Source organism: Glycine max, chromosome 7 (assembly GCF_000004515.6).
Source record: "Glycine max cultivar Williams 82 chromosome 7, Glycine_max_v4.0, whole genome shotgun sequence".
In the NCBI taxonomy this organism is placed as follows: Eukaryota; Viridiplantae; Streptophyta; class Magnoliopsida; order Fabales; family Fabaceae; genus Glycine; species Glycine max.
This window is the reverse complement of record NC_038243.2, coordinates 633,411-775,146: the sequence shown is the minus strand read 5'-3', so window position 1 is coordinate 775,146 and position 141,736 is coordinate 633,411. Positions and strand designations below refer to the sequence as shown.

Below are 141,736 nucleotides of genomic sequence, written 5' to 3'. Positions count from 1 at the left end.
TGGACATAATGTCGTATTATTAAGTGTTGTTATGGATACTTTATTGTCACGTCATCACCTTTAATGACATCAAAATGATGTATCAGTGATTGAATATGATGACGTGGTACTCTATTTGACACGTTATCACTTAACATAAAGGAATTATCATCGTAGTAAGTTGAAACATCAAGTTTTTCAGGTAGTTATTTGACAAAAAATGAACTTTTAGGTAATAATATGAAAATGATGTATTTTTTAGGTATGAAAAACTTAATTAAGTCAATTTAAAAAATAATTTTTTAATTAGCAAATGATAAGGAAAAATTTTATCAAAATAAATAATTTAATTTTAGATAAAATGATAAATTTTATTATTTGAATGAAAATAAAAATAAAAATGGTAACTGTAAATTTAAGTTATGTTTAAAAGCAAATCTTATAAGTTAATAAGAAAAAAATGTTTCTCAAACACTTTTACTTGATCAGATATTTGTAAGCTTGTCAAAAAACTAAAAATTAATTTAAATTATTTGGTGAATATATATGTAATTTACTTTTATATAAACTTTTAAAAAATTATTCTATTAATTTTTAAGATAATTCCTCATTTAAAATAAGAAATACATTAAATTAATAAGATATTTTTTATTGGTAAGAATAAAAAAATACTATTTGAAATTTACAATAACTCGCCAATCAATTTATCATATGTTTAATCAAATGAACTAGATTAATAAGATACTATTAACTGTGAGATTAAAGAGTTAAGATACATATATTCAATACCTGGACAAAGCTAAAAGAGAACCAAGAATGATGAGATATATATTTTGGATCCAAGAATGAGGGAAGACATAATATATTATATGTATATATTGATCAAAGATCACAAAATACTAATTCTATATGATTTAAATAAGTTTTGCATACCTAAAAAACAGGTCGTTTTCATATTATTACCTAAAAATTTATTTTTTGTCAAATAACTACCTAAAATTTTTTGTTTCAACTTATTATTTGTTGTCAGTCTCTTTCCGTTAAGTAATGACATGATAGATGGAGTAACATGTCATCAGGTCCACTCACATGCATTGTCATATATCATTGAAGGTGATGACGTGACAATGAAGTGTCCGTGACACGGTGTAATGACATGACAAATAAAATGAAACGTCATCACAGAAGACGAACAACAAATAATAAAATGAAACTAAATTTTTTTCCAAGTAATTGATTGAAAAAAAATGAATATTAGATAGTAACCTGAAATCAATCTGTATTTCATATATGAAAAACTTAATTAAGCCAAAAATATTTATCAAAAGAGGCCAACTTTTTAATTGAAATTAGTAACTCAATGATTAATCATTGACTCTCACCAGAAAGATATTTTAGTTAAAAAAAATTAAAATAAACTAGCAATATATATTTTTTATATCATCCAATCATATATTATTATATATTTACAAATTATTTATTTTTATAATAACTAATTTTTTTAATGATAATATCGAATCGGTTGAGAATATAATGTAAACCTCCCTACATTATTGTGTGAAAAATAAACTGTTATTTATACATAATTATTAGAGGAAGTGTAAATCTTAAAATGATAGGATGAAACATCGTGCTGTGTTGTATTGGACTGGGATCAGTTGAAATACAATCTCAACGTATCCTTTAGAACATGGCAAGTTTAATTTCTAAAATTCAAATTCATTAAAATCAACTTCATATATTGAGTGTGTTAAACACTCTTGATAAGAGATAAGGTTACTTAATGTACAAAACTGAATGCCAAAGGTGAATGAGTATCTTTCGCACCAAAGACTTGAATCTTAATTCCCTGCTTTATGGACACTAATCTCCTCCATGGTTTAGTCTTTGTAAAATCAATATCTTAGCCAGGCTTAACATTTTATTAAAAGCAAAAATCTTTTCTTTTGATAAACAAAAATTATACAAATAAATTTTAAACAATCGAAACTTTAAAATTGAAATTTAATAACAAAGATAAAAAATAAATAAATAAATAAATAATATATTATAGGAACTTAATCTGGCTTAGATTAATTATTAATAATACAGTGCTATGAGATAGATTAATTAATAGTAATATAGTGTTTTTATACTGATAGTATGTTATCCTTTATGGAATTCAATTCACCACTCTCAGCTCTGTTTCTTCTATTTTTCTTTTCTGGGTAAGCTTGTGTGAATATGAAATGAAATAGGCAAATAGCAACGGCGAGAATCATTTTTATGATTTCCAACTTAAGGCTTTTTTTTTTTCCTTTTCAAATACGTATGATTTGATGCTTATTATATTAGTTTCAGCACTTACTTTTCATTCACATTAGAAATATATAAAAGTGATTTATTTATATATAAAGTGAAGAAGACTGATGAAATTATAATTCTCACTTTTTTTAATTAAGTAGTTAATGAATCTCTATCTTTCTTTTTCAAATTTTACAATGTTATGAATTCCAAACCATTAATCTCAATTTCATTTAGCTTAAATACCAAAATCTATCTGTACCACACACATTATTTTATGATATCCATTTTTGAATGCTATCATTATTTGCTTTTAGTTCTTTTATTGCGAATGATCTGGTTACTGAACTATATTACCAGTTAAAAAAGTATCGTAAGAATTTAATTAATTGAACTTTACCAATCTTAAAAAATACTTTATTTGTCTCAAATAAGTGTGGTTTTATGTTATTTTATATTGACAAAAAAGTAATAAATAGATGAGAGATAATAATTATTTTACAAAATTAATCCTATATTATTATTAAATTAAAAAATTAAAATAATACTTATTAGGGATATTAATAAAAAAGATAATTAATGTTATATTAAAAAGTTACTGAAATATTTATTTTGAGATTATTTTTTAAAATGCCATACTTATTTTTTTGGAGAAGGGAGGAAGTATAGCAGAAAAAAAACTTTTTTTGTTGATAATTTTAGCAGAAAAGCCCTATTTTTATATTTAAATTGAGTTATTAAAGTAGTGAGTCGGATTTCTTAGTACACGCATCAATGAATAACAAAGATTCGTATATTATATGGGTATTATTAGATTCCTACAAAAATTAAAAAATATAAAGATAAAAGCTTCTCACAGGTATTTATTTAAATTTATAAACACTGGGTATATTTGATTTAGGTAAACGTTAAAATGTATAAATTAGAAAATAAAATTACAAAGACAATATACGCAATTAACTCAAGATATTTAATGTGTATTCTTTTCATTTATAGTGTTTTTTTTTTAAATTCTGTTAATACTGTCATCTGGGCAAACATTGATAAAACCTTAAAGAAAAATTTAAATTAATAAACTAGTCTCTACATTTATCATTATTTTTATTTTTTGCATGAAAAATCTTTAAGTTTTGATTCATAGTTAAAAAAAAACGAATTCATCGTTGTTATTTATTAAAATTATAATTTTTTCTGAGTTAGCTATATTTTATCTTACATAACAACACATTACTTTAAAGATTGCAAACAAATTAATAAAATTTAACGCCATCATGATCTTAGTAATGAATAAAAATTAATTAGTAAATATTTTTTGAAGTAAAGATTACATGTGGAGTTTGTTCATGTAAAAAAAGTAATATAGAGACAGAACTTGACATATAAAAAATGTTGACCTTTAATTTATTTTACTAACATTTAAATTTATTTGACTGATTTATAACTTTTTATAAGATATATATAGATTTGTAAATAAATGGTTTATAGATCTGTAACTTTTTTTCATTCATTTACTAAAAAATATTGTGACTAACAAACCATCTTGATGGTGCAGCAAGTGTATGAGCGATAAAATTGATTGTCTCCTAATGAAACCAAATAAATGGTTTTGCTAGTTACTTAACCTTTCCTTGCACTTGGTCAGAATTGAACAAAATTCAGTAAGATAATGAGATGACTTTGAACAAAAATTGAGTCGATTTGAATTTAATTTGGTTAGTATTTAGCCCATTATAAAATTTGATTATATGAATTTTTTTATGTTCAAATTTGATTCAGTTTAAATTCATGAATAACTCAATTTAACTTGTTAGTTTGAATTACATGAACCAAGAGTCAAATCCTATACATTTCAAAATTTTAATTTATTAATAGATTTTAGATAAAATGATTATTTAATTTATTAAAAAAGATAATATTAAACTTATTTTATCAACTTTGTAGGGTCATAATGTATGACAAAAAACATAATTATAACTAAAATCTACATAAATAAAAACTATCTCACCCGGTACATATAATAATAAAAAACTGTTAAAATATAATGTAAGGTGAAGTCGCATATTGAATAACAATAAAAAAATTAAGCACCAAAGAAAATACTCATAAACTTGAATCTTAAGGTTTTAGTCGGATTAAGGTGTAATGTTAGGTTTACTCGTATGATTGTCCATGACCCATTGATATAAATATTTGGGTGTTTAACTCTCAAATTTTTCAACAATTGATATCAAAGTTAATGGATCAACAGAAGAGGAGATGTAAGGATAAAGAAGAAACCAGCATGGAGAAAGGCCAACAAACCACAAAAACAAAAAAAGTGTCTGATTTAAACAAGTAAACAGAGACAGTAAATTCATGGACTTGAAGATCCCTTATATCAAAAGTCTTTCTAACAAGAACAATCATAACTGTTGTAACGGTATATATATATATTTATACACACGTATATATAGCTTATTCATGCATCAAATGAGTTTAATTGTTGGAAATTTAAGTTTGACTTATTTATTCAACCAGCTCAATCTTTAACTCAAGTTGAACTCATTTTATTCATAAACCAAATTAAACGAATTAATTATGGAATTGAGTTCTTTCAAGTTGATTCAATTGATTGTGAATCCTAAGAAGCCAACTGCTTCCGCTTCATGTACTGTGGGATCCCATGATGAAGTGCAGTTTTGGCCACAGCAAAATTCTCTTCTGCGTTTCTAATATACAATCCGATGCCAAAAGATCCAAAATGTCCTTAAACAATGCTGCGTCGGTGTTACATTTGAGATAACCATGTTGAGGTTTTTACCAAATGTGCTGATTCGTCTGATCCCGATCGACAGGCAGAATTCGAGTTAATCAAATTGCGAGCAGCTGATATATTGCGACATTCACAAATACATGAATACATTTTTAACCTTGTTTTTTTCTGAATACTTCCTTAAAAAAATAGTATTATATATTGTTTTTGCTGACTTACTCTCAATCATTGTCTAAAATTTAATGATTATATATAAGTCTCATTTTTAGTTTAACAAACCTTACTTTTAATTCGTGATTTTTGACAAATTTAAATTTACAGTTAAACGTGCGTGAGAAGAATACTTTTTAGCTATCCTCTTAACAAAAGGTCTACTGTTAATTTGGACTAAGTGCCATGATAAATGACTTCTTTTCTTCCTTCTGGTTGGAGTGCCGTGGGTTAGACCTCAAGAAATGTTTAGCATTCAATATATAGGTGTTATGTAGATGCAATATGTCTTCATCAGTAGAAAGCGATGGGTTAAGGAAAGCAGAGAGATTAAGAGCATAGTCTACATCAACTACTAAATGTGGATTATAAAGTACAAACTACGAAACAATTTTATTTTTTTTCCTTATATACACTAGTGGGTCAAGCATTCAACCATCTACATTAATGAAACATCACTTGCCACGGTAGAGTTTCCAAAAGTTATTTCCAAAATTGGAGTATTTAGGTAAATTTTCAAATTCATTTTAGGAATTTAGAAGTATTTATAAGTAAATATGTTGCTCAACAAAATTAAAACTGTACAGTAAATTTTCAAATATTATATATTTTAATTTTCTTGAGTCATTGTTTAGGTTTACACAGCTTGAATTTTGAGTGAATGAAGTTTAGGTTTTACTAACAATGAGACAGTAAGAATTGACAATCACAAATTGAGTTAGGTCAAATTTTTATTAAGGATAAGCAAAATCTGATCCATCTTTAACTCAATTTGACTTAAGATTGATTTGGATAAGTTTAAATTTTTAAAATTAGATTCGAAATATTTTAAAAAATAGTCTAAGTTTTTTTTAATAAATATATACTATCAATTCTTTTTTTAATGTATAAATATGTTATATAACAAGATGTTATATTTGTAATATTATTATTTATTTTAAAAAATTTATTGTAAAATAAATCTTAATTTTAGTTTTACTATTCTTTCACTCTAGATTTAACTTTCCACAATTGTAACATTAATATATTGTGGTAATAGGTTGAATTGACCTAATCGTGTCTTTAAATTACTGAGTTTAATTTTGATGGAGTCAAATTAAGATTGAAGTAAATGACTTAAACAATTTTTTGAGTCACATAAGGACTGAGATAAGGTTGCCCCAACCAACCTATCTCATGCTTATCTCTAGTTTTCATGGGTTTAAAAACCCAAAATTGAACCCATTTGAAATCAAAATTGTAACCCGTTCCACCTGAACCCAAACCCATAATCAAATTTTTTTTGTCGAGTTTTTTATTTGGATTGGGTACTAAATTAATTAATGTTTCTAACAACTTTATACTTAAAACTAGGTTTTCCAAAACAAAATTATAAGGAATGTCCCTCCAGTCACAAGAAATATTGCGACAAGAAGATCTCCTCATTAATCGAGCCCTTTCAGGTTCAATCAATCTGTAAGGAAAGAAAACTCAAACTTGACACCCCAACTTAGAAATAAAAAGGGAATATAGGCAATGAAAAACAATCAGAGAATGGGTTTGTAATTGTATTATCACCACAAAGATTTGCGGGAACCACAGAACGGAGGTATCATGGAAAAAACAAAAGAAAAAGAAAGGTTAGGCATAAGTTTCTAGGATGGAGGGAAATGAACCGAAGAGGTATCTTGGAAGGATAAAAGCACACAAAGACACACATAAAATTCCAGCATTTATTGTAGTTAAAAGCTTGATATTCATTCTTATGCTTCCCGATCCCTTAACTCTCTCGTCTGTCACTTTGTGTCCCATTTCCAACGTTGCATGTTCATATGTTCTCGTTCCTATTATGTCCTCCACATGACCACCAGCACCCAATGAATAATTGAGTTTGGCCAACTTGCACAATTTCATTTCGGATCTCATTTACTTTGTGTGTTTAAATCTGGCATGTTTACATAGAAAAAAGTAATAGTAATAAGCCATATTATCAGATGATTTTTTTTTATTTGCTCATTTAAATTAGGTTTTTTTTCTTCTTAAATGATTATCTGTTTTTGTTGATTTTGCAAGCAATTTTTGTAATCATAGTTGAATATGTGTTACATAATAATGCTAGGTGCAACAAAAATATTTTTGGTCACTTGCAGTGCTTATTTGGTTGAAGGGAAAGACGCTTATAATAGTATTTTTGAATGAGGGGGGAGTCTCTCGTAAAAGATTGAAGTTATTCTCATGAACGTCAACTTTGATAAAGTTCCTCTTTTTATCTTTATTCTCGTTTGCTTTTATTTCTTTTCATGTGGATTATAATTAAACTTTCTTATTAGAATATTGATATGTACGTAGTCTCTTCTGAATCATTGTCAATCTAAGCTCATTTTCGTTTGGTTTGAGGAAAGTTTCTTTATACATATGTTTATTGTTTTCTTTGGATTAGTTTTTCTTGGGTTGATTTTGGGCTCTTGACTGGGTTGGATAATCAATGAAAAGGTTGTACATATATTGAATTTTCTTATCACTTGCTTATGTTTGTGTGTTCAATAAGTGTGACTAGCAGGAATTTAACGTCAAACAAAGGAAAATACAGAAGCAATTAGTTGCTTACCTCTTAATACGGATTTTTTTTTTTTTTTTTTGTTTATTGGTCGTTAAACATAGAACCAAAAACATGCACTATATATCTACGAATGAAAAAAATGCACTATATCTAAGAATGAGTTTTAATTTTTAAGGGATACGATGGACCAGTATAGTTTTGTTAAATCTGTTTTTGCTGGCTATCATGACGTTGATCTGGGTTAACTAAAGATTTAGTAATTTGAATTAATAATTAAGGGACTAGTTTATAAGAAAACGATGATTGACAAATTTAGTGGATTGTTATTAAATCTACGAGAATGAACTGGGATTGGGTAAAGGCAAGGTTTTTTTAAGGCAAAGACATGATTGTATGTGAAGGAATATATAACATTAATATCCTTTTGACAGAGATAAAATTAATATCCTAGATAGTACACCCGTAGTTGAATTTGTTTTTTAAAACTGTCACTTGTCTCATTTACTATTTTTTTTTCACCTTTTTAATTCAGCCTCTTACTTTTTTCTTCAATCTATTTGAGTTATTTTGGTACAATCTATTTGGGTTTGCCCAAAACTACTAATATTAATTTAGTAAAATAGTACCTGATCACAATTAGTTCTTATGGGATGATACTTATTTTCATTCTATATTACTTGTACAATTAAGTTAACGTTTGTTTTAAATTATTTTAAAATTGAAGTAAAAATGGTTTTTAAATTTAAAACAAAAGTTCTTAAGTAATTTTATAACATTTAAAAAATCACTTGTTAGTCAATATTTCTTGAGTAGTGCACTCTTAAATCTTAAATTTTGAAATAAAGAAAGGAAGTAAGAAGTAAAAGTCAAAACGTTTTTGAAATTCTCTTTATTAATGAAAGTTATTTCATGAAATGTTTTATCTTAAAATTTTATCTAATTCAATTTTTTCTTTTGAATTGTCACTTCAACTTTTCTCATAAACCCTACACTATAAATATTTTATAAAATCAATACTAATATAAAGTCTAATTCATCTCTTCTTTTATAAATATCTGATTATTTCTTTCTTTTTTGTTGTTTATTTTTTCTACTATTTGGCTTAAATAAATAAGAGTTTCTTTGGTACTAGAGAAACTTTAACATGTAAGTATTTTGATGATGAATTATATGTAAGTATTTTTATAAATATTTTTAAAATTTCGAGGCAAGCTGATGAGTCTCAACATCTAAATCATCTAAATTTTATATAATAAAAAAAGGGTGAGTAATTTGATTTTTTAATCTATAAAAATGAATAAAAGGGATGTAGGTTTTGAATATTGAATAAGCAAGCAAGGAGAGAATGGGTGGGATCCATGAAGGACATGAGGACCAAACCAAATGCAATAAATATGATCGTACGTGCGAATAACGCAGGTGATTTATTTGTAGTGAGGAATGATGAGAAACGGAGTTTCACGCGCTCTTAAAAGTTGCATTTCCACGTTTGCCGAAAGCAAGAAAAAAGGGCGGCACCCTTGGGTCCCATTCTTCCACCGCCCATTGCCCTCAATTTAGACCATTTTTCAACTACTAAATAGTTTTGTACTTTATTACTCAAAAAATATTAAATATGGCTTGTTTTGATGTAACCTTTTAATTTCATTTTCACCACTATTTTCTTTACAAAATTTATCAATTTCTTAATATGAATAGTTATATTAGTTTACTTTGTATGCACTATCATTATAATAATTTTTATATTGTTAACTAATAAGAAATCTTGCTAACAATAATTTTAAAAATTATTATTATAATAACTTTTATTGATTGATAATATAAAAACATTTATATTGTTGGCACATAGTTTTCTTTAATCGTGTTTTAAGCAAAATTTTAAATTGGTGTCAATTTAAGTAAAATATTTTATTCAATTCATGCATTATAATTTAGATGAAAAATAAAAAATTAGAAAACTATTTTTTTAAAATAATTCTAACCATCAGAAATAATTTTGTTTTTTTTTTAAATATAGCTATCCTTGTATGAATACTGGTAGAAAAAAGTATAAAATCTCCTACTAGTTTTATTATAAAAAATTGACCTAAATTATTCAAGAAAATTAACATGATATTTGACTTAATAATAAAATATTAACATAACTACCCAAAAAAACATTTTATGATCATGTGTAACTTGTGTTACTAATTCATCGAATGGATCATGCCACAAACAAAACACTGATTAGTCAGATACTATAATGTACACGACATCTTTTGAAAATTTCTCCTTTTTGAAAATTTCTCCTATTGCCTTAATTTTCATTAACTCTAATATCTTTTTGCTTCTGAATTTCATTAACTCTAATGTCTTTTCTAGGTAAAAGGATATAATTTTTTAATAAAAAAATACGAATACGAATAGGGAAACTTTCAACCTAAGTTTAAGAAAAACAAAAGAAATATTCAATTAGATCTCCTTTTTTATCTTCTAATTGAAATTGAGTGCATTGAAAATCAAAGACAAAAAAATAGAATTAAAAAAAGTTATTTCAAAATCCTAAATTCTTAGTGTGCCGACCCATAAGAAAAAAAAAGTAAAATAAAAAGAAAAAGGAAAAAAAGAAGAAGCATAATTTGGAATCAAGTATATGTGAGTAGTTATGGTGATGGCATGACAATGGTAATGCCCCTGTGTCTTGTGAGAGTCTGAGATCGCTTTTCTCTCTTTCGATCTTCCTTTTCCGCATTTCTCAACAATCGTTTCCAATCCCACGCTAATGGGTACGCTTTTTCCATTCTCTTCATCGTCGATCTGATTCCTGCATTTTTTATGATGATGATGAAAGCTTTGTTCTCCACTTTTTTTATTTCTCTCAGCTTTCCCAATTCTAACTCCCATCGAAGTTTCAATCTTTTATAGATGACAATTGTTGGGTATTAACGGAAAACTGGTAGTTACACTTGCATGCGTTTTGTTTTTTTTTTTTTCTTTCTAACTGTTGTTTAACTTAATTGTTGTTTGATTTCATTTTTTTTTCAGTTTTGAGTGATTGAATGTTTGTGTGGAATTTATGGGAATTTGGTGATGTGATTGATTTTGACAATTCGATCCATAATTTGTGTTTTGTATTGCTAAATGGGTGGATCCGGGGCAAGGTTTAGATTGTTACTATATGTTAAAGGGGAGAAGAAAAGTTTAGACATGAGTGCTTATTAGAAGGTTGGTTAATTTAAATTTTTGGAATGGAGATTAGTATCCCTGCTCAGGTTTTTCAAAGCTAGTGGAAGTATTGTGGTTTGAATTGCTGAATGGAGTGTGGAACCAGCAAACAAGTGTAAAGATTTGTTTGTTTCTTTTTGGGTAACTGAGAATGAAAACCAATGTTCTTACCAGGGCAGGATGGTCAAGTTGAATTTCCTGATTAAATGTGTTTCTAGCTGTTCATATGTCACAGTGCACTGCTGCAATCATACCTAAAATTCCGGTTTTGCTTGTGGATCTCAATTAGGGCTATACTTGAAATTTGTGGAAGTCTTTTGCAGCAATTTATTTTTCCTCTACTAACATGGAGTATTTGCTTATCCAGCAAATAGTGAGACTTGTTGTTCAACTCAGCTTATTGATGGAGATGGTACATTCAATGTTTTTGGGGTTGAAAATTTCATGAAGGAGGTGAAGTTGGCTGAATGTGGGCTTTCATATGCCGTAGTTTCTATAATGGGTCCTCAAAGTAGTGGTATGCTCTCTTGTGTCCTTAACCTTATTGTTTTCCCATCCCTTCTCAAGCTAATTGGATTTTATGATTTCTTTAACCTGTCTGTGCATGTGAGGATCTTTAAGTAATTAAGATACTTTACTTGACACTGAATGGTGGAGGTGGATTGTTATTTAATATTCATGGAAAGATTAAATCAAAGTTTAATGAATAATAGCCTCCTAGTTGAATTTGATATAAACTTACAATTTGTTTTGTTGCATGAGTAGCAATGGGATTTGAACCTATGACCTTTTGCAAATTACCCATACCGCTCACCACTAGCCCAATTGTAGCAGCTTAGATTTATGACTTCATTATCTATACAAATAGTGATATCTGATTATTAGATTTAGTCTCTTGTCCCTTTTTATTTTTTTGAAAATTTTTATTTTACCTTTTTAAATTTATTTCTCCTGTTTAATTTTACTTCATTCTTTTGCGTTTGTTTAAATTTGTTAGCATAATGAGATGATTACTATTCCCAATAAAAGGATCTTTATATTATCTAGTTCTTTGTTTTCTTTGCTCTGGACAGGCAAGAGCACACTGTTAAATCATTTGTTTGGTACCAACTTCAGAGAGATGGATGCTTTTAAGGGAAGGTATGTTGTTGCAATTCTGACATGTTACACTATCCCTTCTAAACTAACTGGGTAATGACCTGATGTATATGCTTGTTTTCAGGTCTCAAACAACCAAAGGAATCTGGATGGCTAGATGTGCTGGCATAGAGCCTTGTACACTTGTGATGGATTTGGAGGGTACAGATGGAAGAGAACGCGGAGAGGTGTTTTTTTTTTTTGTTATACGTTAACTTTCTTTAATAATAGCCAAGGTCACAATTCAGTCTATTGCCAATATCCAATTGCCATTTGCATATATATATATATATATATATATATATATATATATATATTTCTCAATTGGGGATGCAAATATGCCAGCGTGTTTCTAGCCCTTGTGGAACATATGATGCTTATTATAAAAATTTGTGGAGTTCATACATTCCTGTTGTTCTCACGATTTACTTGTAACATATCCTCTTGATCTCTTTAAATTTTATTTGTGTTATTAAATTGTGACCAGAAGAAAGAGTTCCATAACATTTCTAATCTGTGTTAGCATTGTGATGGATTAGGAATAGTTCATAATAATTAGAACTCTTGATTATTTAAACATGCTATTCTCTGTCATTGGCAAAAATTAGAACAAAGTATGAGAAATGGATATTTCTGCGTTTCGTTCTCCTTGTATAGTGAAATTGTCTTTTTCTCAGGATGACACTGCTTTTGAAAAGCAGAGTGCTCTATTTGCTCTTGCTGTCTCAGATATAGTGCTAATAAACATGTGAGTTTTTCCCCCTTTTTAGTTTTCACCCTTGTTACATCTTTAATACTGACTAATTTCAGAATTTTGAAGTCTGTAGCTGCTTGTATTTCTTATTTTAATGTTTTCCCATTTGAATCTTCTTTCTTTATGCAACTAATTTCCCTCCCCCTCTGCAATGCTTGCAAAGGTGGTGCCATGACATTGGCCGTGAGCAAGCTGCAAATAAGCCACTTTTGAAAACTGTCTTTCAGGTATGTGTTGTCAGCCTATTGACTACAAGCAATTATCTTGAATCTTGAAACTTGTCGATTGACATTTATTTAAATGCACATTCATTTTACTTTCAGGTCATGATGAGATTGTTTAGTCCACGAAAAACAACATTGTTGTTTGTCATACGCGATAAAACAAGGGTGTGTAATAGCTGCTTATTTATTTTTTTTGTAATTATTTGTTTGTTATATATTTTTAATTCTAAATACTTTTGTTTGTTGTTGATGTGGCTAACCTTTCCCTTTTATAGACACCACTTGAAAATTTAGAACCTGTTTTGCGAGAAGATATTCAGAAGGTAATGCAGTGCTTTCATCTCTGTATATTGTTATTGAATTGTTATAGACTTCTTTTCTACCTTTGCTTTACTCTTTTCCTCTGCAGATATGGGACTCTGTTCCTAAACCACAGGCCCACAAGGAAACCCCATTAAGTGAATTTTTCAATGTAAGTTCTTCATTCCTTTGATATTGCTAATCTTACTGATGTTCTTGTTTAGCAAGATTTTATATGAAGTTTATAGTAATTGTTTATTCTTGGTAATAAATGGCCAGGTTGAAGTTGTTGCTCTTTCTAGTTATGAAGAAAAGGAAGAGCAATTTAAAGATCAGGTATGAAGTTTCCTTCTGATTTACTAGCTGATTGTATTATATGACCCATTATAAGGATTTCATGGTTGTTTGTGTCTTCATATCTGCATCAGTGATTATGTGCCATTGCTTCTTGATCCATGTGCATAAATTATTGTATTAATTTGCCTTTCATAGTGGGAAACAGTCCTTTTTTCTTGGTTTGTTTGTCTAATTTGCTGATATATTCTATTCTGGTTTATTTTGAATGTAGGTTGCTAGCTTGCGGCAACGGTTCCATCATTCTATCGCTCCTGGTGGGCTTGCAGGGGATCGGCGTGGAGTAGTTCCTGCTTCTGGCTTTTCTTTTAGTTCTGAGCATATATGGAAAGTCATTAAGGAGAACAAAGATCTCGATCTTCCTGCACATAAGGTAATATAAATGCTATGACGATGCCACTTTTGTTTTCATGTGTATTGATTTTAGGTAAAATAAAAAATTTGCTCCCTACACTTGACACTTGTTTTCAGTTTAGTTCCTACATGAAAAACTCTAAATTTTGATCCTACATGATTTTATTTACAAGTTGGTCCCCATTGTTTGTTGACATTATACTGGTGTTAGAGTGTTTTTCTGCAGGGACTAAATTGAAAAAAGCATGTTAGGTGTGGGACCAAAATGTAGAGATTTTTTCGTGTAGGGACCAACCAAAGTGTAAATTTACTTCTTATAGGGACTAAAATGAAAAATATTGACAATATAGGAATTAAACCTAATACTGTTGTAATGTCAGCAGGTGGTGGAAAGGACCATTTCGTAAACATTTTTCATGTAGGGACCAAAATGTAGAATTCTTTTATGTAGGAACTAAAATGAAAAACAATGTCAGGTGTAGGCACTAAATTTTTAATTTAACCTTCATTTTATTATTAATTTAAGGGTCAACCTACTTGTAGGTTATGGTTGCTACTGTACGATGTGAAGAAATAGCCAACGAGAAATATGTTTCTTTTGTTGCAAATGAGGTATTGACTTTTATTTTGGTGTAATCCTCCAACATATTTTGGCATTCCTAGTTTTACTAATTTTGTGGGAATATCTTTCAATTACCACTCAGGATTGGTGTCAATTGGAAGAGGCTGTGCAATCTGGCCCTATTCCTGGATTTGGGAAAAAGCTCAGTTCACTTCTTGATATTTGTTTTTCAGAGTGAGTATAGTTCAATTTATATGACATCTGTATTTGTACTTTGTAGTGGCTCAGTTATAGAATACCACATTACCTTATACTATGTTATAAACTTTTTGTGACTCTTATCTTTTTACAATATTTAGTTTCAGTACTGTTGAGTAGAGCAGCAGGATTCCCTCATCCCCGTGCTGTTTTTAATTTCTTTTTCTTCCTTTTTTGATTTGAAAGTTTTAGTTAACTAGGTGCCATGACTTGACTCCATGAGTGAACTTGTAGGTTTAGAGAAAATTACTTAACCTGGTAGTTACGTGTGTTACACAGTAATACCATCTAATGTTTTCTGGTTTCTATTCCATTACCATATCATTATTTTGTATATTAAGGACTAGTTTTATAGCTGTGATGTTATGTGTAATCTTCAAGTAAAATGTAGCTTGAATTTGAATCTTAGAAGTTTGTTGTCTTAATGTTGCATGCTGTTGGCTGTTACATCATGGAAGAATGAGTTGATGTGGAGTGAAGTTATATTGAGCTATTGCATTTTCTTTTAAAGGTATGATGCTGAAGCCACCTATTTTGACGAAGGTGTGAGATCTTCCAAACAAAAGCAACTACAAGAAAAATTGTTCCAAGTAATCCTTCTCAACTGGGCTCAACCGTTTTCCTTCTTATAAAATGAATTGATAACTATTGAAATTTTTTATTAATTGATGAGTTTTGAATCAATATGACTATTTTAGATACTGGATATTGGCCTTACTTCTTTCTCTTTAGTAGCATTTATAGAATTGTGAGGTTTGTAGTGGTGCTAACACCTTTTCAATTGGTTAGCTTGTCCAACCAGCATTCCAATCTGCGCTGGGACATATAAGATCTGGAACTTTGGATAAATTCAAGGAGGCATTTGACAAGACTTTGAAAGGAGGGGAAGGATTTTCTGTGGCTGCTAATAATTGCATTGGGTCTTGTATGGTTCAATTTGATGAAGCATGCACAGGTAATAAAAAAATTTCTTTATTTTGTTTATTAGTGAGCAATAAATTGAAGTTGAAGGTTAAATTTGGAAAGGGAAAACTGAGAATATGGATAAACAAGAAGTGGATTGTGTACAATGATTAATTTGAGGTTGGGTGCAGAATTGCTAGGTTTTGGTTCATTACAATGTCTGCTGTCCAAGAAGTCAAACTTACTCTGACTGAATTACAAAATGAAACTGATATATTATCATTGCAGATGTTGTTATTGAACAAACAAACTGGGATACATCTAAAGTACGAGAGAAACTGCTGCGTGATATTGATGCACATGTTGCAACTGTACGTGCAACCAAGATTTCTGAACTTACTTCATCATATGAGGTATGTCTCTAGCATTGATCATTAATGTCTTATGAATCTGTAAGTGATTTCTGTCAAGCACAGTAATGGCACTAAGATTTCAGGTTGTATACACTATATAGTAAATAGTTGGACTTTGAAATTTTAGAGTGGTAAATATGAGATTGTAACTAAGCAAGAGTGCCCAATAACAATGCAATCATTCTTGTGAGGGATCGATTGATACAATGTATGTTGTCAATACTCTTTCTATTAATAATGATGAGTCAAAAGTATAAGATCCTTCTCACGCTTAGTTACTGTAGTGATTTAGGCAAGAAGTTTATGAAATTTTGTGAGGTTGTTCCAGTTGGTTTGCTTCTTAATTTGAAGGACTAACTTGCTGGGAAGTTTTCTGATAGTATTACGATTGCAGGAAAAACTTAAACAAGCTTTGTCTGGACCTGTTGAAGCTCTTTTGGACGGAGCTAATAGTGATACTTGGCCATCAATAAGGAATCTTTTTAGGCGTGAGACTGAATCAGCTGTTTCAGGGTTCTCTGCTGCACTTACTGGGTTTGATATGGATGAAGAAACAAGGCAGAAAATAATTTTGAGTTTAGAGGATTATGCAAGGGGTCTGGTAGAAGGAAAGGCTCGGGAAGAAGCTGGAAGAGTTCTAATCCGCATGAAAGACAGGTATGAATCTTCTGCAACTTCTAAGTTGACTTTTACCTGTTCGTTTGAGTTTTACTTTATATGCACTTACCTTAACTTTGAATGCAGGTTTACGATGTTGTTTAGCCATGATTCTGATTCAATGCCTCGTGTTTGGACGGGTAAAGAAGATATACGAGCCATCACCAAGACTGCTCGCTCTTCTGTATGGCATGATTATGAATATTATATTGTTATTGAATTTGTGCTTTTTTATTATCTTTTTAACCATATTTAATGCTTTGCAGTCTTTGAAGTTGCTATCTGTTATGGCTGCAATTCGTTTGGATGATGATGACACTGACAATATTGAGAAGGTGTTAGCAGTTGCATTGGTGGATTCATCACCAAATAGTAATGCTACAAGGAGCATGACAATGGTTGATCCACTAGCTTCTAGCAGCTGGGAACAGGTGCAGTTTAATTGTTGCTAGTTCTATATGATGAAGTGTTGACTTGTGTACCCATTTTGGTAGATGAATGGTCTGATTTGCATTAACTAGTGATCTGATTGCCCTAAACTGAATATAAATGTCCCTTGCTGTGATGACTTGTGAATTAATTGATATACAGTTTAGGCTGCAAATGCTATATTTTGGTTTCTCTTGTAACGTTTTGAGAGCATTTTCTATCTTGTGCACGGTTAACTTATTGGCAAGTGCATCAAATTCTCACAGGTAATAAAGTTAAAATGGAAGTCCAAGTGTCGAATCCATAGAGACTTTGTACTTAGATAGGTGAATATATAATTTTTATGCAATGAATAAATTGGTTTAAAAGGTTGTGTAGAAAACAGTAAATTAAATTGGTATAGAATTAAAATAAACAAGGAAAAAAATTAAACATGGATTTAAATGAATTAATTAAAAACAGAAAAGATTAGAAAAACCGATATTATAGAAGTTAAATTCAGAAGATGAAAATGCTGGAAACTTAGCCTACCAAAGCTACTCAATATAATATTAATGATTTTTCTCTAATTATGTTTATTCCAATTTTACACTTGTATCTATTCATATACTCTAACAAAGATCCCTCGAGTGAAAGAGCTTAGCTTATCTATCTTCTCTCCCAAATCACTTTGCAAAGATAAAATAGTTAAATTACATTAAGAATAGAGATGTATAACAGGTTAAATAAAATCAACCTATCCCTAGTCATGAAGTTATTTAGATATCCTTTCCTAGTTCTATTAGAAAATAATGTTTTCCAATGTTACCCCTAAAACTTACCATGCAAATGGGTGATCAAGCCATAAACAATTAAGCACAGGAAAAGATAATACAAAAGTAATATTCATAATAAATAGGAAGAGAAATTACATCAAGAGCAATTGGCTACTAAGTTTCCAACAAAATAGGTTTAGCCTCATTGTTATAGGAGACTTTACAATTGAAAGAGGGGAATATATAGTAAAGGGGAAAATTGAGAAAGGGAATGAAGGGAATGAATGACTTCTAATGCTTGCTTCTCCTTCTTCTAGTCTTTACCTTCTATAAAGAATTATATTCTCTTAAATTTTTTGTGTTTTTTCCTTCTTCTCTCTCCTTTTATAGGTGCAGATCATCTTAGTTTTCATGCAACCTTCACGCTAAGCGCGGCGCGCTTAGTGAGTATGGCGGTAACCTCGCGGTTAGCGCGTGACTCACGCTAAGCGCGCCTCTTTTCTGAATTAACCTGTTTTCCTGAATTAGTCCTGCTTCCTGCCGTTAAGCCTACTGTGCCTGCTGAGCTTGTGCCTTGCGCTGAGCGCCTTGGACGCGCTAAGCGCGTATCTTCAGATCACCAATTTGTTCTTTTGGGCTTTTTTCTGCTCCAATTATTCAATAAACATCATAAATTCATTATCTTTTAATATTTTCTGCACAAAAACTTAAATGATGTTAGAATTTCAATTATTTGCAAAAAAAGAAAGAAGTAAGAAAGAAAAATTACTAATTCCTATATAATTTAATCCCAAAATATAGCTATACATAGCAGTTATCATGCACTGATATGTTGTGTGTGAAATTTCCATGCAGGTTTCATCCTCTAAAACATTGATTACACCTGTCCAGTGCAAGTCTTTGTGGAGGCAATTCAAGACAGAGACAGAGTACAGTGTCTCTCAGGCCATTTCTGCACAGGCATGATGCATAAATTATCAAGACATTTGAATTTCTTGTTGGAAAACATATTACTATTTTTACTTATTGATGTAATATATTCTTCTGTATTTTCAGGAGGCCAACAAGCGCAACAACAACTGGTTACCTCCCCCATGGGCAATAGTTGCTTTGGTTATCCTGGGATTTAATGAATTTATGACACTTCTAAGGTGCATGTCAACCGTACTCGTCTGCTGTATATTTTTCTAGCTTTGGTTATCCTTCTTTGTTTTTTTCTTGCTCTTAACTTGCATCTTGCTCCTCTAATAACTGCTCAGTCTAAAAGTAGTAACTGTAATTATTTTGTGTTGGAGATAGTAAACTGTTTTGAGTATTTGATGGGCAAATTAGTAACATAATAATGTTACCTAAAGTACAAACCTAAAGAAAACTATTCACTTTTATTGTACTATTTAATTGATCTCACCCAAGTTTAATATTTTCCGTGGCAGAAATCCCTTGTATTTGGGTGTCATCTTTGTTGGTTTTCTTCTCATTAAAGCCCTATGGGTGCAGCTTGATGTTTCGGGTGAATTTCGCAATGGAGCTGTGAGTATAAGCTATTGTGGTCTTATAATTTATTTTCCAATCCCGGTATTGATAATCCATGTCTGCCTTGCCTGTTTGAATGTGTTACACTCTGTGAGCATTTGTAACAAATTCAGCTAATAAATTACTAGGCATTATAGTGTTCAAGGGTCTGTTGTCCACTGTTAAAGTTTATAGTAGCCTTATTCCTTAACTTTTTTCTTTTTCTTCAGCTTCCAGGAATCATATCCTTGTCTAGCAAGTTTATTCCAACTATCATGAACCTTATGAAAAAACTAGCAGAGGAGGGACAGAACCCTGCAGCTAACAATCCTCAGAGAACCCCATCAAAAAGCAGTTACAATGAGGGTCATGCCGTGTCATCTAGCGCCTCATCTAACTTGACTAGATTGGACAACGGAACCGAGTATGCGAGTCCATTAAAAGATGATTAGGTGAAGACACTCATCTTACTGAAAACCAATTTATTCTGTTGGGAGATGGTGGTTTGTCTGGTGGCTGCATGCTTGTCCACAAAATTCATGACTTGTGAGCATTCAAGACATTCAAAGGCATTGGTTTTTTTTGTGCAAGTGCCATATACAGGGGGCAATGATTTGTTGATGTAGTCCCCCCTTGAGATAGGTCTCTTTTCCAATTTAGGCGCTTCAGTTAGTTGGAAAAGTTATAGCTTATTTTACATGGTCTTTGATGGTTATGCTGGTTTTGCAATCAATTTTGTTTGTAAATTCGGTGTACTGAGTTTTTTTTTTTTTTTGTGGAAAATTTATTAATTGGATTGTGTGTTTATGTTAGATCTTTTCAAAGAGATACTAGAGTTGATCGTGCTTGCTGCTTGTAATGTCAACTATTGTTTCACGTGTAACATGGTCTTGGAAGATAGGAAGATTGTTTTCTTCTATTTATTAAGGAATTAAAAGTAAACAATTTTATTTTAAAGTTGTCATGTAATGCTATAAATACATATAGATTTTTTAATAAAATTTTATTTATTGATTAATAATAATGAATAACAAAGCCTTGTTTGTTTAATGCATGAACAGTGGCCATTAATGATTTGTTGACCTGCCGCGTTAGAACATTATTCCTTCGTCCGAGGGAATAAGTATTGCGAACGATATTTTTCTTTTTCTCAAAGTTTTTACAAAACAAAAATATTTATTTTTATTAAATTAAATTGTAAAAAATGATAGGTAATGAAATTAATTTTGGATATAAAAAATGAGACATAAAAGATCAGCAATAAATATATTGTCAATTGTGATATGTCTAGCTGTAAGCCTGTAATGTAACAACCTTTGAAATATCTCTAAATTTAAGAAGTGCAATAAGTTGATTAAGGATAAAATTAAAACTTAAAACAACCACATGGACTATTCATATTATAACTGTTTTGCCATTTCCATTCCAGCACCACTTAAGTAGAACAAATGAATTTACTTAAAAAAAAAGTAGAACAAATGAATTTATTAACATTAATTTAAGATCTATTTGAATTGCCATTGCCATTTGATGTGTAACCTTCTACCAGATTTTTGCAGAAGCTCTTGGCAAGAGTTATAACATATTTGTATTAGAAAATTTTCAAGGGAATTATATTGCATTATTAATTGTTTTCAATTTGTCTGGATAATTCCTAAAAAAAAGTGTCCGGATTAGCTTAAATTTTAGGTAAAAATCATTTTTCTTTTCAGAAGCCCTTTTAATTTGCCTTTGATATTATAATTATAAGCTTTTGAATATGAAATAAGTTCATCCCAATATATAGACACATATTTTGCCTTAAGCCATCTTAATTTGCATGATCTTCTAACAAAGCAACATCAATTTGATTACGTATTCGACAGAATAATATATATACACACACATCGTGTTACCTTTATTATCTAATATTACGGACGTTCACGAACCTTTGATCGGCATTAATGTTCTTGTTGTGACTTTGGTCAAGGACGAACGTGACCACCATAAAGCTGCGAACACCTGCCTAACTCTTAAGTACTTGTGATGCATAATAACTATGACAAGATGAGGAGTTCTCTCTGAGATCTGCCACAGTGTAAATAGCTGTAAATCAAGAAAAAAAAAAACAATATAGTTGCACAAATGTATAAATAGTTTGAGCAGTTCATGCATAAAAGGTTTGAGTCAAATTCACTTGTTATTCAACAATTCATGATACAAAAGAATAATGTTTAAGGTAAAGAAGAGGACAGAGATAACATTAAATTAATATTAACTAAGATATATTACAATGTGATTTTAGCAGCTTATAAATTATTTTGACTAGCTTATAAAATACTATATTTTATGTATACTAATAATTTTAACTAATTTAATAAAAAAATCATAATAAAGTAAGAAAATAAGGAACATAATTAAGGAGCATTTTAGGGGCTAAATTTGGTGAGACAATTTATTTATTTGAAAGTAATGACTAATTAATTTTAAGAGGGAGAGAGTAATAAAAACATTAGGAACTTTGTAAAAGTAAATATGGTTTTTCTTCTATTAGGATTGAAAAAAAAACAAGAGTAAATTACACTAGTCACTTATGAAGTTTTGTGAAATTACATAATTTTTTATATTTTTTTAACATTTATAATAACTTTCTAATAGGAGAAGTTGGTGTAATATTTTTCAAATAACTAAGAGGGTTATTGTAATACATAAGTGTCGATGTATATTTTTTAAACAATTAAGAAGGATGAGTTTTTATAATTTTATGAAATCTCATATATAAATGTAATTTATTAATATAAAATAGACTTTAACTAGCACTACATTAAGTAAATTAATTATAAAATTATAATCAACTTTATTCTGGAAAACTTAAAAGTAAAAGTTTGAATCGCCTTAATTATGCATTGATCGGCCACAACGCTCGATGACATGCAACTTGGAATTCATTCTTACTAGATTGACCCTTCTAATTTTGAAGCGACATGTAAGGACTAATGCTTGTGAAAGTCGAACCAAACTCATAAATATTTGACCTTGAAAGAGAAAAGTAATGGGAATCTTTTCTTTTTAAACAAAAGGGTAAAATTATCATCCAATATTTACTTACCTACCTACCTACCCAATAGTAATAGCCATGGGGATTTAAGGCCTCATATATGCATATGTGGTTAACTTCAAGCAATGGATTGGAAGAAATGACACAGGCAATACAGCTCAACATTGGAGGCTCGGAACAACCAACCTATATGTCATTCATTGAAGGGTGGCGCTGGGGCCCACCCATCCTTCCACTTCCATTTTTGGCCTAGGAACCATCTATTAATGACAAAAAAGTAGGTTTAGACTTGAGAACTTGTGGCACCTAAATTAGCAATAACTGAATTTTGTGATGATTTTTGGATTCTCACTAAATCCTTGTTTGGTAGGTATATGGAAATGACAGGTGTGATAGTTTAAATATTTCTCATTTTTCTTTTCGTATTTGAAAATATATTGTTAAAGTAGTAACTAATGCCGATTTGATTTGGTTTTATAATGCAGAAGTTATAAGGAATTAGATTAAAGAAAAACGTGAAAAATCGCATTCATGAAGCGTGACCTAACACACCATTATTTCTTTGTTTTTGCCATATTATATTATTAATTATATCAATTATTTGCATCTCATCTTTTCTTAATTATCTCTTTGGATTATACACAACATTTGGTAGGAAGAAAAGAAATAAGCCAAACATTGATGAAAATAAAAAATATGATTGGAAAATAGAGTACAATAAGAGTGTTTAATTTAAAAAAATAAAAAAGACAAATAAGTGAATGAAAACAAAGAAATAGAGTAAAAATAACTAGTGGTCTCACAACTTTAAATGTTTCTCTAATATCTCCACATTAACTTTTTTATTTGTCACAAGTTTATCTGCTCGTCTCCCCTCCATTTCTCCTCTACTAAACAAAAGGATTAAGTTAAAGGCTACTATTTTCCTTTAATTTTAACTTTAAAATGAGAGAAAAAAAGAGGAACAAAGATATGCTTATCTGATGTCATAGTAGCATGTGCGAATTAATGATTCTCGGTTGTCAATGAGATCGAAATTAGCTAGTCATTGCTTGCAATGTTAAATTAAATAAATGAATTCCGCCACGTACGTACATATTGCCAACTCTATCCTCTTGTATATGTTACAGTCATGCATGATCTCATTTTTCCTTATCATTTTGTTCATATACATTTCACCTAGCTTCCTATGCAAACAGATCACAGTGTTCTCAGATGAATGAATTGAATATTTGGATTCTTCTCTTCATCTCCGATTATTAGATAAATCAGACAACGTTTACATCACAAGTCTTGAATATTTTGGAGGTTCATTTTGGACTCATTCTAACGTTGACAATCTAAGTCATAAAGAAGCAAAGAAATTAATAAAACAATGATCATATATATTCATATCTGTACATTTATTAAGATATGAGTTGCATATACGTGAAATTGTGTGTGTGAAATTGTGGCTTTCTCAATATGCTTCTTTGTTAATTAGGATGGACCCATCCCCTTTCCAAAAATATAATGCTCCATGCCCCCCTCCCGACTGTACAAGTTCGGTTGGTTCATTGGAATCAAAATTAAACACCTAATCAAAATTTCATATGCATGATTCAAATAGGAAAACCAAATTAGTGGATCGTTAATTGTACCCTTACTCTTTCATCAACTTCTATTGCCATATGGATATTCAATCAATGTGATCAATAGATTTACCCAACAATACCAGCTGTGATCGATGCAGACAGACTATCACCTCAGATTATCAAAAGACAATGCAAAGCAGAAAAAGTATTAATAGCCCAAAATACAATTTGCTTTTCTAATTTTCTTTCTTAGTGCAGTTTTGCATATGCTGATCATGAGAATGAATGTTAGTATTAATGATTGCCAAGTTTAGTACCAAGGTTAGTTGAAGGGAAAACATTTAGGAAGTGCCCTCTAATCCAATCATCCAGCATAAAAGGGTAAAAAAATGAAAAGAATTCACAATCACAAATTTTTGGTGGCATATTAAATATGGAGCTTTACTCCTCATAGTGTAGGCTGGTGTGTGAGCTGTCTTTGTACAAACTCATGAACGTGATCAGAAAATACAATGTCAAATCCAACGGCCAAAGGCTCTTGACTATAACCGCGGCATTCATTTCCTCATTAAATGCCACATAGAGTAATATTTTCTAGTGTTTCTAAAAGCATAGTGGGGAGTGGCATTAAACAGATGTGTTAGTATGAAAAAAAAATTATTAGGAGAGACAAAACTTACTTAGATAATTTCTACACCTGGAAGGTTAGTCTTACGAAAGATATCTTGTTTTCAGAAAAAAGAATATATGTTTTTAATTTAGATTTTCTTCACCATTTCTCTTACTAACTGTTAGATTATGTTACCATAATCTTGGCACGGTAAGTATGGGAGTATTTTACATATTTATATGATGTACACACAAAACAAGGCCAATGAGAGGCAGCCACTTATAGGTGGGGAAGAAGCAGCTTCTTCAGAGAGTGAGTGCTTTTTCTGGACCCGTGAGATTCCATGGCTTCAGTTGGTGCAGTCAATTGCAAATTCTTCTTGTGTCTACTTCTATGGCTCTGGAACTTTCTACCTCCTTCTCAAGGTTGGTTCTCTATCCACAACTTTACATCTTCATCCACCCTTTGCACTTTCTTAATTACATTATTCAATTCCTTCGATCTTTGTTCCTTCAGCTTGTGTTTTCACATCTCTGTGGAAAAATGTTTTCTATTCAAGATATATATAAGAGGAGTTCTCATTTCTTTCAAGGCTAAAAATCAGGCTGAAATCCTTTTGAATCTCAATTTTTTTATTTGCTAATAATGGTATGGGGTTTTCTAGCAAGTTGCCACATATGTATGTAGTTTGTGGCAGCAATAATTTACTTCAGAATCTAGTGAAATAGGTAGCCAGTGGTTCTGGTTTCTTCTACTTTCACTTGGAGTTTCACTTCAACAGCATATATACAGCTAGATCATACACAGATTCTTAATTTGATAGTTCTTCAACATAATCACTTTAATCTGTTTTGTTGATTATGATCATATTATTCATATATATGTATGTATTTATGTTTTTGTGTGTACCGGACTTGAACCAGTCCTTTATGGTCATTGTCATGAGATAATTACCATAGGAATCAAGACTGCCGGTATATATGTATCTATTTATGTATGCATGGACATTTCGATTAAAAGACTTTTTGGGCATTGGCCCACCTTGTTTTACTAAATACTATAATTTATTGTTCAACATTTTCCCATTTTTGTTTAATCTTTTGTGGAGTATGGCTTAACCTTGACTCTAATTATAACAATTATAAGAATAATACATTGAAATTGAGAATGTAATTAATTAAAATAGTCAAGATGATGGGGCCAGTGTTTTGATGAGCAAAATTTCATTTTTGCAGGTAATAAGCACTGGCATGAAAATAGATACCCTTTTATCAGAAATGCAAGCTCATTCTCATCACCGTCAATTTCAACTACCACCTGCAATAATGCCTATGACTACATAATAGTTGGAGGTGGCACAGCAGGGTGTCCTTTGGCTGCAACCCTGTCTCAGAACTTCAGTGTTTTGGTGCTTGAAAGAGGGGGTGTTCCTTTCACCAACCCCAATGTTTCGTTTCTAGAGAACTTCCACATTACCTTGGCAGACATTTCACCAACTTCAGCTTCTCAATACTTCATTTCAACTGATGGAGTCTACAATTCAAGGGCAAGGGTCTTGGGAGGTGGAAGTTCTATCAATGCTGGCTTCTACACTAGAGCAAACCCAAGGTAACTTCTTCCTTATTCATTTTCATTTCTCTCTCAATGATATGCAAACTTATTTTGGATTGAATTATATCCATTTCTTTTACTATTCATTTTTATCAGGACAAAACTTAAATGCAGTTTCTCAAATATTTTGGGTTCTTTTTTTTAATTAAAATTATAGTCTTATCTCATTAAATTAAGTAACAAAGGTTTGTAATAAAAATCAACGTAGATTATTGAAGTAATATTTCAATTATGATGGAAGAATAACATAAAAAATAGTATTATATATGAAACTGTGTATAAGTTTTGTAATTATTATTATTATTAATATTTTTGATAGAATACATGGGATATAGTTGAGGTATGTGCGATATGGCCTGGCTTTATTAATTATTTGTCTTTCTTTTTGGTTGTTGCCAAACTCTAATAATAAATGTACATCACAAAATACTACATATTTGTTTATTTTAAATATTTTTTGAATGATCTTAGCCGCACATTTTGACATAGACTTGCATAATATTTAATAGTTAAATATGAATTGTATTTTAATATTTCTAAAAGTTTTCCACTTACTGTTATTTTCATCTATTTACTTTATTAAACTGGACCTGCGGGTCACTAGCAATGAGTTTGCTGCCGAAGGGTGTTAATAAAGTTCAACTACTTCTTGGTTGTCTGGTAAAAAAACAACTTATTTTCAGGGGAAGAAAATAAAATTGTGGGTCTGCTGTTATTTGCTTAAATTTTATTTTTACTTTTTTATCTTCACAGTAGTTATAAAAAAAACACTTTTTGTTTAATTTATATTTTTAATGATTTGTAAATAAAATAGTACAAAAAACAAAATATTATCTACAATATATTTGTTAGCATCTTTTCTCTTACTATATTGATTTAACCAACATTAAATATGAATATTCTTATCTTTTAATTACTATCTCGATTTAACCAACATTAAATGTGAATATTCATTTAACAATTAAATCGATTAAATGACTTATATGTTAGTAAACTAATCCACCTCATGCCATATTTGGAAAAGATTTTTGAAATACAGAACAAGCTCAGGTTGCATGTGTATCAAATTTGTAGGGCTAAGACAATTTATTTAGAAAAATTAATATAATATTAATTACCAATCATTATATTAAAATTCTAGTTTTTGAGCTGCAAAACTATTTACCAATATTTTATAATTAAATAGTTGTAATATTTCATTCTCAATAAATAAAATTGTACCAAAGAAAAAAAATCTCAATAAATAAGATTTTTATTCATTTAAAAGATAAGATAGTTAATCATCAATTCGATCTATCTACTCAAAAGATAAGATGTTGCTCTCATTCCAACTCTCATATAATGAAAATAGGAAATTGTCCTAGTTTCAGCACTCTCAATTAATAGAACTTGCACACTTACAGTACCTTGATAACCTTACACTCTCCACGTACGGTCCCGACTATCTAATCAATATTTGAGTGAATAGTTATTGAAATAGTAATATAATTTTTTTACCAATGCAAATTATATATTCTCAATTTTAAAATATAACTACCTAATTAATAGTTTAGGTCTATTGAAATTATAATGGTGTACACCATCATGTGCAATTGTATTCAGAAATGGAAGTACCGAGTTTTACATCCATTTGTCTGCTTATGTTCCACCTGCACATTGTCAATGAAAATAAGGATGAGAGATGCAAATCCAAACATATACTATGCTGACCTTTTTTATGAGGATATTACATATTAATATGCTAATTAAAAGTAGTTATGTGCCGACATTAAAAGCATGCACAAGGAGCAAGAAAATGTTTAGACAAAATTGCCATAAGGTTACAAACCTTCGATTGGGAATTGATTGGTCAGGGCTACCGAGAGGAAATAGTTGACAGTGACTCCCCCTCATTTTCAGGGTATTTATGGTCACATCTTTTATTATATGGAATTCATTTCAACAATTAAATGCTGCTGTGGTCCTTTGCCCTAATTTATGCCATGAAAGTGATTAGGTGAAACCGTGGAAGTGTTAGATTAGAGGGAAAAAAAAATGAGAGACATTCATTGTTACAAGGAAACCTCCATTTAGTTAAAGTATTAAGGTGCTCTTTATATGTTCGGTCCATCTTAGGAAGAAGCAACTACCGCAACCACTTAGCATAGTTTGTATCTAATCTTCACTTTTTTTTTATTCATGCAGCTATCTTCAATTTATATATTTATGTTTTCTTTAAAAAAATATTTGTAACTATTTATTTATTTATTTATTTTCAAATATGCAAAAATAATGATAAGAAATATTATTTTAAAAAAAATTATATATATTTTTAAATTGTATAACTAAAGTAATTTAATGATCAATTATATATAATTTATGGTAATTACTTGTAACTATTATATATATATATTTGAATTATTTTTCTTAGTATAAATTAACACAATTTTAAAAAATAAAAGATTAAGGTAATTTCATGTAGTTAATGTATATAATTCATTTTTTATTAAATGTAATTATCAAACATTGCTAAAAATTTATATTTTTATTCATAAAATTACATAATTATATTAATCATGATCATAAAAATAGAGGTAATATTTACATAAAAAACTGAAAATGAGAAATAAATAAAAACTTCCTAATAGGTCCCTAGTACCCCAAGTACAATAAAAAATAAGTACTTATCTAATGTAGCAAATCATGACAGATGTTCACATTAGACAGTGTTAGATGGAGTATTGAACCATGTTCATTGTAACATGCACTATAGGAAAAACCTTCTAAAGACAAATGTTAGCTAAATACATGTACCAACCTTGAAAAAGAATTAGCATTCAAAAGAGTTGCCTCTAATACATGCACCAACTAACTGTGACAATCTCACTAAATTTGACTTGGTTGAGCCAACAATCTAGTAATGACCATACTGCTCAAGATCATTTATCTTTATCTCAAATGTCTTGTCTCAACATTTCTATGGAATGCAGGTTTATAAAGAAGGTGGGGTGGGATGCCAAGCTAGTAAATCAGTCATATCCATGGGTTGAGAAGCAAATTGTCCACCGTCCAAAGTTTTCACCTTATCAGAGAGCATTTAGAGACAGTCTTCTCGACTCTGGTGTGTCACCCTTTAATGGCTTCACCTATGATCATCTCTATGGAACAAAGGTTGGTGGAACCATTTTCGACAGATTTGGCCGCCGCCACACGGCTGCTGAACTGCTTGCTTCAGGGAACCAGGACAAACTTACTGTTTTGGTCTATGCCACTGTCCAAAAGATTGTGTTTGATACAAGAGGTACATATAATAACATATATAAAGTCAAAGAGGTATACTTGAAAGTTTAAGTCTTTGCAAGTAACTTAAGGCAATGCTATTGTTACAGGAAAGAAACCAAAAGCTGTGGGGGTTATTTTCCAAGATGAACATGGGAAACAGCACGAGGCTATTCTGTCAAATGATAGGCATAGTGAAGTGATTATGTCTAGTGGGGCAATTGGGACTCCTCAATTGCTAATGCTTAGTGGAATAGGGCCAAAAGCAGAACTCCAGAAGTTGAACATCCCAGTGGTCCTTGACAACCCCTTTGTTGGGAAAGGAATGGTAGACAATCCCATGAACACAATGTTTATTCCTTCTAATAGACCAGTTCATCAGTCACTCATAGAAACTGTTGGTATCACCAAGATGGGTGTGTACATTGAGGCTAGCAGTGGGTTTAGTCAGTCCAATGATAGCATTCACTGCCACCATGGTATCATGTCAGCTGAGGTATGCAACATTTCTCTAAATTTACAAAATATGGGTATAATTAATGTGGAGCACATTGGAATACTTAACAATTACTTCCTCCATTTTGAAATAAGTGTCATTTTAACATTTCTTTTGTTTCAAGTTATGTGTCAATTTTACAATACCTGAAAAGTATTTATGATCTTTCCCTAACTTTGTCCTTCTTTCTCTGACCTAATGCTTAATAACTATTCTTCTTTTAAGAGAAAAAATATTAATAACACATAAAAAGCGATCATTTAGTTCTATAGCCATCCCTCTTGAATAATATAGGAATTCCTTAATCCTAGAGTCCAAATTGCAAATCCTTATAACATTAGAGTCCAAATTCCACATAGCATTTAATATTAAACATGGTATATGATAAGGTCTGCATGGTAGGTTATCAGCTACCTAGCAAGAAATTCAATAACAAGTCAATTTTAATTTTTCACACCAGATTGGGCAGCTGTCCACAATTCCTCCTAAGAAAAGATCACCAGAAGCTGTTCAAGAATTTATCAAGAACAAGAAAGACCTACCGGTTGAATTATTCAAGGGAGGATTTATTTTGTCAAAAGTTGCCAATCCTTGGTCAGTAGGTGAGCTCAGGCTGAACAACACCAATGTGAATGACAACCCTGTCGTTACCTTCAACTACTTCAGTCATCCATATGATCTTCATCGCTGTGTCAAGGGGATCCGCTTGGCCATTAAGGTTGCCCAGTCAAAACACTTCACAAACTACACTTTGTGTGACAAAAAAACCTCAGAGGAACTGCTCAACCTCACTGTCAAGGCTAATGTCAACTTCATAACCAAGCATCCCAATGACACAGCGTCGATAGCGCAGTTCTGCAAAGACACCGTGATCACAATTTGGCACTACCATGGAGGGTGCCATTTGGGGAAGGTAGTCAGCCCTGATTACAAGGTTCTTGGTGTTGACAGACTCCGCGTGGTAGATGGCTCAACATTTGATGAATCACCTGGAACAAATCCTCAAGCAACTGTCATGATGATGGGCAGGTATGTACTCTGGGATCATGAAACTGAGCAAACAAATGTTTGCACAAAATTTGATTTCAAAAGTTATGATACCAACAGCTGGATTTGCATGTCAATAATCTATTTATGTTTGTGACAGGTACATGGGGCTGAAGATTTTGAGAGATAGGTTGGGGAAATTGGCTGGTATATAAGGAGGAATGCCTTGGTATATAAGGTCTTGAAAAAAGGTGTAAAAGGAAGATAAGAGAAGCACTGTTGCACATCAAGGAAAAAAAAGTGCTAGTGGTAGGATTGAAAATGAATGTATTTTGTTGTAATTTCTAGTAAAGGGTGATTTATTGGTAGTCAACAAAGTTATGGCTATTTTGGGACGAAAAAGTTATTGTAATGACTTGTTTTAACTTTTTGTATTTCCAGGAAAAAAAGGAAACGTCATTCTGGATATTTAGAAACTTGAAGGCAAATTATAGAAACAAACGAAGAGAGGGAAAGAAACAAAATGGTAGTGTCCTGTCAACGCAATCTGTGTAAAAAGCAAAAGTTGTTGCTTTCCCTTCCTATTTTATATATATAATATATCTGCATGTGTCACTTAACTCCTTTCAACAAATTAGTCCGTTTTTAAAGATCACACGTACCACTTGTTACTATAACACTATTCTCTGTAGTACCAATTGTTCAGACATAGTTACCTAGAAACCAACATGGGCATGTAGTTTATACATTTGGCAAAAGTAGTTGTAGTTTGTGACTTTTTAGATTATTATCACAATATTTTCTCTCAAGTGAATCTAACATGCGATTCAGGGAACAATGAATTCGGTATGCAAAACGCAAGATTATGAAAAGCTTAATGGGATCCATGTTCACTGGAGCTACCTCTAGACAAACTTCTCAACTTCTGCCAGAACTGCCTTTTCTTCCCAATAGTTAGAGGCCCTGAACGAGAATACCTCCTGAATGACTCAAATTCCTGACCTGAAGTACTGAGCAACTCTGTTGCTGATAATCTTACCTTTTCTTCACCAGATTGATAGCCAGAAAGAGTTTTTTGATACTCTGAAAATTCTACTCTTTCAACTGAAGCTTCAGAATACTTTCCTTCCACATCAGTTAGAAGACCCTCTTGAGAACTTTTTGATCTTATAAAGTCTGTTTCCTCAAAGTCACTGCATACTAGCTTCAAGGCCTGAACAACTTCTCCCATGAAAGGACGTTGGGAGACTTCTGGTTGCACACACATGGATGCAATTGCTGCAACTTTTACCACAATATCAACAGAAATGTTAGGCTTTACAAATGGGTCTACGATCATCTGCAAACCCTCCTTACTTGTGAGAAGTGGACGAACCCATGTCACAAGATTCTCTTGACCTGGCGGTTGTGACAAATCCACAGGCTTTCTTCCAGTTAGGAGCTCAAGGAGTACAACTCCATAACTATAAACGTCACTCTTGACCAGAAGATGGCCAGTCATTGCATATTCAGGAGCTAAGTAGCTGCAAAACAACATGTCAATGAGATGAATGCAGTTTTCATTTTAAGGAATTGTTAAGAGCTGAAATGAAACCTTTTACATGCCATCACCTAACCACTTAAGTTTAGGGAAAAGTTGGTTCATGATATATTTTACATTTACCATGAGATGAATTCAGTTTTTATCTTGAGGAATTGTCAAGAGCTGAAATAAAAGTTTTGCATGCCATCATCTAGCCACTTAAGTTTTGGAAAAAGTTGGTTCATCATATAGTTTATGAAATTATGACCAAGAAGTTGAATTTCAACAAAAGATAAGGTGAGCTTGCACATGTTTCATACTTCAGACCCAACGGGATCTTGCATGAGGGGATGTGTTAAGAGCTATAATAAAACTATGTTCCTTCACCCAACAACTTAACGTTTTTGGAGAGTTAGTTTATGACAGGAATGCATAGATAAGGTAAAGTACCTATACAATAAAAATTCACAGTAGTCTGCTAAACACAAAAGATACTGTAATGAAATGATTACATTGAATGATTGAATGCATGTTTAACTATCACATTCATCAAAGCATCAACATGAAATGGCTAGCAAGGGATTATTACCCAAATGTTCCCATAACATGTGTGGAGATGTGCTTGTTTCTCTCATCCAGTGCTGTTCTAGCCAATCCAAAATCTGAGACCTTGGGTGTAAAATCGTACTCCAACAAGATGTTGCTGGCCTTGAAGTCTCGATGTATGACACATGGATTTGAATCTTCATGCAGATAGGCCAATCCCCGAGCTGCACCAAGAGCAATCTTCATCCGGGAATTCCAATCAAGTGGATCATTTTCCTTGTCAGTTCCTGGGAAAATAGAGAGTATTCAAAAGTCAGTTTCCAAAAAAAAAGATGATTTTTTTAAAACAAAAATGATGATTTTTTACTTCCAAAATTATTGATGAAATTCTTTAACTGAGCTTTTGTTTACCATGTAAGTGGGATTCCACACTTCCATTAGGGACAAGCTCATAAACTAAGCAGCGAGTCTGTTTCTCTATGCATATACCTAGTAATTTAACTAAATTTCTATGATGTAGACGGCTAAGCATCTCAACTTCTGCCAAGAATTCACGGCCACCTCGCTGATCATCTCTTTTGAGAATCTTCACAGCTACATCCCTCCCATCATTTAGAATACCTTTGTAAACAAGCCCAAAGCCACCTTCTCCTAATATTCTTGAAGAATCAAAGTTATCTGTTGCTTTCTCCAAGTCATTCAAAGTAAAAATCTTAGCAGACCCTGTATATGTTATTGTTCCAGAATTGAAGGACTGTGATCCAGAGCCTAGCCTGATCCCTTGAGTTAATGACCTAGCAGCCCCTGCTAAGAGTAAATTTATTTATATTTACTGTGAATTCCACATACAACCAAATAAGGAAAACTTGATCAATAAATAGTTAGGAAGTTTTGAAGCAAAATATCAAGAAAAGTCACAAATAGAAGAAACCAAGACTGAATTAGCATTATAACCCAAAGTTTATCATTTTCCAACTTTTGAATTGAAAAAAGCTCATTTGATATGAAATTATTTAGAAGTCCTATCAGAAGTGGTAATTTACAAATCACCACATATTTCACATAAATGAATTAATTTTTAGACTAATATGATCATTCAAACCAAGTTTTATAAAACAATTCATCTATAAATGGAATCAATTCTTTCATTTAAAAGAGTCCAAATACCGGGTAAAAGTATTTTAATCAGGGGAAATTAGTATGCCATAAAATTGTCTAACAAAAGAACAGTTTCATGACATTAATCATTATAGAAAAGAACTTTCTTTGTACAGTCTCTAAACTGCCAACGAAATTTTGACAGTGTCATTAATTGCACTTACTTGATTGTTTAGAAGAGGGTGAAATAAAACCATCTGGAACTGGTTCATGTTCATGAACATAGGAGCGGCATTTCAGCAGACAAAGCCAAGCAAGACCAATGAATACAACAAAAGCAGTAACTGATGACAGCACAATTATAACAATCATTCTTCCATTATTCCCTTCTTTTTTCTTCTTTGGGACATCTACTCCTAAAGGTTTCATCATCGTTCCATTGTTATCATGTCCTGGACTTGGCCCATCATCTATACCAGAAGCATCTTGTGGAGTTGAAGGTGGAGAAGGTGGAAGACCTGCAATTGTTATAAAAAAAGTATGAGTGTAGAGGGAGATATCTACTAATAAAACCAAACATACCATAGAAATACACTTTATAAAATAAAAAGTCCTAACAAAGTCATAATCAATGTATAACCTGGATAATGAACATAGAGTACTTCATAAGCACCAAAGACTGAAGCATCTATCAGAATCTCCCTGTGCCAGAATTTCTTATATATTAAAAATGCGGTGGTATCATCAAATTTTACTCCTTTGGGTACTAAGTCTATGAGAACAGTGGTTTTCTCTAGTTGCTGATTAGCTGCATCAGCTCCCACAATGCGAACCTGGGAATGGTTCAGCAGAACACTTGCCGCAATTTCCTTGGCTAGCTCTGAGACCAAAGGAAAAACCTTGTATATTGCAATGTTAATATGGAGTTTAACCTGAAGCGGCCATACACAACCACAAGGTGACCCAGGAGGTGTATATGTCAAGGGCTCTGAGCAAGTCATCGACAAGCAATCTACATGCAGAATGAACATCAGATAGTTTTCTTGAGTTGATTGAAAAGGAAAAACTAGTGTAATTTTGACAATACTCTAACCTAATACAATTGCTGGACTAATATTAGATTACCCTTATTAGGAGGTGGAGGTGGCAGAACCAATGTATATGCTGGTGGTGGAGTCTTTTTCTTCTTCAATGATGAACCTAGAGGAGAAATTCTAGGTGAAGGAGAGGGTACTGGTCCAAAAAGGATATAATAAATACTCAGGTGCTAATCAACAATCAGGTAAATGAAATAAGAATGAGTAAAGGCAACGACAAAAAAAAAGATCTTATACCATCAAGGTGACCTGGCAGAATTGCTGGTGATGGTGCAGGTGCAGGGGCATGAACATCCCTACTTTTTGGTGAAGAGAAAGGAGGTTTCCATCTGAAGACTGAAGGGCCTATTCAATAGAAGTTTACAGAATAATGAAATTATTTTAAGATTTTAATGTCAATAAATGCAAAAATTTGAGTGAAAAAAATTATTTATGATCTTTCAATCAGAGAATCAAACCTTGATGACTGTATGAAGGAGCCTGGACTGGGTAGGTTGGCGCTGGAGTTGGATTGTGGGACTTTCTTTTGGAATGGTAATGCTTATGATGTGATACAGGAGAATCCACAGAACCATGTGTCCATATAATTCTAGGAGCTTTGTGAATTGACTTGGAAGGTGAAAGTGCAATACTTGCAGGTACACCAGAAGATGACTCGGAAGGTGGGTGTGCAATACTTGAATGACCTTCAGAAGATGACTTTGTTGGTGGGATTGCAATACTAAAATGGTTTCTGTCACTGGAATGTTGCAGCTTGGTGGCTACAAATGAAAAGATAAATATTAATTTAGGATAATTGAGAGCATGAGCTTTCCTATAGAGGAGGATATCAACTATAAAATAAGTTAATGTAAAATTTCCTGGCTGGATATAATTGTAAATAGATTAATGTATAGTTTTGGGGAGGTGGGAGCCAAAGCGGAAATAAACTATGGTGAGGAGATGGCTTGTGCTTCTTGTTCAAAAAGATCCATAGAATCTATTTCATTAATTGTCTATACCTTTTTCATGATCTTCGAACTGTTGAGGGTATATCTAGATCCTTAGAAAGCTAAATTCCTCAGAGTAACTGCTTTGTTAAATTAACCGGAACTTTCCATATCCTCATGGATTTTATACTATAGCCATGGCATGTTGGGATTTCATATATCAACCTTATTACAGAGTAACCAGGAGAAATTTTTTAATATAATAACGCACAAAACAGAGATTTGTAAGTTGATATTATCACTGAGTTGTCCAGTCTATGCCTCGTGTTGCACTCCATGTCCGCAGGCATTCAAAATCAATGTAGTAAGAACATCTGTTTTATATTGGTATTTGTTGGGGTACAAGTGTAAGACCAATAAATCCAAGCCTTAAGCTTTTGGGTTAGAGTGTGGTGTCAGGCTTCTTTATGTGTGGCTCCTGGTCCACCCCCGCCAAGCTAAGTACAGCTATCTAACCTTTTCTTGGAAGACTTGGATAATAGTAAAATTAGAGGTTTGATCATCATTTCAACAGTAAAAACATTTTCGAATGCAAATAATGAACTGTGAATGTAAACTAAAGCGAATCTAGCATACGGGTCAATTAGTTACAGGTAAGCCAATTTTGATACATACGAACTGCATAGGTATGAACTTTAAGGAGAGAATCATCAAAGAAACCCAATTCAGCAAAGATTATAGAAATCCAAAGACATAGCATGTGTCAACTACAACAAATTTTAACCACATATATAACCAGATACAACACTCAAACAGTATCCAACATTCGAAAACCAACTTAGAACACCTGAATTATGCTCATACCTGCATATTCATGGACCTGCTGAGTGCTGACCACTAAATGCAGCTCAATTAGCAAGAAAATAAGCGGCAGTCCCATTTTCTCCTTAAGAAAAACTAGATCAACAACTCTGAAGATCTCTCAGCTTTCTTTCACCAACAACACCCCAGCATGGAGAGTAAAATTGAAGAGAATTCGGTGGAAGCAGCAGCACATGTTGAAGCAAAACTTGCGTGTCACATCCAAGGACAAGCACAACAAAGTCTTCAATTAAAGCATACCCTCAATAATGTCAACCAAAGCATTAAAAACAGCCAGGTAATGGCAGAAGAATGATCTTGGTGGAAGACACTCGTGTTTCCATCTTTCTTTTTTTCTATATTTTTCAGAACTAAAGCTTTAAGGCTTGAGCTGTGATGCAAGTGCAGCTGTTTTCCTTGTTCAGAAAAAAAATCAAACAGCAGATGAAACCAAAAAGCACAACCCCACTACACTTTAAGCAGGAAAAGCACAGTGACTCTTCCGTAAGAGCTTGTGGGGTTGGACAGATTGAGAGAGAGAGAGTCATAAATATTGGCTATAAAGTAAAAGACTGATTGAACTTAATTACTGATATTTTATACCTTAATGCTTGACCTTCTTTTCAGTTTATCCAGGGTAATGATTCACCTACACCGATACACCATGATGGCATTTTGGGATTAGATATCTTATTACTTTAATACATACAGTGTGACTTCGAGAATATTTTGGAAAACAAATTAGAAAAGAATAGTAAGACTTTTGGAATTGTTTGGATCTTATTTCTAGAGTCAATATTTCTAAAGTTTTGAGATTAATCTTTGAGATGTATAAATTATGGAAGTAAGTTTTGTTATTTTTAATAAAATATTTTTCATACATACCCTCAAAGTATCAAATTCATGTCAGTATGCTAAGGGATATAATCATCAACTAACTGTGATGTATATTAGGTTGAAGGTTGGTTGGTTCACACTAAATTAAAATTTTTATACCTTTTTTCTCCTCTATGTTATCTTTAGCTTTAAAAAGTAATGTTGAGACTCAAAATTATCACTTGAATTTGGTTCTAACTATTTTATTTGTCTTTCGTCTAATATAATATTAATTATTTTTTTCTTATATATTAATAATAAACTACAAAATAAAATCTAAAAATGAATCAATAATCATGTAGAGTTAATTTCGTAAAATTATTATTTTATTTTATTTATTTATTATTTATTATTTTTTCTTGTCAATGATTATTATTTTGAGATAAGTAAATATAATTGTCGCATAAAACATATGTTCTAATTTCTAATATAATTTTTCTCTTATCTTTTTTAAATTCAATTCTGTGTAACTTTAATTCAACGCTAAATCAAAGGTCTACTTTATGGGCTCACGTTTCGATGGTTTCTTTTTTCTGCTAGTTTAATGGACTTCTTCTGGCCGCAAAATCAACCGTGACATCATAGTTAGCAGAAGGTTACTAAAATCTGAAATAGCTGGAAAGCTTCTTGATGGAAGAATGGTCGTTTATGATCAGTTTTATTTATGAACAAAACGAAGTAAGAATCCACAGGTTGAGAAAGTACACTGTTCACATAATTAAATTTTTGCAATGTAACGTTTTGTCAATTTGGTTTCATTAGCACATAATTCATGTAACTTTTTTTATACATACTGATTCATCATGTAAAATAAACGAAATAAAAGGCGTGAATATACGTAATACACATTAATCTCAAAGAATATAAGCGTAATTATCTCTAACTATGATGCAGATAATATGATTAGTTAACGTTAAACCAGTCTCAATTATAATCTTCTCTGTAATTGACATAATGAAGACACATTCATTTATGTGTATTGATGAGCAAACAACATATTGTTGGACATTATCAAATGATGGTGACAAATTAAGGATGAACAGGATTTATTTAACTACAAATCAAATTGAGGTGTGTCAATGTCACGATCTTTTAAAACTGTTGGTGATTTTGCTCAATTTTTTTGTTTGAACTTCCTTTTACATATTAATTGTAGTAACTGCAAGTTTGTTTTGTTTTTTAAAACATATTTCTCTTTGAACTTTGAAGTGTTTATTTTATTTCTTTATTCATTTATTTTTCTTAGACAATACAATTACTTTGAGTAAGATATAGATTTCTTGTTGTGTGGCAAGCACGAGGACAAAGATTGAGTCTCGATAATTCGGCTAATTAAGTATAATGTTAGAGGTGTCAACACTGACATATATAGTAAATATCTTTTAAAAAGACTTTTATGTTAAAGTTAGTGTGTGAGAGGGAAGTGGTAAAATGAATGGTTCAAGGTATATCAATTGAAAGAAGTACTTTATATATAAAGTCTGTTTAGATACAAGGTTAGAAGTTCTTTTAAGAATTTCTGTACTGAAAAAAAAATTCTATATTTCTAATAGAAAAGATCTTAAAAGCATTTATGACTTGTATTCAAACAAGACATAGAGGCTTATTGACAGAAAAATCATTAAAATTGTTTGATTGCCATGTGACTAAGCACTTTAAGTGTTAAATTTTTTAATTTCTTGACGAATTCACCTTTATCCAGTATAGTCGGGTTGAGTCATAAGCGATAAAAGTGTTTTATCTTTGCCTTGCATTCGAGGCATGGATTGCTGAAGTTGACATTGCTTGAGGGAATCACTACTTATCTTAAAGCTTATAGAGGTGATTTTTAGAATAGTTACTCTCAAGTTGATATTGCTTGAACTTAAAAGGCATGATGATAAGCCTTTTTTCTTCTTTCTTTCTTTCTTGAGCCTAGTGTTTCATAATGATCCATTGATACTGGACACATTTACCTCATATTAATAGGACTTTTGTTTAGAAAATTTTGATACTTAGGTACCGCATAACTCTAGAACATGATCCCAAACTAGTTTAACAATTACTCATCATAATCAATTTGTCACCTTCTGTGTTAACCGAATAACCTCACATCTTAACAAAAGGAACCAAGAAAGAAAGAGGGTAGTTAGGCAAAATTGGGTGATGGAGATACACATGATGATCCATTTGATGAAGTGTCCCCACCTTCTAACAGATTATAGATATTTTTCTTATATTTATTTTTGTTTAAATTTACCACTCGAAACCAAGTCATAAACAAATTATTTGAAGTCTATAATGTTTTTATCCAGCACAGTATTTTTTTTTATCCGTCAGAAATAAAATCAAGCACAGTATAGGAATACTTAAACGATCGAACGTTAACTATTTTGTTTAGTAATGGTCTTAAAGAATTACTTTAGTTCAATCCAATATCAAAATGGTAAAAGGAAGAAAATTTATTTATTTTTGTCAAATTCTTTCCTATGGTTTGTTTCCCTCGGGTATAATAATTTATTTTTTAAACGTTACTTGAGTCAATAATTTTAATTTGGATGCTAACGATAAAGTCATGTGCATTGCGATTTGCGAGGAAGAGCCCATGGTATAGCTGAGGATGAGGGGCATTGCTATGTGCACCTAACATAATTTCTGGTACACCCAATAAAATAATAAAATTTCATTTCCATCCTTCAGTAAAGCTGATATAGATTAATCCGTATGAGGCTTATGATTTTTATTTACAATTTATATATGTAAAAAAAATTAATTATTAGATCAAAATTAATTATCTAAATTTACATGTTCATTAAATATATATTAGAAATTTTATTGTTATATATAACGATATTAATTATTTTATAACATAATTAGTGTATTAGCTCAATTGGTTAGAACATCGTGCTAATAATGAAAAATTCATAGGTTCAATTCCACCCAATCCATATGAGGCTTAAGGATTGGCCAATACATATTGGGTTTACGGATTCATCAATCCATATCAGGTTTATGGAAGGGTAAAAATGAAATTTTGCTGTTGAATTTTGTAGGGTGCACAAAGTAATGCCTGGGGATGAGCTTCTGATGACTAACCTGGCCCGCTTAGCAATTTGGGCTTGGACCCACTAACGGGTCCAGAACAAGCCCTCAAATGTTCCTTTGTGTTTCTCTTTAGTTAAATAGCACTTTTTTTTTTTAAAAAAAAAAGAGGAGCTCCTTGAGGGTAAATTGCTTGATGTTGCATTCTCAAAGCATTCCTCGAAATTGCATTACGGAACGTAAAAAAAGAGAAAAAAAAATAGAAATATGATAAAATTTATGATATGATAAAAAGAAAGTAATAGAAAAAAATAAAAAATATTGGTGGAATATATACAATTATGAGTGTTTCATGTATTCTTACTCTTTTAGTTATGCTAACTTTTCATGTATGAATGGAATAAATAAATATATTTTTTAATATTATGAAATTATTTATTTTTTAATTTCATGTACAATCTTATTTTATTTTAAAAGTCTGATAAATATATAAAACAACTCATATATTATCTTTCATTTAACACATTTATTAAATGTTACTTATAACATTAGGGTGTGCTGATGATATTAAAAGTTGTATAGTTAAGGGTATTTGGTCATCTACTTTCCTTTTTTAAAGGCATTTTTTGTCTTTTTTTTATTAAAGTTAATATACGATTTCAAAGGCTGTTTTTTTCTCCATTAATCATATTCTTTTAGTTTTTCTGATTAAAACAAAAAAAATCTCATCAGTTCGTTTAGTAATTATCTACACATGCAAGCATTATTTATATTACATAACATAAAACTTTTCTATCTTAGTGATTTTTTTTTTTAAATTCAGGATTTCTCTCATTTGCGAGTCAATGACTAATTCATGAATTTTGACATTTATTTAAGGAACCGACTTCTTTAAGGATATTTTTTTTTTACATATACACAAACTTCAGAATTAAATCCATAATCACATATTTATGAAACAAAATTTTAATATATTTATAAACCTACTTTTAATTTTAATATATTTAATTTTTAATATGGATAAATTAAATTAAATTTATATATTAAAAACATTATAAAATGATGTATCCAAATAAATTTAAATAAGTTTAGTTAAATTTCTATACACACTATCATAATTGTTATAACTTTTAAGATAATTATTGTAAAAATAACAGAAATTTTTCTTCTTTCACTTATAAAAATAACTTATATACATAAGTCCTTACACTAATAAATTAAGTTGTTTACCAAAACAGATCTTTGTTCCAAACTTTTTCCTTTCTTTTCTATTTGCCTAATATAGAAATATCATTGCTGATGTTTCTTCCACAACCCTAATTACAAACACATCTCGTACGAAAGGGACATATATTACTAGAAGAATTAGACTATCCGACATGAATGATTAATTAAACGGAAGATTATGAATTTTATACGTCTCATTAATTGACTACATTCGATGTGTTAACCGTTTTATTGATTTATTTTGCAACATATGATGTGTTAACTGTTAATTAATCTGTGTTTTAGATATGAAATTTTTTAATTCAAGCACCATATGAAATAATGATAAAAAAAAGATCTAGGAGTTTATTTAGGTAAGCTTTTTTAGAGGTACTTCTAAGAGAAGAAAAAAAAAGAATTTTTCCATAAGTTAAAATCAGTTTTTCATTGACTAACTATATTAGTTAAATTATAGATGTTTTCTCATATTTTAAAGACATTATATCAGAAATTTTTTATAAAATTAACTAATGAAAAATTCATTTTAACTTTGAAAGAAATTTATCTCATTTTCTTCTTCTCTTAAAAATACTTCTAAAAAAATATAGATTACTAATTCAATTGATTAAGTATGATTGATATGTTGTTATAAACCTTGGGTTATGAAAATTATACGAAACATTTCATAATGTAAGATTGTAACTAATATAAATTTATCTATTTAATACTATTGCTCAGTACAAGATTGTTAGTTCAAAACATTTTCATCACCAAAATAGCTAGTGTTGTGTTGTGAATTGGGATAGCACAACAGTTTTATGTGTTTCACAAGGGGTTTGATTAATAAAATGCTTAAATTGTGAGAAGGGATCACATACATGCACGGGTAAAGAGGTAAATTATTAATTAAATCATTTATCCAAAAATAATTTTTAAAAAATCAGCAACTTATATATAACAGTTTAGTTGAGGATGAATATATAGGTAGAAAACTAAAATAAACAATGAAAGGTATGAAGTCAATTTCAATGAGAAAAAAATAAAGTAAAAATATTGATAAGGTAATGAATCGATTTGCCATTAGCTGGTTCGTTACTTCTTACTTGACTTTCCTTGTGTTAATGATTAATCAATTAATATGATTATGAGAAAGTAGTGATTGAGGTATTTGGTTTTATTGTTTTCTATTTTCATTTTTACTGAAAATAGAAAATGGGGATGAAAATGTTTTTAGTTGAATTTTTGTTTTCATTTTCAATGAAAATATTTTCTCAAACAAACTAAAAATTGAAAATAATAAAATTTCATTTTTGAGTTGAAATTAAGAACCTCATCTAAGTAAAATAAAATAAAAGTGCAGTGATAAAAAATGTAATTTTAAATAAATATAAAAATACATTTTCTTTTTAAAATGTATTTTGGGACTGGTGCTTACCCTTGTGGGATCTTATTTGCCTTTTTTTTTCTTTCTTTCTAGATATCTGAAGAAATGATTTGGTAAGACAAATTATATATGCATAGATCAGTGTTCTAATGAGGAACTTAAAGTCTGATAAATTTTTTACATTTGAGACATTCTACAATTAGAATTGAGAATTTCAGAGATGTCATCGGCAACTGCTTTATAATGAATTAATGGCTTAATATAGTTTCAGAGAGTTCAAATATATATAGCATATAATAATTAACAGAAATATGGTGGCGCTTAACATCACATTTATGTGTTAACTACTAGCCGGGGAAGAAGACAGGTTCACTCTGATGCAGGGCTAGGCGCGTTGCTTTGAAGTATGAATTAATCCTTCATTACATTTTCTTCATTCATATAAAATCAGCTACAGTACTCAGATACTATAGGTAGTATGCATCTGTACATGTCTGTGAAATGCCGTCTGATTAGCACCTATCATCAATGTCGTAATTGGATAATAATATACTACCAATATTATATATATATGATTTTTATTATTTAATTAAAATTAATCTAACTTTATATATAATTATATATTCCTGAGAAAATAATTGGTAATTTTATTTGAATGATCCATTAAAGAAAAATGCACATAAATTTTTTAATTGGTGATGTGATTATTGATTAACTTATAATATTGGTCATTGTATAATTATATAATCGTAATTTATAGTTATTATTTCTTAGCAAAGTTACATCTTCCCACTTACAAGAGTTTTTTTTTTTTTTTTTTTTCATGTATTGATATCAAGTAATTAAGAACTCTCTGTCATAAGAAAGGAGAATTTTAAATCTAAAACATACAACATTATTGTCAAAATTAATTAAATTAATAAGCAAAAAGAAGTTTCTCCACTCGTGTTTTTCTTCTTTTTATCAGTCTATATAACATACATTTTCTACCCTATTTTTTTTTTATATCATTTCTATTTCATTCATTTTCATATATTCCTCTCTCTTCATTCCTAATCCAAAGAAAATACTAAAAGGGATATACAAAAATTAAGGAGAATGCATGCAGTGAGAGTGAGAGCATTGTGTTGGAATGTTACCATCTGTTGTTTCCTTGCTACCCCACTCCATGCAACCTTCTTTCTCCCATCACCAAAACCTGAGTATCTATAACTCCATCTTTTAACTTTAATCCACACATAAATTAACTCATCCCACACACATTCTTCAAAAACAAAACCCACCATGACTGATAGGGTTCACCCTTCGGCCAAAACCACCGCCAACGCCGGCCCCAAGCCGACATTCCCCGCTACGAAATCCCAGCTTTCCGGCGCCAACCGCCCCACCTACCGCCCCCAACCGCAGCACCACCGCCGCCGCCGTAGTCGCGGATGTGCCTCCACCCTCTGCTGCTGGCTCCTCCTGATCCTCCTCTTCCTCCTCCTCCTCGTCGGTGCCGCCGGCACCGTCCTCTACTTTCTCTACCGTCCCCAACGACCCACATTCTCCGTCACCTCCCTAAAACTCTCTTCCTTCAACCTCACCACTCCCTCCACCATCAACGCCAAGTTTGACCTCACTCTCTCAACAACTAACCCTAACGACAAAATCATCTTCTCCTACGACCCTACCTCCGTATCCCTTCTCTACGGCGACACCGCCGTCGCCAGCACCACCATCCCCTCCTTCCTCCACCGCCAAAGGAACACCACCGTGCTCCAGGCTTATGTTACTAGCACTGAGGAAGTGGTGGATAGTGACGCCGCGATGGAGCTGAAGAGGAGCATGAAGAGGAAGAGTCAGCTGGTGGCGCTGAAGGTGGAGCTGGAGACCAAGGTGGAGGCCCAGATGGGCGTGTTCCAGACGCCTCGAGTCGGGATCAAGGTTCTGTGCGACGGCGTCGCCGTATCTCTCCCCGACGATGAGAAACCGGCGACGGCGTCGGCTGAGAATACGGCGTGCCAGGTGGATGTGAGGTTTAAGGTCTGGAAATGGACCGTTGGATGATCAGAAGCTTTTAGACATGCACACGTTTGATATTATATATGTTGTGGTTCTTGTGTTTCTTTTTTCTTTTACATTTTTTTTTTCATTCTCATTTGGCATATTTTTCTGAAATTTGTTTACAATTAATTGCATGCTTGTAATTTGTAAATGTTACTTCGCGGCAAGGAGCATGAATCAGATTCAAGCTTTAGCGGGACACAAGCGGTGAATTGTGTCACACACCCTTTTAAATTTATTTTATTTTAATATCATGGCCATGCTAATAATGAAGTTCATATAGTGTACACGGACCCTTTAAGTCTTATTCTTTTCTTTTTCCTACAAATGATGTAGCATTGTACTCGTAATACCATTTTTAATCTTTTTTTTATGTGCACATAAATTACAATCATGGTTGGAGTCTGGAGCCATTTGTCCTTTTTATTAAGCACATCATTATGGATCTATATGCCTCTACCAGTTTTCCTTGCAAAATAATTTGTATTAGTCCTCTTAGACGCATGTTGTCCAACACATGGCAACAACTTTATCTAGCAGCAGTAAATTAATTGCATAAAGTTCAGTTAAACATGGCCAAATAAATATACACAATTTAATAGTATGTTAGGAGAATAACCTGGTATGGGTTTAAGTCAGTCCTAATTTCTGTGCCAATTTGTTTGCTAATGAATTTTTTGTGCTTTCACCTGAATATTTAAAGTTTCTATTTGTGATGTTAAGTAAATTATCTTCATGTGAAGTTAGGATGTAAAAGACGATTGTAGAAATGACAAAATTTTATGTTTGAGAATATAATCTTATTTCACTTGTAATTAACGTTGTGATGTTTTTCTTAAAGTGAAACATTATTTTTTTTGAAAATTTTCATATCCACATTAATTAAAATGTTTTTTAGATAACACATTAAAATGTTTTAAATACATTTTCATAAGCACCTTGCATATATTTTATATTCAAATAAATGATATTTAAAATAGTAAGTTATATAATAATTATATTTTTACATCTCTTGTTGTTTTTTTTTGTTAATTTTTAATATTTTCTAAGTTTAGAATTTTGGAATAACTTTGAGAGGGAAAAAAACTACAATATACGAGACTACACCTATATGTGTGAGAATGGAAGCCAGATAAATTGGGTGCTGCATGGAGAGCGTCCTTGCACTTTTGATTTGCGACTGCGGCGCGGTAATTTGCAGTGTATTTTGTAGAACACTGGAATTACATCAACATCTTCTACTTGTTTTCTGCATTCCATTAGCTCATTCAAGCACCAACTAGAAGATGCGTAGTTCTCTGAGAACATAACCAAGAAGACGTTAATGGCTTCCAAGTTGTTTCTACGGAGAGCAGCATGAAGATGGCTTGTGAAGTAGCCGCGAGTATCCTCTTTTTGGCAACAGAAAGAGAGGAAGAAGCACAAGCAACAATAGCAGAACAAGTAGAAGCCATGGGTGTGTGAAGTAGAAAATACTATTCTCAGGTGTAGTGGGGGTACTCTATTCATATCTTTGCTTTTATATTTAAATAAATAAATGTCATCTTTTATTTTGATAGTAATTTGTTTGTACATAAAAATGACTTAAGAAACAAAGTAGCAGTTAGAGCCTAGAGGCATGGCCGACCGGATGATGCGCATAATGTGATAGCTTTCAAATATTTTAACAGTGTTGTCAATTTTTTTCCTCATGCGTCTATCTTTTATATATACACGAGATCGATAAGGGAGAGAAATAAGAAAAAGGTAAACTAAAAATATAAAAATAGATTATGAGATAAAAACTGGAATATATATATATATATATATATATATATATATAAAAGAAAAGATCAAATTATATCGATATTATTTTAATAATTATTATATTATTTTTATAATTTAATATAAAATATAATTTTATTTTATTTAATCGTTGAATTATATTTATATATTATCAAATATTGTTTGGGTTAAATTTTAAATAAAGTTATATATATATAAAAGTAACATCCTAAATATGTTTTGGTTTCTGCTTTTTTTTTAAACCCTCTTTTGTTTCCATTCAAAAATCCTAAATTTGTTTTAGTCTACTAAAATAATGTTGTAAAATTACGAATAAAGTTTGACATAGATAATAAACAATTGCATGCATTCTTATATTTTAAAAAATTGAATGAAAAATTATAATTATTCATTTATTTTCTCTTTTATCCTACTTCCATTTCATTTTCTCTTTATCTCTATTTTTTTTCTCACATAATTTCTTTTTAGCTTTTTTCTTCTTCCTATCTCTCTTGTCTTTCCACCCCATTTTGGTGTGAACGATAATCAAGACTCAAGTTGAATTCAAATATACTTATTTTATAAACAAATTTTTTCTTATTAAAACAGCTAAAATTGAGAAAAAATAATCTTTCTCAAACATACTACTTAAGATTATGAGTTTGAACTTAGGACGGACTCTTACATCTTGCACCCCATTGAAACTTGAATGGACAAATTTGTCCTCCCTTTCCCTTTCTTCTCGCCTCCACCAAACCTCCTGTCACCCAACATCTTCCAAAGCCAACCACCAAATCTGCTACCCACGAACCACCCAAACACCATTGCGCCCAATGCCATGCTGCCACCTCACCCTATTGCGAACAAATCACAACCCAACTACAACCAAACAGAATCATGCTACCATCCATCACCCTAACCCAACGTGACCAAATATATCAAAATAGCTCATTCCAAAACCAGAATAACTATTCCAGAATATTACAAACATGTTTCAAAATAGGTATTCTAGAATATATTTTTGGAATATATCTTCGTACTTCGGAACAACTATTATGGAATATATTTCTAGATTCCATGCCTTATTTTGGAATACGCCAGGCCAAGCTTTGAAAGGCCTGAGCCTAGCCTACGATGAATCTTTGAGGTCTGAGTCTGGCCTATAGCCTATCAAAGACTTTTATTTTGGCTTGGACTGACCTTCTTAAAAGTCTGATCTAGCTTGATAGTCTTTTTAAAAGCATTTTTCACAATAAATATTTAATATTCTATGGAGTAGGAACGTAATAAAAAAGTTGAAGAAAAAGGAAAGTCAATCAAAATAATGAGGAATATAAAAGGAGTCATGACTCAAACCTAAATTGTAATTAAAGTCCTTGATTATAGGAATAAAAGTTATGGAGCAGTAATGTGTAATCAAAGTATGATAGTTTCAAAAAAAAAATTAATTGTATCCAAAACATAATATATACATAGGCCGACTTATAAGGCTTTTTAATAAGCCTAAGCTTGGTCTATTTAATTTGATAGGCTTTTTAAAAAGTCTGAGCCTACCATTTTAATTAAATAGGTCAGTTTAGGCCAGACTTTATGTAAGCCAGGTCGTAGGCCCCTGTAGGCTGGCCTGGCCTATTCTCACCCCTAGGAATAGGTATTTCGTAATACATTGGTAATCCAAAAATATATATTCCAAATACCTATTCCAAAATATTTACTTATGGCATCGGTTTGCCAGAATACATTTATGGCATAGAAGATTACATTGGAAAAGGAATGAGTCAAAGCCGAAGCAAAGCTCACCTTCAATGGCGTTGGTGGCACAAGCTACACATCAGCAAAAACCTGCTTTGAAGCTGTGGCGTCGCAAAGGAAAGGGAAGGTGAGGTGTTAGGGTTTTGAGCTGTAGGAAGAGGAAGGTAAGTTGTGGATATTGAAAATTTTTGAGGTGCAGGAAGCAATTTTCCTAACGGAAGTAGTCCCTTCTAAATTTCTTATTGGGTTGGGCCGTGTAGCAGATCATGGGCCAAGCTTTTCAGAGAAGGGAATTTTCCAGAACCCAAACAAAAAAGGAATAAGAAAATGCAGCAGCAAAGTCACAGAGCATAAACTTAAACCCTCTGCAAAGCCCTACTAGTTGTTCTATTAGTTGCCATTTCTGATTTCATTTTCTGTGAATTTGATTTCCAATTCAATTGTTGCTGCAAACTGCGATAGCAATGTATCGATTAGCTCGTAGAGTAGGATCCTCCATTGCTTCTCCTTCCGCTAAGAATCTCGTAAGGGACCTACACCTATTGCTTTTCTCTTTACTTTATCACTCACTCTTTACTCTTTAGGCTAATCTCACATTGGCTAGTTCATGAAAATGGGTTTGTTTCTGCATTATTAATTTCCATTGATCTGTTGTGTTTTATATAATTGGTTTGTTAAAAGGGTGAGTTATCTCAGTGACTGTAACAGAGGAATAATGACTTGATTTTTGGGGGACAGGTATATGGTGGAGTATTGTCAAGCAGAAATTTTGTGAGCAAAGATATCAACTTTGGGGTTGGGGCTCGTGCCGCAATCCTCCATGGGGTAACTGAGGTTGCTGATGCTGTCAAAGTTACCATGGGACCCAAGGTATATATGTTGCTCATTTAGTATGATTGCTACTGATGCTATCTATGGTCTTATTTTGTTGTCGAATTCTATTTTGCCAGCATGTGTCTAACCTTTTCTTTTGGTAATTTGTTACACATGCTTGCAAATTTGGATGTTTAAATAGATACAAGTCATTCTTTTGTTGTGCCAAATTATTCATTTTTTTTGTTGTTGTGATGAGTCTGGAGGACAAAGGTTGACAAGAGGAGTTGATGTGATGGAGAGTAAATTTATTTTTCTGCTTTTGTTTTGAATTGATTGAATCAGGGTCGCAATGTGATAATTGAGAGAAGTCGTGGGAATCCCAGGATCACAAAGGATGGTGTGACTGTGGCCAAAAGTATCAAATTTAAAGACAAATCAAAAAATGTTGGTGCGGATCTAGTCAAGCAGGTGGCCAAGGCTACCAACACTGCTGCTGGAGATGGTGATTACTTTTCTTTCAAACCCAAACCTTTTATGTTGAAAGTATACTACCATTGTTCATAAGGATTTTGATTTTCTTTGATAGCATTACTTCAGTATAAGTCCCTCTAAATGCTTCTTTTTGGGACCCTGGAACTAGAATAGGGATTTATTTCGATCTCAGGGTAATTAATGAATACTTGTTTATAAAATAGTCACTGACTAGTAATCCCTGAGGATGGTCCTTCTTAAAACAGATTTGGTATGCAACTTGCTTTAGTGATGTTAAATTACTTATTAAACAAACGAGAAAAACATATAACAAACAAAGAAGATCATGTCCAATGATGGCTATCACTCTTTCATTAAATTTCTTAAATTAACATTTTCTAATATTATAATTTAAAAGATGTTTGAAAATATTAAAATAATCTCCTCTGAAAATTTCCACCCTATTTCATGTAAGGTGGAAAACATAGAGACGAACACAGTTATATTTGCCTTTATCTATTCCCTTTTAATACTCATTCATATCTTACAAGTCAATGTTTCTTCTCTGATTCCAGGTACAACTTGTGCAACTGTTTTGACTCAGGCAATACTCACAGAAGGATGCAAATCGATTGCTGCTGGTGTAAATGTTATGGATTTACGTCATGGAATAAATAAGGCAGTTGATGCTGTAATTACTGAGTTGAAGAGGAGAGCATTGATGATTAGTACGTCAGAAGAGATAACCCAGGTGCAAGGGCTTCTCAAGAAACTTTTCCTTTGCTGAATGAATTTTTGTTAAGAAAATCGATTTACTGTATGATGCTTGTTGCCCTATTATTAATTATAGGTGCATATGCATTGAAGATTTTTGGCATTACTTACACTTTACTTACCTGATGGATAATTAAGGGCAAAATTGCAAATTTGGTCCCCCAGTTTATCTCCAGTTTTGGATTTGGTCCCCCAATAATTTAATTCACGAATTGGGTCCTCCTATTTTGTAAAATCGTGCAATGTTGGTCCCCCAGACCACAAAATAAGAGAACCCAATTCGTGAATTAAATTACTGGGGGATCAAATATGAAACTGGAGATAAATTGGGGGATCAAATTTGCAATTTTGCCATAAATTAAGTGTCATTCATTAAACTGGGTTATGTTTTGTTTATTGGCTATTCATTTCTTGTACATGACTAGTAGGTTGGAACTATATCTGCAAATGGGGAGCGTGACATTGGAGAATTGATAGCAAGGGCAATGGAGAAAGTTGGGAAGGAAGGGGTCATTACTGTCGTTGTAAGCAAATTTGTCCATTTTTGTGAACTTATTACACAACAAAATTTCAGTCCAGGGTATCTATAATCTTAAAAACTTTCAGGATGGGAACACTTTGGATAATAAGTTGGAAGTGGTAGAAGGAATGAAGTTAACCAGAGGCTACATATCTCCTTATTTTATTACTGATCAGAAGACCCAGAAATGTGTAAGTGCAGACTATTCTTTTGTCAGTAACATGTACTCCATCCGGTCTTGAATATAAGCAAAAAAAATCTCCTCTATCTTAGTCTCAAATATAAGCAAATCTCAACTAATTTTTCCTTATTTAATGTTACTATATTTACAATACCCTTTATTTAATAGGTGTTTTATTTCCGAAGGCTCTTTTTTATGCTTGATATTAAGTTCCAATGAAGTGTAGTTTGGGAAAAAAGTTTATTTTTTAATAGGGATTGATACAGTTTAATGAAGTTAACTAATTTCATTAATAAGTGTCAAATCATTTTTTTTCATCTTATAATTGAAACCGGAGGGAGTATGCAATATGTCAAACATTCTCAAAAAATGAACTGTCATATTTGTCTTACAATAGATTTACCTTGGATTAAAATCTGATAATGATGTACGTTTGGACAAATGTTCTCTTATTATTAGTATTAGTGTAATAATGTATTACAAAGTCTCCTTTGTCTACTGTGAAGTTCATGCCTCTGCTCTGTAAAAGTTGTCTTACTGTCTTTCTATCTTACTATCATGTAGTCACTGGTAAGGACATAGGATACTACTCATTTCTCCAAAGCCTATTCATTTTTTAATATGAAATTTTGTTGATATTTAATATTAATGACTTCATGCTAAGCTATAGATTCAATTTGACAAAAGTATCTTTGTTCATTTCAACATGATGCACTTCATGCAAATAAAAAGCTTCATTCAATTTGGTTAACTTTCTTAATTTTAATTTTATTAGGAATTGGAGAACCCCTTTATTCTCATCCATGACAAGAAAATTTCAGACATAAATTCACTGCTGAAAATACTGGAGCTGGCTGTAACGGTGGATAAGCTAATCCTGATTCAATGTGCTCATTTTCATTTGCAATTTCAACATTCGCATTATTTACTTTACTATTTTAATGTTTATCAGAAAAAAAGACCACTCCTAGTTGTTGCTGAAGATGTTGAGAGTGATGCATTGGCTATGCTCATACTCAACAAGCATCACGCAGGGCTTAAGGTGATCGATCATACAGCTTTTTGCCTCAGTCATATTTCCTGCTACCTTTTGTTTCAATGAACTTGAATGCTGGATTCTTGTCTGATAGTCTGTGATCTTTATGCTGCCTACGACTTGCATATGCTTTCTTGTCTTGTTCTCCTATCTCTTTATCTTTCTCTCTTTTGTTTCTCTTCATTTTGTGTTGGGTTTTACTTTTACATGATGCTAAGGGTTCAGCAGATTGATAAACAACAAAATAATGATGAGTCCAATCCAAACAAAATAAAGACAATACCATGCATCTGCAAGTGACTACATAAAGGTAGTTTGAACTGTGCATTGTCTGTTTACTGCCATTATCTTCTTTCTTTACATCCAAAACCCTTGAAAATTTTTCCAAATTCTAACAACATTAAAGATTTCATTTACTTGGTACCATTAACTTGGAAGTGAGAAAAGCATTCTTCAAAACCTTTAGAAAGACAATAATTTCTTCATTTTTACTTTTTATAAATTCACACATAATTGAGTAGACTATTATTAGATTCTCAAATCCTACACTCCTACCTTACAGAAATGTATGGTAAACTTTAACATCTGTAGAAGAATTTTGGTTACCACAAGTGAAGTTTCCATAGTAGTTTTCAGGAGTGTGTATCTGGTGCATGCTTGCTTTTTCTTGTTTGCATGTTTGTTTAAGGTAAGTATTATTTATGGATTTGTAAATTGTTTTATGTGCTTGACCTTAATATGACAAGCTACTTGGAGTTTTATTTTATATAAATACTTGTTTTACTTTCTTTGATTTCAACTTTCTTGTACTTTAGGTTTGTGCTGTAAAAGCTCCTGGTTTTGGGGATAATAGAAGAGCAAGTCTAGACGATCTTGCAATTCTTACTGGAGGAGAGGTGATTTTCTATCCACATTTTATTTGTCTGATACCCATTTAAGGGTGCACTCTTTTTTCTTTTCATGATTTTAATAATTCATCTATTCAAGGTCTTGGGACTACAGCTTGTTGTATGTTATGAAAAAGATTATGATGAATTTGAAAACAGGTCATCACTGATGAGCGTGGTTTGGCTCTTGATAAAGTCCAACCAGAAATGCTTGGCACTGCAAAAAAGGTATGTGGCTTGAACCAAGTACCAAAATAAGTAATAGTTTGGTTCTACAACCTGTCATGTAATATAAAATCTATTATAATGTGCAACAGGTTACTATCACCATTGATGACACTATTATTCTACATGGTGGTGGGGATAAGAAGGTCATTGAAGAGAGATGTGAACAGGTATCTTTTTTATTTTTGAAGTATTAGATTTTTACTTGTACGTCATATATTTTTTAAATATTCTAATCATTCAACTGAATAATTTTTGTATGTATCTGTTTTCTGCTTTTCTAATTGATTTTAATAAACATAATTACTAGGCTCTTAACTTAGGCCTTATTCTAAGCATGCATTTGGAGCACTTTTTCTTTGCTATGTTTATCCTATTTCCACGTACATACAGCACTACATGACAATAATGCCTTTATGCTGTAGTTATTTTCTTATAGAACTCACAAGAATTATTACATGTTTAGCGGGTTCATGCCATTTGGTGTTTTGTGTGCAGTGTACTGTTTCCAATTTTTGCAGCTATGTTGATCAAGTGATGTCTGTTGTGTAGACCTTAAAATTATACATAATGACATTTCAGTTTTCAAAAATTGACATGTCATGACAATGTTTTCCAATTGCCGTTACTCAATTTAGATTGCCTTAATGTGGCTTATAGTCAAAAGTTGTTAAATTAGAATAAACTTGTGATGTTTAATAATCATGTAACTTTGTAGCTGAGGACAGCTATGGAAAAGAGTTCTGCCACATTTGATAAAGAAAAAGCACAAGAACGCCTATCAAAACTATCTGGTGGTGTAGCTGTTTTCAAAGTTTGTCACTCATCCTTAAAAATATTAGTCTATATAATGATTAATTTATACTCATTACCTCACATGGAAGATGCAACCAAATCTTCAGGTTGGGGGGGCTAGTGAGGCCGAAGTTGGGGAAAGGAAAGATAGAGTAACAGATGCTTTAAATGCCACTAGAGCAGCTGTGGAAGAGGGAATTGTTCCGGGTAATTCATTTTTCCTTCTTTCTGATGGGATAATATGTATATAGAAGAGGCAAGGGATTGTACTTTGTATTCTTATTCCCATTCTTAGAACACTAGCTCATCAATTAAAGTTAATATGTAATTATTTGAACAAGGTGGTGGAGTTGCTCTCCTATATGCTACCAAAGTCTTGGATAACCTTCAAACCCAAAATGAAGATGAGAAAAGAGGAGTACAAATTATTCAAAATGCACTCAAGGTAGTACCATTTGCTGCACTTGTGTTATTTTGTAGCATAAAACATCGCTTTCTTTTCTCTATTTTGATATTTTTACTTGCTTGGTAATTTTTCATGTTTCCTGACAATGCATGTCATTCATCCTAGGCACCGACGATTACAATAGCTTCAAATGCTGGTTTTGATGGTGCTTTGGTCCACAGCAAATTGTTGGAACAAGATGATCATAATTTAGGTTTTGATGCTGCTAAAGGTTTGTAACCAGTTTGCATATATAATAAAATTACATTGAAAATTACATTGAAATCCATTACAATTATTATTTGCCACCTGTTAGTATTATTTTGTTCATTGACTTCTGTCCAATATAAGGGAGTGAGCTTCCTGTTGGTTTGATTGCTTGTTTTTGTTCATATAGTTACTAGCTACAATCTTTATTACTGGTTTCCAGTTTGCACTTTGCACCATTTGCTTTTTTTTTTTTAGTTTATTTCACTTGACATTTAAAAAGAAAATTCTGAATAATTATTATACCATACAGAGTTTTTTTTTCAGTTATCTTTTTATGCTTATTTTGTGCTTGCTTATTTTGCTAAAGCAGGTGTCTATGCTGATATGGTAAAGGCTGGAATAATAGATCCTCTCAAAGTTGTTAGAACTGCTTTGGTAGATGCTGCCAGGTAAAATTATATCATCGCATTCACTACACTGAGTTTATTTATGAAGTGCACAAGTATGTGTAATTTCAGTGGGTTAAAATCATGTTGTATCTTAAATTAAATCAAGGGTGAATACAAGTCTTGTGCATTTTAAAGACAAACAGTCTTTGGCTATTATTATTGATTTAACTATTTTGTTGTCATGCAGTGTGTCATTGCTACTGACAACAACCGAGGCAGCTGTGGTGGATAATTCACATGACAAGAATAAACCTCCTAGTCGGGTGCCAGATATGGATGATTTGGATCTCTAACCTGCTTCACCAAATGATGGAAACAATTTTTTGTACCAATATTGGATTTTTGCTCCTTCCTTTTAAGGATGTAGTTGAGGCAGAGTTATAAACTTGGGTGGCAAAATCTTGTATTTTACAAAGTGAGGTTAAAATTATGAAACCTTCTATTTACAATGTTTTAGGGAAAATCACATCTCATGCTTGTTATCCTCATTGATAGGAAAAGATGAAAACTTGTCTCATGCTATAGGTGTCGTTCATCCAATTTATGTAACAAGTGCGAACCAAAGAACTCTGAAAGTCGAGTTTCTGCTCCATCCCCCCGCCCTCTATTGTAATGCAATTTGCTTAGTAACCAAATCCCATTTTGGGTTCTGTTGTTTAACCATTCAATTAATTTTTACTTCTTTTAACAGCTCTCATACCTTGTTCTACTTGTAATTTTAATGATGTTATGAATTACACTATTTTAGAGCATGTTTGGATCATTGTTGTCAATCGTGCATGATAGTGGGGTAGCGGAGCAATGTGGCACCCTACCGCTCCTAAAAGAGCCGTTCCGGAGTGCCTGGCTGCTGCTTATCTAAGGAGGCATCAAATTTAGTTTTCCGACAAGGCAGAGACATTCTGCAACTTTTGGTGAGGCAGAGATGTTCTGCAACTTCTGGCTAGACAACCTCTAGTAAAAGGTTTGGGTTGTAATAGCAAGGAACACACATAATGATTTTCTGAAAGATGGTGGATTAGAAAGGAGGTAGCAGTTGATGGATGAGAAAGAGTAAGATGCTATAGGATTTTATTTTGTCTCTTGGGTGAGAATGGAAGCTGGGCGTGCACTTCAAATTTAACTACTTTCCACTCCAAACCATCCTACTATTGGTTTTAATAATAGGATTTTTTTTCGCTGTTCTTTTTAATAGAGTAAGTTGCTATAGGATTTTTTTCGCTGTTCTTTTTAATAATTAATAATATATTTATATTATTATAAAACTATGAAGTACTCTTAATATGGTTTAGAATATTTACATTTGATGTTATTAAAGCAACTTTTCTTCTTTTCACAATTTTATTACAAAAGCTTTTGTTTGACACAATAAATCAATCTAAACATTGATATTAAGATATAATAAAAAAATACATTAATGATTCTTAATCTTCAATATTATTTATTTATTTATTCCTTTTTTAGTCTAACTTCTGAGATAATATATTTATCTTCTTTCAACTTTTATATTTTTTATTTTTTTTCCGTTTACATTTTTTACACTTACAAATTGACCAAATTGGATTGAATTTGAATCCATCCGACCATATAATTTTTTTTTGTATCAATTCAAGTTCAAAAATCTTCCCAACTACAATTCAAACCAACGTGTGGTGATTCTCCTAACCTTGTCTCATCCTCCAATACTTGAATCCTATGAAGTGAGGGGAAATCCCTTCAAGTCTAACAAGGAGGCATTTGTCTTAAATGATGAACCATTAATGTAATAAGAGATTTTTATATATTCATACAAATTTTTCATACTAATAGTTTTTTTTATAAATAAATAATAAAAAGGAAAAGATTAAGAGAAATATGAGATAAAATGGGTGATATGATGAAGAAAGATAGATAACAAAAAAAATGTTATATAATTTTGTTGTATGAATAACTTGTGTTTTTTTATACAAAGATGATATCATAGCTATACCAAAAAGAATAACATAAAATTTATGACTTCGCCAAAATTAGTAAGCAAGCTCTTTATTAATTTAAGCACTTGTTTGGCTCGGGCAAGACACCAGCCATTAGAGTTCAATACACACACCTGACACTACAATGCAATAGCAAGCAAGGCCATTCTAAAACCAAATTAAAAGGAAAAGGGAAATAGTTCCAGTTTATTATCCTTGGAAACAACTGCTAGAGAGATTGTTGCAATTGCTAGCTGTGTCAGTGTCATCACTGGAACAACAGCAACAACTACATAAACCACAGCACGTGAAGCAGTTCTTAAGGATGGTTATGCACCAACATGTATTCATGGTAAATGCCTTAATGTATGTGTATATATATTGGAGAAGGAGAGGGCCATTTTTGCATCTGATTCGATCTGCTTGTTGATCTTAATTTATAACCAGTAATGATATTCGTACAGCTAGCTGGATTTTGTCCACTCCTAGCTAATCTATACAAATAAGTGATTAAATATTATTTATAACTATACATGTAAATAAGATTGGTTTTGCTTTATAAGTAATTAATTGAACTTAATCCAACTTTTAGCGTCAAGGGACAAGTTAACGAAACTGTTCATGAGTTAGTTAGGATTGCTCCATACTTCAATTCCTAATCTCTATAGTTCTTATCAACCTATTCATTGTATTGAACAACTTTTGTTGAATGAAATGACATAAATTCATTCCAGTAAAAAAAAGTATTTGAAAATAAATAAACGAGATTGCATAATAAATTATCAACATGGTTCATATTTGTTACTTGTGATATAAATTAACTACTGTTGGATACTTTGATGACCTACATTATTAATTACTTGTGACAAAAACTATTAGATATATCAAATTCTAAAAACTCGTGATACTATTAATTACATACCGATATACAATCACTAAAATACACCTATTTATTCTTAAACTATTTTTTTTAACTGTTATTAGTATAAAATATTTATTAGTTCTGTCGACGGTTAATTCTCGTTGAAGAATCTGACTGATTACTTTTGGTGAAATTCTTCTTTCTCAACCAAATAAATTTTATCCATAATACTCGAATATGAGATCTTACTTAATGGAACCAAATTTAATATCATTCGAACTAATGACTTGTTAGTATTTTTAACTACTTTTAAAATAAAGTATCATATTTATAAATGAAGTTAATTTCCACATATGACTATGCATACACTCAACAATATTATTAATCATTTGAGACAAAATTAACCACTATTTAATATTTTAATAATCTTATGACATTTTTAATAAAGTATCAATAATTATATGTGATCATGTTCATTTACTTTTAATTATTTATTAGACAAAATTAATTATTTACATGTGTAATTACAGATGTAATTAACCACTATACTTTTTCTTCTTATATTCTTTTAATCTTATAAAGGTAGGAAAATATAAGTATAGGTTGATGTAAGTTAATTTCCTTCTCTTTTAGGGCTGAGAATCTTCATCCGGTTAACCTAGCAATAGCATCTATTCCGTATGAGCTGTCATATCTGTACCTTAGCATATATTATGGTTTCTGCAGGAATACGATGGACATATGCGGATGTTGTTAGTGACTGTCACAGTTTATCCATACTAGTGGATTCGAAGTTCATTGATGAGGTCATACAGGTGAGATCACCACACATTGACGTATACTTAATTTGTTTCGAATCAAACCTATTGTGATGAAAATCACATTCATATAGACTCCTAACTTTTTAATTATCACAGAATTATATATTATTTGTAAAATATTTTGTTTTCTTTATCTCTCTTTATATATCCTATCAATCCTTTTATCTTATGCTTATCAATTTCTTCTCTTCCTATCTCTCCTTATTGTACTATTTCTTTGTACAAATTAAAAATAGAAGTATGTATAATAATAATAATAATAATGTTTGTTAAAATACAATTATAAGGTCAAGTTTTCACATTGGGGAATACTAATTAGAAAGTTGAATAATGAGAAGATCATAAATCTAAGTCTTAATTAAGATTTTAAAATTAAAGAGTAGTATTAGGTTTACTTATGTGATTGATCGAGATTCATTGGTAAAAATGTGAAAATCTTTTTAGTGTTTATTACCCTTCGATTGCACAAAAATAGAAGGCAATTTTCTAAATTATACTCAATAATTATTTTTATTTTTACGGAGACTATAACTAATTTAAAGTTCAGCTTGGAAGTAAATAAAATTTGACAAAATATTATTTCGGCCAAAGATTAAATTCAGATACGATCCAAACGATTAAATCTTAAATTCAGCATATTAATTATTTGTTTTCAATCGCTTAGTTTTATTTTTATGTCTTTAAATGTAATTCCGGCAAGACATTTTGCTTGGTAAAGTTTAAAAAAAAATTAAGTTCAATAATTCGATTTCGTTAAATTTATGGAAGGGTAAATTAATTTTTAATATATATAAAAGTTTGAATTACATTAAGTCTTTCATCTATTTTAAACATAAAATTTCTTTTATACTTTAATTTATTTTTTATGTAAATTAATCTCTAAGCCTAAGGTGTGGCTAGTAACAACGAGCCTCTCAGATTTTCAAAATCCTAATATTGATAGTACATTTTTAAAATTAATTGCTAGAAGATGTTGAATTATAAAGACAGGAAAATTATCATTAATAAAATATTTTTTTAAAAGACTTTAATAATCAATATTTTATAGTTTTGAATTTTAATTGATTTATATCATTAAAATTTAAAACATTTGAAATGATTACTTTATAATTTATAAGATTTGAATGGATTCTATGGATTTTTTTGAAAGCATTTAAAGTTATAAGAGTCTATAAAAATGATAACAAAAAAAAAAGATTTGAATGAAGAAAGGTGAAATTAATACAATTTTTTCAATCTTTTAATAGCTAATTAATTAACTCTAGTTTTTTTTAAAAAAAAAACTAATTAATGAATTATGGTTTTATGTTTCGGAAGTAGTATTTCTCCACATATCTAAACTCCTTGGTGCATTAACATATGTTATGGTGTGCGCTTACTAGTAATATTATTGAAGATGAAGATTTGTTGTCCAAACAAATTGAATAACATTTGTGTTAACAATACCAATCAAAATTCTAAAGGATTACAGAAATTACATGGAACAGGAATACAAATATGAGGAGGAATTTCACATTAATAAAAAGTTTGAGTATGATATAACTGATGATAAAATTCATAAACATTAATCTTAAAATTTTAGATTAAAGTGTGAAGTTAAGTTTATTTATATGGTTACTCATTATCCATTAATTGATAAAAATTTAAAATATCTTATCCAAAATAACATATATCATTCATAGCTATAGCAAAAAAGAAACACATAATTAAAATTCATAACGCAAAATTAATGTTAAGCAACCCCTTTATTAATTTAAGCACTTGTTTGGATCGGGCAAAACAAGTACAACAATACACACCACAAAGCAATTGCAAGCAGGGACATTCATTCTAAAACCAAATTAGAAAAACAAAATAAAAATAAAAATAATCCAGTTTATGACTAAGGTCCAATTAAGACAGGTTATGTTAACCTGGCTTATATAGAAATAATGATAAGTGGCTTTAATTAAGGTGTGTCGTCATGAGTGGAACAGCAGCAACCACAGCACGTGAAGCAGTTCTGAAGGAAAGTCATGCATGCAGGCACATATGTTGGTGCAAAATTGTCCTCCAAAGCAAGCCACTAATTCGTAAACTGCATCTAGCTAATAGCGTACCGCAGCAACTCCAGCAGGACTACTGCTCATGCTGCCTGCTAGTGCCAGTCAATTCATATTTTAAATGCCTTAATGTGTAAATATACTGGAGAACAAGGGCAATTCTGCCCCCCGCTTGTTAATCTTAAAAGACTTAATTATAAATTTTATTACTTAATTATCATTATTTCACAAATTTTATTATTTAGGATTTTTTTCGGTGCTTTTTATTGTTTTTAATTTAAGTACATTTTATTATCATGTTGATTATAAAACAACATTTTTTAAATATTGGTAAGAAAATAATGTTGTTTTTTAGGGACACATCAGTACTTGGTTATACATTTAATGGATTAGTAAAATCTGTGAAAATTGTAACATGTGATTAAGTTTCCTTCCCTTTTCTGACAGCAGCGAATCTTCATCACGTTAATCTAGCATCTAATTCAGTATGAGATCATATTTGTACCTTAGCAAATTTTATGGTTTCTTCATGCGGAAGTATAATGGACATTTGCGAATATTGTTAGTTACCGTGGATCAAAGGGTTTTCGAAAGAAATCTCATCATATAATATGGAAAACAGCTTATCCGTACTAGTGTGGATTAATTCTAAAGTTCTAACGTTGATGAGGTCACTCAGGTGAGATCACCACATTGACGTACTTAATTGAGTTCAATAATTCAATTTTGTCAAATTTATGAATGTTTGAACTATCTTACATTTTTCATCTATTTTAAAGATTAATTTTTTTTCTTCTTAAATATATTTTTGATCTGTAATATATATTCCACTTTATATATTGTTTTTGATGAATTTTTTCTTTGAATTGAATCTCTAATATTTAAATAACTTTTATCTAAAATTCCTGTTATTAGTTGAAGTTGATTATCTACTTACGTGATCATTAACCAGGTAAGTATATATGTAATCACATTTATAATTTTTTGTCTAAGGGGAATTACATATAGGAAAAAGTTTTTTTATAAATAAAAGTAAAAATCACGTCGTATTATTTAGGTGATCTTATACCCCGTCTCCATTTCACCTTCTTGTACCCTAATTTCTCAATCAACAGCGCATACACCTTCTCAAGGACCACCCCTTTGCTGAAAAAATGGTCCACCCAAAGGTACCCTCCGCCTCTCAGCACCCTGTCCACATCTAGCAGCAGAAACTCCATCACCGTCAATGGAATCCATCGGTTCATGGCGTGCTCACATCGCACTAAATCCACGACATCGTCAAACAATGGCAATCACTGCTGTAGCAGCACGAGCCCCCGCAGCATGACGACCTCGTTGTTCGACGCTGCCACGTTCATGGTCATGGTCACCACGGTCACGTTACGAAGCCTCATCGCGGCGGTAAAAGAGCCAGTGCCGCCGCCGACGTCGAGGCCGAGTACACATGGAAGAGAACGACAGTGAGGTCGGGGAAATTGGTATTGGGATTGGAATTCTTGGTGAATTCATTTAGGATTTTGATGATGTCATTTTGCCAAAGCTAGTGAGTAGTGAGGAGCATTAACAAAGCACTGGCTTATACAAGAAGCATAAAACATTCATACTACGTACCTACGTACTAGCTAAGACAGTCATGTCTTTCATGTTTAAAGTTCATTTCATCATTAAAGTGTTGAAGCCAGGACCCAAAGTGCATTTTCGTTAGGATTAGGATTGTCAAATACATAGATTTGACAGTTTTTTTATTTGATTATAACGATGGCCTGAAATAATTTATTAAAAATTGACTTATATATGATCCTTTTTAATGAAAATGATTCAATTCATTTATTAACGCTTTTTTAATGGATATTCAAACCATTTATAAAATTATTTTTAAAAATTAAATAATTCTTATGATTATTTCAAGAAACTTTCTTTCAATTCAATCATCTACAAAAATGTTTTTAAAATAAAATAACTTCTTTTATGAATTTTTAATATATTTTAAAAACCCCCCCCCCCCCCCCCCCCCCCCCGCTTGTCACTCTACTGCACTTTTCATTCATGTACTTTTCGCTGCTTGTATAATATTTTTCCTATTCATATATCTTAATATAATGAGCACTCAGTTTTTAGGAGTTATATAATTCATCATCGTATGATATGTATCATAAGGTGTCTTCTGTAGCTATAAATCCCCATATTAAATAGTGCATTTGTAATTAAGTCAAAAAGTAAAGACAATACCAAAAAAAAAAAAAGAAGAAGTAAAAACAACACAAAAGTTTCTTTAATTTAGAGAGTTTGAGTGTCCCCCCTTCTCTATCCATCTGTTTTATTTCTTTTAAACAAAAATTCAAGCACTCACTCCCTCTCTCTGTTCATACCTTTCATTGAATCAGACATGCATCCCAGGATCGGGAATACATTATTTTTTATTGATTATGAGTAGAGAAAAAAAATATTAATAAAAAGATATCCTGTGAAAGAAATCGAGTAAATAACTCTAGCCGCGCATATAAAACTTGCAAAATTTTAACCTCAAAACGGAATGTATCCTAATGCCAACAAAATGAACGATTTTGTAGAAGCATTTTCTACAATCTATGTATGCTAATTAACACCTCATGTCCTCATCAGCAACTACAATTTGTGAGAGTAAACGATGTTGCTGCACCTTTCAGGTCATGGTCTTGAGCTTGTTGCATGCAGGGATTAGCCTCCGCTTTTATTACTGCATCGTCTATCTTAAACAAAACTGCTTCATCACTGCATATTATTTAAATAAAAAACTTGACCATGTTAGAAGGTGTTACGTACGCATCAATATAACACATAAACAACGAATGATAATGATCATAATAGTAATATCTATTTATTCATTTTGTTGGAATTAATGCCTTTACAGATATTCTAGATCAGACATCTCATTAACTTCTAACTAAACAATTCCAATGCAAATGCCTTTATTAGTTACAACCTAGCTACAAGTGGATGTTCCATAAGGAAAATGTTGCATGCACAGCTCTGTGCTATTTAACATTTACGGAAAGAGAGAGAATTGTAAGTATGATGTGTGATATAACCTATTAGGGGAAGAGAAAAAAAAAAGAGTGTTAATATTTAATAGGACGTTTGTAGCATGGAGTTGTTCACATATTGTTACTGGCTCCATAACAAACATTAATTAAGTCAGATTCTAGATGCATGCATGCAAATAGTATAATTCTTGATTTTTGTTAGTGTCTACACCTTGAGAAGAGAAATAATGTAGTTTAAGACTACCAAGTATTCATTCAAATTTTATTATTTACCGAAACAATTAATAACTATTACTAATTTTATGTCATGTAAAGATTAATGGAAGGCATGGTGGTCCGAGCGATTAAGTTATTGATATTACAGTCTTTCAAAGAAAAAATGTGATTGATATCATTGATAATATGATGTAAAAGAAAAAGTTATAAGAGAAGAAAAAAAACGTGAAGTATGTTTATATTTGTGAGTGTCCAAACTTCAGCATCCATGTAAATATTCCAAGAAATAATTTCATGGCATTTTCAAATCTATAAATTTACAAACCTGCGATGGACTAATTCTTCAGACTCGAACCCTAACTCGCTTCTCTCATCAGAATCCATGTCAATCCCCACCACCGGCTTGTGATCATACTCATCGCTGACATTACTATTCTGCCCATGCAATGACAACGAAGAAAGCGACACAGCAGTGTTCTGCACAGCCCACGTTTTAATTTGCTCCTGCAAAGCAATGCCATCGATGTTTTGGCTTCCATTACCATTTTCGTGCATCATAACATACTGCTCCTCCTCCTGTTGTGCCTGCAGACACTGATAGTGTTGTTGCTGGTTATACAAGCCCATTGGATCACCGTTCAAAACCTCACCATCACCATTGACAGCTACATTAACGTTGTTTGCAGCAAAGATACCATGTTGTTGTTGGTGTTGGTGCTGAGCCTGGGCTCTGAAGATGGCGAGTTGTTGAAGGACGAGTTCGAGTTCCGCCCTATAGTACTCGATTTGGGCCTGGAGTTCGAGAATGTACCTATAGCATCAACATATATAAAGGTTGGCCTAGTGAATGAAGAATAATAAAGGGAGGGGAGAGGTCACAATTAATACTTTAATTGACATTTTTAATAGAACTAACAAACTAATAATTTTTTATTAAAAAAAGTATATATAGCAACAGGAGATATAAGATTGGTTGCGTACTTAGGAAAGAAGAAAAAAAATCATGGATTCGATTCATTTGTTAACAAAAATTAATAAATAATATCTGTTTGATAAAAAAAAAATGTACCTGTAGCAACCACCAACTGGGTCTGTAGCGCGCATGTCGGATTGATAGATGATGGTGCGCATGGCTTGGTCCTTGTCCTGAGGGCTGAGAAGCTTGATGATCTTGGTGATGTTGCTCACGCCGAACAACTTGTGCGCGTTGAGGAACTGGCGCTGGCGATCATGGGGGAAGTAAGGTGCAAGGATGCAATCAGGTGCACACTTTCTGCGTTGGTACTTGCATGCAGCACAGGCCTGGGTGGCGCTGTTGCCATTTCTTGGTGTTGAGATTCTGTTATTGGTGTTGTTGTTGTTAGGGTTATTGTTGTTCATGGCTTTTTGGGGAGGAACAAAAAAAGGGGTGTGAGATTTCGGCTGCATCTCCGGCGGGGAAGGTGCTTAAGGAAGGGACCTTTTCTGGGGCTTAATTTTTTCTCTTCCCTTATTTTCTCGGGCTTTGTTTGTTCAGAGCAATGGGAGATGGAGAGAAATGGGAGGAGGAACAGATAGATATAATACAATAACGGATCTTAACGGTTGCGTTTTTGCTAAGTGTTATTTTTGGACTCAAATAACTTCTTTTGCCTTCTATTTTTGCATGCACTATGATTAATTAGAAGTGTTATTATTGGATATGATGGAGCCTAAAATAGTATGGTATTTTTATTTCATGTGTGTGTGTGTTTGATCTTATTAACGTTGTTTTGCCTTTTGTAGGAAGCAAATGTAGATTTGAAAGCCAAGTCAAATCATCCAGATAATTATTAATTAAATTAATTATTTCATATTCATAGAGTTATACCGTCTGACCAACAAAGAGCGATTCAATCGGAGAAACTTTGGTATTAAGGCTGGTGAAGGCCGGATTAAGTGTAATGTGTATTAGTGGCTGATTTGCTTACATGAATCTGATTACATTATTATACAAATTTGACGAGTAACGTGTCACGATATAGTTAAGTGCGTACGTTTACAACGAGTAAGTGTACAAATTTTACAGTATATCTTGTTATGCTTAACTTTCTGTTCAATAAGAATATCTCACAAATTAATGAAGGAAAAACAAAACTTAGAATTAGATATAAAAAACATACTCCTTAGATACAAAAGAACTTAAAAAACAATTTAGATATTAAATTTGAATCGCAAAGCTAGAAACTGCATGACATATATGGTCAAACACAATGCAACATATCAAAAGCTCCTTTGAAAGGAACCAACGGAAGCAGATTTATCAAACTGCATGACATTGGCAACTGGAACTAATATTGGATTCCCTTCTTTCTCTGGCTTGGCAGTGGCCTTCTTTTTTTTTTATTTAGCATTGCTGCTTCGATTTACATAATTGGCAACTTGGCATTGCACCCAAAACTTATACAATGATACAGATAATGCACATTGGCAATAGTTTGAGTTCTTTCAGCTCATTAATAATCACAATTGAGGAAAATTGAGACTAATTGATAATGAAATCTTGTTGCACTCCCATAGTCAAATTATGATGAGACCATTGCTAACAAACATTCCTTCTCTTGGTAAGTTTAGAGCCGAAATGCCTACTGAAAAGTATTGTTCTTTCCAATCCTAAATAATTTTATATTTTTTTCTTATTTTTCAAGAAAATTTATTTGTATATATCTATTATTTTAAAATTCTGTATCAATTACTATTTTCTCAATTATACTTTTATCAGCAATGAGAGAGAAAAATTAATGAATAAAATATTAAAATAAGCAATGAAAAAGTTAAAAGATATATTTGAAAAATTAAAAATAAATTTAATATAAACTATATTAATGTTTTATTGTATAATGTTATGCGTCAACGTAGATCATACTTCATGCTATTCATAATATGAAAAAGAAAATGAGTATTAATTACAAAATCAACCATTTATTAATTAAAAAGAAATAGAATATTCTAATAATAAATACAATATCAGAAATAATATCAAAACATAATCTCACGTAAACAAAAAGCAGAAAGGTTAATTGCTTTTTCTTAATATATTTATTGTATAACCCTAAACAACAAATAAAGAAATAATATAGCAAGGCAACCTAAAACTAAGGTACGACCAACTAATCATTAAGATACAACTTTGTCTATGTCAAGACTCACTCCCTTTGGTATAGTGAGCTACTAATGTAAAAATTAATAAATAACAAAAATAATCTATTGTCGTACCATTTTAACTTTAGTTTCCTTATGGATTAATCTACACTCTACCGTTCAATTAAATGAAATATTTGAACACAATATGGGTAATGATCTCATACTCGTGCAAGAATTATTTAGCAATGATATCAATTTTTTGTTTTGTTTTGGGCCATCAGAAATGATCAATTCACAGTTAAGAATTTCACTTCGCACCATCTAAAATATCAGATAACACCTCGTGAAAACAGTTGCGACAGCAGCATTTTATCTTTCACTTTTCATTCTTTTGGGTCTAGAGACAACATTCAATGTTCTTTAAACAATTTGGGTTAGTGTAATGAATGACATTATGCATTCAATATCACCAAACTTTGACTCAACACATGATAGATAAATGACCCAAATACAATGCAGGGGGCCAACCATTTTTACATAAGCTATCGGAAACATTACATTCCTCCAAATTGCCAGAGTATGCTCTTTAATTTAATGTCCTGCCTCTCTAATAGAGGCAACAGAAGAGAACAGTAAAGATGTGCAGTTGATTTAAACCTACTTTGACCTTGTTTCATGGATATAGAAACCTTGATAGGATCCAAAACATGGCCAGTAACTTGCAGAATATCTATTGAATTATAAATTCAAGGCATAAATCTCCAAGGTAGTTGTACATAATAATCCCAAGATGTTCTGAGAAGGGAGAAATTCAAAGCAAACGTCTACAGTGACATCTGTAATACAAGATCAAAACTTAAGGTCACAAAAAGCTTCAAGTTTAACTGACATACATAATGAACATTGAATCAAAACCAAGGACAAGCATCAGGATCATAAATGGAAGAAAGTGATATTTAGTACACTCAATTTCTCTCTTGCATCAAGTGTATTTTGGAATTGATTAAATGTTCTTAATCACACCTACGTTCCTTGTTATCTAAAAAGGAAATACAACTACATTCTTTACAGACTATCTGTTTGAGATACTAAAATTATTTTTCTCTTTACAACTAAGCAGGTGATTAGCTTCAGCCAGTAGTCCAGCAACAGTATAATATTCACATAAATAAACAAGACTAGAAAGCAATTGAGATGGTGGCACAGAATTTAGTTGAGAATGTCTGTAGTCTGCATCTTTTGTGGTTTGGAATTGATGAAAAGGACAATATACGGCCCGAGTGCCTAACAAATTTGTTCCCTTCATTGTGCTAGGAGTGAAAAACTTAAAAAAACAAGACTGGAATTGTTCAATCAATTAAAAGATATAAAAACAAAGAAATCGTGATCTTTTCTCAAACCAAAGCACAAATTACAATTGAGACTCAAGTGCTCAATGAAATGGGGTTCCTCAAAGAGAATTCAAAGTTTATTGATTAATCTCATCTACAGCTTTTAAATCTTTGGCTCGAGATTTCCTGTGACTAATCCAACCCAAAATACATGCAAGTATGACTCAAAATTGGATTCTGTAACTGGGACTTCCACGTTCCAAATTAAAAAAGAACCAAAAGCAGTAAAAGATATTAAAATTCTCCTATAGCTATACACATTCATCCTTTAATATCCGCAGATAATAGAACATGTATTGAAACATACATCTTTAAGTAATTATCAGTTATAAGTATAAATAATTATTAGCATTTCTGCTAATCTTAATTTTAAGGTAGAGAACTGGTGATCCATTCCTAGTAAAACATGAAGGCTACAGTCTATCAAGAAACAAAACCCCATTTAAGGTTCCCTACCTATCTGAATGCACGACATTCTCTTATGGCTCAGACCTAACAAGATCCTCCACAGATTTTCTGTAATTGGCAATCAAGTCTCTGGAACAAGCGAAAACAAACACATTTATTTAGCATCTAGAAACTTAACTAGACAGAAATATCTGATACAATTTGTACAGAACTACAGACCTTCGCTGATTTAACAATTGCTCACTTTCCTCTAGCTTCTTCTTCTGTCCCTCAACTGTCTGCATTCAGCATCCAGAAAGCACTCACGTAAGGCCAAGTATAACCCTAGCTTCAAACTACGAGTTAAAGATGTTTTGAGCACAAGCATATTGAGATGTATGTCAGCAGATTTTCAACATCAATAATGTGGATTTTTGTTTATCATGCATGGCCCACATAACAAAAGATAGTAGGAGTATAAAGAGAGAATGAGAGAGAAAGAAAGTGCATGATGTGCATTGGATTAAAGGCAAAACTAGAGCCATTCAGTTTCAGCAGACTTTAGAAACACAGAAGTTTGAAGTTCAAGTGTTAAACTAACTTGCCTATCCTACTTAACAATTAGCATATAAAACAAGAAAAGAGTAAAGTTAGAGAATTGCAGATTACCATAGCCTTGGTGCTAATGGAGTCAGAGATTGAGTTTAACAGCTGCTGGCACTTCTCAAAGTGGTTGCTCAATTCATTGATCTTTAACCAATGAAATCAAAAAATAAAAAACAAAATAAAAAAATTATTGAAAACCCTAAAAGGAAAAATTGATTCCAAAAAAAATGGATTAATCAAAACAGTGAAAAGAGGAAAATTCAAACCAATGCATCTGACTGCTGATCCGGGGTTCCATGTTCGATAACCTCAGCCAAATTCTCCACCAACTGTGCCCATAACAAGAAATTCCTTTATTGAAAAGAAAAATAAAAGAATATATTGAAAATGGTCTCATTACATGTAAAAGATGGTAGTGAGAGGCCAGTGACTGGTGAAGGTTCTGCGGCTGTTGTTGTTGTTGCTGCTGTTGCTGTTGCTGTTGCGGTTGCGGTAGAAGACGCTGCTGTTGTTGTTGTTGTTGCTGCTGCTGATAAAGGTGGTGGTGCTGTTGAAATGGAGATTGGGGTGGTAGTGCTTGCTGAAAAGGTTGTGACTGGAGAAACTGTTGTTGTTGTTGTTGAAGAAAGAGGTTAGGGTCCTGGTTCGATTGGGATTGGGATTGAATACTTGAATTGTGGGTTGGGATCATCGTCCAGCTTCCTCCAGAAGAACCATAATGATCCATCTCACTCACTACAATTATACTGCTGCTGCAAAACGATTAACTCCTTCTTCAGGTTCAGATTCTATATCCTACCATAGATTAATATATCAACTAAAAAAATGTGAACACAAAGGGGCCCTTAAACAACTACAGATTGTCCTAATATTATAATATGTCATACTACCAATGTCAACAAAGGGAAATTAATATATGACACCAAAACTCGGGAATTCAATTCGGCTATTCAAACTATCATTACCTTAGATATTGAGAGAAGCTAGATTCAGCTATTTACAGCGAAATCAGGGAGAAGAATCAAACCTGCACACAGAGTCAGAGATACAAAATTAGGGAAAAGATTAGAAAAAAAAAGTAAAAGTAAAAGAATAAAAGCATTAGGCTTCATGGAATTCACAGAGAGAGTGAGAGAGCGAAGCGAAGTAGAACGATTGAGAGAGGCAGAGAATAAAGCACAGCACGATACACGAGAGAAACAAATGGAAAGAACTCAACCAAGGTCTGAGCGTGGAGCGAAGCAAAACACGGTGGAGAAAGGATTTTCCGGTTTAAGATCCGTATGTTTAAAGTGGATTTTGGATCCTTAAACGGGTTATACATAATCCAACGGCCAGGGTTCAAAATTTTTTCTGGGCCGTTGGATGCTGCTAGATAAAGTGTCCAATTGGGCTCAGGGGATACGTCAATGGGCCTGTAACCCGGACCCGTTAACCCATTTGTGCCCATGTCTATTTGTACAGACCAAACAAAGCCTTAAGTCTGTACCTAGAAACGACGACGTTGTCGTTTGTAGCAAACACACACGCAGTAGCTAGCGCCCCCTTGTTTGTAGGTCCGAGGTTAAGGGAAACATCGGTGTGGTGTGGTTTTGATTCGCTGTGTCCAATCCAATCCAATCCATTCTCTTTCCCTCTTCTTCTCATATCGTTTTAAAGGTTTCATCTTTTCTTAATTCCAGGTTTGATTCTTATTCAATTTGCTCCCTTTTTTCTTTGCAACTTCAACTTGATGTGTTTCATTGTCAGAATGGCTTCTGTTTTAGGCAAAAATTAATTATATTTTAGATTGATGGCAGTGCTCATAGCTAGGCAGTTAGGTCCTTAATTTGTTCTTTGATCCATAAGAAAATAACATCTACTTATTTGAAAAATGTAAACAGTAAACTATTTGTACCGCTTTGATGAGGATTATAAGTTAATTAAGAGCATATAACATTTATGATTAATGGTGGTGGCTTTGGGGAAGTTGCGGCAACAGTTAAGTTTATAGTGATAGAACGAGTAAGTGTTGTTTTTTTATATAAAGTGATTGAACGTTGTTTTAGTCATTCTCTCTTTTGATAGAATGCACATTTTTCTGAGCCTTTTTGAATAAACATTTTCAAAGGATTTTTAGATAAGACAATGGCTAGGAAGGATTTCTGAAATTCTAGTGTAATTGCAATACTTGGTAAAACTGGGGAAAAAAGTATCTGCTCCTGTGGTATTGTAGGGATTGTTTCACAGGTCTATATTATAAGGATTTGTTTACATTTTCGCTCATTAGACTCGTGACTGCTGGGAAATATGGTAATCGGTAAAGGAAAGGAAAAAAAAAACATATTTCTTGCATTGAATCCGAATTTGTTTATCACTTTATCTATGTGAATATGTGATCTTTGAGTCAGTTCAGTGCAAGAATACGGAAATACCATCTATTGTCCACCAAAGAGTCACAATCACTGCAGACCATATTGTTATTTTAAACTTATTCTAATCTACCTTCAAACAAAGCTTGAAACTGGGTGCATTTAAGGAAACTAAACTGATAGAACCACTGCTGGGCCTAGTATTAATGAAAGGCCCAATCCTGCTGAAAGGCCCAATCCTGCTGTGTGGAGAGTGTACGTTCGTAGGAGTAAGAAGGTGGGGAACCATTCTGTTAGTGATGTGGCAAAGGGAATCCGTGAATATCCCTGAATTATAGGAAGTGGTTAGCCATGAGTAATATATGGGGGGAGGAGTAGTGTTTGGGGCATGCACGTTTATTGTTATCATTGTACGAGGAGAATCTTTTCTCTGGAGGAGCATTTGCTCTGGATATTTGCTGTAGTTTTCCCAATATTTCCATTAATCAAAAAACCGTTTCATTCTCTTTACCATTTACACTGTTTAATTCATACAATTTATCTGTGAGTTCTATCATTGGTCCGACCTGCCGGATCGTTCGAAAGGAACCAGTGAAGGGTGATTTATGCCAAAGAAGATGACAAGACGGGACGAGTTGGAGGATCGGGTAACATCCATGGAGAAGACGTTTGAAGAGCGAGTATCGGCGTTGGAAGAAACTTTTCGTCAAACGTTTACAGAATTCCGTAACACCTTGACAGAAGAGTTTGCAAGTTTTCGCCGTGAGCCTGAAACAACTCCGGTGTCGTCGGCGGCGGAAGAGACGATGTCAGAATATCGGATGGCAGTGAAGAAGGTGGAATTACCATCGTTTGATGGTGAGGACCCAGTGGGATGGATCACGCGTGCTGAAACGTACTTTGAAGTTCAAGGTACATCAGAAGAAGTGAAGATTAGACTGGCGAAGCTAAGTATGGAAGGAGCTACAATTCATTGGTTCAACTTGTTAAGGGAGACAGAGGACGACCTGACGTGGTTGAAGCTGAAACAAGCCTTAATGGAGAGGTATGGTGGAAGGCAAAGTGATAACCCTTACGAAGAAATGAAAGATTTGCAGCAAACAGGGACGGTGGATGAGTACATCACTGCTTTTGAGTATGTGTCGTCACAAGTAGGGAGACTACCAGAGGAGCAGTACTTGGGTTACTTCATGGGAGGTCTCAAGACGGATATTCGACTGAAGGTGCGGACACTGAATCCACGTTCAAGAACTCAGGCGATGTAGATTGCTCGTGATGTGGAGACGGAGATGCGTGGGTCGTTATTGCCTAGGGGTGGTGTTGGTGGGCCACGCAATTGGAAAGGAAGTGGGTCAGCAGGATCTGGGCTTAATTGGAAAATGGGTTCTGGGTCTCATCATAACCCGAGTTTGACCCGAACAGGAAACGGGTCAAATAATTATTCCAATGGGCCGGTTCAAAGCAAAACGGGTTCTTCTCCATCTAACCCAAGTGGGAATGCGAATTCAAGCAACAGTACCACGAAATCTGGAAGTGACGAAGGAAGAAGGTATGTAGGCGAGCGCAATCGTGGCCTCAAACATCTACCTTATGCGGAACTGATGGAGCGTAGATCGAAGGGGTTGTGTTTCCGGTGTGGAGAAAAGTATCACCCTCTTCATCAATGTGCTGAGAAGCAACTCAGATTGGTAATTTTTGGGAGATGATGAAATGATTAATGAAGAAGGTGAGGTAATAGCCATTGAAGTTAAGGAAGATGAGGAAGAAGTGCTAGATTGCAACTCTATGGGATTGTGTGGAATCACTGAATCAAAAACAACATTGAGCAATAACCCTCCTACTACACTACGCCTCAAGGGAAGTTTGAATGGAATATCGATTGTGGTCCTAATTGATAGTGGCGCCAGTCATAATTTCGTTTCACCTCATGTGGCCACTGCATTGGGGTTAAATGTGGAACATGGAAGATCCATGGGAGTAAAATTGGGTGACGGTCACCGAGTAACAACAAAGGGGAGATGTAGGAATATGGAAGTACATTTGGGTAAGTTTACCACTCAAATTGATGCTTTTGTTTTGGAATTGGGTGATCTAGATATGATCTTGGGAGTGGCTTGGTTACAAAGGTTTGGAAAGGTGACTTTCGATTGGGAGAAAATGACCATTAGTTTTGTTTGGGAAGGAGAAAGGGTAGAGTTGCAGGGCCAATTTTTCACCACCCAGGATGTATCAACGAACAACACAGTTCATACTTCAATGGATTCCTTGCACAGCTTGTTAGAAGCAGAGATGGTACCAGCAGTGAATAAAGACACACCAGAGTTGATTGGGGCACAGAAACAGGAACTTGATGAATTGTTGAGCAAATTCAAAGGAGTTTTCGAAGAGCACAAAGGGCTGCCGCCAGAACGGGAGATTAATCATACCATTGAACTACAAAAGGAGGCAGGACCAGTTAGTGTAAGGCCCTATCGTTACCCTCATCACCACAAGGGGGAGATTGAAAGGCAAGTTCGAGATATGTTGAGTCAAGGTATCATTCGAAACAGTTCCAGTGCTTTTTCAAGTCCTGTCATTTTAGTTAAGAAGAAAGATGATTCATGGAGGATGTGTATCGATTATAGGGAGCTGAATAAGGTCACAGTTCCGGACCGATACCCTATACCTGTGGTGGATGAACTATTGGATGAGTTACATGGGACTAAGTATTTTTCTAAACTGGATTTAAAATCCGGTTACCATCAGATTAGAGTGAAGGAAGAAGACGTGCAGAAAACAGCATTCCGAACGCATGAAGGTCATTACGAATTCTTGGTGATGCCGTTTGGATTGACAAACGCATCGGCCACTTTCCAATCCATTATGAATCAGATTTTCAAGCCACACCTCCGTAAGTTTGTCCTAGTTTTCTTTGACGACATCTTAGTATATAGTAAAAGTTGGCAAGAGCATTTAGCACATTTGTCTCAAGTGCTAGAAGTGTTGCAGCATCACTGTTTTGTAGTTAATCAAAAGAAGTGCAGTTTTGCGAGTAGAAAGGTGGAATATCTGGGCCATGTAATTTCTGAACAGGGGGTGGCAGTAGATCCAGCTAAGATTAATAGCATTTTAGAATGGCCAATCCCTCACAATGTTAAAGGAGTGAGAGGATTCTTGGGGTTGACCGGGTACTATCGGAAATTCATTGTTGGTTATGGCAAGATAGCTAAACCGTTAACCGAGTTAACTAAGAAAGATGGGTTTCATTGGGGACCAGAAGAACAGAAGGCCTTTGAGAATTTAAAGAGCGTTATGATTCAAGCCCCCGTCTTAACCCTTCCAGATTTTACACAACCTTTCGAGATTGAATGTGATGCATCTGGGAGAGGAATTGGTGCGGTATTAATGCAGAAAAAGAAACCCATCGCTTACTTCAGCAAGGCTTTATCTAAAAATAATCTGAGCAAGTCAGCATATGAGAAAGAGTTAATGGCATTGGTGCTGGCTGTTCAACATTGGCGCCCTTATTTGTTGGGAAGAAGATTTGTGGTGTATTCTGACCAGAAGAGCTTACGTCACTTGCTACAACAACGTATCACTACAGCTGATCAGCAGAATTGGATAGCTAAGTTACTAGGCTATCACTTTGAAGTAGTTTACAAACCTGGTCCTGAAAATAAAGCCGCTGATGCACTATCAAGGATTCATGAAGAAGTAGAATTAAAAGGAATAACTTCATTCCCTATATGTTTGCAAGAGCAACAAATTCAACATGAAGTCAGGAATGATCCTTATTTGCAAAAAGTGGTGACTGATTTACAACAAAATCCTACATCTCAACCGGGGTTCCAATTGATAAAAGGAAGGCTGTTTTATCATAACAGGTTGGTGTTGTCTTCAAGTTCTGATTGCATACCTTTAATGTTGAAGGAATTTCATTCTTCCGCTACTGGTGGCCATTCGGGGTTTTTGCGCACGTATCGAAGAATAGCTGGAAACCTTTATTGGGTAGGAATGAGAAAATCAGTTCAGAAATTTGTGCAGAGTTGTGATGTGTGTTAACGCCAAAAATATTCTGCATCTTCTCCCATGGGTCTGTTGCAGCCATTACCAATTCCGGAGCGGATTTGGGATGACATCTCAATGGACTTCATAACTGGTCTACCAAAATCAAAGGGGTATGAGGCTATTTTTGTAGTAGTGGATAGATTATCTAAGTATGGACACTTTATTCCCTTAAAGCATCCATACACCGCAAGAAAGGTGGCTGAGATTTTCACCAAGGAGGTGGTGCGTCTTCATGGTATGCCTCAATCTATTGTCAGCGACCGTGACCCCTTATTTGTCAGCTTATTTTGGAAAGAGTTATTCCGTTTGCAAGGGACGGTGTTGAGTATGAGTTCTTCCTATCACCCGGAAACGGATGGGCAAACCGAGGTGGTAAATCGGTGTTTGGAAGCATATCTTCGTTGTTTTGCATCAGAACAACCAAAGGAGTGGTCACGATGGATTTCTTGGGCAGAATTGTGGTATAATACCACATTTCATGTGTCTACGGGTACAACACCGTTTGAAACAATGTATGGAAGAAAACCACCTACGGTGGTGAGATTTCTTCAAGGAGAAACTAAGGTGGAGGCGGTAGCTACAGACTTGATTGATCGTGACGAGGCTTTACGTCAATTAAAGTATCAATTGATTCGAGCACAGGAACAGATGAAGCGATATGCTGACAAGAACAGAAAGGAGTATTCGTTTGAGGTTGGTGAGTGGGTATTTCTGAAGCTTCGACCTCATCGACAGCAGACGGTGACACGACGCATTAATCAAAAACTTGCTCCACGATACTTTGGCCCTTTTCCTATCCTTAAGAAAGTAGGAGCTGTGTCCTATAAGCTGAAGCTGCCTGAAGGAAGTAGAATTCATGCTGTGTTTCATATATCTCAACTTAAGAAGGCTATAGGGAATTATTCGGCTGAACCACAATTACCAGAAGGATTAGAGGTGGAGCCAGAGGACTTAGAAGAGCCGGAAGAAGTTTTGGCTTCAAGGTCGGTCACGGAAGGTGGACAGCGCGTGCGACAATGGTTAGTGCGTTGGAAGGGACGAACGATAGAAGACACCACTTGGGAGGACGAATCAGTTCTGAAAAGTCAATTTCCCTCCTTCAGTCTTGAGGACAAGACTGTTGCTTCTGGGGGAGGCAATGATAGAACCACTGCTGGGCCTAGTATTAATGAAAGGCCCAATCCTGCTGAAAGGCCCAATCCTGCTGTGTGGAGAGTGTACGTTCGTAGGAGTAAGAAGGTGGGGAACCATTCTGTTAGTGATGTGGCAATGGGAATCCGTGAATATCCCTGAATTATAGGAAGTGGTTAGCCGTGAGTAATATATGGGGGGAGGAGTAGTGTTTGGGGCATGCACGTTTATTGTTATCATTGTACGAGGAGAATCTTTTCTCTGGAGGAGCATTTGCTCTGGATATTTGCTGTAGTTTTCCCAATATTTCCATTAATCAAAAAACCGTTTCATTCTCTTTACCATTTACACTGTTTAATTCATACAATTTATCTGTGAGTTCTATCATAAACTGTTTTATTATTAGATAGTTTCAAGGAAATTAAACTCACATTAGTTGGTGAGGAGAGTTCAAAATTCCTCTCAATGTTGCCTTTGTTCCCTTTTGTTTGTGTTACAGTTCTAATTGGCGTTCATTTCATGTGAACACGTAGCTTCGGATATTCTACTCTAGGTGGTTTTTAACCATATTGGTTTTGGTTAATTACATTATTTCTGAAATTTTTATTAGATATGAAGGCCTACATACAGGATCAACAAGGTTTTGGTGTTTTAAAGGATTAAAGTGTAAAATAATCATATTTGTACAAGACAGGTTCAACTACTACCACAACAAAGTAAACAAACAAGTCTAAGAAACAGGAAAATCAACTTCAATGCTCTCAGTTTTAAGTTTGAACCCAGCTTTCGATCATTATTCTAGGATATTAAATTATACAGGCTTCTGTACTGTTAAGTATATGCTAGTCTTGCAATTGAACTCTTTGATGAGAATGGATTGAATACAACAACAACCATGCCTTATTCCACTATAGGGGATCAGATACATGTATCAATTGGTGCCATTGAGATCTATCAGAAAACATATATCAAAATGCAGAATGGATGGAATATATTTTAATAATGATATCAATTCTAGTATTGTGGTAAGAGTAAGACCATCAAGTTTTGAAAGGGATAAGTCATCTCTGGTTTTCAGTTTTGGTTTGGGCTTTTCATTCTTCTGCTCATTCCTCAAAAGCTTAATCTAAGCAAATTTAAAATGTTTGGCTAGAAGGCTAGAACACATACTATTAGGAAGTGAAGTCCAGTAATTCTCTTTTTGGACTTGATGATGATATATTGCTACTTCATCGAAACCATTTTTCTTTCTTTTGATCCATGAATATCATTTGTGCCCCTGGAAGTTGCTTTACAATCCTTTGTACAACAAAACAAACTGTTGATTAAATAATGGTTTTAAGTCGTCATTATCTCTAATACCTTGCCAAGATTAGATAAATAAGAATGAGGCTTTTTAGGGGTTAAAAAGCAAATCATGAATGTTCACAATTGGTTGGTTGTTGGCATGCATTTAGTTTGTTGATGTTGCTAGATTGATGGAAACCATGGGATATGGCGTGCTATTATCATCTTATGTTGGGTCCTGATTCAAGAACTTATTTGGATTTGAAGGCAACATTAGTTTGACTTACTTTTTTACAGCTAGTCTGACTTAGATATGGCGGTAAAACCAACAGTTGCATTAAGGGCTATTCTTGTTGGAGGCATAGCAGCATTTGCTAAAATAGCAGGTGCTATGAAAGCTGCAGGTGGTGCAAAAATGGGCGCAGCTGCAGCTGCCATGACAGCAGCAGCAACTGCAGCTGTGGCAGGGTCCAAACAAGAGCAAACAGATGCTTCTCAACAGTCTCCAAAATAATTATCTGTATTTTTTCTTCCAGTTTTACACTGTGTGTTGGTAAGTTTCTGTAGCCTAGTTGAATATTCCAAGTGGAAGAAAGAGGCCATATGTGAATTATAGTCTTGACACATGGTGATAACCTCTTCAAAGTCTTTGTAATAAGATTACACTAAATTTATACAGTTCCTGAAGTTTTAGATGGAGCTATGGTTGGATTTCATAGACAAAACTAAAGTCTCAGCCGATTAGTTTGTGAATTAGATTTTGTAAATCTTATTTTGCTAAGAAATGAGTTATCTTTGAAGTAATTTGTGGTGTTTGAACTTTGAATATTATTGATAAGATAATTTGTCAAAGTACATATAGGAAAAGGGTTTGGTTTTAGAAATAAATATAAAATATGCACTCAATCGTAATTGTTGCAAGGGGAGTGGATTCACAATGACAACTGAGCTAATTGTCCTCACACTGTCAATCTGATTTTGAATAAGAGGAATGGTACACATATTTTGACACCTTTTTTTATAAATTTATTATTATTGGGTTATAAAACAATTTGTGTCTATTTTCTATTAGTGGGAGTGACATGAGCTTTTCCATAATAAAAACAAATATTGAAAATAAAATACCAAAAAGCGTTTGCAAGCATTTTTCGCATAAAAATAATAGGTATGTTAGCATCGCTTATTCGCTTTCAGTGGCTCAACTTTTTCTCTCCTTTTCATGGGGAGGAAGGGTAGGACATTTGGGCTTACTGTCAGAGAATTATTTTAGCATTAAGGAGAACACGATGGGCCATAGAATTTGTGTAAAGGTCCTAAAGGAGCCTTATTTGAAACCATAATACTCTATCACTCAATTAGCACTTCCAGCAGAAAAAAGGTAGGATAAAGGGCTATAAATTGTCTTTTCATATACTATAACACTGTGGCTTAGTAGTTTATTTTTTTTCATTTCATTAGATAAGTATACATGAGATTATGGATTATAATATCTGCATGACCATATGTATAAAAAAACTGCTTATTTATCAAAATTGAAGGACTTTTTGATATATTAAAGTGACTTTTAAAGGTTTGTTTGTTAAATCTTTTTTATTTAAAAACACTTTTTTTAAAAAAATTACTTAAAACTTAACAAAAAAAACAATTAAAAGCTGAAAATAATATAAAACATGGTTAAAATCATAAGTTATTTTGAGTAGGTCGTTTAAACTTTAAAAAAAAAATGTTTTTTATAAAAGCATTTTTAAAAGCATATAAGATTTTTTTCTTAAAAAACAAAAAATTGATTTCATAAAAAAATTTATTTAGACTAACACATCAGAAAATCATAAAACTACTTATTTTATTTAAATAAACATTTTTTTAAAAAAAATAAGCTTAAACAAACAGATCCAAAAATCAGAATATTTTTTTAAAAAGTAATTTTTATAATTGTAAACAAATATAAGTTAGCTTCTATTTTTTAAAAATATCTAAAAAATAATAACTAGATTATTTTAGATCATAATTACTTTTTCCAATATGTAACAAACTGAGCCTGAATGGTTAATTAAATAACTATATCAAGTAGGTCTTGAATGCAATTTTGGTTACTATGTTCATTTTGCAAATACCATTCTTCTATTTTAAAATGTGTAATTTTTGCTTATCCATTAATTTGACATTCAATATTTATCAAAAATACTAATGAGACAATGTAGTAAAGTGTTACATCAACATAAATGTGCTGACATATCAGTACTTCCATGCATTAAATACTGGATGTAAAGTTTAAATATAGACTAAAGTTTGGACAATTAAAATAGTGACAGGACTAAATTTACACACAACAAAAATAAGAAGAACAAATTCACAAAATAACAACAATATATAGAAGACCAAAATGCAACTAAATCATCAAAAATTTCTTAAAAATTAAAAAAGAATTATAGCTGTCTTTTATTTTTCTTTTGAATCATTACAAATTACTAGAGCCCGCACTATTGCATAATAATTCTGTAGAAAAAAGAGAGGAAATACGAAATAACATAATATATGCTTGCAATGTGAAATGAAAACTCTAAGCACTCATTTCCATTAAAGAAAGATGTGTGACTTTTATCAATGAACACCTTGGAAATGAAGTAATTGATTGGGAGAGAGAACCGAGAACATGTATGTATAAATGACATATAGGCGAGAGAAGAAAGAGATGAGGGATTGGTCAAACCATGCAGTAAAGTTGGCATTGTTTTTTGCCAAAGGAGAGGAGATGGAGGGAAGGAAAGCATCTTTTTAGTGTTACATACAATGACAAGTCAACTAGGGCTATATGGCTGTATATATAAGGCCATCATTTAAAAACGCAAGAAAACAAAAGAAAAGGGATTCAATCATATATTCTGGCAGCTCTCACAGCTTTTAGAGGTAGATAGCACTACAAATTGTTTGTTGTGGTTTGCCTTCTGCTTCTCTTCTAATTGAGTCTGCCAGACAAAAAGCACCCCAAACAAAGCACATCTGCAAGACTACAAGAGATAATAGAGAGGAAGAAGGAATATATCATATGGCCATGACATAGGGGACTGTGTGCTTTTTCTCTCTCTACCTTGCTAATGCTACTACCCTACACATTACACCCCTTCCTTTTTTGTTGTTTAATTATCTGTCTATGCACCTTCCTTTTCTCACACAAAGAGTTCTCATACTTGCATCAAAATAACTACCAGCTATTTACCATCTCATTTAGCTTCATCCTATTTAATTACAAATATTTCTTTTTTGACAAAAAACAAATTTAATTACAAACAAATAAATAAACAGTAATGTCATTGAGAATGAATTAAAACTAGTCATGATTTTTTTTATTTATTATATGAGAACAAATTTATAGTGTTAGACTTCTATTTTTCAAATCTATCTTGTGATCATCTTAAAAGAGTCAAAATTGATATTATATGAGAACAAACCTCAATAATAAATTTTTCTTTGGTGTAAAATAATCACACTAAGGTTAAAATCATGCTTATTACAATCTCTTATCATTAGGTTGATACTAATGATTGGCTCAATAATCAACTCTTGTAATCACAAGTTGCATATTATCAATATTTTTCATATGATTTTTCTATTTTCTGAACGACATCATTTAGGTTTTTTAATTTTTTTTATAACGGTTTCTTTTGGTTGGGAAACGTTACAAGATGTTTGATTTGGAATATTAACTCCATTTCCATTGGTGTGTTGGTAAACTCTTTTCCATTGCTGCAACGACACGATAGAGGGGAGAGAGGGGGTAATGGTAAATTCACCAAGAATTCGTTGATTTCAATAGGACAATGGCTGACAAGGACAACAGAACAATTACTCCTAAAAACTTGAGCATGCACCGCAGAAAACCAATGCGATCAAATTTTGAATCCATTCTGTCCAAAGAAAACTTTCAAATTGACTGAACATGTATAGCGTACAGTTATGTTCATATATACGACCAATTCAAATCATTTGTAGCGTGGTATGGGGTGCTCATGCGTAGGGACAAGGGTCATGTTGTGAGTCTGTTAAAGTTAATTAGGCCTGGCTTAAATGCTTAATAGAAGTATAGAACACTTACCAAAATATTTATTTTTTATCCACATTTTTATTAGAGATAATCTTATTCAAGTTTTTAGGATTATTATGATCCATAAAATTTTATTTTTAAAATATTTAATACAGTTATTTGAACTTGAGATAATTATTTACACTGAAACAATCAACATTAGTCGATCTACATGTTTGGTAGTGGTAAATAATTAAATACAAATGATTAAAGTGTTAAAATTAAAATTAAATTGTTAAGTTAATAATTCTTCCATCTTTGATCAAAATAATTTTTAATTAAATTTTATTTATCTTTTAATTAAACTTTATATTAATCAGGATCATCTTTATAAACAAAAGGGTTAAGATCAACAAAATATGTTTGGTGGTAAAAATATTTTTTTTATGGACAATGTTATTTTTTACAGATAATTAGTAATTAGAATACAGTGATAGTATACATATTTGGTGATGTATGATTTATTAATTTTTATCATAATTTTTTTGAAAGTTATATATATATATATATATATATATAAAATATTTTTTAATTGATTAATAGAAAAAAATTTATATTGATAATGCATTGAAATAAAAAGATTTAATTACTGTGTGATGTGGAAAATTTTTTAGATGGTACATTAATCAATAAAAAAAGATATTAGTATAACTTAAAGATTATTATAAAATAAAAAAATTATTATATAAATTATTTGTAATTTAATTGAATGATGAAATAAAATTATTTTATATTATTAATGTATTAGTGTATTTTATTTTCTTTGAAATAAATTCTTTTTTATAACATTCTTTATCTTTTGTCCATTTATCATGTTGACTATCTTTATTTATTTATTTTTATGTCTTCCTTATTATAAAAATTATTTAATTGTTTAACTCTTTCCTTTTTCATGTATGGATTGCATCGGGATTCAGAGGAATCTTTGGCTGCACCTATGTTTTGCCTTTACAAACCAATGAAATTAGAGGTGCCAACGCCACTTTTAAAGTTTCCTTATCATACCTACATACATCTACTTCATTGACCTAACAACATATATATATACCAAATAAAAGTAATCTAGCTAGGGTAGGGTTAACCATCTGTGTCGCATAACTCATTATTAAATTGCCACTCAAACATTTATTATGCTATCATTAATATACCTCAAATAAAAAAAAATCCCAGATAATATTCTATTCCTTCAAACCACATTGAGTTTCTTATGAACAATAACCAATATTTTAGCTTTTTTCCGGATAGGTTACAGAAAAATATATAATTTAAAAATCAATTGACAGTTTATTATAAGATTTTATTTTAACGTCAATATTATTTAATAAATATATAAGTAAATGTATTCTATTTCGCTACATATTTTATAGATGTCTACATTATGTAAAAAAAAAAAATCATATACAGCTATCAAAATAGTACTATTACATAATTTAATAATTAGATGAATAAGATTTATTTTTTAAAAATTTATTAAATGCAGATTTATTCCTAGGTCAGAACAAGACCACTTGTGTCCCACAATCTGTTGGATCAAATACTTAGGAACGGAATTAGAAAAAAAAAATTAGTGAAGCGTAATTTAATATTCGAGTCAACCATTATTTGTAATTAAAAATATTTTTATATAAATTAATTTATCTATCATATTAAAACAATTTTATATTTTTATATGCAAAAGATATTTAAATTTTAACAAAAAAATAAAATACAAATGAAAAAAACATATTTGAAAGCAATTAACTTCTCTTAAAAAAAGCAATTAACAAAATTAAAATTGCATTAAAAATAACGTTAACTATTTTATCAATTATGTTTCGATTGACATTTTGATTTATCAATATCTCCCTTCTAAGTTATGTTTTGATTGGCATTTTTTTTTGTAGCAAAAAAAAACTAACACTTACTTAAAGTATTTAAACCCGCGTTTGGACAAACATTATGTTGATCTTGTATAAAAATAATTTATATAGCAATTAATGAATATTAAAATTAATTATATTTAAAATCAATATCAATAACTATAACAATTAACATATATTTACCTAATATAAGAAATTATTGTTATAAATAATATATCTGAAATGAAATAAAAGTAAAAAAATTTGATGCAATATTTGAAAGCAAAAAGAAAGAGTAATAACAGTACGTTTTGATGCAATAGAAAAAATAATAACTTTTGAAAAAAAAAGTACATAAAAGTAATAAAGTTGGTTATTATTTGTCAACATAAATGGGAGAGTTGGATGGAGGGAGCAAAAATATGATACTACAGTAAATGAAGATTATGTTAATTCGGGGGTGGGGGGAGGGGAGAGTCCAATAGCGCACTCAACATAATTTTCTCATTACAAATATTAATCTTATGTGACACTTATTGGTCCAAAGAAATTTGGCAAAAGATAAAAATTAAACACAAATTTATTTTAATTTCAATTGATTGTTATAGTTGAATATTAATATTAATATATTCAACTATAAAAATTAAACTTAACACAAAAAGTTAACAATTTATGCCTTTTTCTCTATGTATAGTTGAATATTAATATATTAAGAAATTTCACAAAGACGAAAAGGTTCGTCCCTCGGGATTGAATCCCATTTGTACACACATCAGGTATCAAAGAGCATCTTATTTTTAATTATTTTTTGGTTTTAATCTCTAGAAAATCACCAAAAACATATATTTAAACAAGGCGAACATGCTTGATGCATTTGTATCATATTTACGAATCCTCTCCATCACAAAGAATCCAATGTTTTTTTTTTTTTTCCATACTCATCACATGTTACATCCGTTATAAGAAACTTTATACTTGCATGCAGCATATTTAAATTCTTCTATACTATTAACTAATAACAAATTAAATTAGCTAATATCATAAAAAAAACTTTAAAATGCATATCAATAAGCTCTTATAATTATTAGATAAAAAGTTAATGATTAAAAACATGATGAAATATATTTACATGTATAACTAATTATAAAATATTTAATTGCCTTTTTATTTATTTTTATCAATAATTGTAATTATTTTCTTTTTCTCTCTAAATGTTCGAACTTTATTCTTGGAGATCACGCATTGTTGCTGTGAACATGTGTCGTGGCCAGGTTATGTTTTGTCTTCATGCTTTTGTTTTCATCTTGTATTTGGGTATCCTCCTTTTCAAATTGTCCAAGACATAAAATCAATTAATTTAATTAAGAAAACATTCATTTTGGCATATTAAATTCGGCTCAAGTGATGACGATAAAAGAAATTGATAATTTATTTCGGTTTCTGTCGTACGGCCTGAATAAAATCTTCACGAATATGATTGAGAATTTCCACTTTGAGAATAAGCATATTCAAAGTAATACGAAAAAAAATCCATTTCATAATTACCAAAATTAATAACAAATCACTGATGATCGTGAAAAGGTTATGCAAATTTAGTAAAGTTGGACCTCCAGAATGGATTAACAGTAACACCAACGCATTTATTTAAATGAAACTGGTCTCACTTGGTATAATGAAACTCTTATTTTATTTATTGTTTTTGGACAAGGGTTGCTTAATTTTCCTCAAATTAATCATTACCATGAAATTTTATGAGCTTAAGAGAACTCCGTTTTAACTGGAGTCATCGCAAGCCAGCAATTTTTTTACTATTAGGCAATGGAATTTAGACAGCGAAAGCATGAAGAAAACGTTATTAATTATCACATGTACTCCACGTTAAATTTTTTAGCAATTTCAAATAAGGATTTTCCTTTCATTTTTTGGAACCACGGGTATTTTAATATTGAGCCGAAAATAAAATCCAATGACACATATAGAAGGATTTGATAGAAATAATTTTAGCTTAAAAAAAAACGTTAAAGTATGCATTCTCAAACCATTTCATTGCCTTGCCCTTATTTTAATTCAGTTTTTTTTTTCAATATGTCGGTAGCAATCATGTTTGAAATACATTTATAATTATATTTAAATCATAAATCACCAATTATGACGTTGATAACTAAATTATATCTTCTCATATTAGCATTTTGATTATTGTGTTACATAATGGTTCTGCAATCCGGATTTCAATTCCACGCTTTCTCTTAATAAATATACCCATATGGTCATATCAATAAACTCTAGTTCTTTTTAATTTCATAAATTGATAAGTCATCGGACATCCGTTATATTTTACAAAACAACTATTAATTACCAAAAATAATCGGCCACTTTAGTTATGATGGCCCAAAAATTTAGTTATGATGTTATTATAATCTATTTAATTAAACCTTATACTAAAAAACTCTATATAATTAAATCTTTCCTAAATAATATAATACTAATGTTTTTTTTTAATTCTGTTTTCAAATGTAAATGTCCAACCCTTTTTTAGAAAATAAGTTTTGAAATTAAATAAACTGAAAAAGAAAAGTTGAGGCAGATGCAATCTCTCAATCTATTAAGCTTAATTAAAAAAATATCGTACGGATTAATCATATTTTTAACATAATTTTAAAGATTGGACCAGATGGATTTGTTCAATCAGTCCAATGACCAATATGTTAACTTCAAAAAATTGACCCATCTCAAAATCGGTGAAAATTAGTATATATATAAAAAAAAAAAAGTCGAACTGGCTCAAAACTAGTGCAGAAAAAAGTTTGAATTGGTATTTTTCAAAGAATTTCATTTTTTATTTGTTTAATCAATTTTAATTTTTAAATTTAATCTTAAATATTTTTAAGAAAAATAAAAACACATACTTAAAGGTTACACAGGTATAAATTATTTTATCAATTAATTTTAATTTTTAATTTATAAAACATACAATTTAATCATTTATATTAATTTACATTTTTTATATCTTGGTTTCTTATTACGATTTTATATTATTTCATTACTTCAAATGTTAGATAATATTATTATTTTTTTAAGGAAAGTGAATATTCTTATTGAAGATGGCCATTTTCAAGCACAAGACGTGCCCGAAAAAAAAGTTAGATAATATTTAAAAATATAAATTTAATTAGTGTCTTCAGTAGTTCAATCATTAGTTTTATTTTTAAAAGCATTATTTTATAGTCTCTTAAAAATGGATCCTATTTGCTTTTAGTTCAATCATTAGTTTTCATATCTTACGAATTTCAGAATCGTAAGTTTTGGTCTTTATATTTTTGAAATATTCAAATTTTAGTTCTAAAGAGCCAATAAGTTTTCATATATTACAAATGTTGGATATTTTAAAAAATAATATAGAGATGATAACTTATAGTTTTAAAAGTCGAGAATTAACTAAAATCAAAGATACTTAACATTCATGTATATACTGTATATGCACTATAAAGAACATTAAAGAATGGAGTACTAAGGCTCATCATATATCTACCACAATAAAATATATCTCAACTTCAACCCAGTGTAAAGAAATTATAAACGGCTAAATATTCCCAATGCAATACAGAAGATATAAAAAGCTTACTTTTGATACATCACCAATATAAACATTTTATTCTATTAATCAACTGAAAATCATCCTAACTTAATTTACTACTATATTTGGTAATAGTTTATTAAATAGTAGTATAGAAAAATTACAGTGTGTTACAGTTAAATTCAGCTATGAGTTCCATTGAATAATAATAATAATAATAATAATAATAATAATAATAATAATAATAATAATAATAATAATAATAATAACTACTGTATTTTCTACACCCCAAAATTAGATTTAGAAATGAATAGTCATATAACAAAATTACCTATTTTAATATCCATACTAATATAAAACTAGCATGCTATATAGCCTTTTTATTATAAAAATTAAAGAAACATATAAAAGGCCGTCAAAATTAGATATAGTTGTCTCATGCCTTTATCTTAATTACCCAGAAGAAATATTTTAAAATATGTTTAAAAATAAAAATTATTTAAATTTTATATATATTTTAGTTTTTTGGTATTGGAATTTTATATTTATTTTAAACTAAAAGTAAATTAGTATATATACTTGTCTTTTGCTATTATAAGTAAAAATAACACTGTCACCATGTAACTAATTTTTCTAGTTAAATCAATTTGATTGTACCAAAAAATATAATTCATGGATTTGTTCCGTTTGATTTTAACATTCATATAACAATAACAACTAATGCTATTAATATTTTATATTGGTATAAGGTTAAATTAATCAGCTCACATATGAATATTTGAACATTTTCACACCAAAAAAGTAATTGGTTTTGATCATGTAAATTGCTAGTTTGTAGGCTTAAAGTTTTTAAAATTAATCATTATAAATTATCATTGATTGATAGTTTCAATAAGCTGTCGCAAAATAATCGTAGGAAACTATTTTATTTATTTATTTTAAAGACCTACTAAAAAATGTCTAAATGTAGTTTAGCATCTAATTGAGTAATCTATAACCTTCTATGATATTATTATAATTATAACATTCGTCTACTATCTAGTCTTTTCTTATATATAACATAAAATTCATCTGTGTAATAATGAACACAATATTGCGATTCGTAGATAAGTACATAAGGAATAAAAACATTGGGATCGATTCAGAAAGGTCCTTCCCTTTGGGAAGATCGAAAAGATCATAAACAAAAGTTACACTAATTTAAAAGGGAAAAAATTTATATATATAGATGATTAATTAAAGGATGAAAAAGAAGATCCACATATATATATGGAGCTACATAGCTATAGCTAACCTTGCCATGGCTTTTGAGACTGGTTCTGCTGATCATGGATGCAATTTCCAATGCCAGCGATGGTGAGAATATCAGCATGAGAGAGGGGCCTAAGACCCAAGAAATCTCTGGTCAACCCTTCATTAATATTATTCCCAGCTGCACCACTTGTTTTTGAGAATGTGTCATGCAAATACAAGTTATGATCATCATCTAGTTTCTTTGAGCTCTGAATGAATGCATCCTCAAAAGGGGTTCCTTCAAAGGCAGAAGGAGAAGAGAAAGAGTTGATAACATCGTGAAGAAGGGATGGTGCGGAAGAAGACACAGCAGCAGCAGCAGCAGCTTTATTCCCCAATGGTGATGATGATAATAAGCCATGGCTGAACACTGTAGCAGTGTTAGCATTAGTAGTTGTTGTTGAAGGGGTGGTGGTGGTGGTGTCTTCACGTGAGGACAAGTTCAAGCCAAAATGAGACACGTGAGCATGATGGTGGGGCCCAGTCATGGCTGGTGTGGAACCACTTCTGCTCATGGTTGCACCCATCTGAGCTGCTTTCTGCAGCAATGCAGTGGCTGACATGTGTGGATTAGGGACTGTTTGGTAGGCAGCAAGAGTGGGACCAAGACTAGGGTTAGGGTTTTCTTGGTGTGGAGGAGAGAACATTATGGATGAGGATGAAGACAGATGATGATCAACAACTACTGTTGCTGGTGGGCCAAGCCAAGGGGGCATTTCTTTTTTCAATGGGAAGGCATGGAGGTTTTGAGGGTTGAATTGGGTTTGGAGAGTACTCATGTGAGAGGAAGAAGATTGTTGTTGTTGTGGGGGAAGAAGTGGGTTTGCGATGGCTCTTGCACTCTCCTCTGCCAATGCATCACAGAAAGCTCTGTGGGTTATGAAACTGTCCCTCCTGGAAAAAAGTCATCAAAAAAACAAAATTACAAAACCAACAAAAATGTTACTAAACACTGTTGTGACAGTAGTGTAGAATTATTGACTTTCTTACTTTCATTCTCTCTCTCTCTTACTTTTCAACATTTATTAAAACTCTTTAAAGACATGTAGATATCCCATTAAAAAAATTTCCATACTAGGAATTTCCACTCTCTCTAGGGAGGGATTATGAGAAACTGCTATATCAATGTAATGAATTTAATGTTTCTTCAGTGGTATATCATCTTGCAAGAAGGGATATAAGGAATGTGTGAAAGTATGTATATATATATATATATATAATGGAATTGAATGTTAATAAAAAAATTACTATGTCTATGTGTTGTGTCAACCTAGGATTCAAATCCCATCCTCCATAAATGAACATTATTGATGTGTCTTGACTGTGGTGCCTTAACTAAACTGGACTTGTATGGAATTCACATTTGAAATGGATTTGGGTTAGTTATACCTTGAGAAGAGGGTTCCACAGTCACATCTGTACTCCCTAGTGCCACAGGTTTTGGAGTGAGCTTTCCAATCTGATTGAACTGCATACTTCTTGGAGCACTTGTCACATTTCCACTTCTTCTCACCGTGCTTTCTGCAGAAGTGCTTCTTGATCCCAGTTAGGTCCCCCAGGGCCCTTGATGGGTCATGATGCACACAACTTGGCTCTGGACACACATACACCTTCTTCCTCACCTCTTTGCTTGTTCTCTGCTTCAGCTTCCATGGCAAATTGTGCCCTCTTCTGTGAAGCTGAAGGTTCTGGTCTCTTTGAAATCCTTTGTTGCAGATCTCACAAATGAACCTGTTTGTGGCAAGAAGACTCTTGGGGGACAAGGCTATAACCTCAGCATCAGGGTCTGAATAGTCAAAAACAAAAATAAAATAAGAAAACACATTAAACTACACAAAACATGACATATATTTTTCTTAACCAAACCAAAACAAATGAGGTTTAGACTTTGAATAGGAAGAATATGAAAAAAAAACCTGGATTGCCAGGGAGGTTTCTTTTTTTCTTTGGTGGTTGAATCTGAGTTGGTGGTGGAGCCATGTAGCTGGTTCCAATTTCAGTTCTGTTACCTGAGGAAGCACTAGCTTCACCAGATGCAGAAGTCAAATTTGACATGTTCTCCTCCACTATTTGTTGCTGTTGCTGTTGTTGGTAGAACATAAAACCCTTCATCTCCATATATATACTTGCAACTTGCAAGTTTTAGAAACCTAAGGTTGTGGTATAGGCCATAGATCTTGGTTTTTCAAATGCTGGAAAGGTTTCTGGGATCCAAAGGACAAACCTTACCAAAAATAGAAAGGGAAGAAAAATGAATAAAAAAGGTGGACTACAGTCTACAAAAGCTTCTTAGACTGGAAAGAGAAAGAACAAGACACACCAAATTAAGAGGCAAAGTAAATTGATATTAAAACTCAGAAATAACAACTAATAATTAATAAATCTCTCCAGCAAAGAAATAAACAAAAAAAGGAGAAAGAAAGTTTCTGAGAGAGTAGCTAGTCTCTCTATATCACCTCTACTAGAAAACTTGTTACTAGTTTGGAACTGACCCAAGAGACAAGTTTTGTTTTTTTTGAAAGAGCAGAAGAAACAAGTAGGAGGGAGTTATGATAAAGAGAAGTGGAAGGTGAAGCAGATGGTGGTGTAGCCGCAATCCGTATTTTTCTCCTTCATGGTTTGAAAAACCATGCTTGATACATAAGATATATGTATATGATAATATTACCAAGGAAATAAATAATATATAAAATCCAAGGATAGCCACACAAATATGAACAAAAATATAGACCCTGTTGTTTAAAAGTATAAACTCATTATCAGAAAGAGAGAGAGAGAGAGGGGTGTGGATGAGAAGAAGAGGATTCTCTGTGTACCTCAGCTAGTCCAAAACCACAAACACACAATAAGCGAACCTTATACGGCTAACTCTGACGTTGAGCTTTCTGTCTTTTCTTCTGTTCTCTTTCTCAACCCCCAGAAAAATATCACTGCAATATTTCTCTCTTTATTGTGTGTTTCTTTTGCTTCAAAATAAGAGTTAAAAAGTGTTTTGGCTAAAAAAAAATTAAACTTTTGTTCAAATACACACTTCTTGCTTGGCTTTCCCTTCTCTTGTAAAGTAAGCACAAAAAAGGGCTAAAAAAAGCAACCACAAAAAGAGAGTATCATTTGTATACACAGATAGAGAGAGTGTATGTGTGTGTGAGAGAGAAGCTAAAATTCTATTATTTAACTAACATCATGGCTGTTAGACCCTTCTAGTTCTCGGCTTTCTACATTTTACAGCGACATGATTGATTCATTGATTAAATTCTAACAAGCATGACTAAAAGCTTATCCTTATTAATTCTTTTTTATAAACTATATGTGTATTTAATTCAAACTTCTTTTCATCATCCTTCATTTCATTATCATTGTAACTATTGACAATAAAAAAAAGCTGAATATTCTGACAAATTTTGCATGGCTCTTTGTATTAAATTAAATAAAATTATAAACAAATTAATAGATCTTGTTAGGTTATGGAATATGGATCTAGAAAGGCAAAGCTGCCTCCCTAGCTAGCTAACACTCAAACTCATAGCCACCCCTCTTTCTCTCTCTATCTTTCTTATTCCCATCGTATCTTTATCAGCCACAATTTTTGTCGACCCAGTCATTTTCATTTCAAATTGGTCATTATCAGTATGGAAAAATTAATGATGCTACAAATTATGATGTGGGATCAATTTCATCTTTAGAGCATCAACTTGGACACTCATGTTGTGAGGAATAACATTGCTTCCTTGACACTTGCACTAAAGTTGACTCCACAGTCAAAAGATTGCAAAAAAATTCTGATATTGTTAATTAAGAGATATTAGATATTCACAATCACTCTCTTTAAAGCAATCACACAGACACTTAAATTAGTGGTTAAAGAAATTTAGTTGTTAATTTATTAATGTTGTAAAAATTTTGAGTCATTCATTTTCAGTGAGTTCCTAATCTTAAAAAAATGTATATGTAACACTTGTTTTTAAATTGTGATTGCGGACATTGCCGCTGTTGTGATGTGGATTGTGACCATTGCAGTGTGTAATTCTTGTTTGTTTACACCGAATGTAAAAAGAATTTTGAGTTATTTCAATTATTGACATATCTTTTATTTATAACACAGTATAACTTTTCATTCATTTTAAGATTTGGTATCTCCTAATGTTCCATTCAATCAAACTCGATCGACCATTGACACTTAGAAGTTCAAAATAAAAGTTTGAAATCTAAATTTAATTTAATTTTGATTAAAATTTAATTTAATTTTGATTAAAAAAAAAGTGAAATTGAATGGTGCTAAGGCTCAATTGCAGCTTCAATGCATTTCTACTGTGGTTATGTTGCCACATTTCATGTGATTGAAAATCACACCGCAAATGCAAGCCGATGCGGTTGCGGATACTACCACAACACCAATATTGCGGCCAACAGTAATTACAGTTGCAGATCCTATTTAAAATCATGATGAAACATTAATTTAGTTGCAGTTTTAAAATAATTTCAGTGTGTGTCTGTGCAAGTTTTGTGAATGTTAACTCAATTCTGAAGCTAATTTACGGTTTAATTAAACTCCTTTGTAAATTGATTGAAGTTGGCAGAGTATTTCTTTAGTACATTACAAATTCAGAAATTTCAGTAACAAACATATAACAACATGAAGATGTATAAAATACGGTGATTTAGTATGTGTAAGATAAGATGTCACAGTGATAGAGATTAAGAGCACAGTTAACAATCATACACGAATCTTGAACATATATAGTACTTGCAAAACTACATTGTTTTCTGTTTGTTCAGCTTTTCGAAGGGTTGTGTTCCCTATACTGTGACTTGGGCTTCAAAATTTGGCATTAGAAAATCATTTTAATTTTGTCTTTGTCTTGTTTTATTCTTCAATGATTAATTTTTTGAAAAGGGGATCCTGCACGACCCAAGTCTCAATATGCTCTCCCAGCTCATCCTTGCTATTAAGATAGTATTTACTGAGCAGAAATTTAGAACTAGCTGGTGAATACAATAGTACATTTATTATTATAAGTGTGCGAGAATATTTTAATGTTTATATTTTGTAGTATATGCAAAATTTCCATTAAAAAATGCCATCATGCACATTTGGCATATATAATGTATCCCATATATCAAAGTATACCAGTTCCAAAGATGAAGAAAATTAATTATTCGTCTCTAGCATTTTTAGTAGTTGCAAATAGAGATTTTTAAGAAATAAATATTTCTAATTAAGGAAAAGGATTGAGTGGAAAAAAAAAATTTCAACTATAATTTTAAATTTCATTTTCAATCATATTAATTTCCTGCTTGAATTGGAACGAAATTTCAAGTTATTTAGAAGAAGGTTGAGATGACTAATATATACTCTAAAACTATAATGATTTTTTATGAGCAAATATAATAATAATAATAATAATTGGTACAAGAGATACCCAAACCCGTTTACATATAAAGAAACTACATTGTAATACTGCCATAAATCCAACTATATTTCTCCTACAACTGTTAATTATTGTAATTAAGCAAACTAATTTTTAAATTGTTTAACTACAATAAAATAAATTTATTAATTGGTACTTGATTCTCAACTTTTTAAGAGTAAATTTTCTACTTGTACTATTGATATACATATTAATGAGTTATGATGGCTCGATTGACAAATCTCTTGCTCTAACTTTAGCTGTTTAACCTTCATGCTTCTACTCATCTTGTTTATCTATTTAGTTGCTAGCATTAGAAAAATAACATAGGTCAAATTTTGGAGTCAGGTCTATCATAAACATCTGCATTCGAGATCAAACTTGTGGCATGAAGACAAAAGTACTTAAATATGTACATGTTCTCCAGGAATCCGTAAATTAAATATTAATCTTTAAGTAACGTAAAAAAAAGTTATTTGCATTGATGATAATATCATTTACATATCTAAACAATGTGTTTTGAACTTTGAACTTATTAAGTAGAGTCAGCTAAAAATATTAGAAATGCGTAAAAAAAAACATTATTTATTAATTTATGTTTACATTTCATTTTATTTACTAAGTAGCGTTAATGCAACTCAGTTATAAATTAATAAGTCTATTCGGAAGTCGAGTAGAAGAGTAATCAACCACGTACTAGTCACTGTCGTGGAAACTACCATAAGGGCACTACAACTAATTAAACTTAATATATGGGGGCAAATTAATTACACCCATACCTCTATTATGATTTAACAAATTTTTTCTGACCTTATATAAATCTATGTACCAAAAAAAACCTTATATAAATTTTAATTAATTTATATAATAATATATAACATCATGTATTTTTCAGTTAATACATATTTTTCTTAAAAAAACATATAAATCGAGAGATATCAAAATATTATTAAAAAAAAAAGAAGCACTACTCGATAAAATGGCGTTAAATTTCAAACAATTTGAATAAAATTTATCTCAATACATATTATTATTTATGTCAATAATGCGATGGCGACTCCAGATAATTATTAATTCTGTGCTAAGTGGTTGGTGGCCAAAAAAGTTGTCTTTGAAAGCACGCTTTAATTTTGATATTTCAGATGATGTTTGATGTTGCTGTGTGTGTAAATATATTCTTCACGAGTAGTGTGTGTATATATAATATTTAATAAAATTAAATTATTGGTATATATTGATATATTATATTAATGGAGAATTTCATTTATATAGAAATAGTAATATACTCTAATACAACATTTTGTTGATAATTATAAATGTAATAATAATTTAATATCATTTTCAAAAATGTTATGTCAATGAAAAAAGGATGTTTCATTTTTTCTGTTAATATATACTTTTTTCGTAGTAATAACAGTATATTTGTAGATACATTCAGGGGGGAAAATCGTCTTATTATAATTATAAAAACTATTGACCTAAAAAACTTTTGGATTTTTTTTTTCATTAATGATCACACCGGTGTTCTCATAACATTGTTTTATTCGAGTTACTTAAGACTACTGTATAGATAGGAAATGACTCATTTCTAATATAAAAAAAAATGTTAATCAATGTCTTAAGGGCTTAAGATGCTAACTAAGAATCTTTATTTTCATTAAGAGACAAAAAAAATTATGTTATTTATGATATTTTTGCACTCCTATTAATAGGACTTATATTCAGACCAAGATTAAAAATAAGTTGATTGTTAATTTCTTTCTATTAAAATAAACATGCAACAAACAAAAAGATTAAAATAAGCACCACAAATAACCATTTTTTGTGTAATATAATGTAATCATAGAAATTACAAATAGAAAATAAGAAATCAGTGTAAATTTGAAAGATTTCTTAGATTAACAATTACATGAAAATCAATATAATTTTGAAATTTATCATTCTTACACATAATAGATAAATAATGAACATTTTTTTTTACAGTAAAATTTTATTTTGGTGTACTAAGATTCATCAGAAGAGGAGAAAAACAAAAATTTGATTCCCTCAATTATTTTTTATATCTCTTGACGTTTTTGATAACTTAAGATTAGATAAATAATTAGATAAATAGCATTTTTTTGTCAAAAAAATCTTATTTCATGTTAATAAATATTAATCTTTTTTATAACCAAACTTCTCATATCTAATCTAATAATTATAATTTAATTTTTAATTATTATTTATTTATTTATTAATTGGTTCATAAGTCACATATTTCTCAGGATATAGATTTTAACAATAAGATGATTTTGCTTATTTGTACAATGTAATGTGACTAAGGACGACACTCTTGGCCGTTAGCATCGGGCAGAAAGATGATTGTGGCAAAGGTAAAGTAAACTAGAGACCCAAAACAATTATCTGATATGTGTATAGAGATAGAGGAACACACCTCATGCAAATGCAAGTACCAAGTGCACAACACCAGATGCCCAGATCAAATCGCTAGGCCCCACATAAAAAATATCATGAACCCGGTTCAGGTGGTTTTCACTTTTTTGTCAAAATTTATTAAAATTAAACAACTATTTTCCATGCACTTTCAAACAAAACAACCAATTATTAAAAATCTATTTGTTGAAAATAAATTAATATTTGTTAATCTATGACTTGCATTTAAAATATTTTACACCATTATCCAATCATAATTAATCATATATGATAAATATATTGATTTAAATAATAATTATTTTAAAAATTATACTAATAAAAATTTTTAATTAAATAATAGTATATTTTTATAAAAAAATTACTCGTATTAACGATTAAATTAAATATTTATGATAAAAAAATAATACTTGTTTGAATGTTATATTGTTAAGCCTTCACACTATGGTAGCAAGTAGCAACACTATAAGTATATATAAACACAATTTTGAGAGGTTTGTTGATTTTTGGATGAAGGGTAGTGTACACTGAACAAGAAAGGCCACGTGTACGGTTGTGATGTGTTTTGTCTGGCAAGAGAGTGGGCCCCTCTGAGAAAGCTCACCATGCATTGAATCTGATTTTGATAAGCACAATCACACGGCAATTACATTGCATTATTATAGGCATATGCATAGTCCACACCCGTGAAGGTTGAAAGGGACAACTGAAAGGGAAGAGGATCCCCTCTCTCTCATGTGCCAGAATCAATCTAACGAGGAATAATGTTCAACGTTTACTCCATTTTCACTGGAGGAAAAGATAAATTGAAGAAAAAAAATATCATAGATATAATCTGTAATGTGATGAAAAAAAAAAATAAACAGATCCAGACAGAAATGAGTTATAAAGTAATTCAGAGTAGACTAATCCCTTTATATTATGGCGTTATGTATTAAGTTAAAGTCATATTGTCATTCATGTGTATTTTAATTTTAATTTGATTAGAATATTTTGTATTTCATTATAAAATGTCTTTATATATGATAAGATTATTAAATTGTATAATAGTTATTTAAACATATATTTTAATTAATTGATGGTATATTAAAATCTTTGCAACGATATATATAAGAATTGAACACTTCTATTTCTTATTTGTTTTTTCTGGTATCTCACATTCACTCAATCATATTTACCAGTTCACTATTTTTTTATTTTTTTTTTACTGTAACACGATCACTTTCATTGATAATAAAAGAATTGATACAATCAGGAGCAACGGTTCCAGAAATCTATTAGAGGGACTCAATTTTTTTTCTTCTTTTATAAATTTTTAAATATGTAACTTTATTGTTACACATAAAATTGAAATAAATTATTGTTTTAAATGATAATAATCTTAATCATTATCATAATAACAATAAAAACAATTATTTTTCACAATTTTATACTCTCTAACACTAATCGTTATTATTATATATCATATAAAATTAATTGTGCACTAACTTAAAAATAATATATATATATATATAAGAAGTATAAAGATAGGGGATTAGGATCTAGGGTCCTACCTATCCCCTCTAAATTCGTCACTGATTAGGAGGATACGCAAAAATTTGTGAACAAGCATAAAATTTAGACACTCTTATGAGCTACATAATTTATTTGTCCACGTATAAAACTCACCGAGGAGTTATGAATCAAACTAAGCAAAAGAAGTATAAAATACCGAAACAAATCACATAAATAGATTGAACGTTATATTTAATGCAAAACATTAATGTACTTTTCTTAATTAAATGACAAAACTTTAATCTATTAAATATATAGTAAGTTACTGTCACTTATATATTGACCGTTACACATTTTGTGGAAATTTTCCTTTACACTTAACACCAACAATGTGGGTTGGGTAAACACACTTTGTGGTGGTTACTTAAACACGCCCTTAGTGAATGTTGCATATGGGAGTTGATTTGGTTAGAAGTTATTACTGGAATCTTTATATTTTTTTAATTATTAGACATAGTTTGAGTCATGATACACATCACCAACACGTCTAAGGGGTGAATGTTGAGTGTAATTGATTTGGACTATTTTGGAATGAAAGTTGTGAAAATGAGTGTTTGGTGGCAGATTAGATTACAGTTTGCAATTTTTTTTGAAAAAGATGTGAGGCCCATTTCCATAAAACTTTCACCCAAAATAAGATTAAAGTAGAGAGAGAGAGGAGTTTGTATGTATGTTGTCAATCAAAGGAAAGTGATAGAAGAGAGAGAAAATTGAATCTCTCACGCAATTTCAACAGTAAGATGACTGATTATGCATTTGAATAATCAGTTATTCTTACTTGTCTAGTTTTTTTTATTTACTTATTAAATTATTTTAATTCAAATATTTCTTCTTTTTTATATTCTTTTATTTCTACCAAATTACTTAATTTCATACTATTTCAATTCTTTTTTTTTTTATCTCTTTTCATTCTTCACACTTTCATTAATTTTTTTTTTCTACTAAACATACACTTAATCTTTGTTTAGTTGGATATATTAAAGAAGAAAGGAAATTAAAGGGGAGGAAAAAAGAGGATGGAATACGCTTACATACTAAAGTAATGGTAGGAATTAATATAATATATTTTATATTAATATAAATTCACAATATTTATATTATTAATTAAATTTTTATGCTGAATGGCATATAATCGAATATAACTTATTAGTAAATAGTTTTTATTATAACGAATAAAGTTAAAGATTCTATTCGTTATGAATAATTATGGGAGTACTTGTTGAATTGGACTTCCATTATCATCCTTAATGATTGTGCCTTAAAAAAAATTATACGGAAAGAGAGGAGTTGTGGATTGTGATATGACGTAACAGGAGGCAAGCCATGCCCAACTTTCCAAATGTTTTTTTCACATGCCTTAATGTCTCACCTTGTACTCCCCACCACATTATCACTCTAAATTCACTTTTTTTTAACCCTTCGTAAAGTTAATTATTAAATGAATATATCGATACTTGTATTTATTATATATTCAATTCTTGTTCAAACATACATTTGTATCATTCTATATTTTAAAAAACAAAAAAAAACTGATCTTGACTAAACTGTCTGAGTAATCATCACAAACTTGATATGCCTTGTCGATGGAAACTTCATTTATATCATTTTCAGTTGATAGCTTGAGCTATCTTACAATCAGGCTTCACTTTAAATCTTATCAAAAGCATCTTCAAGAGATAATTACAGCATTAAAGGTATGAGTAGAAATTAGTTCAAGATACACAAAGACATTGTGAACGTAAGGGGTAAAAAAAGAATGGCAAAATATGTTTTCAATCTTTTAAAATATTTTTAAATATTAGTTTTAGTTTATAAAAATTTAATATATTTGTAGTTCTTTCGTTTTTACCGAAACACGTGCTTTAGTTCTTGATAAGGGATTAAACCATGTCACTTTTGGTAAATACAGAACTGGAAATGTATTAAATTTTTACAAGACTAAAACCAACACATCAAAATATTTTGAGAAAAAAAAAACATATTTTATTTAGAAAGAAAAGGAAATAAAAAGAGCAATATTAACCCAAATCCCCCGTTCAAACACTCGACCTAACATTCCAATTCTGTCGTATTGTTATACACAGACCTTCTTTATCATATATTAATATTATTATTCCAAAACTTTGCAAAATCTATCGTCCACTCATAATAAAACTGCAGGTATTACGTGATCCATTTTGCGAACAACAAAAAAGAAAAGTACTAGCTTTTCTGAACGTAACACCAATCTTTGATTGACTCGGTGCCTAGAAAACATGGTGGACCATCATCTCAACTCAACATGAATTTCTATGTGGGAACTGTATACTATAGGCCCCAAAAAATACAAATTATGACAATAAGCTCCAATTGCGTTTATGATAGGGCAACAATAGTATACACTACTTGAAATGTCTGATTGTCAACTTGTCACTGTCAAAGTACCGATTCCAAACTAGTGAGAGCTTCAGCGTCCAAACCTGTCCTCCAACATTGTTAATTTGTTATACATAGACCTCCTTTTGAGTGGATCTACCCATTGGAGTTTATATTATAGTTTCTCAAAAAAACTGAAATGTCATCAACTCTTAAAATTCGTCATTATTTAAATGTGGACTTAATTAAATTTTACATTATTAGCTCTCCATACTGTACGATCATATTAAAAAAATTAAATCTTTCATTGCATGGGGAAAAAAAATCCTCCTTTGTTACATTTATGGTAATAGTATCATCGTAGGTGTTTCTTGTCTCTAACAGAGGCAAGGAGAAAAGAAAGAATGATCAATGATGATAGGAAGAAGGTAGAATAGTTGCAGGAACCTGCAGAATGTATGAACTTGTAAAATCATTTGAATGTTTATTTAATAATTTCTCTTTGAGAAAAAAAAAATAGTTGTCTTATGAATGAGACTGTATACAAACTAGAGTCTGATTGGTATACGAAGCCCATCATAGCTCAGTTGTGCATCAAGGCCTTCAGACTCCAATAGTTTCGCAAGGGAGTCATTCACTTCTTCATGATCCATCAGATGCATCATACCTTCAAATTCCCCAATAAGGAGACATTGAAGAATTATTTTTCTAAAGCATTGTACATTGATGGAAAAAGTAAAATAATAACTGCCCCACATTTTTTTATTTACTAATTATGAAATTCTTGAGAGGTTCTATCAGGCTTCCTAAATGCATGATCAATGAACTGAAGTAGATTAAGGCAAGAAATTAAAGCAAGCATTAAGTAACTAGAAGGCTTAAGCTAAACTTACCGGTAAAAAGTGTTCTTTTGGGTTGAATTTTTCGCACTTCCTCCAAGGCCTGAAATGGAAGATCAGAATAAATTTCCTCCGTCCATGGAAAGTTTTAACAAATGTGAAACTAATTATTACCCTTTGAAGTCCAAAATGTGTAGAAGTAGAGCGGTCAGGCCTCAAAGCATCCTGTAAAATCACACACCATATGAGCGAGGGAGAAATCATACAAGTAATTCCAGTTATGTCATGGATAAATAAGACACATCTGTGGCAAGATAGAAAGGATGGGAGGGTAGGTCACCAGGATTAGAATTTCACAGTCTTTTAGAAGTGGATAAGTTTCTTCAGGAATGTCACTGACATCACTGCATATTTAGACGCATGATCAAACCAACATAAATAGATGAAAAAGATGAACTGAATTGTAATCAAGTACTTTTCCACTTAGGTAGAAGCATTACCTAATGTAACATATATTACCAAAACGAAAACCAAGGGACCGATAATTCTGGCCGTGCCACACTGGTAATGGGGTGAACTGAAGTACAATAATAGAAGGGTTAAAAAATAGAGCCAAGCCCCATCCACAAGAAGGAACATGTCACAAATTAATTAATTGAGCAATAGGTGAGAAAATAGAGTGAACAGGGACAAAGTACAAAAATGCCCCAATTCAAGATATTAAAACTAATAATAGTACTGACCTTCAGTTCATGTACAAAAAATGGTTCTTCCGATATGATATTGAATTGCAACTCTGAGACTTTGGCCCCAGGTAAGATAACACTAGTATCTACTAAATAATAATGGGTCTTCGTCATCACCTGCATATTTCGATGATGAATACAAGAATAGATTCATTATAAAAACATATCCCAACAGTTGCTCATTGAAGCAACAAATGGTGAATGATTCAGCAGATCATTAAAAATGAAAAACACAAGCTTTCCTTGGTTTTCCCCTCCGCTCCAGGATAGAGCTACAAGTGCAATTAAGGGGAACTCCAAATTCACAGCAAAGAAGAAATTAAATATCTAAAATGGATGACATGTAAACCTTAAGAAACCAAGCTTATTATGCTCCATCTTGAAAGTTAAAAATTAAAATATTGGAAAAGGAAGAAAATTCCCCTAAAACCTTTATTTTCCAGCTAACAGTGATCTAAATAATGGCAATTGTCTTAAAAGTAGAGTAAATTATTAAGAGACAATCATGACTATGGTGCAGGATGGCCAGCTTCTCTCTTAGGCATGACTTTGGAAGCTCACGTAGTGAAAAAATTGTTTCATCATGCAAATTAGAAAAGATAGAAACCTTTGGAGATATTAGATAGGATCTTCTGATACACAATTTTCAGGTCTTCACCCTACACCAGAAGACGAATATTTGATTTCTTTCATATGATGATTATTATTAGGTTTCAGTACACACACTTTTCAGTAGGTATAGTTTAATCCAACTTTTAACCCTTCTCAGATTTTAACTAAAATTCGTCATATAAATATTTTCTAAATTTATAATGAATTTCTGTGGTGTAAATGTTGAAGCAGATGTATTATTGGCATTAAGTAGCTATAAATATCACTTGTGCACCTTCCTTTCCCAGAGAAAGAATGAATATCATACGCAACACGCACAAATTCACAATTTCCCATGAAAAACATTAATTTATTTAATACAATGCATAGATATATAGGAGGCCTTTCACTCTTAAATCATAATTACAATGTGCATATATACAGATAACAAGCAGAAAGTAAAATTGACAACTTGGATTTTAGAAGAAAAGTTCATGGGAGAGGACCTCGAAGTCGCGCTTGGCTACATATATTGGAATATGAGGCTGAACATTGTTTGTCCAATCTCTAAGATCATCAAGACCTGGGTAGAAGAAAGAAGCAGAGTTAGTTTATATGACCAGTCATATTGATATTAATTATCCACAGAATATCAGAGAGTATTATGTCAGACCTCCGATTGCATCAGCATGTGAATGAGTAATAATGACCGCATCAATTGTTCTTATCCTGACAGAAATACAAGTTACAGATATATAAAATCAAGGCAGAAAAATACAAGAAAATCTGTAACACCATCTACTTCATAAATTTTAGGGTCAATAATCAAGATTCCTTAAGAAAAAGCATTTAAAACAAAAAAGAAATGTCACTTGTACAAGTCTTCTTATAAGATTTATTTCTCTTAAATTGTTTAGTATTAAAAAGCATTCCAGATATTTGATAAGCCCAATTCATTTTGCATGGGTATTGATGCTTGCACAAACTTATGCTCATACACTCCTTGCAGCCATCCACTCAAACCATTGGATAACCTTACATAACTTTCTGAATGGTCTAAATTGTGTATATACCACACATAGTTTGTGCAAGTTTCTTTTCCTAATTTGCATGTCCTTTCCTAACCATTGTTATTAATGTTGCATCATATTTTTTCCTATAAAGAAAAACAAAATAAAGTACATAAAATGGAGAAGCCATCTCATGTAACAATATCAATAACAGGTAAAAACTAACCCAAAAGCAGGAAACCAATGGAGAGCACTGTGATAGAAAAATCTGCAACAAGTAAATTAATTTGTTATCAGCACCCAAATGAAGTACATGATCCTATCATATCCAGGTTTTCCTTCAAACAGAACTCATTATATCCATGGTTAAGACGTCATTATATCCTAAGACACAGCTTATATCATTTCATGACTGGGCAACTCCGACTTATTTAGAATTCAACCCACACATACAAGACTATCTTTGAGACAAACAAGAAAAGACTCATTGATACCCATAACTCTATCACAACCAAGATGCCAATTATTATATATGTACCCATTTACATGCTACCAATTAAGCACTTCAAGTCACTGAAGACTTTTCTACTGCAAAAATTGTGATCACAAACAGTGGAGTATCCTTCAATTCCTAATGGATCGATTTTAGGCTTCTTCTGCATTCAATACAAAAATTATACAAGCAACATATCCAAGGAAAGCTACACCGCTAACAACTAATATGTCAATGTTCCAGCAGAGTTTTGACAAGTTAGAAAAGGAAAAAAAAAAAAAAGTCCAATAAGGGGCCAACCTAAAACCGAACAACAAATCACATATATGGACTAACATCAATATATAAGGCTGATAAATTTCATCCTCCTAATTCCTAATCCAACACAATCTCAATGCATACTACATAGGGGAATTAAAAACATACTTTCCAGCATCTATAAGAATATTATTGTGTGTTCCTGAGGAATTGGGGTGACGAATGAGGATGCTTGTGTTAAGTCTCCTATTCTTATTACCCGGTTGAGCAGCTTTTGAACACACCTGCAATAACCAACAATCATAATACCAAAACCAATAAAAAAACCTAAAGATTCCATTCCATAATGTCAAATTCATTCATCAATAATAACATGAACATGGTTGTGTTGAATAATGTTATGTACCTCACATTTGAGTAAAGGGTTAGTCAAGCAGCTGACACGTGGAACCCCTTCACTGGTTCCAGTCCCCAAAAATATAAGCTCTGTTTGATCACCACCCAATTCCACTGCTCCACCATCTCCCTTAGTAGAAGCTTCTGCAACAAGACGAACTCACAAGTCAACACAAATTGTATGTAGTAATAATTTATTTATACATAAATCCACAAAAGATTGATTTTTTTTTCAGAAATAAAAATAACAACAATTAAAGATGTGTAATTTGCAACAGACAACAGTGTTCCAATCGAAAACATAGGCTAAGGTTAGGTTGCAATATGAGAAGTTGTTAATAAAAAGAAAATGTTGGAATGGAAGTAGTGGTTACTGGAGTGGATGGAAGAGAAGGGAATGGTTAAAGAGGGATGAGAGCGCCATGAATATGAATATGGAGAGCGACGAGGAGCGAAAGAGAGGAGTGGAGAAGGAAGAAGCCGAATGGATGCAACCACCATTGATTGATTCAATGTGTGTAGTGTGTGTGTGTCAGTCACATAAACAATTACACACGTGTGTTGTGTTGTGTTGTGTTTTGCCTCTCTTCGCTTTTCCCCAAGGGAAACATAAAACAAGGAAAAAGCTAATTTTAACTTAGTTTAGACTTTTTAATTTAAGTGTATGTTTAGATATCCCTTACAAACAAATGTTGATAATAAAATGAAGTTTGTAAAAGTATTTCCACCTTTCCTTTTCCATCTGTGTTTAGTTTGCGATGGACCGCTAAATTTGATTTTGAAATTTATGCATAACAAGTTCAACAGGAAATCAAACATATTTTAATTTAGTAGTGTTGTTTGAATGGTGTGTAGGATGTTAAGTTCTAATTTTGTTGCAGTGATTGTAAACAAATAATGAAAACTACATATTACTTATTTTAGTGGTAAAGAAAATCTTATTAAACAATAAAATATCATTCTTAAATACACATTCTCCGTTGGCTATATAAAATATCTTCTATCAAGTGGCCAGTGCTAAAAACTATCGGAAATGATAATCCAATATATTCTATTAGTAATTTTCTAATCAATTTTTGTTGAGAGTTTTTTAACTTAATTTTTTAAGGATGATCAACATGGTCATCTCTAATTGTCAGCGTAGGGATATATTTGTCATATAATATTTTTTTGACTTTTTGTCTCCCCACCACATTGATAAATATATTCCTAAAATATAAAAATGTAAAATTTAGTCTTCAAAAGTATAAAAAGTGTGACAAATATATCCGGACATTAATAATATATTGTGACTAATTTTTATAATTTTGACAAATTTATAATGATTACAAAAAATTTTTGGAAGAGCTATATCACACCGGTAAGTGTTTGTTTTCGTTATATAATTTTTAAGTTTCATGAACAGTTGAAACATGCATAAAATATTATCAATGGAAGTAATTTTTTATTGTTTTGACGAATTCTTCTTACTTTTCTTCAACTACAAAAAAAAATCAATCATTTGATTGTTAACTCTTGAATAAATGTTATTAACATAGAAAAAAAATTAATTATTCTTACTTTTCTCCAACTACAAAAAAATTTACCGTAAAACAGTAAGAAAACATTGTTTCTATTTAATCAAATACTATTTATTTAATTGTTTTTTGAATAAAAATTTTATAATAAAATATGAATGTCTATTAGTATATGCAATGACATCAAATTACAAATTATAATAAAAATTTGTTGATTTTTAATTTTTTTAAAAATTATACACAATTATTTTTTATTGACTAATCATTTAAAAAATCACAACCTTAAAAAAAATCATTCAAAAGGAGGTGAATATTTTTTACAAATTAAAAGTGTCATTGCGATTCCAATTTTCCCTAAAAATTATTTATGGATCTAATTTAACTATGATGCTTTACAATAAACATTTTTTTACTTTAACCTTTCATCAAGCATGAGAGTGTAAAAAAATTATTTACACTTTATAAAATAAGTATTTTTTTTCTTTTAGACTTAATTTAATTTACGAGTTTATTAAAAAAAATTGTCGCAATCATTATAATTTTTTTTCAAATTATAATAATTAGTCACAATCTACTGTTAACGTTTAGATATATTTGTCGCACTTTTTGCACCCTAAATTTTGTATTTTTATTTTTCAGGAACGCATTTGTTAGTGGAGTGGGAAGATAAAAAGTCAAGAAAATATTATATAACAAATATGTCCGAACATTAGAGATGGTCACGTTGGTAATCATTTCAGTGACAAATTTATCCCTCTGTGTCACATAGACTATTTTATTAAGGGTGACATATGGAAGTTAACGGCCAGATATATTTGTCGTACTTTTTACACTTTCAAGAACTAAATTTTATATTTTCATTTTTCAGAAACACATTTATCAATGAATTACATATTCATAAACAAAAGTGACTATTTACCTATTTTTTAAACATACAACTCATCTAATGTATACATTTAGAAACAAAAATACCCCACTCGGCTTCAATTATAAAATATTAGAATTCTTCTTTTACTTCTATAGCTGCATCTTGTATTCAATCAATTAAATATATAAGGACCAGGAAGCCAACTCCTGATTTTATAACGACATTACTATGTCTTGCAAATTTATACTATTTTAACTACAAATTTAATAAATATTTCAACATCTATTGATTCTTTTTTCTTTTGTAAAACTCATCTCTTAATATTACTAAACATATTATTACATAATATATTTGACAAATAACACACTCTACCACAAGGATAAAAATGCATAAGAATTGAAAGTGGTAGAATTTTTTTTTCCAAGGTGGACAAATACACTTCTATTTGAAGCAAAGGGAAAAACTAAAAAGGATTGTAAATATATCCTTTATTTAAAGATTTTGATATTTTCACCTTATAGATTTGAGAACTTAAAGAATTTTCAAGTGCGATCAAACTCATTTTCATTTATTCAAGGATCATATATTCATATGTGTATTCATGTAAATTTATTACTTTATTTTGCTTGTTTTTATCATTTAATGTTTAAAAACTGGTTGTTAAAACTTCACATAATCAATTTTATGATAGCCGAATTAGATTTGTTCCTGTTTTCAACATTCTTTTTTCATACACTTACATTTATTATTCATTTATATATTTCATCTAAATCAAATTACTCATTTGATTTCTATAGTTTTACCATTCATATATTTTTAATTTTTATAATTTGAAAATAATTTTTTAAGTCCCTATAATTTACATTTTAATTCTCTTTTAGTTTTTATAGTTTAAAAGTAGTCTTTTTAATTCTTATATTTTGTATTTTAATTCTCTTTTAATCTCTATAGTTTGAAAATAATTTTTTTAGTCCCTAAAATTTGTATTTTAAATACCTTTTAGTCCTTAGTACCAAAAAAATATAAAAATAATTAGTTACAAATTAGTTATAAATTATCAACTATTTTTTTATTATAAATTATATTGCAATAAATTAGTTACGAATTACTTGTTAATATTTTGTAGTTAATTTTAATTAATAGTATTAATCATATTTTTATGGTAAGGACTAAAAGGAAATTAAAATACAAATTATAAAACTAAAAAAATCACTCTCAAACTACAGAAATTAAAAGAAAATTAAAATATAAACGATAAGAACCAAAAGAGGACTAAAAATATAAATTGCATGAACTAAAAAAACTACTTTTAAACTATAGGGACTAAAAAAATACGAATGGTAAAACTATAGGGACTAAATGAGTAATCAAACCTTTATCTAATTATAATTCTTCTTGATATAAATAAAAATAGAAAGAAAGTAATTAAAGACATCAAAAGAAAGCAAAAATTCATGGGAAGATAAAGAGCCTAAATTGATTTTAATTCATAAATAATTAAAATGGTTAGATTACTATTACAAGAATAAAGGTAATTGTTATAAAAATTAATAATTGTCATAATCTCATTAAACATTATTTTTCAATTATTTTAAAATAAAAGGTCTGCATTTAGACATTGGGAGAAAGGGGAAGATATGACTATAAAAAAAGATTTAAATATATTTTTAATTTTATATTTTTTATATTTGATCTCTAATAAATTTTTATTTTAGATTAAATTTTTAATATTTCAAATTTTTTAGTCCGATATAGTCATTAACCAGCCACAGACATCACGTGTGGTGACACATGTTATCTGTCTGACTGGGATTCCAGGTGGAAAAAGGGTTTTTTTTTTTATAAAAAAAAGTACAAAACGACCCCGCCTGCTAGGATCCACCTTTTCACTAACATTCTTGTTCCCTCAAACTTGAGCTAAACCCTTTTTTTTTTCCCGTTGATCTTCCCCTGCCAGAATCCCTCACCATCTCCAATAGCTCAAAAATGGACTTGCGTCTCTAATACGACGACCCCGCATGTAGGTTGCACGACTTTCCCCCTTTGGTGAACCTTTGTGTCTTTTGCACCATTAACCACTGGGTAAAAGCTAGGACCATTTACCGAAAATCCGTACCGACTAGATCTGGGGCATTTGTTGGCATCGTTCTCAGCAAAAGGAGCATTCCGAGGATGAGTATCATATTTCGACATCTTCCAAACTTTGTTTTAAGGATGCTTCGTCGTTGGCTGATTCAGTTTGCTTCCATAGCCCAACACAAACAATGGTTAGATTGTGATTTCTCCTCCTCTATTATTCGAATGAGGGAAAGAGACCTTGACTAGCACTCTTGCTCTGTCCAATCTCTCCATTGTAATTATTAGGGGGTTTTGATATCATTGTTGGTGTTTAGAGATGAGAGATGGCAGATTCAACGATGACGGATAATGAGGTTGCTGAAGCTGCGAGGAAAAAGGAATACGTGAAGATGAAGGAAACTGGGGGAGTGAAGAGAACACATTTGACTGAATCAAGGTATGACTGAGGACCGTTGGAATGAATGGCAAGATGCACACCTTTGCGATGGCAACAATGAGTAGGAGCAGATTGGGGTTTAGGCTCAATAGAAAAAGGAGCAACAGATTGGGAAAAGAAAGAAAAAAAAATCTTTTAACATGCAGATCGACATCATTTTGTACTAAAAAAAAATATTTTTTCACATGTAATTCCAATTAGAGAAAAATCACGCGTGACACCGATGTAGAACACCTGCGTGATCGGTTAAGAGCAATGTAGGTAGTTAACGATTACAAACTAACGATAGGAACCTAAAGCAATTTTTGAAATATTAGAAACACAATTCGAAAGAAAAAATTATCAGGAATTAAATGCAAAAAACATGTATTTAACAGGGACCAAAAGTATATTTAATCCTAAAAAGAGAGTCAAGAACTCGAACTCAAGATACAAATTTGCAAAATGTATTTGAATTTCTATTTCACTATAGCCTGTTTTTCAAAAATCAATCACATATATATGAAGATATCCAATTTTTTCCCAATCAAACTATACCAAGCACTAATTCTTGTTTTAGATCATAAGGATCCAAGTATCGGGGTTAACTTCGACCTCAGCATGAGCCAAACCTCCTCCGCGAAGTATACTGCAAAATCAAGAAAAAAATAAGTATGGCAAACTAATTGGGAAATGCACAAGATTACTTTTGTGAAAAATCAGACACATTCGTTCATTTTTAAATGCCCCTCCGTAACACAATTATCAATACCAGCAAGCTGCAACTACTTCATCATCGCACAAACCATCACTCCGCTCAAAATAAAGACTACCTATCAGAAGGTCCTCAGTATTTTAGCTATACAGACATTCAGTCACCATTCTCGAAAATCTCATCCCAACAACCACTCCCAGCACCTCCTTGCCACTCTACTTGTCTCTCACAGCTGATGGATCTAAAACCTGTAGTTCATCCTATGCAGAAGGCCCAGAACAACACCTTGGGTACAGGTTCAAAGAACTGCCACTCTAAACCAAGACAGAGTCTTTGTAATGCAAGAAACTGGAGCCCCAAAATCCAAGTAGCCAACCCCGGATAGCAGCCACCCCAAAAAACGCTATAGCGGGATAGCAGGTAATGGGATAATCTCTGTTGTGAAGTCTAGAAAATAATATGCATGATTTATAATTTTGTAACATACACAAAAATACTGAAAATAGAAAAATACACAAAATTAAAAAGTAAAGGCATAGTTAGTCATAATTAATACAGGGAATTAATAGAGGGACTTAAAAACGTTGAGTTCAGATAAAAGAGTGGCACTTTTAGTCGGAAGAAAAAACATTATTAGGGTCAGTTTTGTAAGTTACATAGGGAAAAGTAACCGTCACCTACAACCGACAACAATTAATAGGGTGTCTTGTTGAAAAGCTTAAAAGATAAAACAGATTTAAAACATTTACAATGGGAAAAGCAACCGACAACAATTAACAGGGGCAGTATTGAAAAGGTTTAAAAGATATAGCAGATTAAAAAAAGATAACAAAAGATAAAAACAAATAAAAAACCCAAATCCAAACGACAAGATTCATGGGCAAAATCAAGTTTTTAATGCTGAAATTGTGCCTGCTCATGCATGCATCCGTTGCTATCTCACCACAAACTGCAGCTGCACCTGCATGTTCAGTATCCGCTCCTGCTGTCCGCAATTCGCCACTTATGCAGCACTATTGACTACTTAGCCCAAAATAATTACAAGCAGTGGCAGTTTCAGTTTGAGACAGCAAAAAGTGTTGTAATCATTGTTTCATTGAGGAGGTTGTTAGGCAGGGAGAGAAATGCTACTGTAACTCAATGAAAGGGGAGACTAATTACATTGAGGAAGAAGGTTGGGGATGAGGGTGAGTGGGGGAGATTTTTATCTATCCTATCCTACTTTTTTAATCCAGGCCCAGCCACATGATAAATTTTGAACTAAAAAGCTGAATAAGATAAACTTATTCTATCCTATTGGCTCGCCAACAATGGAATTAGAATAGGATAGGATACCTGATGATCCTATCCTATATTTCTTATCATAAGCCCTGGCCACAGAACAAGCACTGAAAAGAGAGATGGAGCAAACAAATAGCATTGAGCATATTAAATAGTTCATCAAACTTTTGAACATGCTAAAAAAAGTGAACATCAGTAAATCCCAACTACATACAAAAATTAAAGGCAACAGATACAGTTGTTGTCTAAAAGTCTCAAGTCATGATAAAACTGTATGATCAAAGTAAATGTAAGACTTGGTAGAAACTTGATGAGGTTTAGTATCATGCACTGATTAAAAACTTTAACCAATCATTTGATTAGTTTTATTTTACAGTGATATATGATCAGCTATGACAAACAAAATAAAGAATATAATTAACATTAGAAATAAGATTGGAATATTATTATCATAGTAATATAAAGAGAATAAATTATTTAAGAATGAAGAAGATTTATAAATACCTTTGAATACATTCTAAACAGTCACAATCTCGAAGTCTGCATGCTGAGAACAATTGCGGAAGTAGGCTGTTATATGGTCAAGGTTGTTGATGAAGATTTTATATGTTGATCCAACTCCAAAGTTCAATGACTTCAATTTACTAGAAGGCAAACATTCTGGCTTCACAAGGGCTGAAGCTCCACAAATAACCTGAAATTGAAAAAGTTTTTAAAAATTAAACATGGGCCATCAAAATATATTTCATTTGACAATTCAATGAAGAAACCCATTCTCCCTCACACACACACACTGTCATATGCACATATATATAAACTTAGAATTTTCTCCCTACCTTAACTGTAGAGAATGATAGTTTAACAGCTTCTGCACTATGATGTCCCCGTAACATATTGATCAAACCATGTAAAGTCTCCTTTCTTTTCCTTCGACGACATTTTTCAAATCGATAATGTGGTTCATGTATATCAATGATCAAGCCATCCATAGAAGGAAGACGAAACTCAAAAAAGGCACAAGGTGTAGAATACAAGTAAATGAAATTGGAAAGCTGTGGTGCAGCAACTACAATCTTGCATTTAAAGCGGTTGCACATCAGATTCAAGTTACTCAGCTTAGGAGCAGATATCACAAAATCCTTAGAGTTCAAATCTGAATTAAAGGACATTTCACTTAAGTGCAAATTCTTCAAATGGACACAATTAGCAAATGGATCCAAACAGTCAGTTCCTGTATAACACAGAATGAAGTTATTTAGATGCAGAGTTGTCAATGTTGTAAAACCAAATAGTTCTGCCAAACTTGCAAATGGATTCGAAAAGTCAGCTGCAGCAGGATGCATTGAAAACTGTTCCAGATGCAACATGTCCAATGATGTGCAACCTAACGGGGATGACCCATTCGTAGGATGGCAATCTGTTAACTCGAGCTTTTTCAAAGATTGGCAAGTAAATAGAGACAAAGGAATTTCAACTGGCGGACTGCCAGAGGTTCTGCCAGCGGTTTTTGCCCGGAGATTGATTTTGATTTCTTCAACCCCATGTGATGCTGCATACTCAATAACCTTATTCAATAGACCTTGATCTGTCGTATAATCTACCCCAAAACGGTAGTAAACAAGAAGTTTGACATGAGAAGAATCGCGATGGTTTAGGACCCACAGCACAAACTTCTTAAAGTTAACCAAACGCATGAATGATTTGCTGCTGAAACTCAGGCAGGGAACTGAAGCCCAAAGATACCTCCACCGCTTCGACAAAACACAAGTTTGAATTGCATCCTTTGTTTCCATAAATGACAAAATATGATGGATAAGACAATCCGGCATGTCACTAAGTCTATCCTGACTTTCTTCCATTTCACAATTATCTACATTTTGAGAGGCCAAAATTTTGGTTTTTGACTTCTTCAACGCAGGACCAGATTCCTGAGAATCAGCCTTCTGCATTTCAGCTTCACAGCACTCAATTGAATCAGTCTTGTTGAAGCTGCAAGTCATATTCCCCATCAAATCATTCCAAATTTGAAAGATCCAGTGATCAGCCCTAGTACTCCTCTACGAAGAATCTGATAAAAACAACAAAAATAATGAGAAAAAGAAATCAGTCTGTTCAGATAAGAGAAGTTATCCACACATCTTAGAAATACCAAAAAAAAAAAAATCTTAGAAATACAATCAAGACAAATTGTGTTAATCTTTTTAACACAACCTCTGACAATAATTAAAACATGACAGTAAAAATAACTTTCCATGCCCATCAAAATACACTATCACAATTCCCCTACACCAAAATTTCTCGTTTTACAATCTTCTCCTCAAATTCAATCCCCAAACACACTAAAGTTTGAACTTGGCTCCCAAATCAAAGTACCCAAAAACCCCATAATTAAAACACAACCTCTGACAATAATTAAAACATGACAGTAAAAATAACTTCCCATGCCCATCAAAATACACTATCACAATTCCCCTACACCAAAATTTCTCGTTTTACAATCTTCTCCTCAAATTCAATCCCCAAACACACTAAAGTTTGAATCTTGGCTCCCAAATCAAAGTACCCAAAAACCCCATAAGTAAAATTCCCCAAACAATTAAATTCAAGTGATCAGTAACAATAAAAAAAATAAAAAAATTACCATACGATGGTTGAAGATATCACACAAAGGCATACCCCAACAGATTGTCAATTAAAAACAAAAATGAAAAGAGAAATCAATAAGCAGTTGAAAAAAGGAAGAGGGTTTTTGCACCTGAAACAGGTCCTAGGAAGAAGACGATGATGATCATGTTTGAAGGGCACGCGCTCTGAGAGGTGAGTGTGTTGGAAATCCTGTCTCTAGATATTAGAGAGAGCGCTTTTGTGTTATGTTGTGTTGTGTGAAGGTGTGGAAATGGAAGAAGTGGATGGGTCTCCCTCTCTCACTCTCTCTTTCTCTCTCTTAAATTACTACTAACTCAGCTTCCAATTCAATAGTTTAATTGCCTCTTTGTACCACGCAATAGCTACGACCAAAGTCTCTCTCTCTCAATTTATGTTTTTCTTTGGCCTTTTGGGGTTTCTATCTTTTCATTTCATTCTTCCAGTGATGGGAACTGAGAAAAAGAAGAAAGGGTAATCCTTCTTCACCCCTTGTAAGTAACAATTAAGGCATGCTTATGATTATTTTCCATGAATTCTTGTAGAATAATGTACACATTTATTTATTTAATGAGTTTAATATTTATTTATTATTAGTATAAAAAAATCAATTAATCAGAAATTGTAGTATGCACTGCATTTGTTAAATTTAGGCATTAACTTAAATTTGTTAAATATTTTTTTTTCTTCTAATTTGCCTTTAATATTATTAAGAATGTATTCATTTTTATAGGAAAGAGAAATATACAATTCAAAGTAACGTTGTGGGTTAAAATAAATAAGGATATTTTGATAAAAAAAATAATTAATATAGAAGACAATTAAAATAAATTCTTATAATAGGTATAAACATATTATCACTTTTAAAATAATCATTATAAAAACCCCTTTTCATTAATGTATTTTGGTTTTAATAAAGAAATGTTGTAATAATTAATGTATTCGGAGTTTATTTCAGTTTTTAATGTAGTAATAATTAGGAGTGTATTCAATTAAGATTTTAAATGACTTTAAAAAAATTATAAAAAAATCTTATAGTATTCAATCATAAATTTTAAATAAAATAAAAGAAATCTTATAATATTCAATCAAATCTTTTAGAATTTTTTTTTAACAATGAAGTTCGGTGATATTCAATTGATAATGTTTACAACTTAGGAAACGTTTACTGGTAATTAAGATCATAAAGATTCCAATAAATTATTTTTTGGATGAATTTCATATGAATTTTTAGTTGAAAATATAAATAATTTAGTCTGATTTTAATAAATAAATGTTGTACTCTCTCTCCCCTAAAATAACAGTCCTCTGTTTTACACAAAGGAAGGAAAAGCATCAAATACATGGAAGAGAAAAAATTTGCAAAATTAATATTATATCATTATTAATTTATTTGTAAATTTTATTTTCTACCGTTAATATTATAAAAGATATAAGTGAAAAAAATATAATTATTGTTACATTGAAAAACTAAAATGATAATTATTTTAAAATAATTTTTTTCCCTTACATGATAAGTATAATACCACATAAGGAGTGATAATTAAAGTATTATGATTTTATTTGAATTTTTGAACGTTGTAATAATTAATGTATTCTGGTTTTAATAAATAAATGTTGAAAATAATTGTTAAAAATATAATATATTAATTTTTTAAGATTGCAATTAATGTATCCAAATTTCAACATTTAATTATTTAATGTATTTTTTCAAATGAAAAACTTTTTACTTCCTCTTATTCAAAATAACTAATATTTTAGTATTTAAAAAATATCTTGAATGATTTTTTTAGTTTTTAATAAAAATATTAAAACTTTTATTTGTATGTTTTCAAATAAAATACACTAATTTAATGATTTTTTCAGTATTGTACCTATTAATTTTTCAACAACCGCCATTAATGACCCAATAGTTACAAGTAACACATTTTAAAAAAAATGAGGACATTTTGGTAAAATTCTTTTAATGAGTAACTTAACTATTTATTGTCATTCTTAATATATATATGAAAAAAAAGTCTTAAACAGCGATCATTTTGGAGCGAAGAGAGTATTAATTTATATATTATTGTTCAATGGATCATTAAATGTACTTCATATTGTTTATTTTGAATTATTCCTTATAAAAAAACATTTAATAAGAAATAAAATCAAATAATCTACATATTATTGAGATTAAAAAAATTTGAAGAACTAAAACAAAATAATAGGGACTAAATCCCCCCAAAAAAAAGAATTTTGAAGGGACCAAACTCTAAGAAATATTTTTTTAGGCACTAAAAAATAAAATATTATTATATTTTTAAGATAAAAAACATATTTAAGTATTTTAAAATTTAATGTTTACATTTGAGTATAGTAGACTTGAGAATATTAAAAAAATGGCAACTGATATGATATGCTTGAGAGATAATTATGTCTGTTAAGTATGTAATAAAAGATTTAACCACCGGGATCCATGTGCAAGGAAATGTATTTGTTGGGAGAGGTAATCTTCTTAAATGAATTTTAGTACCTAGTATTTAGCTTTTGACTAGGATACATCTTAGATTTATCCAAAATAAGACTTGAAAAGAAATATGTCCCCTTAAATAAACTATAATGGAAAGACATTTTCAGTATCGTTAATGTTGTAAAGGCTTATTTTATACCTCCTATTTTTTAGTCTTATTTTTATCTTACTATTTATATTATTTAAATCTCATCTAAAATATTATTTTTCATTCAATTTTTATTTATTTTTAACTCTAATTTAAACCTCATCTTCATTATATAACCCATCTTTACCTCATCTTACTAATAATAAAGATGTACCATACCTTAAAATGCAATGTCACCCCAATGAAAAAAATGTACAATGTTACATGCAATATACAAAAATAATATAATGAAGATGATTCCGCCGAAGGATACTTGGTTAAAAGAAAAAAAGTTGCTTATGTTATATGGCGTAGATTGGACCGTGCACGTTAACGTAGGCCCAACTTATTCTGGATAAGGTGAGTGGGTTGGACTGCCACTTGATTTTAATCAATCAATTGGACAAATGCTATATCAACTTCCGTTTTCTCTAAGTACATCCCTTCTCTATTTTAATTTGCTTATGACTTAAATGACCTTCTTTTTTCAAACCTTATTCTTTCCCTCATACAATTGCACACTCTCCCTCCCTCTCTTCCATTATAATTGTTTCCCTCTACCACTCCCTTTATGATCTCCAATTCAATATCTTACTTTGATATTCCTTGTTTGCTGGGTCTCTTTGTTTAACATTAGGTTTTTTCATCCTCCAAGCTATTAAACATGGTACGCTTGCATTCCTTTTTTTGTGTAAATTATGCATAATTAAAAGAAATAAAGCTATGAAGGAAATAAAATTAAAAATTAAATTTGATATGGTGACTTTAAAATGTCATTTGTTTTTAAATTTTCAAAAGTAGTTTTGAGACTACTATTTTACATTTTGTATTCTGGAAAATGTTTTATAGAACACAAAATCTAAAACAACATTAATGGTAGTAAAAATTTTAGGTACAGAGAGTATTAACAATAGTAAAAATCTTCCAGAAAGTATTTTCTAAGAAAAAAGAAGTACGATAGGCTATAAAGAGTATTAATAATAGTAAACAAATTTAAATTAAAATAAAAGGGGAGTGTACTTAAAAATAAAGGAGAGTGAATATAGCATTTGGCATAAATTAGGAATTGATTGTGTGAACGATGAAGTGATCTTTGAGAAAATAAAAATTATTTTTTTTAGACGTTAATACAAATGAACACCGATTTCCTATTAGAAAACTAGTCTCATCATTACACTTAAAACCATGTTCAATTAAAGACTAAACAACAAAAAATTCTAAAAATGTAAATGAACACTATGTAAAATATTTTTATTTGTTAAGATGCTAGACGGAGACGCAGGAAATATTTTTATTTCTAAAACAAAAAAATTTATTTTTGTTTTGTGAATTTGAGAAAGTAAATTAAAATTTTCAATAGCACGTTTCTAACTTTGATTCTAACATAACCTAATTCTAGCCAGTGCTGTGTATGCTATTCTTCCTATAGAGTCATTATAAACAATCCCAACCAACATGTACTAATTACATGTCCATCTAATTATTTTATTTTATTTCTTATATGTGTTTTATTCTAGAGACAACCATATTTAAGGCACGCAATCAGATACTAAATGTGGATATACATTTTTCTAGTGAAAATTCGAACTTTAGTTGATTACGTTGTATGAAACTAGTTCTTTCTGTTAGATCTGACCCAATTGGTTTGTTTATGTATTTTTTTTTATAAATTGTGTATTATATTCATTCGGGCATAAATTTACATGTTTATGTGCATTCTAGATGTCATTCCAAACCGGCATTAAGTTCATCATATTATGGAGGAAATATAAATCAGTCCACTACCAAAAAAAATCCATTTGCCTTTATGCTAAATGTTGATGTTTCAGTACTCTAGCGGATATTGTGACTCATCAAAAATACTTTCTTTGTAGTTGTCATGAAGACATCTACAATGGTTAATAGTGAATGACAATGGCCACAACCATGTAACTTAAGAAATATTGGTACTGATAAAAAAATAACTTAATTAAGAAATGGAGAAGTAGAGGAAAGGACTTTCATTTGGTCATGCAGTTATCATGTTGACGAGGGATCATATGTAAAAACTTTCAAATAAATCAATTCAAATTCTCTGAAACAATGAACAACCTTGAAGTGATCAAGTCACGAAATTAAAACTTTTTCTCCTTTTTGCTGCTGAAGTCACGAGAAACTTAACAGACTTTGTATTATAAACGGATATACATGAATTGAATTAGTGGAAGAACATGATCGATCAAGTTCATGCGAAGTACGTACCCACAAACTCTGCATGTATGTGACTTAACTAATGATAGTATATATTAAATATAGATAAGCACAAGATATACTATGAGTTGGACGCACGCATTATTAGCCAAATTCACCACAAATTTCTTGAACAAATGTCTAGAAGGATGGTACGGCATTCATAAATCTGCTTGATACCTTTTTGATGAGACCTGTAGTGTTTAATTTAGAAAATGAAAATAAAAAAAGATAAAAAAAATAAAAAATGTAAATTCTATTAAAAAAATATAAAAATTTTGTTTAATATTATTTTGATCCTCCTTCCCAATACTCTTAAGGTAGTTACCCCGCAGCCAAATCATAGGGATAAGTCCACTGTAGTTGTTGTGAGAGATACTGAGATACTTACTAACAACCTAACAAGAGTTAAACCATATTATTGTTAACTTGAGAGATCTTATGAAATTAAAAAAAAATCATCCTTAATCAATATAATCGCAAATCTTGTGTAAATCCATAATAACTGCTTCATCCTCTCTACCCCTCTCCCTTATCCAGGCATATTCACTTGATAAAAAATGAATGTGTGATGAAGTCTTCCTAAGTAGGAAATCAAAGAAAATAATTTTTTTATATAAATTAAAATTAATTCATTCAGTTTAGTTTTTATATAAATTTCATCATTTAACTCCTCTAAAGGTTGATGAGATATATAATTAAGTTAATTTAACTTTACAAAAAGTTTAGTTCATTTACTTATTAGCAACATGTTGTTCTTAGCAAATTAGCAACTTTTGCATGATCAAATTAAATTATTTTGTTTTGTAATCAATACACTCTCTGAAACCATGATGAGACTGAATATTAAAAATAAGCAAATACTAGTGTAACACAAGTTGAGAGGTTGAACGGAGAAGCTTGACAGTACTGTTCCTCATAAAAATCTATGCATATAAAACTTGGCTAAATCATTAAATTGTTTCATTGTACAACAATGGGAGAGGCCTTATGGTGGGTGGTTCCAGTGAGAATAGACGTCCGATGAAGCAGCTATTTTTGGACGTTTCAAATTTCATATGAATCCTGATATTTACTGTTAAGTTGATTAATGGAAGATTTCAAATTTCATAATATTCCTAACATTCAGGATAACAAGATTAACCACATTTGTTAGTGAATATCTTTTTGGTTTTGATTCTCCATGTAAGCCGTGATTAATCTCTCTTAAAATACTTATTTTTATTTCCTCTTACTTCTGTTATGCTTTTGAGTTTTCACTCAACAAACAAGTCACTCGGTAAGCAGTGATTAATTTATATTTAATTTATATTTTTTGATCAATTCGTAATATTCCACCATATGCAGTATTATAGATCTATATAAATAGATAGTAGAGCTCGCCTGCTTCTCCCCACAACATTACCACATAACAACCATGGCTATGTCTACTATTTTGCTTTTGACTTTCTTTTCTTTCATTTATGGCAGTGCAGCTACTCATCACGTTTATAGAAATCTTCAGAGTTTATCTTCTGATTCCTCCAACCAACCTTACAGAACTGCTTATCACTTCCAACCTCCCAAGAATTGGATAAATGGTATATATATATCATTTTTCCTTCAACTCGTCTTATATTTTCTCATGTACCCTTTATTCCTTTCTTTCTTTCTATTCTTTTCATTTTTTTTGTCAAATATTTTATGTCTCTAATGTATATAGTTTCTTCTTTTGCTTCTTGTTTTTGTCACTTGACATGTTATATCCTGAAATGGAAACGTGGGTGTATTTGGACTTGAAGATCCCAATGGTTAGTTCTCTTCTCTTATGAATCTCCCTGTGCATCTTTTTTACATTCTTTTTGTAGTTTCCTTCAATCCATGTTATATTGTCATCATCCTATAATCATTTCAGAAATTCTGGAAATTCAAAATGGTTGAAATAATGTTCAAATGTAATATAAGAAAGAGTGTAGAAAATTACAATTTTCTCGAAAGTTTGTTCAACGGCATTTACAATGCCGTGGAAATAAAATATAACGTAAATATATTGCTCTAGATCTCTATAAAGAAAATAAATGAACACATCATTGATTAAGAAGTTTGTTCCATTAGGTCGGCTTTCTTGTATGATATAATAAACTGATGCATGTGGATAATAGTGAAGTCAAAACTACTTATCTTTCTTTATGTTTATATCCAATTAAAATATAACATGCTAACAAAAATAATTAGGAGAGAAAGTGTCGTTACGTGTTTTTTTAATTAAAAAATATAAAATGATACGGGTACAAAGGACTCATGATTTGAATCCAATAATAGTTTTAAAGAATTCACAAATCACAAGTTGATACGTGCCATTAATTTTCTATCTCTTATTATTTTGGGCTGAAAATAAAAAAATTGTTCTTACTTGGGACTTTATAATTGGAATATAGGACCATTGAGATATGCAGGACTTTACCACCTATTCTATCAATACAATCCTAAAGGTGCAGTTTGGGGAAATATTGTGTGGGCACATTCAGTGTCAAAGGATCTTGTGAATTGGACTCCACTAGATCCTGCCATTTTTCCATCTCAACCGTCCGATATAAATGGCTGTTGGTCAGGATCAACCACACTACTTCCTGGGAACAAACCAGTTATTCTATACACTGGAATTGACCTATTGAATCAGCAAGTTCAAAACTTGGCCCAACCCAAAAATTTGTCTGACCCATTTCTTAGGGAATGGGTCAAGTCCCCCAAAAATCCTCTAATGGCACCAACTAGTGCTAACAAGATCAATTCAAGTTCATTTAGAGACCCCACCACTGCTTGGCTAGGCAAAGATGGGCATTGGAGGGTACTTGTTGGAAGCAAAAGAAGAACTAGGGGAATCGCAATTTTGTATAGGAGCAAAGACTTTGTTAATTGGGTTCAAGCCAAACACCCTTTGTATTCAATCCTAGGAAGTGGCATGTGGGAGTGTCCTGATTTTTTCCCTGTTTTGAATAATGACCAATTGGGTGTTGACACGTCGGTGAATGGTTATGATGTTAGGCACGTGCTCAAGGTTAGCTTGGATGACAAAAAACATGATTACTATATGATTGGGAGTTACAATGCTGCCAAGGATGCATTTATCCCGGATGAAGAGTCTAATGAATTTGTTTTAAGATATGACTATGGAAAATACTATGCCTCAAAAACTTTCTTTGATGATGGGAAGAAGAGAAGGATTTTGTTAGGGTGGGCTAATGAATCCTCTAGTGTTGCTGCTGATATCAAGAAGGGATGGTCTGGAATCCATGTAAGTTCATTGCAATGTTTTAATATTTTTATTATTAGTTTGCTCACCATGTTCTAAAATGAAGACATGACTTGATCAAACCAAAAAGTGTTGACTCTAGGCTCAAATAATTAGATTTGTTTTTCGGGCACAGTTAATGAAATTATGATAGATGGAATATAGTTTAAATAATAATGGTAGTAACATGAGCCAGCTCATACCATGATGAGAGAGTGAGGCTCCACAGTTTTTTCTTTTTTTTTTTCCTTTAGAAAACGAAGTTGACCTAGTGCTAGAAAACAGTGGGGATGAGATTTAATGAAAATGCACATGTATTTTGCAGACAATTCCAAGGGCTTTATGGCTGCATAAGTCTGGTAAACAGTTGGTACAGTGGCCAGTGGTGGAAGTTGAAAAGCTACGTGCATACCCAGTCAACTTGCCCCCCCAAGTGCTAAAAGGAGGCAAGTTGCTTCCAATTAATGGTGTCACAGCAACACAGGTAAGTTTTACTTGCTACAATCTAGTAAAAATACTAATTATAATCAAGGTTCTAAATTATGTTCAGGATCATGCTTGCAATAATTTTAAAAAGACTATATATACTATAATATTGCTGAAAATTAGGGTCAAATGCGCCTAATACAATCATAATTTACGGTCGCAAAATGGTTTTGAAGACCACAAAATTTTTAATATCGCAGCCTCAATTGTGGTTTCTGACGATTCATGGTTTAAAAATACTACACTGGTATACACTTTTTTTTTTTTGAGATATACACTGGTATACTATGTATTGTGATATACATAACTAGAAGTTTAATCTTTTTGGGAACTATTTTATTTATATTTGGGAACAATTTGAAGCCGACTCTAGATTTCATAACTAGAAGTTTAATCTTTTTTTGAGAAGTATTAGAATTTGAATCTAGAATACTTAAATAGAACCGATCGATAGGTATGCATGCAAAACTATAGGTGCTAAAGTAAAAATGAGAATACATTTAATATCTTAAAAATATATATCTATTTTTTCTTCATTTATGAAGAAGATTTATAATTAATGATTTTTCCTACTCACAGGAGTTCAGATAAAGATTGATTTTTTTTTATATTTCAATAGAACATGTTTTAAATTTATACCAAAAATAATTTCGATCCTCTTTTTTTTTTAAAAAAAAAAATTGAATGTTATGCTACTGTGGTTAACATGAACAAACTTTTTAACTTATCATACTCTTTTCCATAGATTCTCTCTTAATTATTAAGTGAAATTCATGTATAGTAAATATATACGTAGATTTCATTTTTTATTTACTAGGTCTTTTCTTTTCCAAAATGATGAGACCTACATGAATTTCAATTAATAAAAAAGAATGTACCGAAGAAAAAAAATGTTGAAAAAATATGTTACTGGTACCCTTAGATGTTAAACATACGAACGCTTAATAAAATATAACTTCTATGATACATTAGAGCAATTGATTTTCAGATTCTATATCAAAATTCACTAAACCATCCTTATATTAAAAGTGCAAATTTAGATAGAATATAGAGAAATTGTTCACTATATTAAACTGATTTTGTAATTCTAAGTAACTAAAAATAGAAAGATTTTATTGATAAAACTTTCTTTAGTGATCTGTCTTAATAGATAATGATAATAAAAACCATCGAATATAATTGTTTTAACTTTGAAGTTTTAACAGCAATCATTCGTCCTTTGCTCTTTGCAGGCCGATGTTGAAATTTCATTTGAAGTGAGTAATTTGAGAGAGGCTGAAGTATTGGACTATTGGACAGACCCCCAAATTCTGTGTAGTAAAAAGGGTTCATCCATCAAAAGTGGACTGGGCCCATTTGGTCTGTTAGTTTTTGCTTCAGAGGGTTTGCAAGAGTATACATCAGTTTTCTTCAGAATATTCAGACACCAACACAAATATTTGGTGCTCTTGTGCAGTGATCAAAGCAGGTTCGTTTTGTTTGTGTTCTCTAGTTATTTCCATCAACTCAACTTCTCTCCAAACTCTTCTGATATACAAACGCATGACAGGTCTTCCTTAAACAAAGACAATGATTTGACCAGTTATGGAACTTTTGTGGACGTCGACCCTCTTCATGAGAAGCTATCATTGAGAACCTTGGTAAGTTCCAACATTTATGCACAAAAATATTATTTGTAAACAAATAACTTTAATGCTTCCATCTTTCCTACAAGATTTTTTTTCATTGATTCATGTGTTTTAAGAAAAATAATTAACTTAATTCATACTATTCTTTTAAGATTATCCTTCATTTTTTTTCATTTAATTGTTTCTCACCCAATTAATTAATTAATGTTGTTTCTTCTGTTGTCCAATCCTAATAAGAGAAAGTATATAATTAATTAAAAATATTATAGAAAACAAATGATTAATACACTAAATAATTAAAAGAGTATTTTATAAAAATAAAATAAAATAGAAAGGTTGTTATGTACAAACGGAGGTAGTAGTATTGATGGAGATAAAAACAAAAAGCATTATGAGTGAATATTAGAAGTCAGAGCTATAAGATTTCTCATCCTTAGTTTTTTTTTTTTTTTGTTCAAATGATCTTCAATGCTCCTACTAATGCACAAGTTTGTCCCTTCCACAGATTGATCATTCTGTCGTGGAGAGTTTTGGAGGAGAAGGAAGGGCTTGCATCACGGCTAGAGTTTATCCCACATTAGCAATCAATGATGAAGCACAACTATATGCTTTCAATAATGGAACTGCTGATGTCAACATCACAAAACTGAATGCTTGGAGCATGAAGAAAGCACAGATAAATTGATACCGAGCAGAATGGGAGAAATGGAAGAACCATAAAAGTTCATGATGACTAATTTTTTGACTTCTTCTACTGATGCCTCTAAATATCATTGATGCACAACAATAATATGCTTGTCATTCATCTTATTCAGATTTAATATTTGATAAGTTGACAAAATAAAAAATATATATTTAAGAAGAATGATGCCATTATAATCTTCTGACACTTGCCACCAACGTATTTTACTATTTGTTCTCACCACTTTAGCTTTCAATAATGGAACTGTTGATGTCAAGATCACAAAACTGAATGCTTGGAGCATGAACAAAGCACAAATAAATTGAAACAAAGCAGAATGCATAGAAGAAACCACAAATAAATTGAAACTAAGCACAACTAAATTATCAAACTAGTTATTTGATGATGTTGAAAGTTCCAAAAAGAGAGATGTTGTACCTAAGAGACTCGTCTATGGTTATAATAAATATTTTCACGTCATTACAGTGAAGTTGTTTTTTCACAACTAAGTAAATTATCATGCAGGCGTTTTTATCCCCTAATACTTTGCAAAAGTGTGAATATTAATGTGTTTTGGATGTTTTTGTCTCCTTCCAGTGCATTTTGCGTAAACTTTGCCTGGTTTAAATTAAAGTATAAACATACTTTAGTTTATCAGATAAAGAGAAAGATTGTAATTTTATTAGTCTTTAAATTAATATCATTGTATTATGCATCATTGGGGGTGGGGAGGTCATGAAGCAACTATTAGAATACCATGAAGGCAAATATTTCCAAATTGCAAGACGAGTAAAAGGATGAAGAGCCCCATACTAATATAATAAACATTTAAAAACCAGGCCATACATCTACAAGAAGAGAGAAGATCCAATAAATGCCTAAAAAGGATCAAATATCAAATGGAGCTTTACAGTAGATACTTACAAACTATCTGCATTCGAATGTCTCCATTTTTTTTTTTAAAAAATATGCCATCCTCTTCTATAGAATATGTTCTTGATGCGGTGTTGACCATTTAATTATATACATTCGTCCTTCACCAACCTGAAGTTATAAATATCAGTAGGGCTAAGATCAGAGTTAGCTTGGACAGTGCTCTATTCTGGTGCTATTCATATTCCATACTCAGGTGGTCCTTTTGCCTACGTTTCCGATTACCCTTCTTTTTAACTTTCTCGTTTGGTATTTCTTCAAACTGCTCTGTTAAACATTTGTGCACAATATTTTTCACTTCATCAAGCAACTCTCTATTATAAGAATCCAACCCTTCTGCTGAGACTATATCAGCAATATTTGCAATTTCCCTCATAGCAGTAACCTGTAAAACAGTAAAAGCATGTAGTAGTCAAGTATTCATAAAACATACATTCAAGTAAAATATAAGTAATGATAACTAAGCAAAAGACATACTGTTCTTTGATACTCTGACTCCAGGGATGATGTGACTCTCCCAATATATTTCCGGGTAATCTTCTGATACCACTGCATGTACTCACCCTCATCTACAATGTCACCACCTTCAACAACATGAACCCAACGTTCAGACCACTCTTTGAGAGCCAAGTCCATTTTTCCCATCAAGTCTACCCCATGATCCACTATACGACTCTTCCTCTCCCATCGTTCCACGTCTTTTGGGATAGTTTGATGCATGGCAAACTGACGTAAGCAACGATCGGGAAGGTGCCTTTCTGCCTTGTCAAAACACAATAACATAGTCCTAGATGCCCGTAAAATCAGACTAGCTTTTATATCTTCTGGTATGGCTGTACAGTCCATGTCCTTGTAAGGTAGCCACTGGACCTGTGTACCAACACCAACACAGATTTACTATTTTGTTCTACTTAATTCATCAAATAATCCACATTATTAACACTTACATCACATGGATTAAGAGAGTCCAAAGCCTTTCTGTAGGACACTACATTACATTTTGTCCGAGCACCACTTTTCCCTTTCCATTTAAGCACAAAGGGAAAGCAATTATTATCAGGTTCTTGATTAAATTTTGGCAGTCCAACATTGAGGCGAGAATAACACCAGCACTAAAAAAAAAAAATATTATTCAGTCAGTATTGAAACAGAAAGTATCCGCAAAAGAAGAGAGTAAAGGGAAGTATTGTTATAACCTGTACTAGAGTTAAACAGCCACTAATAGTGCTTTGAGATTTAAGAGAAGCATTGCCGAGTGCTCTATATAAAAATGCCAATGCTCCTGCACCCCAAGCAAACTTCCCAGCCTTGTCAAAGTCTTCAAACAAAGAAAGGTACATAACAGGGACTTTGTTCCCTGTTGTTGTAGAAAATATTGTACTGCCTACTAGGTATAAAAGGTAAGCACGAGTACATCGTTCAATTTCCTCCTGTGATGCATCTTCAGGACACTCAGAGAAGAACTCCTTGAGCCAAGTAAGCTTCACCATTCCACCATTCAGGTCCTCTGGTACTCTCCCTAATAATTTTTCACAACCTGAACTTGGTGCACTTATTGGACCTATCACAGGTTCTCCGTCAATAGCCAATCCAAGTAGTAGTGATACATCTTCAAGGGTTATCGTCAATTCTCCAACAGTTAAGTGGAAGGAATTTGTTTCTCTCCTCCACCGCTCAACCAAAGCTGCTATCAATGCATTGTCAAGACTCATAGCAGGAAGTAATCGTAGGTGACCGAAACCAGCCTTCTCAACCAACTTAATCTGTTTAGGTGTGAGCTTCCACTGATCAAGCATTGAAGTGTGTTCATGGCATCTAAGTACACCACGCTCCTGTGGATTTGGTATGAATAATATCATCATATCCAATAATATGAATATTGAGAAATTTTCATATGACTTAACAAAAATTATAAATAAAATAATATCCACTTACATGTCCATCCCAAACTGCTGAAGATACATGATTATCTTGATCATAAAGAACATAATTATCAATTGGTCCAGGATCTTCATTGAGCTCCATTTAGGAAATAAATGAGAACTGTCCAAAATACAATAATCACAAAAAAGAAATAACTATGAATCAGCCCACTTTCTGATGCAATAGTATATTATTAAACTTATTACCATTCTTCCTTAAGGAAAGATCAAATAACATGGTACAGGAGCATATCAAAATTGCAACTAATTATTTTGGAGTTGACCTTAGATTAAGTGTCAGTTTGATATCTGTTTTGCCAATTGGAAATTGCATCATTCATATACGGTTGAGCTATGTTTAAGTGAGGATCAAAGCATGGTTAAAGTTGCTTGACTTGCTTCCACAAAACTAATGGGCCAAAGACCTTTCTTCCAACTTATCCCACTATTTTGCACCACCCCCTAGGTGAAAAAGAAAGTTTTCACATTTAGGTTATAAATCTTGGACTATTGTCACTATAAGTTTAAGTAACAAAAAACATAGCTCTGCTTGCAAAACATATTTAGAAATCCACTAGAAATAAGCACCACAAAATTTTCACTGCATTTAAATTAAAGCAGTCATATAGGGGTTTATTTTATTTCTGTAGCTTTCTCTTTTGATTTTAAACTTTATGGTCTAATAAATCAACGCAAAGGAATTCAAATTCTTTTGGCATTATAAACCACACAGACCCATGATCCATTTTTCCATTGTCACTGCAAATTTCACTACCATAGAACATTCTAGTCTTATAGTTGTCCAATAGAATTTTCCAATGAGTTTGATAAGCAGTTTACAATCATAAATTACACTTGAAGCATTTCTCCAAACTCCACTTTATCCATCCTATCACTTTAAAAGATAGACCCGAGATACCTAAACAGTGCAACTTGTTATATGATGTGATCCCCAATCTCTATCTCCAATAACACTGCTAACTTGTGCCTTGCCAAACATGCATAATGCATTCTATACTGTCTTACTCTTATATAACCGTAAACCTTTTCATTTCAAAGTTTATCTCTACAACTCCAAAATGCCCACAATTCAACTTTTATAATTCCCATCCTTGACAATCATTAGCTTAATCATCCACGGTAGTGATAATTTATCACTATTTTCAGCTTGAGATAACCCTTGCCGAACTTGGAACGGTAACTTCTATGTTCTATCTCGGTTAAGACAAGAGTACCCAAACCTAAATGGAGACCACCATTTTTTTCCTACAAAAGGTCTTCCTTCCATCATGAAAATAGTAAACAGGGTTGCATAAAGCAGAATTTTAGAGAACCCAGCTTATAGCTTAATGGCACCCACCCAACTTCCTTTGATAAACTCTTGATCCCCGGTAAGTAAGTGTTCAATGCTCTCACACACTTACCCTACCTTCCCCATTCATTTCCCTACTCACACAAAAGGATGAAAATTGCTACATGTTGCTGGTAATCAAATAATCCTCACCAGTTCTCTAAGTACAAAGTTTCAATTGCCCATTAGAGTCTGATAAATTTCAAGTTTCAAAACATGTCTCATCTTTCAAACCTTAAATGAAGAATGCCCATCAACACGTGACAGTTTTTTGTAGACCCTAAAGTGGAATCCTAGCAGGCAATTGTAAAATTCAAGGCAAAATGGAAAACCAACCAAGAAAAAACGTTAATTTATACATTGATACAATAAAGAAAGAGAGAGAGAGAACCTGCGGGAAAGTGGAACTCTTGTCCACGAAATATCGTCCAAGTCGATGAGAGCGAGTGAGTCACCGAATTTTCGAAGAGTACGAGGAAACAAAGTGAAACGCCTACAACATGTGTAGTATATAATCTAATACGAGAATGAAAATAGAATTCGGTTCTGGAGATTGACGTTGTTGGCAGCAGCTGCCACTTTGCCACCCAAAAAACTGGAACCACACACATTTGATGTTTTTTCTTTTTTTAAGTTTTTCTCTTCTTTCTTTAAAACAAAACATGATAAGACTTTATAATAACTCTAACTAATTAAGGTAGACCCTTATGTTCGATCAAATTAATTGAACTGTTCATTAGAAGTTGAAAAATTAGTTAGTAATTAAAAACTTAAAGCTAGTTTATAAATTATTTCTTAAATGAAATTAATTGTAATTGATCGAAAAATATCAAATCACATAAAAATAATAAAATTATAATTTATTTAAAAAGGATAATTAGTTTATATAAATATATTAAAGATAAAAATGAAAAAAAAAATAAAAAACTAGAAACTAATGTGTTAAATAATATTGTTTCTTCATGTAGTATTTTAAATAATACTATAAATTATTTTAAAAAATTGTTTATTTAACCGCCAAACAAAATTTTCAATTAGTAAAAAAAATTAAAAATTAACTAAAATATTTTGTGAAACATAATGAAAAAATAATTTTAATTGTTTACTATTTTGCATTAAATTTGTAATTTTGTGGTGAGTTGTAGCTTGAGTTATTATTTACATGCTTGAGCTCTTTAATTGTTTTTAACTTTAAATTAATGAATAATGAAGATTTAAGGTAAAAAAAATGGTTAAGTTTTTTCAATAGGAAGTTAACAAAGAATAATTAATTGTTCAAAGTGTAAACTTTATGTATAATTTGATAAATTTTAAAAGTATGTAATATGATGTGACAAATTAATAAAATATTATATTATTGATTAATTTAAGATGTAACCGATTGACGCATTATCACACTATTATATTAAGAAATTGCGACTAATGACAAGTAACAAAAATAAATGTAAAAAAATTTCAGTTAGTAAAATAAATAAAATTTGGATAGTAAAAAAAAATGAGTTATCTTACAAGTACAAAAAATATATTTAAGTTTTTTTTTTAAAGTATCATGATTGTACAATCCTAAGTTTTAAGATATGATAAGTCTAGCTTTTGGTTATATAATCATCCTCCTTATGCTTGTAAACCCCTTTTGAGGAGGGAGGGATGTTATTGGAGTTACTCTGCCAGTTAATGTTTTAATCTAAGGATTGCGACCCACCCTTTGATAAATAAATTGTGATAAGTCAGTTTAAAATATGTAAGTTATGGAAATATTTGAGTTTTAAAACTCTTCATGTATCATATCCCTTCATTTGTCTTATAACACTTTTGTCTTTTTTTTTTCTTTTTCTATGTGCTTTTTTACATTTTTTTTCTTTTCTTTTCTTGGGATCCATGTATTCTTTGTGTATTATTTGCATAGACTTTTTTTCTTTTATGAGTTGTGTTCCTCTCTTGATCTAATGAGCTTTTCTTATGATCCTAATAGGTCACACATTTTTTTTCACCTTTTCTTTCTTTTTCTTTCTTTTCTTTTGTTTTATTGTTCCTTTCTTTTTCATTCTTTATTTTTTTTTTTGTTTTGTTTTTCCTTTTTATTATTTTTGACCCGAACAAAATTAAGGTATGATACATTCTTTATTTTTTTTCCATCATTTTACACTTCTCAATTTCTATAAGAGTCATCATGTCTTTCTTGGATAAAAAGAGAAGAAACTTTATTATATCATGTTGTTATCTTTAAATTTTATTCTCTCCCTTCATAGGTTTTTCTTGAGTCATCATCTTCCTTTTTTTTTTATAAAAGAGGATCTAGAACTAAGGAGGTGTAAAATAAGTTAGCAATAACTTATATGTGGTTACAGTCTAAGTTGGTTTTTGATTTAGCATCACATCAAAGGCAACACACATCTATTTTTCACGTTCAAGCAGAAGCAACTTTATATAGCTTTTATTTCTTCATGTTTTTGATGCACATATGGAGTGTTAGACGTGGAGCCAAACATGCAGCAAATATCTATTCATACCATCTTTTTGGAAGAGTATGCCCTTGTCATCGTCTTTTTTTACCAAATAATACATATTGGAGTCCTAGTTAGAATAAATTGTGTTGGGATTAATAAAACGCATAAAAATATTTAATTAAAGTCCATAGTCTGATCCAAACAAACACTATCCCTGGCAGTACCAATCCATCTCTTTCCTCTCTGGCCCATGACGACGTCGTCCGGTTCCGTGAAGAACGCGATGCCCCCAGGCCTCCAAGAACCCAACATCAATGCCGAACCCTCTTCCTCCGCCGACGATTGCTCCAACTCCAACACGAAGCCCATCGTGTTGGTCACCAACAGTGACGGCATTGAGTCTCCGGGCCTCGTTCACCTCGTCGAAGCCCTCGTGCTCCAGGGCCTCTGCGACGTCCATGTCTGCGTTCCTCAATCGTGGGTCCAACCATTCCTCTCCAAATGTTATTTCATCGCACACTTCCTTGCTTTGGCTTTCTTTGATATCTAGTTCGTAAAAATGGTTGCTTCAGGGACAAATCGGCTTCGGCCCACTCTGTCACTCGCGGAGTAACCGTTGAAGCTTTTTCGGCACAAATTAATGGCGCCACCGCCTTTGAAGTTTCAGGTTTTGATTCAATTATATCACCTTTTTTTAAACTTCTATGTTGTTTTTATTCTTCTTTCATGATACTGAATACTGATTCAGATTCTTAATTTTTGGAATCTTTACTTTTTTTTTGAGGAATTTAGCTTTGTCGTTTACTTACTGTTCTGTGTTTGCCACTGTTTCTTTCTATTTTGTTAGATCCGATGTGTATGAAGTTCGTGTAGACTTGGTGAGTAGATGATGTGAATTTAGTGCCTTGCTTCTAGTTGCTTACATAAAAAAGCTGTTTTTCAGTTTATGAAGTTCATGTAAACTTCATTCATTGGTGATGTGGGTTTGCTGGTTTGTTTCTTGTTTTGTATGGATAAAAAAGTTGTGATATTTAGCTAAACCAAATGATTTATGTAGCCGATCTCACCTATTTGAATAAAGCTTTTGTTTTTGTGGTTGTTGTTGTAATTAATTACTGATAAAATGCATCCAGAGTTGGGAAATGCTTAGTTTTTGGTTTTGTTGTCATAGTTGTGGGTAATGGTACTTGCATAGATTTCTAATTCTTTTCTAATTTATTACTCAGGAACTCCTGTGGATTGTGTTTCACTAGCGTTATCTGGGGCCTTGTTTTCATGGTCAAAACCTATGCTGGTTAGCATTTATATCATACACATACAATTGATAACTAGTGTGCTTCTCATTAACAAAATGCTAATGGTTTACGAATGAACATGGTGTAAATTTTAGGTTATTAGTGGAATTAACCGGGGATCAAGCTGTGGTCATCACATGTAAGTTGTTCAATTATGCATAGAATTAAATTTATAAATCTATAATAGTACACAGTCCCCATTTCCCTCTCATGATATTTTATTGTGGTTTCTTATTAAACCTCCATGCGCCCTTAAGCATGAACAGAAATTCATTTCATGTTTTAAAATTCACTAGGTTCTACTCAGGTGTTGTTGCTGGAGCAAGAGAGGCGTTGTTATGTGGTGTACCTTCATTGTCAATATCATTAAATTGGTACGCTGATTATTATTATTTGTATCCAGTTTGAATTGTATTTTCCTTCTGGAGATTATGAATTAGCACCATATCCCGCTGCAGGAAGAAGGATGAAAGTCAAGAGACTGATTTCAAGGATGCAGTAGTACTCTGTTTACCTTTAATAATTGCTGCTATCAGGGATGTTGTAAACGGAACTTTCACCAAAAGTTGCTTTCTGAATATAGAAATTCCTACATCGCCTTTAACCTGTAAGGTATAAAATTTTTATTGTAATTTGGATAATAATATCAAGCATTTTACTGCAATATGAGAATTTCTAAGTTTGGGCTATATATTGTACAAAATCTAATATGGATGAGATTTTTGGCTGTTAATCAAATAAATTTTTCTTCACAATTATCATGTTGCATTCAGGCCTTTAGGTATAAGTGCTTTGTATTTAGGTTCTGCTTTTTACTTCTTGTTGCCCTTTTTATGGGAATTTGTCTTTTTTTTTTTTTTTATAATGGAAGTTGACATACATTTGTCGGGACTTGCATGTACTCACATAGTAATGAGAATGTCTCAGATAAAGGAACCTGAAGAGGCTTTGATTTCAATGAACTTGTTTGTTTTTCAGCTCGGGTTGAAATGTTTGCAACTTTTAGTTACACGATTATTCTTGTTCTTTTTCTTTTCTCCCATGGAAGTTTGGTAATAAGTTGCACAAAAAAACATGGCATGCAGGATGGGAAGCTTTGTTCTCACATTTTAAAAATTGAATTGTATAGGAAACAACAATAACGCTGAGCAAAAAAAAAAAAATAGGAAACAACAATAACAATACTAATACTCATAGAAACAGTAACTATAAGGATACATGAACCCTTTTTCTGGGAAATTTCCTCTTTAAGAGGATATTGAATCTTGACAGTTTAACATTGTGATTAACTTCTATTTCCTTCCCTGTCCCCTTTCTTAATTAGGCAATATGTTTTAGTTTCACCATTCTTATATTTTGTTTCACTGTCTTTACTGTTTAGTGAACTCTTTTTGGTTTGTAGATATAATATGGCTGCTGTGGTCTTGTTTTGTTGACAGGGCTTCAAATTAACCAAGCAAAGTATGTGGAGATCCACTCTAAACTGGCAGGCAGTTTCAACTAGCCGGTATCCTCCTGGTCATTTCTTGGCCAGTAAACAAGGCTTTGGTCTTCAGTTTGCACAGATTGGCCGAGATGCCTCTGCTGCTGTAAGTGTCCTAAATAATGCCATCTTTTGTGCATTCTGTTTGTGTAATCTGGTCATTTTTGTGCTTCAATTGATGCTGATAATAGCATCTTTCACATTTTGGTGTACTTCAGGGTGCAGCTCGCAGATTAACTACACAGAAAAAGAATTTGGAGATTGTTGAATCAATTGGAGCTGCTGGAAAACCTGATTCCAACAGGGTGAAGAAGTACTTCAGGCTAGAGGTAAATGGCAATATGGGTCAAACTGTCCCACCCCAGGTGGAGGGAAGGTTGACTTGTTTTAGAAAATGGATTCGAAAATGTGAAGGCCAACAACTTGCCTAGAAATGAACATAAAAGGGGTGGGTTGGTACAAGGATGAGAATGGGGTGGGAGGGTACAGGAGTATTATGCCCTTACACTGATCATGAACCCATCCATACCGTTGCAGTTAGCAACTTTAATATTCAGACACATAGTCATACCCAATTGGTACCTATATACCTAAACCGATCATCACGTGTTGGCATTGTTCATTTGAATGAAAGATGAACTTCCAAAATTCTTGTTAAAGAAGTACTCAAACAACTTTAATTTGTATCATGGATCCAGAACAACGGCAATTCATTCTGTGAATAACTAACTGGCCAATATTTGTCTAATTTGGCGATCATTTTTGAAAGCATATTTGGAATAGCTTCATCAACTTTGTCATTGCTGCAAAGAGAATTTTTCTTTTTTTTCCAAAAAATGATTGTCAAATTAGTTATATATGGCTTCAGTGCCTTTCTACTTTAGATTTGTGAGACAAAAATTATTTTAAATTGTTTCTAGAAGTGAACTTAGCTATACTATACTTGTATCTGCAGTTTTCGGAGAAGCAGCTGGAAGATATAGATGACGATCTAGATTACAGGGCACTTGAAAGTGGATTTGTAAGTTGGAGAATTAAATTTATCTTTAAGCATGTTTTTCATTGGGCTGTTACTATATATGCAGTCAAGTTTATTTATTTCCTCTGAATGAACAGGTTGCAGTTACTCCTCTCTCTCTATCTCCTCATACTGAGACCAATATTCAAATGGCAGCTTCTGATTGGATTTCATCTGTGTTTCCTGGTGAACAATAGCCTCAAACAGAGTTCAGCTTCAGCGTGATTATGTACATTTGAGATTTCTGATTCTTTTCTATTTTCTTCTTGAAAGCAAAGGTGGAGCAGAAGCGTCTGTCACACCCATTCTATAGTTGATATCATCAATCTGTACTCTATGTTTGTATGTGTGTGTAAGATATTTTGTATTCCCCTCTTCATTGTTTCATTTCTTTTGGTCGCTAGTTATTTCTGATGTTATTTGCTTCCTGTAATCTCCTAGGCATATTTTAAAAATGCCATTTCGTCTGTTTTGTAACTTACAAAACTAGGTGCACGTGCCATTGTAATCAAATTGTTGTTTATGGATTTCAACCTTTCAAAATATCTTTTTTAATGTTAAAATGTTTAATGAAATTGGTTAAAAGATTCCTGAATATTAGTGACTGCACCACTTGCGGTTAAACATATGTTAGTTAATTTCACTTTATATAATTTTTAAGTTCCTAGAATAAATTACATATTTTGAGTGCAACAGTAAGACTATTTTATGACCTGACAGGTTGAATTAGACTTTGGGCAGTGACAAGTTAAAAAAGAGTTTTTTTTTTAAAAAGAAAAAGTTAAAACCCAAAACCTAATTAGTACAGAACTAGTTTGTTTTTTAGGTAAACGGAATAATGACTAGATTGATATTACGAAAAATAAAGATAAAAAATCATAATTAAAATATTTTTTAGAAAAAACGGTGAAAATAACTAAAGTCACACAATATATTTTTCTGTGTCATTAGAAGTAATAAAAGCTACATAGGTTTAAAGCTAAATAATTAATAAAAATTACATTATGATAACTAGCATAATTACTCAAGTCGATATTTTTCTTTAATTTTGTTAGACATGGTGACGAAGTTGTTGGTACTGACGATGGAACAACAAAAGGAAACCTTCCGGGTCGGGAAATAAAAACCCGAACTTGAAAAGAGGCAAAACTCCGATCCACGTTGAGGTTGGAGCTTGGAGTGAGTCAAACACGAAGGAAGAAGAATGGCGTCTCTGAGGAGTGGAGCTTCTTCGTTGTTGAATCGCCTTTCGAAATCGCTTCTTCTTCATTCCAACAAAAACCCTAATCCTCAATCTCAGTTATTACTCCCTTCTCTCTCTAGACTCCCCGGTGCGATTTCTCCCCAAAACGACGCCGAATTCCCCCACACACAAGGCTTTCTCTACCCCTGTGGCCTCCCCTCTCTCCGCTTCTTCTTACCTCATGGTACATTGCTGTGATGCGTGTCCACTATTTTCAGTTCTTCATTGATTCACCATACTTGTTGATATCTGTTTCATGTTCTGTCACCCCTTAATTTAAGTGTAGTTGATTTTGAAGGGAACTTGTTTACTTTTCCTGCAATTCATCTCTGTTTGTGTATATGTGTGTAATACAAATGTAAATATAGATAAACTCTACATATAAAAGATGTGATATTGAGGAAAAAAAATGAACTTTTTTTAGGATACATTTGTGATCATTCTGAAGCAGCTTCAACATGAGAAGGTGTTGTATGGAATTTTAAGCATTTGTCCTCCTCCCAGAAACATTTTAATTAGAATTTATCATTGTTTTGCAGGGGAAGCTCCTTCGTCAGATGATCCTATGCTTTTATTCCCCAAAAGGACATATCAACCAAGCGTTATTCGACGAAAGAGGAACCATGGATTTTTTGCTCGGTTAATCCCTTATCTTTTTTGGTTATATGCTCATTTATCATGAGAAAAAGAAGTAGAAAAGATGGCTTGTTAGTAGTTAACCCTTCCTTTTCCTCTACATGAGTGTCAAACTTAGTAAATTTTAAAACTCTTGCGGAGAATGTCACCATTCTGCAGCATACTCTATGACTGTGCAAAGACATAATTTATATAGAGGATTTGAAGAAATTAGATGATCAAATATTCTTGATGTGTCATACAATTTCGTTATACCTTCTATTGCTTTCACTTAGCTTGTTGGCATAGGTGAATAGATAACATAGAAATAGCCAAGAATATTCTAAAACCTTTTCAATTAATAAAAAGCAAAACCTATACCTTAGTTATGAACAGATTGTTTGGTTGAATGTGACTATACATTTGAGCCATCTTTCCTTGTGTTGCCTATTCGTCTATATGTTTGGATTATGACCAGGAAAAGTGGCATATGAAATGCATCCTTGTTGGCCCAAGGACCATTGCTTCTTTTTCTTGTATATATAATATGGGTGGGATTCAAGTTACTCCACTACAAAGTTGTCTAGCATACTCGCTTGTAACTAATTGGATAGAACCGGTGAAATTTGTATATGGCTTATATGCAAATTTGCATCTGTAATCTCCAAAGCAGAACTATGCTGTGTAGATGACATAATTTTTCTTTTACATGAGCAGGAAAGCAACCAAGGGTGGCAGAAGAGTAATTGCTCGAAGACTGGCCAAGGGCCGGTTTAGGATCACAGCTTAGTATCATTGCATTGACATTGGAGTTAAAGATTCAATCAAGAAACTTAGTGCACTTCATGGTAAGGCCCAGTGATACAGGGTTTGGTTGGTTGGAGTTTTTGTGAGTACAGTCTGCAATGAACAATTTTCCAGGCAACTATTGTGTATGGATATGTTCTTTTTGAGACCATTGTGTATGGATATGTTCACATTCTGTTTATTGACTATTTGAAATTCTCGTCTGTAGTTCCAATAATTTTTAACTCTAGTATTAGTTTTATGTCGAGCACCTCAGAATAATCTAGCTTGCTGGGTGTAAATTCTTTGTGCTTGTTATGAGTTCTAACTTTTATGTCAATTCATTGGCCTACGAGGATTTATAGATAAAACTAAGATTGATGCAGCAAAATAATTGTTTTTATTTGCGCGTTGCTAACTCCAAATTCCGTTTTGCACAAATTATAAGGCATTTTCTGTGTAGGAAAGTTTTTGCTTCTTTGGCACAAATGTCCATTAGCATTGGTAATTGATAATGATAAACAATCAAGCCTAAAGTGAAAAGAAAAAGTGGAATGAAAGTAAAAATAAAAATAGTAAAAGATAATTTCTTAGTCCAGAAAAGCCTTATCTTAAAATTTATATTAGACTTAAATATATACAACAGGCTTGGTTTAGTATGGCAGAACCATATTTAGTTCAATTTAATTTTTATGTTGAATTGAATCGTGACCAACCTTTACCCATTATTTCAACATAAGGATCGAACTTACATTATTTTATTGATACGAGCTTCTTCTTTTTTTTTTTTTAATGATTTGACTTGACCTTTTAAAAAGTTTGATTTGATTGAAAAACTTATTTCAAGAACTTTTTATAATGTAGGTTTTAAATAAATTAATAGGCTTACATTTAAATAGACCAACTAAAATAAATAAATGTATGTTTTTTTCTCATTTTTATTGAATTGAATCGGTTTATGAGTTTTTCTAATTTCCTTCCTTAGCCTAATGTGTCATCAACCTTATTATCCTCAAGGAATCATTCTTGTGTTTCATGACTACGTATTTGTATGTATATTATTTTACTACATAAAAAAAAATAAGTTTTACATTGTTTTGGAATTGAAGTAAATGGTAGTTTATAAATACCTTTACACGGAGACACGTGGGAATTGTTAAGCCCTCTACACCTCTATAGCATCGACAGAGGAATTATTATTTTGGTATACTGAAAAAGTCTTACATTGTTTAGAAATCAAGACTAAGTATACGGGTTATTTGAATTCTCCAAGGCTCATTTTAAGGATAATTATTTTCTTGAAATAAGTTGAATTAAATATATTTTCAAAAAAGCCTTGACATAATTTATTTAGTAAATAAGTCCTTAGGTCAAACATAAAGTTGGGTAGTTTGTTTTTATCTTTATTCATAAGGCACAATAAACTGAATAAAGTTCTTTTTTGATATTCACAAAATAGGCTTATGATTTTGCAACCCCCCCTCCCAAAACAAAAAATAGCTTATTATTGGAAGGGCCAGGGCTATGTGCCACCAAATAATTTATATATTAATGATAAAATTCAGTGACGAGTTTTTTTTTTTTTTATCACTAATAATTTAGTGATTTTTTTAAAGAAAAATGTTATGGTATAATCATATTTTGGAAATGTTCATGAAACATGCATGCTCTCATCTGAAGACCTCAGGGAAGTACAGAAAATAACGCGGTTAAAATTGCCTTCTCTGCTTGGTTAACACATGGAATCTCTAAATCAATTAATACTCCATGATATTGACAGTAATTAAACAATATAGGGGGAATATTTGTTTTTGGGTATAGGGGGAAATTATAATCAGATTCTCCCGTCAACAATAAACAATCAATTAATGTAATTATCAATCTCATCTATGTTTAGAACTTAACTAGTTAAATATCCGTGTCTTTCACGGATATTAATTTTACAATTATAACTTTTTAATGTATTTAATTATTACATTTTGATTAATAAAAATTGCATATTATTATTATTATTATTATTATTATTATTTATTAAGATAA

General features: G+C 31.7%; 15 protein-coding genes across 29 annotated transcripts; 8 read left to right on the top strand and 7 right to left on the bottom strand.

Annotated features, from left to right (window-relative positions):
• The first annotated feature begins 10,337 nt into the window (after window positions 1–10,337).
• On the top strand, window positions 10,338–20,325 carry LOC100777656 (protein ROOT HAIR DEFECTIVE 3 homolog 1). The gene is made up of 23 exons (XM_003529816.5): window positions 10,338–10,528; window positions 11,335–11,484; window positions 12,041–12,107; window positions 12,190–12,292; window positions 12,782–12,852; window positions 13,022–13,085; window positions 13,182–13,247; window positions 13,358–13,405; window positions 13,492–13,554; window positions 13,662–13,718; window positions 13,951–14,109; window positions 14,634–14,702; window positions 14,795–14,886; window positions 15,422–15,500; window positions 15,700–15,865; window positions 16,102–16,226; window positions 16,621–16,883; window positions 16,971–17,067; window positions 17,150–17,314; window positions 18,923–19,027; window positions 19,124–19,218; window positions 19,501–19,597; window positions 19,810–20,325. The coding sequence occupies exons 1-23, from the start codon at window positions 10,525–10,527 to the stop codon at window positions 20,029–20,031; spliced, it is 2,427 nt and encodes an 808-aa protein (XP_003529864.1). The 5' UTR covers window positions 10,338–10,524; the 3' UTR covers window positions 20,032–20,325.
• Window positions 20,326–24,634: 4,309 nt separating this feature from the next.
• Window positions 24,635–31,772, top strand: LOC100788704 (protein HOTHEAD). 2 transcript variants are annotated; one of them, XR_005892312.1, is made up of 7 exons: window positions 24,635–25,225; window positions 26,036–26,408; window positions 29,381–29,691; window positions 29,780–30,165; window positions 30,626–31,194; window positions 31,313–31,461; window positions 31,594–31,772. XR_005892312.1 is itself a non-coding variant. In XM_041017200.1 (6 exons), the coding sequence occupies exons 1-6, from the start codon at window positions 25,144–25,146 to the stop codon at window positions 31,365–31,367; spliced, it is 1,776 nt and encodes a 591-aa protein (XP_040873134.1). In that variant the 5' UTR covers window positions 24,636–25,143; the 3' UTR covers window positions 31,368–31,462. The 2 variants fall into 2 exon arrangements, 1 of the variants encoding a protein (XP_040873134.1); XM_041017200.1 differs by lacking the exon at window positions 31,594–31,772 and having other exon boundaries at window positions 24,636–25,225; window positions 31,313–31,462.
• A 92-nt stretch (window positions 31,773–31,864) lies between these two features.
• LOC100814040 (receptor-like serine/threonine-protein kinase ALE2) lies at window positions 31,865–37,879 on the bottom strand. 3 transcript variants are annotated; one of them, XM_006582951.4, is made up of 9 exons: window positions 37,209–37,879; window positions 35,874–36,176; window positions 35,653–35,760; window positions 35,444–35,551; window positions 34,959–35,330; window positions 34,543–34,836; window positions 33,632–34,027; window positions 33,264–33,507; window positions 31,865–32,675 (listed from the first exon to the last, which is right to left on the bottom strand). In XM_006582951.4, the coding sequence occupies exons 1-9, from the start codon at window positions 37,282–37,284 to the stop codon at window positions 32,027–32,029; spliced, it is 2,550 nt and encodes an 849-aa protein (XP_006583014.1). In that variant the 5' UTR covers window positions 37,285–37,879; the 3' UTR covers window positions 31,865–32,026. The 3 variants fall into 3 exon arrangements, with proteins under 3 accessions (XP_006583014.1, XP_006583015.1, XP_003529849.1); XM_006582952.4 differs by having other exon boundaries at window positions 35,444–35,518; window positions 37,209–37,780; XM_003529801.5 differs by having other exon boundaries at window positions 33,632–34,024; window positions 37,209–37,776.
• A 7,028-nt stretch (window positions 37,880–44,907) lies between these two features.
• LOC102669753 (NDR1/HIN1-like protein 6) lies at window positions 44,908–46,185 on the top strand. Its single transcript, XM_006582950.4, has one exon. The coding sequence runs from the start codon at window positions 44,977–44,979 to the stop codon at window positions 45,739–45,741; it is 765 nt and encodes a 254-aa protein (XP_006583013.1). The 5' UTR covers window positions 44,908–44,976; the 3' UTR covers window positions 45,742–46,185.
• Window positions 46,186–49,269: 3,084 nt separating this feature from the next.
• LOC100787285 (chaperonin CPN60-like 2, mitochondrial) lies at window positions 49,270–56,731 on the top strand. Its single transcript, XM_006582949.4, has 17 exons — window positions 49,270–49,778; window positions 49,993–50,124; window positions 50,413–50,572; window positions 51,117–51,292; window positions 51,744–51,839; window positions 51,922–52,026; window positions 52,792–52,878; window positions 52,969–53,058; window positions 53,868–53,948; window positions 54,099–54,167; window positions 54,257–54,334; window positions 54,883–54,978; window positions 55,067–55,166; window positions 55,301–55,404; window positions 55,531–55,636; window positions 55,985–56,063; window positions 56,251–56,731. Exons 1-17 carry the CDS (start codon window positions 49,719–49,721, stop codon window positions 56,354–56,356), a joined length of 1,725 nt encoding a protein of 574 aa, XP_006583012.1. The 5' UTR covers window positions 49,270–49,718; the 3' UTR covers window positions 56,357–56,731.
• Window positions 56,732–64,211: 7,480 nt separating this feature from the next.
• Window positions 64,212–66,362, bottom strand: LBD29 (LBD domain-containing transcription factor). The gene is made up of 3 exons (XM_003529681.4): window positions 66,052–66,362; window positions 65,308–65,793; window positions 64,212–64,494 (listed from the first exon to the last, which is right to left on the bottom strand). Exons 1-3 carry the CDS (start codon window positions 66,360–66,362, stop codon window positions 64,362–64,364), a joined length of 930 nt encoding a protein of 309 aa, XP_003529729.3. The 3' UTR covers window positions 64,212–64,361.
• Window positions 66,363–68,643: 2,281 nt separating this feature from the next.
• LOC100803884 (mediator of RNA polymerase II transcription subunit 9) lies at window positions 68,644–71,751 on the bottom strand. 3 transcript variants are annotated; one of them, XM_014777619.3, is made up of 8 exons: window positions 71,590–71,751; window positions 71,434–71,495; window positions 70,869–71,263; window positions 70,735–70,797; window positions 70,532–70,612; window positions 70,103–70,161; window positions 69,932–70,012; window positions 68,644–68,920 (listed from the first exon to the last, which is right to left on the bottom strand). In XM_014777619.3, the coding sequence occupies exons 3-7, from the start codon at window positions 71,193–71,195 to the stop codon at window positions 69,955–69,957; spliced, it is 588 nt and encodes a 195-aa protein (XP_014633105.1). In that variant the 5' UTR covers window positions 71,196–71,263; window positions 71,434–71,495; window positions 71,590–71,751; the 3' UTR covers window positions 68,644–68,920; window positions 69,932–69,954. The 3 variants fall into 3 exon arrangements, with proteins under 3 accessions (XP_014633105.1, XP_003529831.1, XP_014633104.1); XM_003529783.5 differs by having other exon boundaries at window positions 70,869–71,220; XM_014777618.3 differs by having other exon boundaries at window positions 70,869–71,217.
• Window positions 71,752–71,943: 192 nt separating this feature from the next.
• Window positions 71,944–79,983, top strand: LOC100526960 (uncharacterized). 2 transcript variants are annotated; one of them, XM_014777617.3, is made up of 2 exons: window positions 71,944–72,150; window positions 79,586–79,983. In XM_014777617.3, exon 2 carries the CDS (start codon window positions 79,598–79,600, stop codon window positions 79,796–79,798), a length of 201 nt encoding a protein of 66 aa, XP_014633103.1. In that variant the 5' UTR covers window positions 71,944–72,150; window positions 79,586–79,597; the 3' UTR covers window positions 79,799–79,983. The 2 variants fall into 2 exon arrangements, with proteins under 2 accessions (XP_014633103.1, XP_003529825.1); XM_003529777.5 differs by having other exon boundaries at window positions 71,947–72,150; window positions 79,582–79,983.
• Window positions 79,984–89,892: 9,909 nt separating this feature from the next.
• LOC100785687 (protein indeterminate-domain 7) lies at window positions 89,893–93,308 on the bottom strand. Of its 4 annotated transcripts, none has more exons than XM_006582947.3 (4): window positions 92,887–93,308; window positions 91,987–92,294; window positions 91,460–91,856; window positions 89,893–90,964 (listed from the first exon to the last, which is right to left on the bottom strand). In XM_006582947.3, exons 2-4 carry the CDS (start codon window positions 92,186–92,188, stop codon window positions 90,067–90,069), a joined length of 1,497 nt encoding a protein of 498 aa, XP_006583010.1. In that variant the 5' UTR covers window positions 92,189–92,294; window positions 92,887–93,308; the 3' UTR covers window positions 89,893–90,066. The 4 variants fall into 4 exon arrangements, with proteins under 4 accessions (XP_006583010.1, XP_006583009.1, XP_040873138.1 ...); XM_006582946.4 differs by having other exon boundaries at window positions 92,527–93,235; XM_041017204.1 differs by having other exon boundaries at window positions 92,926–93,235.
• Window positions 93,309–101,559: 8,251 nt separating this feature from the next.
• Window positions 101,560–106,755, bottom strand: LOC100786919 (putative hydrolase C777.06c-like). 5 transcript variants are annotated; one of them, XM_006582837.4, is made up of 13 exons: window positions 106,525–106,751; window positions 106,161–106,294; window positions 105,923–106,038; window positions 105,230–105,271; window positions 104,667–104,722; window positions 104,500–104,576; window positions 103,400–103,519; window positions 103,157–103,233; window positions 102,997–103,060; window positions 102,831–102,881; window positions 102,711–102,759; window positions 102,363–102,484; window positions 102,104–102,264 (listed from the first exon to the last, which is right to left on the bottom strand). In XM_006582837.4, exons 1-12 carry the CDS (start codon window positions 106,649–106,651, stop codon window positions 102,366–102,368), a joined length of 1,032 nt encoding a protein of 343 aa, XP_006582900.1. In that variant the 5' UTR covers window positions 106,652–106,751; the 3' UTR covers window positions 102,104–102,264; window positions 102,363–102,365. The 5 variants fall into 5 exon arrangements, with proteins under 5 accessions (XP_014632827.1, XP_006582900.1, XP_014632826.1 ...); XM_014777341.3 differs by lacking the exons at window positions 102,104–102,264; window positions 102,363–102,484 and adding an exon at window positions 101,560–101,921 and having other exon boundaries at window positions 106,525–106,752; XM_014777340.3 differs by having other exon boundaries at window positions 102,104–102,484; window positions 106,525–106,750.
• Window positions 106,756–111,419: 4,664 nt separating this feature from the next.
• Window positions 111,420–116,103, bottom strand: LOC100781595 (putative F-box/FBD/LRR-repeat protein At1g78840). The gene is made up of 4 exons (XM_003529748.5): window positions 115,781–116,103; window positions 113,862–115,093; window positions 113,530–113,719; window positions 111,420–111,678 (listed from the first exon to the last, which is right to left on the bottom strand). Exons 2-3 carry the CDS (start codon window positions 115,032–115,034, stop codon window positions 113,543–113,545), a joined length of 1,350 nt encoding a protein of 449 aa, XP_003529796.1. The 5' UTR covers window positions 115,035–115,093; window positions 115,781–116,103; the 3' UTR covers window positions 111,420–111,678; window positions 113,530–113,542.
• Window positions 116,104–121,531: 5,428 nt separating this feature from the next.
• On the top strand, window positions 121,532–126,800 carry CWINV (beta-fructofuranosidase). The gene is made up of 7 exons (NM_001249396.2): window positions 121,532–122,116; window positions 122,318–122,326; window positions 122,954–123,810; window positions 124,133–124,291; window positions 125,526–125,761; window positions 125,843–125,933; window positions 126,427–126,800. The coding sequence occupies exons 1-7, from the start codon at window positions 121,954–121,956 to the stop codon at window positions 126,604–126,606; spliced, it is 1,695 nt and encodes a 564-aa protein (NP_001236325.1). The 5' UTR covers window positions 121,532–121,953; the 3' UTR covers window positions 126,607–126,800.
• Window positions 126,801–127,413: 613 nt separating this feature from the next.
• Window positions 127,414–131,454, bottom strand: LOC100818472 (protein MAIN-LIKE 2-like). Of its 2 annotated transcripts, XM_003529735.5 has the most exons (7): window positions 131,201–131,443; window positions 129,743–129,920; window positions 129,472–129,579; window positions 128,733–129,368; window positions 128,484–128,648; window positions 128,014–128,406; window positions 127,414–127,921 (listed from the first exon to the last, which is right to left on the bottom strand). In XM_003529735.5, exons 3-7 carry the CDS (start codon window positions 129,559–129,561, stop codon window positions 127,712–127,714), a joined length of 1,494 nt encoding a protein of 497 aa, XP_003529783.1. In that variant the 5' UTR covers window positions 129,562–129,579; window positions 129,743–129,920; window positions 131,201–131,443; the 3' UTR covers window positions 127,414–127,711. The 2 variants fall into 2 exon arrangements, with proteins under 2 accessions (XP_003529783.1, XP_006583008.1); XM_006582945.4 differs by lacking the exon at window positions 129,743–129,920 and having other exon boundaries at window positions 131,201–131,454.
• A 1,839-nt stretch (window positions 131,455–133,293) lies between these two features.
• On the top strand, window positions 133,294–137,595 carry LOC100814744 (5'-nucleotidase SurE). The gene is made up of 10 exons (XM_003529729.5): window positions 133,294–133,733; window positions 133,829–133,923; window positions 134,483–134,550; window positions 134,647–134,690; window positions 134,848–134,925; window positions 135,010–135,163; window positions 135,991–136,140; window positions 136,253–136,363; window positions 136,990–137,055; window positions 137,151–137,595. The coding sequence occupies exons 1-10, from the start codon at window positions 133,507–133,509 to the stop codon at window positions 137,247–137,249; spliced, it is 1,092 nt and encodes a 363-aa protein (XP_003529777.1). The 5' UTR covers window positions 133,294–133,506; the 3' UTR covers window positions 137,250–137,595.
• A 512-nt stretch (window positions 137,596–138,107) lies between these two features.
• LOC100809386 (uncharacterized) lies at window positions 138,108–140,014 on the top strand. The gene is made up of 3 exons (XM_003529720.5): window positions 138,108–138,479; window positions 138,835–138,934; window positions 139,628–140,014. Exons 1-3 carry the CDS (start codon window positions 138,257–138,259, stop codon window positions 139,698–139,700), a joined length of 396 nt encoding a protein of 131 aa, XP_003529768.1. The 5' UTR covers window positions 138,108–138,256; the 3' UTR covers window positions 139,701–140,014.
• The last annotated feature ends 1,722 nt before the right edge of the window (window positions 140,015–141,736 follow it).

Coding starts and splice junctions, on each gene's coding strand:
- LOC100526960 (XM_014777617.3), top strand. CDS start 79,598: ATGGCGGTAAAACCAACAGTTGCATTAAGGGCTATTCTTGTTGGAGGC.
- LOC102669753 (XM_006582950.4), top strand. CDS start 44,977: ATGACTGATAGGGTTCACCCTTCGGCCAAAACCACCGCCAACGCCGGC.
- LOC100777656 (XM_003529816.5), top strand. Junction 14,110..14,633: donor TCGATCTTCCTGCACATAAG/GTAATATAAATG, acceptor ACCTACTTGTAG/GTTATGGTTGCTACTGTACG. Junction 16,884..16,970: donor CTAATCCGCATGAAAGACAG/GTATGAATCTTC, acceptor CTTTGAATGCAG/GTTTACGATGTTGTTTAGCC.
- LOC100818472 (XM_006582945.4), bottom strand. CDS start 129,561: ATGGAGCTCAATGAAGATCCTGGACCAATTGATAATTATGTTCTTTAT. Junction 128,407..128,483: donor ACTCTCTTAATCCATGTGAT/GTAAGTGTTAAT, acceptor GTTGGTACACAG/GTCCAGTGGCTACCTTACAA. Junction 127,922..128,013: donor AGTCAGAGTATCAAAGAACA/GTATGTCTTTTG, acceptor ACTGTTTTACAG/GTTACTGCTATGAGGGAAAT.
- LBD29 (XM_003529681.4), bottom strand. CDS start 66,362: ATGAACAACAATAACCCTAACAACAACAACACCAATAACAGAATCTCA. Junction 65,794..66,051: donor CCAGTTGGTGGTTGCTACAG/GTACATTTTTTT, acceptor TTGATGCTATAG/GTACATTCTCGAACTCCAGG. Junction 64,495..65,307: donor GAAGAATTAGTCCATCGCAG/GTTTGTAAATTT, acceptor AATAATATGCAG/TGATGAAGCAGTTTTGTTTA.
- LOC100814744 (XM_003529729.5), top strand. CDS start 133,507: ATGACGACGTCGTCCGGTTCCGTGAAGAACGCGATGCCCCCAGGCCTC. Junction 134,691..134,847: donor TCAAGCTGTGGTCATCACAT/GTAAGTTGTTCA, acceptor AAAATTCACTAG/GTTCTACTCAGGTGTTGTTG. Junction 137,056..137,150: donor GGGCACTTGAAAGTGGATTT/GTAAGTTGGAGA, acceptor CTGAATGAACAG/GTTGCAGTTACTCCTCTCTC.
- LOC100786919 (XM_006582837.4), bottom strand. CDS start 106,651: ATGGTGGTTGCATCCATTCGGCTTCTTCCTTCTCCACTCCTCTCTTTC. Junction 103,234..103,399: donor TTTTTGTACATGAACTGAAG/GTCAGTACTATT, acceptor ATTGTACTTCAG/TTCACCCCATTACCAGTGTG. Junction 103,061..103,156: donor GGTAATATATGTTACATTAG/GTAATGCTTCTA, acceptor CTAAATATGCAG/TGATGTCAGTGACATTCCTG.
- LOC100814040 (XM_006582951.4), bottom strand. CDS start 37,284: ATGGGACTGCCGCTTATTTTCTTGCTAATTGAGCTGCATTTAGTGGTC. Junction 34,028..34,542: donor ACCCTCTTCTAAACAATCAA/GTAAGTGCAATT, acceptor ATTTACTCTTAG/CAGGGGCTGCTAGGTCATTA. Junction 33,508..33,631: donor TGTGGAATCCCACTTACATG/GTAAACAAAAGC, acceptor CTATTTTCCCAG/GAACTGACAAGGAAAATGAT.
- LOC100787285 (XM_006582949.4), top strand. CDS start 49,719: ATGTATCGATTAGCTCGTAGAGTAGGATCCTCCATTGCTTCTCCTTCC. Junction 51,293..51,743: donor CGTCAGAAGAGATAACCCAG/GTGCAAGGGCTT, acceptor CATGACTAGTAG/GTTGGAACTATATCTGCAAA. Junction 54,979..55,066: donor GTGGTGTAGCTGTTTTCAAA/GTTTGTCACTCA, acceptor CCAAATCTTCAG/GTTGGGGGGGCTAGTGAGGC.
- LOC100809386 (XM_003529720.5), top strand. CDS start 138,257: ATGGCGTCTCTGAGGAGTGGAGCTTCTTCGTTGTTGAATCGCCTTTCG. Junction 138,480..138,834: donor CCGCTTCTTCTTACCTCATG/GTACATTGCTGT, acceptor ATTGTTTTGCAG/GGGAAGCTCCTTCGTCAGAT. Junction 138,935..139,627: donor AACCATGGATTTTTTGCTCG/GTTAATCCCTTA, acceptor TTACATGAGCAG/GAAAGCAACCAAGGGTGGCA.
- LOC100788704 (XM_041017200.1), top strand. CDS start 25,144: ATGGCTTCAGTTGGTGCAGTCAATTGCAAATTCTTCTTGTGTCTACTT. Junction 26,409..29,380: donor TACACTAGAGCAAACCCAAG/GTAACTTCTTCC, acceptor TATGGAATGCAG/GTTTATAAAGAAGGTGGGGT. Junction 29,692..29,779: donor GATTGTGTTTGATACAAGAG/GTACATATAATA, acceptor CTATTGTTACAG/GAAAGAAACCAAAAGCTGTG.
- LOC100785687 (XM_006582947.3), bottom strand. CDS start 92,188: ATGGAGATGAAGGGTTTTATGTTCTACCAACAACAGCAACAGCAACAA. Junction 91,857..91,986: donor AAACCTCCCTGGCAATCCAG/GTTTTTTTTTCA, acceptor TTGACTATTCAG/ACCCTGATGCTGAGGTTATA. Junction 90,965..91,459: donor TGTGGAACCCTCTTCTCAAG/GTATAACTAACC, acceptor ACTTTTTTCCAG/GAGGGACAGTTTCATAACCC.
- CWINV (NM_001249396.2), top strand. CDS start 121,954: ATGGCTATGTCTACTATTTTGCTTTTGACTTTCTTTTCTTTCATTTAT. Junction 123,811..124,132: donor AGGGATGGTCTGGAATCCAT/GTAAGTTCATTG, acceptor TGTATTTTGCAG/ACAATTCCAAGGGCTTTATG. Junction 125,934..126,426: donor AGCTATCATTGAGAACCTTG/GTAAGTTCCAAC, acceptor TCCCTTCCACAG/ATTGATCATTCTGTCGTGGA.
- LOC100781595 (XM_003529748.5), bottom strand. CDS start 115,034: ATGGGGAATATGACTTGCAGCTTCAACAAGACTGATTCAATTGAGTGC. Junction 113,720..113,861: donor TATCATTCTCTACAGTTAAG/GTAGGGAGAAAA, acceptor TTTCAATTTCAG/GTTATTTGTGGAGCTTCAGC.
- LOC100803884 (XM_014777619.3), bottom strand. CDS start 71,195: ATGGATCATTATGGTTCTTCTGGAGGAAGCTGGACGATGATCCCAACC. Junction 70,798..70,868: donor CTCACTACCATCTTTTACAT/GTAATGAGACCA, acceptor TTATGGGCACAG/TTGGTGGAGAATTTGGCTGA. Junction 70,013..70,102: donor CAATTGTTAAATCAGCGAAG/GTCTGTAGTTCT, acceptor CGCTTGTTCCAG/AGACTTGATTGCCAATTACA.